The 105,938-nt window shown below is 41.3% G+C and overlaps 4 protein-coding genes across 5 annotated transcripts; 2 read left to right on the forward strand and 2 right to left on the reverse strand.

Annotated features, from left to right (window-relative positions):
* Positions 1-554: 554 nt before the first annotated feature.
* Positions 555-27,712, reverse strand: PM20D2 (peptidase M20 domain containing 2). Its single transcript, XM_060753019.2, has 8 exons — positions 27,592-27,712; positions 25,802-26,432; positions 23,051-23,199; positions 15,955-16,097; positions 9,382-9,536; positions 8,540-8,672; positions 7,098-7,205; positions 555-4,546 (listed from the first exon to the last, which is right to left on the reverse strand). Exons 2-8 carry the CDS (start codon positions 26,282-26,284, stop codon positions 4,341-4,343), a joined length of 1,377 nt encoding a protein of 458 aa, XP_060609002.2. The 5' UTR covers positions 26,285-26,432; positions 27,592-27,712; the 3' UTR covers positions 555-4,340.
* A 16,516-nt stretch (positions 27,713-44,228) lies between these two features.
* SRSF12 (serine and arginine rich splicing factor 12) lies at positions 44,229-55,594 on the forward strand. The gene is made up of 5 exons (XM_060753017.2): positions 44,229-44,390; positions 49,619-49,723; positions 51,762-51,865; positions 52,088-52,229; positions 53,902-55,594. Exons 1-5 carry the CDS (start codon positions 44,326-44,328, stop codon positions 54,194-54,196), a joined length of 711 nt encoding a protein of 236 aa, XP_060609000.1. The 5' UTR covers positions 44,229-44,325; the 3' UTR covers positions 54,197-55,594.
* A 3,531-nt stretch (positions 55,595-59,125) lies between these two features.
* LOC132760789 (serine/arginine-rich splicing factor 12-like) lies at positions 59,126-69,237 on the forward strand. 2 transcript variants are annotated; one of them, XM_060753015.2, is made up of 5 exons: positions 59,126-59,461; positions 64,035-64,139; positions 66,116-66,219; positions 66,426-66,567; positions 67,067-69,237. In XM_060753015.2, the coding sequence occupies exons 1-5, from the start codon at positions 59,397-59,399 to the stop codon at positions 67,419-67,421; spliced, it is 771 nt and encodes a 256-aa protein (XP_060608998.1). In that variant the 5' UTR covers positions 59,126-59,396; the 3' UTR covers positions 67,422-69,237. The 2 variants fall into 2 exon arrangements, with proteins under 2 accessions (XP_060608998.1, XP_060608999.1); XM_060753016.2 differs by having other exon boundaries at positions 59,128-59,461; positions 67,127-69,237.
* An 8,195-nt stretch (positions 69,238-77,432) lies between these two features.
* On the reverse strand, positions 77,433-84,881 carry PNRC1 (proline rich nuclear receptor coactivator 1). The gene is made up of 2 exons (XM_060753014.2): positions 84,291-84,881; positions 77,433-78,479 (listed from the first exon to the last, which is right to left on the reverse strand). Exons 1-2 carry the CDS (start codon positions 84,687-84,689, stop codon positions 78,063-78,065), a joined length of 816 nt encoding a protein of 271 aa, XP_060608997.2. The 5' UTR covers positions 84,690-84,881; the 3' UTR covers positions 77,433-78,062.
* Positions 84,882-105,938: the final 21,057 nt, after the last annotated feature.

Raw genomic sequence — 105,938 nt, forward strand, 5'->3', positions numbered from 1 at the left:
TTTCTATTATTCTTTGATTTGTGTGAAGAACCTCCAATTGGCTCTCTCCCCCTAGATTTCAGTACAATAGACATCCCACCATCATCAGTTGATCAGGACCTATTAAACTAGGAGTTCACTAGGGGAAGTGAATCAGAGCCCCCGGTGGCACAATGGGTTAAACCTTCGTGCTGGCTGAACAAGGCAACCAAAAGGTTGGCTGTTTGAGTCTGGGGAGCAGGGTAAGCTTCCATCTGTTGAGCTATAGCTTCCTATGTGGAAAAATGAGGGAAGCCTCTCACAGGGTGGTAAAACATTACACATCCAGGTATCCCCTGGGCAATATTCTCTCACACCAGAAGAGACTTGTAGTTTCTCAGGTCGCTCCTGACATGAAAAAAAAACCTAGGGGAAATTATTTTACTACTTAAGATTGTATTAGCCAATTAACCCTATACAGCTGTTATATCCCCAACCTACTTATCACAAGGCTCAGGACAGCCCATTCCTTTCCTCCCCTTGCCCTGCTGGATATCAACATTCATTTACGAAGTTATTACCACTACTGCATAATACACAAGCCAACTGTTTTATTCATATAATCGAACAAGTATTTATGAACAGCATACCAGCAGTACAACTGACTGTACAGAATGAAAAGGACAGTCCACCAGCAGTGACTCACCAATAAGGTGGGGGGAAATCTTAGTCAAAGCATTTTACATCAACACTGTAATTCAAAAGTGTGGTTCCAGCATTCAAATCAAGAAATCCATATTACAGATGGCAGAGAAAGCTATTTTAACTCCTACATTTTAATTGTCATATGGAGGTAAAATAATCATTGCAAAATGCACCTGCAAAAGCTAAGCCTTCAGAAGTACAAAAAAAGCATCAGCCAATTCGTGACATATATTTGTGTATTTCAGCCATTCCGTTTTTTCAAGTGAATTATCATCAAGCTATAGTTTACTACTTTTTCTTTGATGACAATTTTTTGAAGATAACCTGAAGGTATCTTTCTTTGAAGATAAGATTCAAGAGCATACAGAATTTTGTAAAGCAACAGTAGCCATGATGTAAAAAAGCACATACACATCTACAATAGCCTTGCAGCTCGCAGTAATATTGTATAAATGTTTTTCATGTGTCCTTGAATCAAGAAAAAATTATTTTGACTGTGAATTTGCATTAAACTTGTCACCGATTCTTGTCCATTCACATTACGTCAATATTCTAAAATCCAAAGACTTCAGAGTATATACAATTTACACAAATGGCACAAGAGCGCTCCTGTCTAATATGTGGCTCAGTTGAGGCAAAAACCATCCTTATGGTATGGCGGAGGTTGGGGTTGTATAAATGCAATAAAGAGGCACTGTGAACGAAAGTGAAGTGGCCTAAAGTAGCACCCTCCAGCTTCTATTTAATATAGAGGATCTGATATACCCTATGGCTTCCTTTGCAAAAATATCAATACTGCAATAATAACAACATTGAACGAATAAAAGGATGGAAAGGCTGAGGACAGAAAGCTGTGAAGACTCAGTGTGATTAAAAATAATATTGTGTTGATGGCATTCTGAAAAATTATCAGAAAACTTTGTCATTTCAGAATGTGTTGTCTTTTGCCTCAGCAGAAAACTCATACCCTGAGCCAACAAAAGCTATCAAATATTATCTGTTCTTCTACAAATAAGGGGTATCTCCAAGGCTGAACAACCTTGACAATTATCTCGGACTCTCATACCAGAAACATGTGTTGGATATTCTTATCCATGTAAACTCTCCATCCCACTACCATGTTTAACAGGGAAATCTCCCTTCCAGCATGACTGTTTCAAATGTGCTGTGCAAAGAAAAAAAAGAGGTATTTTTTGTACTCTCTCACAACTGCAAGATCCGAGACTTTTGATTAGTCAAATAATAATCAATTATTTCCAAATATACTCAACCACCAAACAAAAATAAATGTTATTTAAAACTGGATTAGGAAACCCCATTAAACAGATTGTTCTACTAAGAGATAAGTCTGCCCAAATCCAATTACAGAAATTCACACTAAATTGTTTTACTTTCCAGTTCACGTAAGAGAGGGGCGAGATGTTACTCAAGAATCTGCCAAATCATCTTCCAAACTAGGTTAACTGTTAAAGAATAAAAGAAACAAAAGAAGGGTGATAACATGATTCAGAAATTTTCGGCAAAGGCAGTGCTACTCAAAGAGTTGGCAGGCTGTGGCAACCTTCCAAAAAAGCAACAGTTGTAGTGAATGGGCACAAATATGGTACCGTTCTCTGGTGCAATGGAAAGCACATCAACAGCAGTAGTCTAAGGGGCTTTCTTCTCTTAAATTACTGTTTTTAATACAATGTAGATCCAAGAGGCCAATTTTTGAAGTGTTAGTTGGCAATTCTAAAACTTTGCAAAGCTGGAAAAAGAACCCTGGCTGAGATGGCACTACACAGGAAGTCAAGAAAGAACATTTTACTCGCTTCCTCATACCTTACTTATGTTCCAGACTGTATACTTTGATCATCTAAGCAGAATTCCTCTACTCACAATCAACAAAGTATTTGGGAGGAAATCTTGGTCCAGAACTGATTCAATAAAACCAGTGGAACTCAAGTTAATCATAGTCAACAGCATCAATTGAGTTCAACGGGCCTACTACTTGAGGTGAGAAAAACACTGGATTTCATTCTTAATTCCCCTTTGCTATGAATGCTATCATCATAATTAATAATTAGCATTAATGCAATTAATCAGGAACCTTAACTAGAATCTTATGTGGCTCTGGTTTTGCCAATATGGACACTGGATGAGTTCCTATTCCTGCTCACACTTCTATCAAAAAAGACAAGCAACCTTTTGAAGTCCCCCTTCATTTGCTGGTAAGATAAATGCAAATGGATGAAGGCAAAAGAGCAAAATACTCATTATAATTTCCTTTCAGTTATATACATTAAACTCTCACTGCTATTTGGTCCGATACCATTTACGTGTGCGTGATTTCTGCTTTCGCACAAATCAAGACAGCACGGCGTTTAGAAAAAATAACAGTGGGAGAGTAAAAAAGAAAAGAAAATAGTTTTTCTTCTTAGATCAGAATTAGAAAAATTCAACACTTAAAAAAGCTTCCTTGACTTTCAGTATTTGCTGAATGGCGTGAAAGTGCTATAAAATAGTCCAACACGAGTTTCCAGGACAATTACTAGAGATGATATACAGAAATGTTGCTCTGTCAATATATATTAGTGTAAGTGAACACAGGTGCTTCCGTCAGAAATGCAAATACACTAAGCCCTGTTAAACTTGCTACAATGCTTTATTTACATAAATAGTGTATAATATATCCATTTAAATCCAGTTTTGCTATTGACTTGAATGGAATGTGGATTCAGATACCTATTTGCTGGGATGTGCAGGTAAGAATCTGATTTTCTCAAAGAAATCTGTCTAGGCAATAATGTAGTAAAGTAACGTCTAGAATGCCAACTGCTCTGTAAATATTTTTCCTTACAACACACAGTAAAAATTGATTTGCACCTATTCCTTCAGTTTCTCTCAGAGATGATCAACTACTTTTCTCTTCTTTCCACAAAATATTTTTATCAGTTTAAGAGCTATGCATGCTTATTCCCTTATATGTGTGTTGATTTCCTCTGGATTATATGTAAATGCAAAACTACTAAGCCATAAATATGCTTAAAATTGTGTAGAACAAGGACTCAGGAGCTTATTAATATGTGCAAAATCAAATAGTTACAAGGATAGTCTTCCGGCAATGTTTGATTGATCCAAAGTATGCTTGAAAATGAATGTAAGAACAAGAAACACTGGCAAGAATGTGAGGACAAAGTGCAAGCCATCAGTATAAAGAAGATCTGGGTACATTTTGCAAACACCTCTGAACCTTTGGTATCCCTCTTTGCAAAGCATTTCAAATGCATACAGATTTAGCAAGTAGAATTACATTTTCCTGATTGATTGCATTTGGTTTTGCAAATCCTAAATGAAATATGCAACACTTCTCACTATTTCTTGGCAAGAGCACAATTACTATGAAGATAGTTTGATTCCTCTCAAACTATCATACCAGCAATATAAAATTCACCTCAAAAAAGTCTGCAAAGCTAAGACATTGAGCACATTTTCAATCATTAGATAATCATGTAATTTTGTCTGCCAAATTAAGATAGCTAGATGATTTCAGACCAAGAAAATTTTGCAAAAGTGCATTGAGGTTTTCAGTTGCGCCATTCAAAATGTCAGCATCTCTACAGCTATTAAACATTCAATTCACACAGATCGATTGTAGAGCTTCTTGTGATTTTAAATTTGTAACCCGTGGCACTATTTCAACATGATGCACATGCTGCTCCAATGCCAAGGACAGGTCCTTTGCCATGTTCAGGGATATGTAGAAGGGCTTCCTCTTTCAGTTTCTCCATTCTGAAATCTTCTCTGATTTTTTCCAACAGATCTGGCTTGAAAATAACATCTAACGCAGTCATAGCTAGTGCTTTTGCTGTCCGCAAAGTATAGAATTGAGCTTCTTCTGATCCTAAAGTGAAGCAAAGCCACACAAGGACAAATCAGATTAAAGGTGTTGCAAGAGACATGAAACAGTGAGCTCTCTGTATCAGCAGAGGATTGATTCAACCAAGCCCTCATTCTGTTGATATATAAAAATGTGATATTCAGTGACTTCCTCAGTCTCAGCAGAGGAGTGCCACAGAATAACTTCTGCCATGGTCCTCTAATGAATTGGCAAGATGGGGGAGAGAGGAGATGTCCTGTACTCCTCTGATTATTACTGTTTGATTTTTTTTTAAAAAAAATTAAAATGTTTTTTGATCTGCAGTTAGTTGACTCAGTAAATCCTGAGCCCGTGGACCCTGAGAGCCCATTGAATAAGTGTATCATTACAGTATGGAGAATCTGAGGAAACTGTTTATGCCGTGCTTATTTTATGATATTCATATTTATTATTGAGGTATTTGGTCTGTTGTTTATTTTAAGATGTTGTAAACCGCTTTGGGTCCCATGAGGGAGAAAAGCGAGTATAAAGATTTATCATCATTATTATCATTATGGACTACAACTTTGCTACATCCATAGTCTCAGTAAAATAATTTGTACATGTCTTTACCAAGCCAGGTCTCTGCCACCTTGTAGAGTCCTTATTAGATTGTGGCCAAATATCAACAGCTGTCCAGTGGGATGAAAGGATTCATTTGTATTATTGATATTGTTGGACACTTTTTGCATTGGTTTTGCAGTTTTGAGGCTGGGAAAGATTTTTTCTGTTGCAAACCTGCTTGTAGTTCTCAAAAATCTGAGGGGAGAGGGAGGGTCACGCTGCCATATATTGATTTTCTATTAGCTTATGCACTATAAAACTCTTGGGAGACAATTTTTCCTACCCTGAGGTGTGTGTGTGCGCACATTCCAGCCAAGAGCTTCCCATTCATTCCAGAAATGAGAAATTTGTGGGACAATCTTGAGTAGACTTTGGGGTCAAATTCTATCACTGACCCTATCAGCAAAGGTGCTGGAATGCCTCTGTATGTACCATCTACTGCATCACTAACCACCAATAAGCTTATGTTATAGTAACAACATGTTTCTGTATCTAGAATTGAAAGAACATTTGGACGGCCCTGGAACTGTATTCAGTTCCTGAATGAAATAGTATCCCTTGAGGCTCTATTTCAGATAATACATAAAAATACAACAGGAGGTGCAATTTGCCACTGGTAATTACTAAGCAGCAAATGCATTCTTTCTTTTCTCACTATTGTTTCTTCTTACTTCTTGAAAGGACTGTGTATATACCTTTAAGTATGTGCATTTCATAGGGTTTTATTAGGCTAGGAATATTCAAAGATGATTTTGTCTATTCCTTGCCAACCTGGTATTCATTGGCAGTCCCCTAACCAAGTACTAACCAGGGCAGGTCCTGCTTAATTTCAAAGTACAGGTATTTGGATTGTCATCTTGAAAGGACTACTAACCCTTTCAAATTGTGAAAACATGATCACAGCTGTCTCCAGCTTTTCCCCCTGGTGCAAGGACAGCATCCAAGGTCTTTTGCAATTCCCTTCAGTGTGATTTTTTTTTTGTTTACCAATACTGGGTGTACCTGAATAATTTACTGAAAAGCTTTCGCCATTTTCTCCTCTTTTGGTTCCTCCCTCTCTTATCAATGCTAGTTTTGTTTTGCACGACCTTCTTCAGAGCAAATGAAAGTTTAGCAAGATAAAGGAGTCTGGAGCCCAAATGTCCTGGTAGCTAAATCCCATGCCCTCCCACAGCTAATAAAACAGAAGAGACGATTTGTTAAAGAACTGATCTTCCAAGTGGATATGCCCACAGGTTGAACTTGAAAATGGTATTCTGTAGCTGAAGTACATCTATCACCCCCTAATAACCTTTAACATAACTTCTTGTTAACCTTTAATAAACAAAATGTTTGAAGGGCGAGTGAAGATCACATGTAGGTAGTGACAGGTGAAGACAGAAAAAAAGAGTCAAGTGATATAGACCAGGGACAAAAAGTAATAAGGACTGTTGTTTTCCAAATTGATAGTTTTGAAATGTTGGCCTAGCATTATCTCAAAACAATTGTATTTAAGCTGTTCTAGTTCAGTTGGAAAAAATGTACCAGGTTGGGAGAAGGAAACTTTAAACAACAAAAAAGCAAACTGTGAAAGAAGAATAACCAAATGTGAAGCAGGGATTTAAAATGACAACCTCCTTGCCTTTCTAAAATAATGTGATTCTCTGGTTCTGAGAACTACCATCAAAAACAGTCATGGGCAAACGTAGGGCCTCCATGTGTTTTGAACTTAAATCCCACAATTCCTAATAGCCAGTAGGCTGTTAGGAATTGTGGGAGTTGAAGCCCAAAATACCGGGAAGGGCGAAGTTTGCTCATGCCTGATCTAAAATAACAGACTGCCTGGCATTAACTAAATTTAACGTTCTCAAGTATCAATGCTAGTGGACAACTAATAACAAATTAATTTTCATCCCTAACCTTCCAAGATTTGCTTCATGTCATTTTTATTGTAAGGTATCCCCAGTTTCATGTACACTTAAAATACACTAACCTGCAGCTGCTGTATACTGCTCAGTATGGTTCAGAGCATCAGAGCCAATGTAAAAATAAGGATGAATCCCAGGAACCTCAAATGAGACATTTCCAAAGTCAGTAGAACCTAGGGAGATGCATACCTTAGTATTTTGTCCAAAAGTATGTTATGAGAATAGAACAATGTAAAAAAAATCTAGGTCGTATAGCTAGACATGCAGAATTTCATGTATTTTTTGAATTTTATTCTGATCCAAACGTCATTATTTCTAACATTTACTTTTCCACTCCATGTAAGAATATGGGGAATGAAGGAAAAAGGAAAAGGAAAGCCAAAGTATAGCCCAAACTACATTGGAAGGTATGATAAAAAATAAAAAGCACACAAGCAAAGACTAGGAGGCACAGATTATAAAGATCTAAGCTACAATGTAATGTAATGCAATAATAATGTTATAATGTGCATTACAGATCTTATACATTAGATTGATTTCCAATTGGTTGTTGTGTGCCTTAAAGGCTTTTCTGACTCATGGTGACTAGTCACAATCTTCTTGGGAAAACTTGTTCAGAAACCTTGTTCAGTCTTTGCCTTCCTCTGATGCTGTTAGAGTGTGATTTGCCTAAGGTCACCCATGGCTGAAAGTTATAGTTCAACACTTAAAACACTACAATATCCCAGATCTTCCCATTTTGCAACAACAATTCCCATTTTGAAGGCTACATTTTGCCAAGTGAATTAAAACAATGAGCAAAATTACTTCCAATTCCCAACAATTTTTAACTTCAGGTAATTTAGTCCTATTTGACAGTTCCCCATATTCCTAAATTCACTCTGAAAGCAACAAAAAGGCATAGTTGAAACATTATACTAGGAGTAGTAGGCACTGAAATTAATCTTTTTTGCTCCTGCAGTATCAAAACCAGAATAAAACACAGTAGCGTGAATGGTTCTATTTCCTATTGCCCTTGTGAGCTCCCTTCTGCCAGCCCCAGTTAGCAGTCTGGCTGATGCTTCTTGAATCAGCTGAAGTTTCTAAGCATTTTTCAAAAGCAGTCCCACGTAGAGCGCATGACAGTAGTCCAACTGGGAATTCATTACGAAGGTACGATTAAAGAATGTTAAACATGTGTTACTGGATCTCTGATGGTACTTTAATGTACTGTATTTTAATGAAAATAGCATTTATAATCCAATAAAATTTCATTTTCCCTTCAAAAACCTTAAAACATTGTTTTTTATAATCACATAGCAATGTGAAATCTTCTAAAATATAACAACTTATAGATTTTCATGAAAGAAGGGGAAATAATTAGAATTAGAATTGTCTTTTTCTGTAAACAAGACAAAAACCAAGTAGAAATGAATAGATTTTAAATCTACATTGATCTGAGGCCAGTAAAACATTATTAGAGGAAAAACCAGTCTGAAAACTGAACAGGAAGGCATTCTGTTACTACCTGACAGTCCATTAACATTATCATCTGGAATGAAATCCATGCCAAGCTTCTTGCCATTCTCTTTGTAAGCCTTCTCCAGGCTTTTGTTAGGGAGCACATTGTAGTAATCATTTGCACCATCTTTTAATTCCACCTAAAAAAGTAAAATATACATTTTTTTCAATTAAAGTATACAATCAAGTTTGAAACAAAGAATTTACAGTTAATTCTATGCACTGTTTCTCCAGGTATCAGTTTGCCCAATGGCATAAAAATGAGATACAACTGGCTTTCCCCTCTTCACAGAACAACTCCAAACTTATCTATGGGTCATATCAAAATCCATAATTTTGGCCCCAAAACCTACACAAGGTCAACTTATCCATGAATGTATATGGTATGAGCAAAGTATCAGTTATGCAGGTAGGACAAGAATTTGGTGAAGTGATTAGAGTCAGCCCTCCACATTTACTGGGGTTAGGAGCACAGGACTTCTGTGAAGGTGAAAAACTGCAAATAAAGGAAGTGCTATTTTTTTAACTTGAGATAACACTTCTCTAGGAATTTCTAGGTCTCCCTGGTTGACAATATTTTAATTCTGCTGAAAGCAAACCGTAGCATCACACTAGAGGACCAGGAAATTCCCAAAAAGAATTTTTTTAACAAATTCATCAACAATCATATCCGCAAAAGTCAAAACTATAAATGTGGAGGAACAAGTGTGAAACGGAGACAAAGAAAAAATGCTATTATTCTCTCAATTTTTAGTAGACTGATCAAGATATAATCCACATTTTAAATTTACTTGAGAAAGCTGACATTATAACTTAAGCAGAATTGTGATTAGCCTTTAAGAACCTTACTTCACACCCTGTGGCCAGAGCAGCAGCTCTAAAACAGTTCTCTGCTTTTTCTGTCAGGAGAGAGAGCTCCCTCAATGAAGGAGCACGCAAATAAAATTCTAATTCAGCATATGAAGGGATGATATTAGGTTTCACACCTCCATTCTTTATTACACCTAGAAGAAAGAAAATACATGTTAATGACATTACTCCGAAACACTGGAATTTCAGAGGTTTCTGGCAAATCAGCTAAACAGAGAAGTTACAATAATGTATGCATTTGATCCAACTCTTCTAATCTCCAGCCGATCAACGGACACAAAGTCTGAAGATTTTCTTGTTTTCTTTAAAGAAAAAAGAACTTTAGAACTGGAAAATGTATTTTATCTCAAACCAAAAAGATGTAGAGTTAGATTGTGTTCACATTCTTTGTTAGTCATTTGCTGTTCTTAGAACTGAGAAGATTTAGCTGGCACCAGAAGAAGGAGGATTAACTAAACCGTAAGCAGTAACACAGAAGTGAAATATGGTTTACTGGAGCAGAAACCAAAATATAAATCCATCCACTTTACATTCTAACTTGTGGAAGAAGATTCATGTTAGGGTTAACATTAATTTAAAATATATTTGCATCAGACTTCATTGAGTTACATATTTGTTTCTAACACTACAGTTCCTAATTTTCAAAGAAAATTAGCTGTGTTAGTCTCTTGCAACATAAAAAGAAGGGAGGGAAGCAGTGGGAATAAAAATAAATGTTGCAACATCTTTTTCTATTTTTACATGAGCTTTTGTGGATGTAAACCCACTTCTCCTGATGAAGGACAGAGAGATAATAAATGGTTAGGTATGAAACTGGTTTACAGAGGTGTGGAAGTGGGATACAGGTTGATTATCCCTTATCTAGAAATACAGAATATTCCAAATTCAGAAATGAGATTGTGATACCTCTGTTTTCTGATGGTTCAATGTGCATAAAATTTGTTTTATACACAATATTTTAAAAAATGTTTGAAATTCATTTTGGTTTATGTGTATAATATATATTAGAAACATAAATGAACATTTAGATTTGGACTCCCTTTTCAAGAGAGGTAAAAGGTAAAGGTGTCCCCTGATATTAAATCTAGGCGTGCCCGACTAGGAGGTAGTACTCATCTCCATTTCTAAGCTGAAGAGCCAGTATTGTCCGTAGACATCTCCAAGGTCATGTGGTCGGCATGACTGCATGGAGCACCTAAGCAGTACCTATTGATCTACTCACATTGGCATGTTTTTGAACTGCTAGGTTGGCAGAAGCTGGGGCTAACAGTGGGAGCTCACTCTATTCCCCAGATTCAAACCGCCAACCTTTCGGTCAGCAAGTTCAGCAGCTCAGCGGTCTAACCCACTGCACCACCAGGGGGCCCATTTTGTACATATATGCAAACACAAGTATTCCTAAAAAATACCCCTAAAATATCTTGCCCCAAGTTGTTCGCGTAAAGAATAATCAACCTGTAATAGGATCCAGAAGGATGCAAATCATGACTTTTTCTATAGATTTTCCAAAAGGCTGTGTAATATAGGTCTTTGAGATCTTTATTGTAGTCGGCTAGTACTAATTTATTATCACTCTAAACTGTATTTGAAGAAATGGGTTTGTGTCCACAAAAACTCATGCAAATTAAAAAAAAACTTACAGGTACTGTTACATCCACTTTTCCTCTCCCCTTTCCTTTCTTAACTACATAATGGGACAATGTTTAAACAGCCATTATCCGTTATCTTGTTATTTATGTACTGTAACAATATAACTAAATTTAAGAAAATGTTTCAAAATCTCAGATTTTTTTAGTGCCAAGTACTGATTGCCACCAATTTGATACAAATCCATCATTCTTATTCAAATTTTGAGAAGTGTTTTGTTATGAAAACTGTGTGAGAAACTGAGCCAAGTAAGGCCAACGGTTGTCTCAATGTGCAATGCCCAAATTATGTGGCACAAATGTTTTCTATCAAGGAAGGGAAAGCAAGTACATTTCTTTGCATTCCTGTTGTTTCACTTCTAATAAATAGCTCATGCAACATGGTAGCTGCTGCAAGAGCTTCAGTTAAAAGCAGAGAACACTTTACCCTTCTTTAGCTTTGTTTTGCAAATTAAGAACCCTTAGGAAACAGAAAAGATTTTTAAATTATTACACTTTGGAGCAAACAAAACTGAAGTGCTGATATTCTTGAAACCAATGTCAGCAGTACATCGGGATAACCATGTAAGAATCTGAACTAGTAAGTCCTTTACAGAAAAGTTATTTAAATAACAGCTTGTTCGTTCTAATATGGGATATAGTGTTGTTATACTTCAATTACGGTTTCCAGATATTAAAACTTATGCTAATAAATTAGGTAGTATATTATTTTCAGGTTTCTTTGATACACTAGAAATTGTTCTTATCTAGAATCAATGCTCTGTCTAACAGTTCTTTAGCTGATTTAGATCACTAAAATAACCACGCTCTTCTGTTTTCTGGTATTGGCTGCTTTATACAACATAAGCTTCCTTTCAAAGGAGTTTTGCTGACCACAAGAGAAACTGTTTAAAAATCTAATCACACTGTAATTTAAATTACCCAACATATAAAATCTTTTTAGTTATTTAGAAAGCAGAAAATTATTTACACTGCTGCTTGGCACAGAACTGTAAGGTTATATGCTGTGCTTTCCTACTTTTCATACCTATATAAAAGCTAGATGCTCACCAGAAGATTTATACTATGGATAGCTATGTTCCTTGTGCAAAATAAAAAGTTTAAAAATGAAGCTGATAACTCAGTCTAACCAGCAATTTTTGTGTGGTAACCATGCAACGCTAAATATCTTTCCCATGGTAGACTTGACAAGATGTATCCAAGGAAACTCCAAGGAAACTAGAATAACTCCTTAATTATAGAAGATATTACCCACTTTTAGAATGTAAAACATTTTCTGAAATAAGGGAATGAGAGTAATAGGGTGATTGCCTTTGAAAAAACTATGCTTTTTATTAAGTGGTTTTAACAAAGTGTGTTAATTTTAAAGCTGCTGAGTTCTTAGCTTTGACCTCATGCTCACCTGCTAAGGTGATGTTTGTAATGTATTGGGCACAATAGCTGTTTGATAATTACCATAAATGTTCAACTAACTTGACTGCATACTAATTCATTTTATTAGCTCTTTAGGAACAAAATCCATTCCACTTTCAGTATTTTATAACAACATAGTCAGAGTAGGTAACACACGGCTCTCCAATTTCACTGTCTATCCTGGTATATATACCTTTATATACGTTATATTCTGAAGGCTAGGTTGTGAATCATATGAAATTAGCTATACTTCACAAAACCGATGTAACTGGAAAACATGTGTACTGGATTCGGCACAGGCATGTAGGATATTGCACCGATTACTCTGGCCTAATGTTATGCCAGCATTCCACCCATATTTCTGTACTGGAGGATACAGTCTGACATCACTCACAGTTCCTATCTTGCCCTGCTCCTCTGTAGCACTGGACTGGCACGTTAGCTAGCAAAGCAGTCTTGCAAATAGCTTTGTTGGTAGGTTTCCGATTCTGCTTGTGGAAGGGAATTTATATTCTTTTCCATTGGACTCCAAGGAAGCTATCTTGGTACTAAACCAGTCTGTTGTCAGTAGTTCACTGGCCAAATTCAAACAAATTAAAATTTAGTCCAGACAAAACACAGGTCCTTCTTTTTATCAGTTGGAAGGCAGATCAGGAAATAGGGACTACCCCTGAAATCTCAGGTTTGCAGTTTGGGTGTGCTCCTGGACTTAAATCTGAGCTTGGAAGTCCACCAGCTACTCCCATTCTCTAGGAAGTGAAATTTGCTCATGATAACAGAAAATTCCCTTGGGGTTTTGTGTGTGTGTGTGTGTGTGTGCGCGCCAGAAGTGACTTGAGAAACTGCAAGTTGCTTTTGCAAGGACATTGAAACAGCTTCATTTCATACTGGTTCATTTCTGGGCAAATTCAAGGTGTTGGTGGTTATTATTATTGTTGTTGTTATTATTATTATTGTCGTGTCAGGAGTGACTTGAGAAACTTGAGGTGCTGGTTATGACCCATGTGGCTTAGTTCCAGACTAACTGAAAGATCCAGCTCCCTACTTGAGCCCTCCTGAGTTTTAGGATCTTGAGGGGAAATCTTTCTCATGGTCCCGCCACTGTCACAAGTACGGCCAATGAGCAGGACATAGGAGAGACCATAGCTCTCTGGCTATGCAATTCTCTTGGTCAGCTCCCTTTCTGCTCTCCTTCTACTGGCAAGTCTAGACACTACCATTTAAACAAGCTTTCAGTTTTTAATCTGGTTGGGATAGGGTAACTAACGTGCTTTTAATTGTTTTTAAATTCATTTTATTTAGGAGGACTGTATTTAGCACTTTTAAAAGTTTTGAATTTAAATTGTTTTTAGCTGTGTTGTTCTAAATCAGTGGTTCTCAACCTGTGGGTCCCCAGGTGCTTTGGCCTACAACTCCCAGCAATCCCAGCCTGTTTGCCAGCTGTTCGGATTTCTGGGAGTTGAAGGCCAAAACATTAATTTCTGCTATGTAAATCTGCTATGTAATTTCTGCTATGTAAATTGCCTGGAGCATCTCGGATGGAGGGCGATTAATAAGTAATGAAAGATGATGATGATGATCAAAACATCTGGGGACCCACAGGTTGAGAACTACCCTTCTAAACCATGGCATAAGCCACATTAGGTCCCATATGGGAGAAAGGCGGAGAAGAAATAGATAAATCAGAGTCTTGTGCTTAACCCTAACCCTTGGAATTGGGGGTCTATTTTGTCTGCATTGCTAATCTTTAATGTTCCAGCAACAGACTTATAAGACCATCCATTTGCAAAATCCTCACAGGACATAATCAAATGGAAAGAAATCCAGAAGACAAAATGGACTCTGAAGTGTGCATTTAAATTGAAAATAATTACTAAAGGATAAATCATTAACCATTTTTAAATTTTCCTTTAGTTGTTAAGGAAAGCTTCCTTATCCAGATACATTTATTCAGTGTCCAAAAATAGAATATTCTGACTCATAATTCAGATGACTACCTATAAAATGTATTTACAATATTGTATAGAAATCAAACACTTTTAAATCACTGTGTAAGCTACAAAATCTTCAAAGGGGGGTGGGGGGTGGACACAAGTATTTTCAATAGAAAATCAAAAACTTCAAACTGTTCCATTAATAAGAGAATGAAAATGTCATGATGGCCACTGATCAGAAAGGCTTGAATATTGCATGTTGAATAACATGTGTAGGACTCTCCCCATTTAAAATATATTTGAAATAATATGAATATAAATATTTCTAAGTGGTTAATAATACTGAGTTTATATGGATTACAAAAAGAATGGTAACCAATAAACACTGCTGCAGCAGCAGCTGCATGGAAGGTGATTTTCCACGGATTTATTCAGCAGCTGCTATAGCATAAAGCTCAAAAGCCTGCAGTGTGTGAGGACAACCATGTGATTCTTTTCAAGTGAACTGATAGCTATTGGAGAAACATGTTCACAGTGCTCTTTTATTTTATAATTAAAGGACACCAGCATACCATTTCCTATTTTCTGATATAGTGCAGCTTTCATCCAGGTGTGTTCTTGTACACAGCCACTATTTTTGTAGCTTGCTGGGTTTTATAATATCTTTTAAATTATTGTTTTATTGCTGTTTAAGTAAAATTGGGTCAATTTTAATTGTTATTAATTTTACTTTTCTGTATTTTGTTGTATTTATATTTTGTTGCACTATTGAGTGCTTTTTGTGAGCTGCCGAGTCCCTTCGGGGAGATGGTGGCGAGATACAAATAAAGTTTTGCTGTTGTTGAAAATAACTGGTTTAGAGTGGGTCCCTAAAACAGTATTCTAAGACCAGGAGAAATGAAACTTTGGAGCATTCCAACTATAGGATTTCCCATCATGCATAACACTCTTAAAATAAAAATACAGAAAAATGAATGCACTCTAATTGCGCTGCAATGAAGTTAGTTTACCATGCAGCTGAAAATTACATTTTAAAATAATTATTCAGTGGAGTTCACCTGCTGAGACTAGATTGATGAATCTACAGGTTTTCAAAATGGTGATGTTTGAAAAACCAGAGATCCTCCTATAGTTATGCCCATATCACTAAGGCTTAGTACAGTCAAGGGACTGAAAACGTAGAGGGGGCAGGTCCATTTTCACACCTGTATGATAGAGATGTGTGGCATTTCACTATTATCACACATACACAAATGTAAGCATTTGTTGCACTAGCACCAGCTGCTATTTGTATGAACACTCAACAACTTAAGTTTGGGACATTTAGGTCTATTAAGCGAACCATGCAGTGCAATAAGTGAACCACTTAACTAGCATAACTGTATTCCTAATATTGTGTTGCTCTTAGATACTTTCTAGTTGAGGAAAAAACTGCAAATTTGTAAGAAAAATAAGTACAGTTCCTTGCATTTGGATCATTCACATGCCAGATACAACATATTTCCTTATACAGTGCTGAAGTATTACTTGCTGGACATAAGATTGAATGAAGATCTCACCATGAACTCTCCATGTTGGTTTCATTTGCTGTCTTAAAACTGACAGATTGTTGTATGCAAGAACAGCAGCATCTAATGCATTTACTCCTTCCCAAGGGTAAGCAGCAGCATGAGAAGCTTTTCCATAGTATTTCACAGTCACACTAGGAAATAAAAGCCATCACTTGTTTTTAAACACTTTTGTGAAGTAACAAATACCCCTTTGGATTCATTCAGTGAACTTAATTTTAACGGGATAAGTGTTCATACCAGTCTATTACTGCAAGCTCCTATAAATGTACATTACTGAAAATAACAGATTAAGAAAACAGATTTTTGTTTTTTTGAGACTGGATGGTAATTGAAGTAAGACTTCCAGTATGCAAATCAGTGGACCGGGGAATATATGAACAAGAAAAAAAGGGAAGCCCTGTGGAAACAAAAGAATATTAGTATGTTAAAATGTTTGATTTCTCTATTAGATACTATGTAGTAAATAAACTAACAAAACGTTTATTTTTTTGAAAAGGGTACACCAGACCACGTAAAACTGCAGTAAAAGTGAAGTTTTTTGGTAAGTCCTTATATTGATTTCATTATCTTCCATCCATCATAACTAGCACTGTGAACATATATACAGAAGACCCATTTAAAGATAGCAAACACACACATACACACGGAGAAAAGGAATCTGTAGATATGAAGACTGGGGTCTCAACTGAAGAAGAGAGAAAACTTTTATCGACAGATCCTCTATGCATGAAGAGACACTTAGGCAGAATCAATAACAACAAAAATGGGAGGAACTTTTTTTGGATATACGGCTGATAATACTTTCTACCTTTTACAATGCAAAGATCTCGCAATTTCTGAAATGTTAGCATATCAAAACTGTCAGCTCTGACACTGAACTGCATGATACAGATAGCATTTCCGCATCCTTGGTATTTCTAAAACTTGCAGTTTTTTCAACTGATGGTATATTTAAAATATAAACAAAAAATTAAGTGACAATCAAATGTAAAAATGAATGTAATTCAAGAGTTGAACAGTGTTCAACTTATACAATGCTGAGATACAATTTTAGTATTCTGACCCCCCCCCCCAAATCATCTAGGATTAAAATATTTTAAGTATCCTCATATTTGTTCTTATAATATTGTCAAAATAATCATAAGAAGCCGTTTTAATGAACTGTAACTACTCCGTTCTTACATATTTAACACCTATATCGTACAGCATTTTTCTGACCTTGAGAAACTTGAATTGTGGTTACTTAAACGGTCTGGGTTTCATTTAATAGAATCACAGAAACATAGAATCAAAGAGCTGGAAGAGACCTCATGGGCCATCCAGTCCAACCCCCTGCCAAGAAGCAGGAATATTGCATTCAAATCACCCCTGACAAATGTCCATCCAGCCTCTGTTTAAAAGCTTCCAAAGAAGAAGCCTCCACCACACTCCGGGGCAGAGAGTTCCATTGCTGAACAGCTCTCACAGTCAGGAAGTTCTCCCTCATGTTCAGATGGAATCTCCTTTCTTGTAGTTTGGAGCCATTATTCCGCATCCTAGTCTCCAGGGAAGCAGAAAACAAGCTTGCTCCCTCCTCCCTGTGACTTCCTCTCACATATTTATGCATGGCTATCATATCTCTTCTCAGCCTTCTCTTCTTCAGGCTAAACATGCCCAGCTCCTTAAGCCGCTCCTCATAGGGTTTGTTCTCCAGACCCTTGATCATTCTAGTCGCCCTCCTCAGGACACAGCTTGTCAACATCTCTCTTCAATTGTGGTGCCCAGAATTGGACACAATATTGCAGGTGTGGTCTAACCAAAGCAGAATAGAGGGGTAGCGTGACTTCCCTAGATCTAGACACTATGCTTAACATTAAATAGAATTATACCTAAGATGCGAATGTGCAGCACCCAATGGAAGTCTGGATTTTATAAGGAACTGTGAGCCTGAATGCCTATTGAGCTTTTTATATTTTTTTAAATATTTCCACACATTAAAGATCTTGAATTATGATTCACCTACTGCTAGATTTGCTGCTAACAGCATTTATGCTTTTGTCTTTGCATATAACAAAAGGTGAGTGAGTAACAGTGTGGAAACTTGTGAGTAACAGTGTAAAAACTTGAATTTGACACAATTTTTAAAAATGCAGCAATAAAATGATTACTAATAATCATAGCTTTCAGATATTTTAGAAACAACAGCATTCAGATTTCATGTATAGCAATTTGTTCACCAGCGAGAACATCTTTATGACATGTTCTTGCTGGTGAACAAATTCATACACTGATACTAGTAGTCCAAATTAAGAACAGTGTCACTGTTATGCAAGCCAGCTTAAAGTAGGCTTATGAAAACTTTGTTTTCATGCTACTGTACTTTGGAGTTTTGCGTTTTTAAGAGCCTACATTCATCAAAGCCATAAAAATTAGGGATCAAAAATGAAAGCTGACATTTTCAAAAATTGATCTGGATTTTAAAAGCTGTCCTAGAAGTCAAACAAAATCATACAGTGCATTTGGTATGCAGCAGTTTTCAAAGCATGAACTAAAACTAGAGGCACATATAATGTTGAATGATGTCATAGTTCTTTTCTGACCACATACCAGTTTAGGTATCACAGCACAACATGCATTAAACATGCAGCAAATGTGCTGATACACTTGAGAAATTACGAAATATTTAGGATGTGTAATGCAATGCATAATGAAGATTATAAGAAAAATGTCCACAGCAAACAAATCCAGCAATTATAAAGACAGATTTCAAGAGTGTTTTGTTAAAACAAGCTGTAGCAAAGGAAAATTTATGAAGGAATCAAGTGCACCTTCGCAGAAAACTGCTGCCACAACATGGATAAGCTGTGTAACAGTATCTTCCATGGTTAACATGACCCAAAATAACCCCGACTTGAGCTCACTGATGTCTGTAAGGGTACACCCAAGAAAGGCAACTTATCAACCCAAACCTGACTAAAGAGCTCAATAGCATGAACAGCACTGAAAATAGATACAATATGTAAAATTTTAAACATGCACCAAGATTCCTATGTTTGTTCTTATAAAACTGAATAGGCAGGTATTCTTTTTGTAAAGGTCAGAGTATTCATCTTTTTTTTCCACAAATATAACTAAACTGTCTACACTACCACTCTGCCCCATGCAACTGAACATCTTGTTTCCTATATCATATTATTTGTCTCATGTTGCAGCTTTCTATACTGCTACCTAATACAGTGCCATCAACTTGATACTCAACATGTTATGCCAATGAAAGAAAGTATTGGCATGATCTGATGGGTATGCTTCTTTTCCCTTACTCTTCCCATTTCTTTTTGCACTGTCCCTCACAGTGAGAACAGTGTGGGCATTTATTGTGACTCTCATGCTAAAGAGCAAACATGTTTTTAATCAGGGATGGAGAACTGGTGGCCCTCCAGATCTTGCTGGATGTGAATTTCCACAATCCCTCACCAGACTACGTCTGAAGGCAATGAGCAGATCAGCAACATCTAAAGATCTTTCAGAAGTATGTAATCAGTTCTGAATTCCTAATAGGGAATTTCAATACAGTAAAATGCAAAACTGATTTGTTCGTCACCTGCAGTGGCTCCTAACCACCTCCAAGGGATAAGAATTCAAATCACATCTAAGTAAATTGAAATGTGATTTTTCTATAATATGTTTAGTAAGCACAGGCAGACAAAAGCCAAGAAAAGAACAAGCACATAAAGCTAGACATTTTAAAATAGTCATTTTGTAATGAGTCTAAACATTTAGTCAACACTGCACTGAAGGGAGCAGCCCTATTTGTACACGACAATAAATCAAGATCTCCGATTTGCCTCTTTTGCTCCTCTTTTCAAACAGGCAAATAAAAATTCAAAATGGATAATTTATCATAGTATCTTTTCTTCCCAAATAAATCAGAATAGCAGGTGAACTACAAGCCATATGTCGCTGGCTTATGAATTCTGGTTTGAGAGAAACAACCCATCATCTTGAATGTAGATGTGATGGAAGACTACTAATTTCTGGTTTGCTTTAGTTGCTCCTATGAAATGGGAGCAATCAACATGCATATACAGCATACAGATCACTCAACATAACCAGGATAATCCTAGCTTATCATTAAGTGTGAATATAGTCACCGTGATAAAGCTTATTCAAGACTTAACATCCCTTGTGCTAGAAAAAGCAACTTCTTTCTCCTAAGATGCAATGCATTCTCCAAAGATACAATGCATAAGGAAGTATTCTCCATCTTCTAAAATACTCAACAAAGAGGAGTCTGTATTGGACAGTTTACTTCAAGTCATTTGTGATGGGGAAAGCCATTTACATAATAAATTGACAAGTGAGCTACTGTATTTAGGTTAGTGTGCTACCTTTCAGAAATGTCAAGAAAGAATACTTGAGATAAACTATACTGGAAGAAGAATTTCCAATCTTATATGGATATCAAACCTATATTTTTGTGATATGCTAATTCAGGTTTCTTTAAAGAAAGATATTCTAAATACAGACATTGCCAGTGCCAAATAAGAAAATAAAGATTAATACTCAACTATGCAATATAATATCACATCACATTTCCATTCTATATTACATCCAGCAAATGAAAACACTGGAAATCAGTTGAAACAAATTCAGGATTGTGCATATTAATTACTTCTATTTAAATGATTGAAGAAAAACTCACTAAGTATGTAATGTTAAGTCTGGTGTCATTAAGGGTACGACTACATATGCAATATCATAGAAAGTACACCTGAATACACCTGTAACACTGAAAAAATTGGATAGGAAAAATAAAAACTGGAAAGGGGTAGGATTTACTTGTTAAGTTGTAGTATCCACGTTGCCAATAAAACCTGGCAATCACATGAAGCTATTCAACATTAGAGAATGAAAATTTGAAAACAAAATGCCCAAATTTTAAAAAATTAAGAATTGAATATTTGTGTAGCCAAGCTAAATGTTAGGAAGGCCCCTTATATAAAAAGATATTAAAATGAAAAGATCATAAAAGCTAAATTTCAAGTAGTTAAGATCCCTGAAATAATTAACAAAATTCCTCTCAATTTCAAGTCTATTTCACCTACAAAGCACATATTACTATAAATACAAAAAAATAGGAGAATCCTGGAGGAAGCCAGGCAGTTACACCATCTGCCCGGACACCCAAATCTGAAGATGAAACAAAGAAAATAATATTTGTAGAATTAAAACATTCTGGCAGCTCACAATGCAGGAAGAAATCAAAGATGTGGATTAGGTCCCAGATTATCAGGGAACTTTAGACAACTAAAGTTTCCTCACTCTTCCTCAAAGTCACTCCAGTCCAGAGCATGAAAAAACAATCACTAATTAACTTATTACATTCATTGAATTTTTCACCTAACAAGGCCCAACGCCACAGATTTCCCAATTAAAATTAATCATACACTTTAATGAATTATTTTAGATTGTTAAAATTTGTTAGGACTGAGGTGGTTCTTCTTCTGCCAGATTCAGAAGAAAGGAGGCCTCAGAGAAGGTCTGGGACGGAACAAAATGCATCATGTGACCATGCTTGTTATGCTGCAAAGGCTAATATGCCTGCTCTTCTTTGGTTTTCTTCTGAAGGAGGGAGAGAAACCAAGTTGTTGATCATGAATAAAAGAGCCGTGAATCAATGAAAAAAGCAAGAAAAATATATGAAAAAAATGAAGAAAGAAAAAGTGAGAACTGAAATGCAATGCTCCTTTGCATTCCTCTGCTGTGTTTATTATTGTTCACCCAATGCTGTGCACGTCGACAATAAAGAAAAATGCTTTATCACCTCATTCCAATGTTTCCACACACACCCTCTCCACATTCATCTCAATCCATTTTTCACTTACTCTTTGTGAATTCTGGCAAGGCAAAAGATACAGCTAACTAAACTCTTGTCCAGAACAGCCAAAGAGTGGTCTTGTTTCATTTTAAATTGGAGTTACCACAGACTGCCTTTGAGATTGCTGGCATTTGCACAGAAAATATATATTGCAGCTAGGATGCACTGATTTAGTTCTGCAGAAAAACGTTCTGCATATAGTCAAAGGCACTCATAACATTTCTGATTAAAAAATATCCAGTCTGATTCACTGACTGATATTTTTAGTCAGCCATTTATGGCCATAAGTTGCCATAGCAACATTCCGCTGAAATAAATAAATGGCACATTACTAAATTTCAACCTTATTCTTTTAACAAATAAGGTATCTGAAGGATTAATGAAATATATATGTGGGTGAGAGTAGAAACAAGAGACACACACAGGTCAGTGATCAGACTTAATTGAACAGTTTGCAAGGCAAGATGCAATGTTTTGGGGCACCTTTCCCAGCCTCTAGATATGTTGGTCTCCCATCATCTTAAGGCAACAATCCAGGTTGTGAGAAGGAATTTTTAATTAGAGAATGCTTTTGAAGGAATTATTTGCCAAATGAATCCTACAGAAGGGATGAACAAAATATGGTCCCCAAGGCTGCTTTGTTTTGTTCCAAAATGCCCAAATTATTCTTTGGAGGTGCAGAGGACATGTGCATGTGTTTGAAGCCCTGCTGGATGCCTGCAAATCAAAACTTTTTTTTTTGCAAGAACTTTCAAAAAAGTGTTTGTGTTTCAAAATGATCCCCACATTCCCATAATACAATGTCAAAATGCCATCCAAGAAGGAGCAATTTCCTTTCCCATAAGGAACCGTTTTTTACAATGCCCAGTACCCAGCTTGAAATCCAAATCTTGCACACTTTGCTGCCCCTCATCAACAGCTAGTTAGAAATTAGTGCTAACGGCCATGAGGCAGTGTCAACAGTTGGACTATTCTGCTGGGCCAGAGTCATCCATCACTGCCTTCTCAGTGAGGCCCTTCAAATAACCTGGCTGCTGACCAGTAGTAGAAAATCTTCCAAACGCATGACAGGCCTGCTGGTATGACATAAACGCCACCAATATAGGAGGAAGTTCCAAACACCCTTTAGGACAGCCCACCATTCCAAAAACACAATGGCCAAAGGGGAACCAAGCAGAAGGCTTTCAAAGGAAAAGCCGACAACACCTCCCAGCGCACTGTACTCACTCATGTTCTGCTACATCTGGCAAATATGCTGCATCTTCTTGGGAGGGATGAGCCATGAATACCACATCTAGTCCATCAAATGCTCCAGCTTTAATTAAGTCTATTTTGCCTCCTCCATCTTCTTCAGCAGGAGTGCCCAGCACCGTGATCTGAAAGCAGAAGGTTGCAAGCCATCAGGGGCATTTACAGTGGTATCCACTGGAGTTTCCTTCCAGGAGCCCATGAATATCAAAATCCATGGATGCCAAAGTCCTGTTATACACAACGGTGTAGTAAAAAATGGGACAATGGAAAAATCATGGTTTGCTTTTTGGAATTTTTTGGAGGGGAAGGGATATTTGTGAATCATGATTGGTTGAATCCATGGATGCAGAACCATGTATATGGTGTAAACACATGTAGAAATGAAGTGCCTGGGGTTTTTGTTTGTTTGTTTTTTGTGTCAGGAGCAACTTGAGAAACTGCAAGTTGCTTCTGGTATGAGAGAATTGGCCATCTGCAAGGACATTACCCAGGGGATGCCTGGATGTTTTGATGTTTTACCATCCTTGTGGGAGGCTTCTCTCATTCACCGCAAGGGGAGCTGGAGCTCACAGAGGGAGCTCATCCGCGCCCTCCCTGGATTTGAACCTCCAACCTGTTGGTCTTCCGTCCTGCTGGCACAATGGTTTAACCCATTGCGCCACCAGGGTGGGAGCCATGATATGAAAACCCCAATGGTGTACTGGCAGAGAACAGCCCACAAATATCTATTTCTTTATAATGAAAATGTATACAAGCTTTCCCTACTTTTTGTTGCCTCATCTACTAACGCTGCACTCTTTCAACACTTGCAAATTATAGACACGTTTCATTAATTTCACAAGGGACACACTCGTTTGTCAGCTCTTCTTGCCTTTGAAGTTCACTTAGACCTGTTTATATGCATTTGCAAGACTAGCAAGAGCAAACCCTTCCTTGAATCACTTTTGAATGCCCAAGTTTCTAGTCCATAAGAGAATAATGTTACTTTTCAACAAACTCCAAGAGCTTTTGGCTATTTTGAAAAGTGGCCCTTGAAAATATCATAATAACGACGTAGTAATAATATGATACAAGGATATGAAGTAATAGTAATAATATGAAATAATACATACTATGATATATGAAATAATAATAGTTATGATAATTATGCTTTTTATTATCAAACCAGCCGTCCCCTGCCACGCGTTGCTATGGCCCACATGGGGGTTCTGTATGGGAGGTTTGGCCCAATTGTATCATTTATGGGGTTCAGAATGCTCTGTGATTGTAGGTGAACTATAAATCCCAGCAACTACAACTCCCAAATGTCAAGATTCTATTTCTCCAAACTCCACCAGTGTTCACATTTGGGCATATTGAGTATTGAGTTTGGTCCAGATCCATCGTTGTTTGAATCCACAGTGATCTCTGGATGTAGGTGAACTACAACTCCAAAACCAAAGGACACTGCTTTTTCAGATAGAAGTGAGCCCTAATGCATAGGCTGGGGCTGTCTTTAAGACCAGAGCAACGATGCCAGCACCTTCACGTTCTGTATCTAGAGAGCAAAGAACTAATGCCAAGGAAAGGAAGTCCAAAACACCTGGGGGGCCAAAGTTCGTTTATGCCAGTGAGATAATTGGAAAGGAAGGGGGGATGGGGGCTTCTTGTACCCATTGTTTCCCAAACTTGGCTCTTCCAGATGCTGGGGATTTCAAGTCCCAGAATCCTTACTGAGGTTTCTGGGAGTTGAAGTGTGACTTGCTGAGCCTGCCTTTCCCAAGGTCACCTAGGTTTCCATGGCAGAGCAGGGATTCAAACCCAAGTGTGCATCTACATACAGCAGAACTAACAGTTTGAAAGCACTGTCATGACTCATTGCTACGGGATCGATGCCCCCACTCAAAAGGAGTGAAAACTTTTATGTTTGAATAGGCTTTTGGGGAAAATTAAAATTGTCGGTGGTCCATGGGTCTCTCTATAGCAGGCATGGCCCCAATTGGGCCCTACAGATGTTTTGGACTTCAACTCCCACCATTCCTGACAGCCTCAGGCCCTTTCCTTTTCCCCCTCAGCTGCTTAAGCGGCTGAGGGGGAAAGCGAAGGGGCTTGAGGCTGTCAGGAATGGTGGGAGTTGAAGTCCAAATCACTTGGAGGGTCCAACTTGGTCCATGCATGACGTATCTCAACATACTAATTTGCATATGGTTTCTGATTGGCCAGCCTCAACATTCTAACATTCTTAATTGGCGGGGGGGGGGGGAGGAAGGGGCCTGAGGCTGTCAGGAATGGTGGGAGTTGAAGTCCAAATCACTTGGAGGGTCCAACTTGGTCCATGCATGACCTATCTCGACATACTAATTTGCATATGGTTTCTGATTGGCCAGCCTCAACATTCTAACATTTTTAATTGGCGGGGGGGGGGGGGGGGAGGAAGGGGCCTGAGGCTGTCAGGAATGGTGGGAGTTGAAGTCCAAAACACTTGGAGGGCCCAACTTGGGCCATGCTTGCCCTAGATCAAGAACTACTAATTTGCATATGGTTTCTGATTGGCCAGCCTCAACATTCTAACATTCTTAATTGGCTGGGGGGGAAAGGAAGGGGCCTGAGGCTGTCAGGAATGTTGGGAGTTTAAGTCCAAAACACCTGGAGGGCCCAACTTGGGCCATGCTTGCCCTAGATCCAAGAACACAGGAATGTGGCTTCCCATTGGGGTATAAATGAAGGTTTTCCATGTGTGTGCTATACCTGGACGGCGGGTAAGGCGAGTCGGAGCCCAGCGAGCCGAGGGAGGCTCTGGAGGGCGGCGCGGAGGGCCAGGGCGGCCCCGGCGCCCACCTCGGCGATGAGGTTGTGCCCGCAGGCGTGGCCCAGACCCGGGAGGGCGTCATACTCGCACAGGAAGCCCAGCCGTAGCTCTGGGGGCGCCGTTTGCGAGGCCTCCTCCTCCTGCCCCTCCTCGTCCTCCTCCTCGGCTTGGCCGCCCCAGCGCCACTCCGCCCGGAAGGCCGTCTCCAGCTTGTAGCTGCGCTGCACGGCCCAGCTGGGCTCGGCGTCCTCGAAGAAGCGGGTCAGGGAGGTGTGGGCCTGGCGCTCCTGGTAGGCCAGCTCCGGCCGGCTCCACAGCTCCCGGCTCAGCCCCGCGAGGCGCCCCGACGACGCCTCCACGCTCTCGCACGCCGCCCGCTTCAGCGCCTCCAGCCGCGCCTCCGCCACCTCGTTCGGCCTCATGGCCAACGCCAGCTGCAGCCTCAGAGAGAAAAGACACACAACAAACCTCCCTCCGAAGCGCACGCCTCAACTGTCTGAAACCCGCGCCGTCTGGGGTCCTTATATAGCCTCGGTTGGCTCGCCACGCCGCGACGTTCTGCCCCGGAGCCTGCTGGGAAAAGTAGTTTTTTTCTTTCTTTTTTTTTTCTTGACAGCTGTGTGCAGAACAGTAGTCTGTATTCATGCACACTTTGAAATAGCCCCCCCCCCCCAAATAAGGAAAGCTTGATTTCTTTTTTTTTTGTTGTGGAAGGCTTTCATGGCCGGAATCATTGGGTTGCTGTAAGTTTTTCGGGCTGTATGGCCATGTTCCAGAAGCATTCATTCCTGACGTTTCGCCTGCATCTATCGCAATCATCCTCAGACCTCCAGATTTGAACTGGATCATATGGCAGTGTGGCTTGTTACTGCCTGGGAAATTTCCTTGTTGAGAGGTGCCCAGGTATTCCTGATTGTTTCCTGGCTGGAGTTCCCCCGTGTTTGAGTCTTGTTTTTCATTTACTGTTATAATTTTGAGTTTTTTAGTGCTGGCAGCCAGGCCCGTAGGGACCACCAAACGCAGCATTGCCCAAACACAAATCAAGGAAGGCACTGCAGACTACTTCAACCAGAGAAGTCAGCCATAGCAGAGCATCTGATGAACCAGCCTGGACACAGCATATTATTTGAGAACACTGAAATGCTGGACCACACCAACAACCACCATGTCAGACTACGCAGAGAAGCCATTGAAATCCACAAGCATGTGGATAATTTCAACAGAAAGGAAGAAACCATGAAAATGAACAAAATCTGGCTACCAGTATTAAAAACAATCTAAAATCATAACAGTGAATAAAGAACAACACTCAAAAACGGGGGATTCCAGAGAAGAAACAGTCAGGGCTAGCTAATCATCTCCCAACAAAGGACCCCCCCCCCCCCCCCGGGCAGTAGGAAACCAGGCCTTGAAACTGCTGGGCCATTAAATGCTAATCAAGGTGGTCAATTGAAACATTCATACCTACCTCAAACAGACAAGACTTCTTTCTCCCACCCTGGGCATTCAACAGATACATAAACCTCACTTGTCCTAGTTTGACCTCACAACCTCTGAGGATGCCTGCCATAGATGCAGGCAAAACTTCAGGAAAGAATGCTTCTGGAACACGGCCATGCAGCCCAAAAAACTTACAGCAACCCAAGCTTGATTTTGCCATGTTTACATAAGGAGCAGGGCCACCTGGTGGTGCAGCACGTTAAACTGCTGAGTTGCTGAACTTGCTGACCTAAAGGTTGGTGGCTCGAATCCTCGTTGGTGGACAAGGTGAGCTCCTGTAGCAGCAAACAGCAGCCTGTCCATCAGGACGCGAATGGTGCGGAAGAAGGACACCAGGCTCCAGCAATGTTCCGAGTTCGGATTTACTATTCCAATGGAAAAGGGTGAGAAACCTTAGCACGTAGCTGAATCAAGTGGTTTTCATGCACCATGATTTGAACAGAGCACATATTTATAGGTAAAGGTAAAGGTAGTCCCCTGACATTAAGTCCAGTTATGTCTGACTCTGGGGTGTGGTGCTCATCTCCATTTCTAAGCCGAAGAGCCAGCGTTGTCCGTAGACATCTCCAAGGTCATGTGGCCGGCATGACTGCACAGAGCGCCGTTACCTTCCCGCCAGAGCGGTACCTATTGATCTACTCACATTTGCATGTTTTCGAACTGCTAGGTTGGCAGAAGCTAGGGCTGACAGCGGAAGCTCACGCCGCTCCCCGGAATCGAACCTGCGACCTTTCGATCAACAAGCTGAGCAGATCAGTGCTTTAACCCACTGCACCACCGGGGGCTCCCCGGTGCTTATATAACTTGTTGACATTAATCAATTATTAATACATAGAAAAACATCTTAATCATCTTGATAATCATCTGGAAACTCTGAAGTCAGTGTATTTAGGTCATATTCCATTATCCCCTATGACCTTATGCTGGTCAGTAGTTCTGACGTGTCCCAGATTAAGTAATTCATTCTTCATATTTCTAAAATATTAAGTTGTATGTACTTCTATGTAGTTTCTATTGTAATCACATCAAGACGCCAGGTGGCGTTCCAATATGACACCTAACCTAACCTTAATTGGGTAGGTCCTAGGGCAGGATATTTATTGCATGTTATTGCCTTTTACCTATGCCATCTCCTTATTTATTGGTACTGATGCTGTCTAAAGTACAGAGGACTTGGTTCTCTAATCTGATAATAACCAACTTTATCTTATTCAGTGAAAGGTTGACCAGGAAGTAATCATAGAGGTAAAATCAGGTTACAGTGTAGGGTCCCTGGATTTTGGGTTTCATTCTGTTTTAGGAAATCTTTAGGGGTTGCTGCCTCACTCCCGCTGTTAGCCCCAGCTTCTGCCAACCTAGCAATTAGAAAACATGCAAATGTGAGTTGATCAAAACTTTGACAGGAAGGTAACAGCACTCCATGCAATCATGTTAGTACATGACTTTGGAGGTATCCGAAAACATGCAAATATAAATAGATCAATAGGCACGGCTTCTGCAGGAAGGTAACAGAGCTCCATGCAGTCATGCCAGCCACATGACATTGAAGGTATCTGAAAACATGCAGATGTGAGTAGATCAATAGGTACTGCTTCTGTGGGAAGGTAATGGTGCTCCATGCAGTCATGTTGGATACCTGACCTTGGAGGCATCTACAGACAATGCCAGCTCTTCTGCTTAGAAATGGAGATGAGCACCACTCCCTAGAGTGACTAGACTTAATGTTAAGGGGAACTAGCAATCTGCAATACTTGGGCACAAGCTTAAAATACCTCTGGGCTATACAAGGAATCAGGATTATATAGCTTTAACAACCTCTTGTAGAAAACATTGGACAATAGTGTAGTCATTTTGTTTTTATTTCAAGACTTGAAGATAAACAAGCAGTAAACACATCAGGCAAACAAGATATAATTCTTTCAACTGCTTATCTCACAAGCACAAAACATATTTTTATCAAAGGTATTGCAGCATCTGTATTTTTGTGCTAGTGGGTGTTGGAGGTTCTGTAACTTTCCATTGGTCTACAAGAACCGCCATCTGCTGAGGTCGTAAGTGCTGAGAGATCAAGTTTAATACAGGCTTCCCAAGTCTCATTAAGTATTTAGTGTGCATGGCTTAATCTGTTCATGGCAAAACGCTTTTGGTGTGTGTTTAAAATAGAAACATCCTGTTCCTAAGGATGTTTTCAGCCTGCTGCTGTGGAAGAAAGGATAAATGGAAGATCAGCAGCTGTGGACTGAAGCTGGGCAATTGCAGTGTAGTAAATGGCTACTCAAATGTTGCACCAAAAATTTTAACTAGAGATTTTAAACCAATAGGCATTGCATTTTCACATTTCCTCATTTTTGTGGCCTATTCTTATTCATAGATTGACAAGGCCACATTCGGAACATAATCCTCTTTGTCCAATGACCCCTTCTGTCTTTGGGGGTTCTTGAATGTGGTGTCCCCTAAGTTGTTGTTGTTCATTCGTTCAGTCATTTCAGACTCTTCGTTACCTAATGGACCAGCCCACATCAGAGCTTCCTGTCAGCCGTCACCACCCCCAGCTCCTTCAAGGTCAATCCCATTCATCCATCTTGTCCTAGGTCAGCACCTCTTCCTTTTTCCTTCAATTTTTCCCAGCATGATTGTCTTCTCTAAGCTTTCCTTTCTTCTCATGATGTGGCCAAAGTACTTCATCTTTGCCTCTAATATCCTTCCCTCCAATGAGCAGTCGGGCTTTATTCCCTGAAGTATGGACTGGTTGGATCTTCTCGCTGTCCAAGGCACTCTCAGCACTTTCCTCCAGCACCACAGTTCAAAAGCATCTATCTTCCTTCGCTCAGCCTTCCCTCCCTATGTCCAGCTCTCACATCCGTAGGTGACTATGGGGAATACCATTGCTTTAACTATGTGGATCTTCGCTGCCAGTGTGATGTCTCTACTCTTCACTATTTTATTGAGATTGGTATCCCCATACCACCAAGAACTTGCCACAATTCATTATGATATTTGGCATAATTTCTTCCTTGTCTCTTAACAAGTATTTTTGTAATATCTCTTTATTTTTACACTGTTGAAGCACTTGAGTTCAGGCATCTATAACTGAGGATTTATTAAAATTTATAGAAATAGATCTGGATTCAAAGTATCTTCTGTTTCTTTTAAACATTGCCATAAAAAAGAGATATCTTCTGGAAAAAAGTGTGGTGTGGCTTTAGTCAAAGGCTTTAGAATAGTCAATAATAGTCAATAAAACAATAGTCAATAAATCAATAAAACAGAATTAGATGTTTTGCTGAAACTCCCTGCCTTCTCCATTATCCAGCAGATATTGGCAATTTGGTCTCTCATTCCTCTGCCTTTTCTGAACCCAGCTTGTATATCTGACAATTCTCTCTCCATGTATTGCTGGAATCTTCCTTGCAGGATCTTGAGCATTACCTTTCTGGCATGAGAAATAAGGGCTACTGTATGGAAGTTTGAGCAGTCATTAGCATTTCCCTTTTTTGGTATGGGGATATAAGTTGATTTTTTCCAGTCTGGTGGCCATTCTTGTGTTTTCCATATTTGCTGGCATATAGCATGCATCACCTTGACAGCATCATCTTTCAAGATTTTAAACAGTTCAGCTGGGATCCCGTCGTCTCCTGCTGCCTTGTTGTTAGCAATGCTTCTTAAGGCCCATTCAACCTCACTCCTCAGGATGTCTGGTTTTAATTCATTCACCACACCGTCAAAGCTATCCTCAATATTATTAACCTTCCTATACAGATCTTCTGTATAGTTTCGCCACCTTCTCTTGATTTCTTCAGTTTCTGTTAGGTCCCTGCCAACTTTGTTTCTTATTATGCCAATTTTTGCCTGAAATTTACCTCCAATGTTTCTAATTTTCTGGAACAGGTTTCTTGTCCTTCCTATTCTGTTGTCTTCTTCCACTTCCATGCATTGCTTTTTTTAAAATAGTTCCTTATCTCTTCTGGCTAACCTCTGGAATTGTGCATTTAATTGAGCATATCTTTGCTTATCACTGTTTACTTTTGCTTTCCTCCTTTCTTGTGCTACTTGCAGTGTCTCAGCAGACAACCATTTTGCCTTCTTGGTTTCCTTTTTCTTTGGAATGTATTTTGTTGCCGCCTCCTGAACAATGTTGCAGACTTCTGTCCATAGTTTTTCTGGGACTCTATTTACTAAATCTGATTTCAGTGTTGACCACCTGGTGAAGTCCGTGTATAGAGCCGTCTTTTAGATTGTTGGAAGAGAGTGTTTGTTATACACAGTGAGTTTTCCTGGCAAAATTCTATCGGCCTGTGGCCCGCTTCATTTTGTTGTCCCAGACCATGCTTGCTTGTGATCCCAGTTGTCATTTGACTTTCCACCTTGGCATTCCAGTCTCCTGTAATGAAAATAATGTCTCTTTTTGGTGTATTAACCAGTAGGTGCTGCAGATCCTCATAGAACAGATCTACTTCTACTTCTTCAGCAGCTGTGGTTGGGGCGTATATTTGGATCACTGTAATGTTAAAAGGCTTTCCTTGCACTTGAATTGAGATCATTCTGTCATTTATTGGGTTGTATCCAAGCACTGCTTTAGCGACTTTCTTATTAATTATGATGGCTACTCCATTTCTTCGGTGTTCCTCTTGTCCGCAGTAGTAGATCTGGGGGTCATCTGATGTGGTGGCCCATTATGGTCAATTTCAGTTTGCTGACCCCCAGAATGTCTATCTTTAGTCTTGACATCTCACCAATCACAACATCCAGTTTGCCCTGGCTCATATATCTTACATTCCAGGTTCCTATGGTGTGTTGAGCATCAGATTTGTCGTTCACCTCCAGCACCATTGGCCGCTAGCCTTCCTTTCGGCTTTGAGCTAGCTGCATCATCACATCTGGGGCTAGTTGAACTTATTCTCTGCTCCTCCCAAGTAGCATTTTGGCCATCTTCCGACCTGGGAGTCCCATCTTCCAATGGCATACTGACATATCTCTGGTTGTACTGGTCCATTTAGTTTTCTTGGCAAGAATACTGGGCTGGTTTGCCATTGCCTTTCCCAGGGATCGTGCTTGGTCTGACCTCTCTGCCACGACTGTCCCGTCTTGGGTGGCCCTTCATGGTTTCACTTGTGACATCATTGAGGTGCTCAAGCTCCAGCACCATGCCCCTAAGTATGCCCTCCTACATCAATTACAGTTAATTTCCTGTCTCTTTAACCTGGGAGTTTAGGTTATCATGAATATTCCATGCCTTCACTGAAGCTTGATTATTGGTTAAGAAGACTTATTCAACTAGAGCAAGTGGCAGGCACTATGTACGTGCTTCCTGTTACTTTCTTAGCATTATTTGGATTCACAACACAAAGTAGCGGGCCTAAATCCAGTTTTTAGTTCCAGCTAAAGTTATAATAACAAATAATAAACTTTATTTATATCCTACCTCCATCTCCAATATAGGGACTCAGGGTAACTTAAAAGGCACTGCAAGTCCAGTATAAACATCAACAGTACATGAATATAAAACAACATCACATAGAAGTACATTGAATCAATCAAACTTACATGTGTTTACCACCTTCCCACTGGTTGGGTGATTCTACCATGGTTGGAAATTTCAAGTGTATTTACATCATACTGTTGGGTAGGACTAAAATCGGCGCTGAACCAGTGCTGGGGCTTGGTAGATCTTTTGGCCAAAGTTATTGTTTGTGTTCTGCTCAGTTTCAGAGTCCATTCCAGTTCTGTGGTTCACTTGGGAAATACAATCATGTTTCTATTTCAGTCTTCTAGGCCACATAATCAATTAAGGTTCAAGTTCCGTCTGAATGCTTACTATGAGTCACACAAGGAAGACCAACCTCATAGTCTGAACCTTTTAACTATCAAGAGCTGGTGAAGCTTAGTTTCCTGCCAAAACAGATTCAGTATTAACAGATGTGCTTTTTATCTCAAGAGAGAAAGACAGTATTAGATGATTGCCCTCCCCTGGACACTTTCCAGCTTGTCAATATCGCTTTTGAACTGTGGTACCCAGATTTTGACACAGTATTCCAGGTGAAGTCTGACCAAAGCAGAAAAGAGAGGCACCACGACGTTCCTCAATCTAGATACTATACTCCTTTTGATGCAGCTCAAAATCCTACTGGCTTCTTAAGCTGCTGCACCACACTGTTGGCTCATGTTCAACTTGTTGTCCACAAAGACTCCAAGATCTTTTTCAAGATGTACGTATTAATATTTTACACTCAACAATGTAGAATTTTATAGTATGCAAGAAAATATTTCCCAAAGTACAACTGAATTTGTACTGTATTACCTTTATCCAATACCAAAATCTATAAATAATGGATTACACTAAAACTTGTATACTCAAACTGGAACATCTCCTAATATGTGTGATATAATTTTAGCAGCTGAATCACACAAATCGCACTGTTAGGAGAGGGTACACTGAAAATGTGATATTTTATATATCTTAATAATTAGGAAAACACATTAATTACAGATTATTTTAGCCCAATTAAACATTATAAAACTGTGCTTTTAGCTTTAGAGTTTGAAAAGAGCACTAGCTCACACCCACTAATAAGGTTCATACTCTAATAGCAGTAGAAACCAAGAGAGGAAGGATTATATCACGCTCTTTTTATCATGCAGAACAGGCATGGGCAAACTTTGGCCCTCCAGGTGTTTTGGACTTCAACTCCCACAATTCCTAACAGCCATAGGCTGTTAGTAATGTAAAGTAATAAGAGAACAATGGTTGTCTTGATAACCTAAGAGAGGATAGTGGGTTGTTGTGAATTTATGGGCTGTATAGCCAATCCAGAAGCATTCTCTCCTGACGTTTTGCCTACATCTATGGCAGATATCATCAGAGGTTGTGAGGCTCTTAGGAATTGTGGGAGTTGAAGTCCAAAACACCCAGAGTGCCAATGTTTGCCCATGTCTGATGTAGAATAACAGCAGAACAACCTCCAGAGTCCAGCAGAAGGCTTGAGAAAAACAAAAATAGAAATTTTAGCAATGAGAAAGACAAACTTTTAATAGACTAATTAAAATCAGAGAAACATATCTTTATAAAGCAAACATTCTGAACATAGTAGAGTGCTTTAATATTGAATAATTAATTCAAGCAGCAAAAACACTTTATAAGGCTATAGCTATACATAGTCCACAGGTGAAAAATATTGTAGTTCTGATTGAGGACGGAAATAAACCTGGGGCCTTGGGGGACTATTCACATTCAGTTCCTGAGGTTATTTCTCAGAACTCCATTTTCAGATTGGACAGGGTCTTGACTGAATGTAACCTCAGCCACAACTAACAGCTAAGGTTCCTTCTTTATTTATTGGTTTATTAGCATGTTTAAATGTCTTACAGATCTCAGATCTCCCACACTGACTTCTCTTTTATGTCTCTAATAGGTTGTGAGCCTGAGAGCAATGACCTGTTCTGTTGTTCTTTTACATATAAATCACCATGTGCAGTGATAGTGCTATATGAATACATACATGATTATAATTAATGGTAACCTAATTTGTGTTCTGTTCTGGCCACCTAACTTCAGGTGTTTGTACATGCCTTCTAGTTGCTTGTTGACTTATGACAACCCTATGGATTTTATAGGGTTTTCTCAGGCAGGGGATACAGTGGGCCTTAGTGCCCTCTGCAGAGCTCTCCAATTATAATTTATGTATGTGTCCATATTTTTTATAAGGAGTTGGTTTAATTTTTGGTTTGCTAATAAAACTGGGGTTTGGTTCCAGGATCCCCATTGATACCAAAATCTATGGATGCTCAAGTGTCATAACATAAAATGGCATACAAAAATTGTGCCCCTTTTAAAATTCCAAAATCAAAATTTATTTAGGGGTATTTATTTATTTGAAATACTAAGAGAAATTGGAGCAGCTCCCTCACTCCTCTCTTTCAATAAAGAATTAAAAACCTATTTTTGTTCATTGGCTTATGGAGAGGAGGATCAATAGCTACCACTGAGTCCACCTTGGTGGACAAAGCTGACGAGTATTTTAATTCCAAAGAGCCATATTTTCACACCGTAATACAGATTTTAACCGTGAAATTGTAATGTCTATGATGCAGCCGGACTGACCGATTGATATGTTTTAGCCAAAATTGTTTTAATTTTATGTTTAAATGTTTGCAATTTATTAGTGTATATAGCATTGAATGTTTGCCATTTTGGTTTATGGAAGCAGCCCTGAGTCCCTTTAAGGAGAAAGGGCGGGGTAAAAATAAAGTTGTTTATTTGTTTATTTCAAGCTGTGGATAGTTGTAACCGGTGACAAAGAAGCTGTGGATACATAGGGTCGACTGTATTCAGAAGTGTTATTGCCAGTTCCTTCCTTTGAAATACTGGCTACAGCATTTCCTATGCAATAACAATCTCCCATCCAAGTCCTAACCATAGCTGACCCTGTTCAGTTTCCAAAATAAGACTGGAATTGGTATATTTAGGATATTTAGGCCTGCATTCAACTCAAGTTGAAAACAAGGCAGTGCACTTGGTGAAGGAGATGGCATAGATATTAATAACAACATGAAGATGAAAACATGAATGAAATGATGACAAATTAAAAATAAAATGAATAAAATGACAATGCTAATATGATGAACAGTGACTACATTTTTAAAGATTGAATAAACAGTTATGATGATGATATATGATCTGCAGAGAAACCAGAGAATGAAAAAGTAGGCGAAATGAATTGCTGATATTGCAGTCAATTGGTAAGGAGGTCTAGCCAATAAAATTTTGTCTAATCTAAATTCTTATATCAGTGTTAATATTTAATGTGCTGTATTGCATTTTAATAGTGTCAAATTTTAATATGCATGATCTAATTATTTTACATAATATTTTTATATTATTTCACTTGTATATCATATACCATATATTTATACAATCTGGAACAGTCAATTACCCTTCAAATTTTAAGTTTGGACTTTGTTGTGGGGAAATCAAGTTATTTCCTGGGTGGAGATAGACTGATTGTTGGAGTTGATATCGAGCTCTTTTTGGGGGTTCTCCCAGCGAGGGGGATCCCTAAGGACCGCGAATGGGGTCCTGACCTTGGTGAGCTGCCAGCGGATGCCAATCCAAAGCGCAAAATATTAAGCCCACCAGAGGCTGAAGAGGTATCCAGCGACCGAAGCGTTTATTTCTGCGATTCAGCTGAAAAGGATGCGTTACAGGGATATTTCCACCATAAGCATAACATTACAGTGATTTTCAGGCATATTTATACAGGTAAAACAAAGAAAACCCGGTTTGAATCTCCCGCCCGCCTTCTGTCAGTTTCCTCTGTCCTGATTGGCCGGCTCCGGAACAGCTGGGAGGAGGCTTGGCCGCTGGTCCCGCCTTTCCTCCAATCGCCGGCCGCTGTCGCCTCCAGGGGGCCAATCAGAGCCCTCGGAGCGCCTCTGAAGATTGTCCAATCAGCGGCCAGGAGGCGGGATGTAGTTTGACAGCGCAGATGGGCGGAACGCCCGGGAGGCGTCCGCCAGCTGATTGATAACCTTTTGTCCATGCACGGCAGGGTGGCAGACGGGGGAAACAAGGGATTTCCTGAGTTCTGATAGCAGATGTGTATAGGCATAAAGAAAGGGCTATGGGTGGTATTTGGATCTCAACCTCGTGGACAAAGGGGATCCTTAGTCACAAAGGAGCGTACACAAATACCATGATTGACTTAATCAGTCCGTTTTCCTGGGTTTCGGTTGACAAAATCCTTAGCCTGTTTGTCTGACTCTGAAAACAAGCTTTAGGATAATGCCAACCCTGTTCCATGCAATATGTCAATATGAATGGGGTTTTCAAAGGAGATTGGATTTCCTTTGCAGTGGCCTCAGGTCACATCCTTTCTTAGTAGGGCAAAGTTCAGGGGGGAAAAATAGGGAGAAAAGGGCAAAGGGTACATCTCATTGATTTCATATTTTTCATATCATATACATTCTTCATACATTTTCATATAAGGATCCCCATCCTACCCCATCCCAGCAAAGTTTATTAGAGGCAGTAATAATTGATAAAAGCAATTCATCAGAGTTCTTGAGGTATGATCTTCTTGGCAAGGGCGCATGTAGGCTAGAGGTTTTTTTTTGAGTCCAAAAGTGTGGCTGAAAACAGTCCGGGATGTGGAGCAGAAAGTCAATAGGAGAGGGCGAGCAAGAGAGTTCAGACAAAGGGAAAGGGAGGGGGCTTCCGGGTTGCGATCTGTGAAGCAGTGTCCTTTGGGAAACTACATTTCCCTGATCAGGGGCCAGGGTCCAGTACACAAGCCAGAGAATTCACAGAGAGGAAACAGGAACCCAGTTATGTGTGCTGGGTCAGGAAGCAGCAGAATCCATTGTCCGGCCCTTGGTGAACTACAAATACTTGGGGGGGAAGATGCTCTGCATCAAATCCTCCCTTCGAGGCTGGGAAATGGTCACACTCATTTCCTCAAGCCTCGACAATCCCCCCAAGCACCCAGGGCCTCTTTCTAGACTGATTAGATTGTATTCTGTTGATTATTTTGGGGCCCAACTCAAGCAACAACAGCAGGACCCAGCGGGGTGGGAGAGACCAGTGGCAGAGTGTTCTTTGGGTTGGAAAGAAAAAAAAACTGAAGTAAGAAGGTGAAGACGGTGGAGGCAGGGGATGATGGAGTCTGTGATGGCAGTCAGCATGGAGCACTCAGGGGTCCCGAGTGAGTTCCCAATGGAGAAGGATGGCACATGGTGGAATTCTCCCATCTGGCAGTGGTCCTCAGGCCTCCTGGGGGCGCTGGCTCCTCCCTTGGCGCTTGGGGGAGGGAGAAGATGGGGCACAGCCTTGCTACTCCTTCTGGCGTGGCGCCTCCTGGTGACCGCAGACAGGTCCGGCTCTCCATCATTACAGAGACTCAGGGGTAATGTCTAGTGGGGACGTCAGTGGTCTCCTTTGGGCCACTCCTCTGCACAGCTTCTGGAACGGGCAGGGCCTCCTTCCTTCATGGCAGTTGCTGTGGGATCCTGGTTGCTCCTCCTGCGATGGCATTCCCCCCTGGGGGCTCAGATCAGCCTCTAGGAGGGGCTGTCTCTTCTGGGCGGCATGGGGTCTGTTCCTGCTCTCTGTGGGATCCTCCTGTGCCATCTGGGTTCCACACAGGAAAGTCCACAGACCTCCCATTGTTCACCTCACCCAGGTAGTTGTCCTCAGCGGCAGGAGTGGATTATGGGTCCCACAGTTCGATCTGGGCCTCTTCACTGTGCAGAGGGGACCCCTGGACCTTGACGCCCCTCTCATATTTAAGGCAGTTAATGGGATAATTTAGACATACACATACATGCGCTCAGGGAAAGGGGAGGGAGGAAGGGCCAGGAAGGAAAAAAGCATCCGAGGGACTGCGTGTGTGAGAGAGAGACTTAACCATAGATGTGGGTGAAATGTCAGGAGGGAATGCTTCTGGAACATCCCTTCCTTAGGTTTTAGGAGAAGGAGGTAAGAGGGAGCAGCAGGATTTCTCTGGGGGATAGAGGAAAACAAAATTCACAGAATGCTGGCTTCTTAGAAGATGGGAGGGGAGGGAGAAGAGAGAGAGAGAGAGAGAGAGAGAGAGAGAGAGAAACCCAGCAAACTTTATTTGGCAAAAGGAAACAGGAGCAGGAAAAAGGCCCCCCCCCCACACCTCCCTTTGTTTGCAAGAGGAGAGAGGGAGGAGGGGTTTGAAAGCAAAAAGGGGGAGTTGGAGAGTGAAGAGAAAACAAAGGAAAGGCAGGGACATTGGTGACTGCCCCTGAAAAATGGGTTTTGTAATTGCACAGAAGAGAAGGGGAGAGGAAGAGAGCTCTTGGGTCAGGGAAACCAGGCGAGAGAGAGAGAGAGAGAGAGAGACTTTTTGCAAGGCAGCTGAGTCACATCAGTGGCAGGGTCTCTCCTGGTGAGGGGAAACACTGTTTATTACAAATAAACAGGCACTGAAGATTCAGCTTTAGAAAGAAAGGGATGTAGTAGCTTGGTGAAGAAGGGAATGAGCAATGCCTCCCTTTTCCATCTGAAGGAAGGAAAAAGGTGGCACAGGAGAAAGCAGGAGAGGAGGAGAGCAAAGAATTTCCCTGATCATTTCCTCAAGGAGCAGAAAAAAAAGACAAACAGAGGGGCATATAAATGCAGACATATCATAAATAGGGAATAGGGAAATGGAGGGGTTGGGAAGGGAAGGAAGGAGTCAGGGAGATTGGGTAAAGGGAAATGGGAATGGGATGGTAGGGGAACAAGCAATTTTTCCAAGGAGAGGGAAAAAGGGTCTGGAGGGGGTTTCCTGGGGGTTGGGGCTTTGTTGCCTTCCCCTTGCATGGTAGGAGTTGGCCACAACTACCCCCCTTCCACCTCCCTCCGGCACATGGCAAAAAGCATGAGGCATGGGCGAGTTCGGTCCCTTAGCCCTCTCACAGCGATCCGACTGCCATGAGGGGCCACGAAACTCCACCCTCTGAGGGCCTGGAGGGCCACCTCTCCATGCGATTTTTACCCTACTGGCCTGCGTCGGCGACGCAACCCTGTCCCATTCCGCTAGTATTCTTCCTAAAGGTGTACCCGATGAGACAGACGTTTGATCCTGGAATGACATGCGCCCATCTCTCAATCTGCTAGCCCCACAAACCAGTGGCTAATCAGGGTGGCCCCCCCCCCAACCGCAAGGCATGCCAGAGCCTGAACGGTCCCCTAACAGGAGAGCTCGGGGCGATCAGCCCTTGGCAGCTAGGCAGTCCGAAAGGGAAGGGCTCCCTTTCCCACGTAGCTCCAGCCAAGTCCGCAAAAGCGAGCTGAATTGCTATTCCGGGCCTCAAACGTGGATGTTTGCTACCCCCCGCCAGGAATTTGTTACCGAGACCTAGAGGATCCCTCCCCAGTGGGCCAACTCCGAAGCTGGTTCGGAAAACCTAGAGTCCCCTCCCACCTGACGGCCAAGGCAGCCCGCGGTTGATTCTCTTACCCGTCCGGACGTTTTCTTCCCCCCTTTCCGCGTCGGTCGCTCCTCTTCCTGGAAGTCCTTAGATCAAGGCTTCCCTGGCGCTCCTTTGTGCTGAAACCCCAGGTCAGAGCTTGGGAGGAAGTGGCTGTGGGAGAATTTGTAGTTTTGTCAAGAAGGAGAGTCCAAATTGAGAGAGGCGCCTCTTTTCCCAAGCCGTTCCTCCTTTGCTGCTGGCCCAAAGAATCAGACCAAGGCGCCTGCTTGAAAATTTAGGCTATAATTTAGTCTGGAACCTCAAGCAGAGGCCCTTCGTGGTAAAGCCAAATGATATCGAGCTCTTTTTGGGGGTTCTCCCAGCGAGGGGGATCCCTAAGGACCGCGAATGGGGTCCTGACCTTGGTGAACTGCCAGCGGATGCCAATCCAAAGCGCAAAATATTAAGCCCACCAGAGGCTGAAGAGGTATCCAGCGACCGAAGCGTTTATTTCTGCGATTCAGCTGAAAAGGATGCGTTACAGGGATATTTCCACCATAAGCATAACATTACAGTGATTTTCAGGCATATTTATACAGGTAAAACAAAGAAAACCCGGTTTGAATCTCCCGCCCGCCTTCTGTCAGTTTCCTCTGTCCTGATTGGCCGGCTCCGGAACAGCTGGGAGGAGGCTTGGCCGCTGGTCCCGCCTTTCCTCCAATCGCCGGCCGCTGTCGCCTCCAGGGGGCCAATCAGAGCCCTCGGAGCGCCTCTGAAGATTGTCCAATCAGCGGCCAGGAGGCGGGATGTAGTTTGACAGCGCAGATGGGCGGAACGCCCGGGAGGCGTCCGCCAGCTGATTGATAACCTTTTGCACGGCACGGCAGGGTGGCAGACGGGGGAAACAAGGGATTTCCTGAGTTCTGATAGCAGATGTGTATAGGCATAAAGAAGGGGCTATGGGTGGTATTTGGATCTCAACCTCGTGGACAAAGGGGATCCTTAGTCACAAAGGAGCGTACACAAATACCATGATTGACTTAATCAGTCCGTTTTCCTGGGTTTCGGTTGACAAAATCCTTAGCCTGTTTGTCTGACTCTGAAAACAAGCTTTAGGATAATGCCAACCCTGTTCCATGCAATATGTCAATATGAATGGGGTTTTCAAAGGAGATTGGATTTCCTTTGCAGTGGCCTCAGGTCACATCCTTTCTTAGTAGGGCAAAGTTCAGGGGGGAAAAATAGGGAGAAAAGGGCAAAGGGTACATCTCATTGATTTCATATTTTTCATATCATATACATTCTTCATACATTTTCATATAAGGATCCCCATCCTACCCCATCCCAGCAAAGTTTATTAGAGGCAGTAATAATTGATAAAAGCAATTCATCAGAGTTCTTGAGGTATGATCTTCTTGGCAAGGGCGCATGTAGGCTAGAGGTTTTTTTTGAGTCCAAAAGTGTGACTGAAAACAGTCCGGGATGTGGAGCAGAAAGTCAATAGGAGAGGGCGAGCAAGAGAGTTCAGACAAAGGGAAAGGGAGGGGGCTTCCGGGTTGCGATCTGTGAAGCAGTGTCCTTTGGGAAACTACATTTCCCTGATCAGGGTCCAGGGTCCAGTGCACAAGCCAGAGAATTCACAGAGAGGAAACAGGAACCCAGTTATGTGTGCTGGGTCAGGAAGCAGCAGAATCCATTGTCCGGCCCTTGGTGAACTACAAATACTTGGGGGGGAAGATGCTCTGCATCAGAGTGACCTAGCATTTCTGTGTTCTCAAATAAAATGCTATGTCCAGGTTTATTTATTTATTTATTTATTATTTGAATTTATATGCCGCCACTCCCCTGGGGCTCGGAGCGGCTTACAAGAATAGCTAAAAATCTAACAAAATTTAAAAGCAATTTAAAACAATTTAAAAACAGCGATATCAAACATTAAAAGCCTATCGAAACAGGTATGTCTTACATCCCCTGCGGAAAGCTGGTAAGTCCCGCAAGGCACGGACTTCAGGTGGCAGAGTATTCCAGAGTGATGGTGCCACTGCTGTGAAGGCTCTGCGTCTGGTTGCTGTTAGACGCAAGGTCTTGACACTGGGGACTTCCAATAGATCTTGGTCCTCAGAATGGAGGGATCTCTGGGGTTGGTAGGGGGTGAGGCGGTCCCTCAGATACATCGGCCCCAGACCATGCAAGGCCTTAAAGGTGAGTACCATCACTTTGAAAGTGATCTGGTGCTCAATTGGTAACCAATGCAGCTGCAGTAAGATTGGTGTTATGTGGCATCTCATCGGAATTCCCGCAAGAAGCCGAGCAGCTGCATTTTGTACCAACTTGAGCTTCCGGATCACCGACAGAGGAAGGCCAATGTAGAGGGCGTTACAGTAGTCCAGCCTTGAGATGATCGTGGCCTGGATCACCGTAGCTAGGTCGTCCCTGGACAGGTAGGGGGCCAGCCGTCTAGCCTGCCGCAGATGAAAAAAGGCGGTTCTGCTAACGGTGGAGACCTGGGCCTCCATCATCAGCAGAGGGTCCAAAAGGACTCCCGGACTCTTTACCAATGATGACGGGCATAGCGCCTTGCCATCCAGGGTAGGCAGCTGGATGTCCCCACTGCCCGGTCGACCCAGCCATAGGATCTCCGTCTTTGCTGGATTCACCCTCAACCTGCTGGCACGCAGCCATCCAGTAACGGCCTCGAGGCACTGATGGAAACAATCGGGTACAGAGTCCGGTCGGCCTTCCATCTTCAGCACCAGCTGAGTGTCATCGGCATACTGATAACACTCAAGCCCAAAACCTCGAACCAGCTGAGCAAGTGGTCGCATATAGATGTTAAATAACAGAAGGGAGAGAATGGCCCCCTGGGGAACCTCACAAGATAGAGGGGGCCTCTCAGAGACCAGGCCTCCCCTCTCCACTCGCTGTCCACGGTTGTGAAGAAAGGAGGACAGCCAATTTAAAGCTGTCCCCCTGACTCCAGCAACAGCAAGGTTGGTTCATCAGGTGCTCTGCTATGGCTGACTTCTCTGGTTGAAGTAGTCTGCAGTGCCTTTCATGTTCCTTGAGTCACAGAAATGCTGGACCACTCTCACAACCACCATGTCAGACTACACAGAGAAGCCACTGAAATCCACAAGCATGTGGACAATTTCAACAGAAAGGAGGAAACCATGAAAATGAACAAAATTATTATTATTATTATTATTATTAACTTTATTTGTACCCCGCTAGCATCTCCCGAAGGACTCGATGCGGCTTACACAGGCCGAAGCCTCAAAACACAATACAATAAAAACATAACAACACAATAGCAAAATCTGGCTACCAGTATTAAAAAAAACTCTAAAATTAAAACAGCAAAACAGCAGGGAAAACAATCAGGGACATCTAATCACCTCTCAACAAAAGATTGCTCCAGGCACTTCCAGTCTATCAAATGCTAATCAAGTTGGTCAGTTGAAACATTCACACCTAGCTCCAGCAGACAAGAGTTCTTTGTCCCACCCTGGCCTTTCCACAGATACATAAACCCATGTTCCTAGTTCCAACAGACCTCACTACCTCCGAGGATGCTTGCCATAGATGCAGGCGAAACGTCAGGAAAGAATGCCTCTAGAACATGGCCATATAGCCCGAAAAAACTTACAACAACCCAGCCTACTGGCTGTTAGGAATCGTGGGAGTTGAAGTCCAAAATACCTGGAGGGAGGGCCCAAGTTTGCCCATGTCTGTTATATATGAACAACAGATATACTGCTACGTTTTACCAAGAGGCCTCCTCAAGAGGAAGGCCTCGCCTCATGGAAACAAAACAGTCCCAAAGCCTGGTTTTTGTTCAAGAGGGGAGCCAGTCCTGAAGAGAGGAGGGGCGGGCCTGTTAGTGGGCGGGAACGAGGCCAAGGGGGCCCCTCCCCCCTCCCTCTGCTTCCGCCGGGGCCCTTGTTCCCGCCCTTGACTGACGGCGCCTGGCTTCCTCCGCGCGCGACTAAGGCGGGCCTCGCTTCCGCCAACGCCTTCCTTCTCTGTCGAGACGAGCGCCGCCATCATGTCCCGCTACACGCGGCCCCCCAACACCTCGCTCTTCGTCAGGAACGTGGCCGACGCCACCAGGTGAGCAGCGAGAGGAGGAGGAGGAGAGGCCTGGGGAGAGACAAGGCCCTGAGAGAGGCCGGCCTCCCGCCTTCGGAGAGGGAGGGAGGGCCCGAGCAGGCGGGACCAGGCCCGAGGCGCCAAGGCCCTTTGTTGAGCTTCAGGGCGGCTTTTGGAGCAGGTTTCGTGAGGGCGAAAGGGGAGGAGAGGCCCAACATGGCGGCGTCGTGGGCCTCTTGTCCCTCTGCTGAAGCTGCCCCCAAAGGCCCACTCCGAAAAAGGGGCCTCTTTTCTGCTCCATCCGAAGGCCTTTGTCCCAGCGTCAGATCCTGGGATAAAGGGCAGTGTGGAAGGGCCCTCAGGCTTCATCTACTCTGCCATATAATCCAGTTTCGAGCACATAAATTGAATTCAGAAACTGGATTATACAGCAGTGTAGGCGGGGCCTTGCAGCCCCCTTGTACCTGCCTTTTGTGCCCTCTCCCCATTCCCCTCCTTCCTTCCCTTTTCCAATCCCACTGAGTTTGTCTTCTCTCCACCCTGAAGATCCCTGTGCGACTTTTCCTACTTCCACGGGTTAAATAGAGTTGGAAGAGACCTCGTGGGCCATCCAGTCCAACCCCCTGCTGAGAAGCAGGAAAATCGCCCTCAAAGCACCCCCAACAGATGGCCATCCAGCCTCTATTTAGAAGCCTCCACCACACTCCGGAGCAGAGAGTTCCACTGTTGAACAGCTCTCACAGTCAGGAAGTTCTTCCTCCTGTTCAATTGGAATCTCCTTGTAGTTTGGAGCCATTGTTCTGCGTCTTAGTCTCTAGAGCAGCAGAAAACAAGCTTGCTCCCTCCTCCCTATGATTTCCTCTCACATATTTATACTTATGCTGCAAAGTAGCCAGCCCTCCTTTTCAAAACGATTCCATATTTCTGACTGAAAAGAAGGAAAACGTAGCCTGTCCTCGTAGGAAGCTCTTTCTTCCCATACAAGCATTGTAGAGAGGCCCGAAGGAGGAAGCCCGGAGAGAGACCTGCCGTCCCGCCACCCGCCTTTTGGGAGGGCTCCGAGGAGCCTAGAACAGACGTGTTGTCTAAGGTTTTTGTGGCCGGCATCACTGGATCGCTGTGAGTTTTCCGGGCTGTATGGCCATGTTCCAGAAGGCTTTGAAGCTGCAAGGCCATTCAATGCTTATCAAGGTGTCCAGTTGCAACATTTACACTTGCCTCAAGCAGACAAGAGTTCATTTCCCCATTTTGGACATTCCACAGATACGTAAACCCCACTTGCCTAGTTTCCAACAGACCTCACATCCTCTGAGGATGCCTTCTATAGATGTGGATGAAACGCCAGGAGAGAATGCTTCTGGAACCTGGCCATACAGCCCAGTAAACTCACAGCAACCCAATGAATCCAGCCATGAAAGCCTTCTACAACACATTAAAGCAGATAATCTGACATCAGATCCCAGGATAAAGGGCAGTGTGGAAGAGCCCATAGACCTCCTTTACACTGCTATATAATCCAGTTTCAAGCATATAATCTGCATTCAGAAACTGGACTATACAGCAGCATAAATAGGGCCTTACTGGCCTTGCAACCCCTTGTCCCAGGTGTTTGTAGTCCTCCTCCCCGTCTCTCCCCCCCCCCTTCCTTGGCTTTTCTAATCCTACCTTTGGCTTTCTCACCCCTCTCCATCTTCCTGGCACCTTCCCTGCCACTTTAGTCTTCCATGGTTTTCCTAACTGCACTGGGTTCCCCTTCTCCCCACTCTGAACTTCCCCAAACAACACTTCCCACTTCCATGGCTTTCCTTTTCAAAACTATTGCATTTTTCCGACTGGAAAGCAGGAAAACGTAGTCTGTTTTCCCCGAGAGCACTTTCTTCCCATACAAGCACTAGAGAGAGGCTTGCCTTGCCGCCTTTTGGGGAGGGCCTGATGAGCCTAGAGCAGGCCTGAGGTATCAAGGCTTTCAGTTGGGTATCCAAGTTACCAATTACCCAGATTCTTTCATCTAATCGGCCCCAGAATGAACAGCCACAGACCCATACCTAATATTATTGTTGCCTGCCATAGCATTGCACTTAATTCCCGGGCCCCCTAGAATATTTGGGCTCGCACAAATCTTGGCCCGGCCTTTAAAAAATTTTAATTGCCTTGAACAGGCAGGATTACTTTTAATATATGTGTGTTATGGCGACAATTTTTATGCTTATATTTTGTTTCGTTGTTATGTTGTTTTTTACTTTGTATGTTTTGTGATGTTACCTGGGAACCGCTCTGAGTCTCCTGGGGGAGATTGAGCGGTATATAAATAAGGTTTTATTATTATTATTATTATTATTATTATTATCATTCAAGTGAGTTTTGTGGGGCAGAATGAGGGCCTCCGGATCAGGGAAATGGCTGCTGTGTGCTCTTCCGTACAACCATGTAACTCAGAATATCAAGGCAGAAAATCACGCAATATCTGCTTTGAACTAGGTTACCTGAGTCCACGCTGCCATATATTCAAGTTCATAGCAGAACATGTGGGATTTTATTCATCGCTGTGGAAGAGGCCTGTGTCTCTATGCATAATTTGAAGCTGCCACAAAGAGTCTATTTCATAGAAGGGTATCCTATTATTTTGTTTTCTGGTTCAGCCAGACATCTCTGAGGAGGTAAAATCTCCTGAGGAGGTAAAATAGAGTCATTTGCCTCCAGATAACCTTCGTCAGTTGTTTTTTCCCTATTCTAAGAGCATTGAGCCATTGCCTCCAAAACACAAAAGGAGGGAGAAGACCACCCTAAGTAGCACTTTTTAATTTTTTAAAAACTATTAAGTTTGCACATCATATACAATATTACAATGCAGCCACAAATCATTATTTACAATTATGCATTTTCCAGATCTCTTCCCTCTCAGCTCTCTAACTCAGACATGGTCAAACTTCAGGTGCTTTGGACTTCCAATTCACACAATTCCTAACAGCCCAAGGCCCCTTCCTTTTCACTTAAACAGCTGAGACGAAAAAGGAACGGGCCCGAGGCTTTTAGGAATTGTTGGAGTTGAAGTCCAAAACATTTGGAGAGCTGAAGTTTGCCCTGTCTGCTCTAACTAGTAAGTTATTCTATACTGCTCTCTGTCATCCTGTCACATATCCCTCACATGCATCTAGTATTGTGGCTCCCCGGCTGCTCCCATCTACCAGTATCTCTTTACTGTTCTTCTCAGCTGATCTTCTCTTACTGACTTTGCTACCCCTTCCTTTCCCAACTTTTCTATTCTACTCTTACCTGGCTTATCTTACCCCACCTTTGACTTTTTTAAGCCTCTTCATTTTTCTGATTTCTCTCCTGCTCATTTAATCCCTATGACTTTTCTACCTGCATCCTGAAGCTCTCTTCTCAACTTTCACAAGCAGCCCTCCTTTTCAAAACTCTTCAAGATTTTTTCTGACTGACTGGAAAGCAGCAGAACTCAGGCAGTAGCTGCGGGGGGTTCTTAACTGGATCCATTGAAAGGTGCCTTGGGGCCCAGAGGCATTGTAAGCGAGAGAAAGGCAAAAGTGGGATATCTGAAATCTGTTTCTTTTAGCTACGCTTTTAAATATGTGGGTATATATTTCAAAACTGAAAGGGTGTGGTATCTTGTTATCCCTCATACATCCCAATTCCAAAAAGAAGTAGACAGAAGAGCTATGAATACACCACAAAAGAGAGAAAAGGAGAACCGTTTTTACTTTTCTTTTAAAAATGGCCTCTGTTGTTTTTAACAGAAGACAGAAAGACCAGGTTTGTACATCACATCCTGTACAAAGGAAGCTGTAATGGTTTGTTCCTATTTGACACTTTACAATACATGTATATTGATTTTTAAAAATTGTTACTCTAGTTGCACATAATTCCCTATATGATAGAAGGAACAAAATACACTAAAAATAAATAATAATATACTTTATTTATATTCTGCCCTTCTCCTCTAGGGGACTCAACAGATAATAGCATTTATAGCAGACATAGGCAAACATTCAATGCTTTGCAGTCACATACAATGAGACAAACACATAAAAGGCAAAGGCTTCTCCTTTTTCATTTCCGACTTTTAGAGGCAGTACTCGGCTTTGTGTTCTTTTCCATTTTCATGCCAAGGAGCCTGCGTTATTACCTCCTGATTGTATCGCCAGCAAGCCTGCTTGGAGTTTCTTTTGTCTTTTCCCGCCAAAGTGGTATTTTTTTATCTACTCAAATTTGCATGTTTTTGAACTGCCAGGTTGACAAGAGCTAGGGCTAACAGCGGGAATTCACCCCATCCCACAGATTCGAACTGCTGACCTTCACAGGAAAGAAATACAGTGCTGGCCATGTAACAAAATACATTATCCACAAAACAGTAATACCTTTATTGGTCTGTCCAAATGCAGAACATACATCATGCAAGTTTCTAAAAGTCCATTGGCTTCTTAATCAGACAAAAGATGTCAAAAATCATACAGAAGAAGAAAATGTCCATGTTAGGGTCAGGGGCCATGGTAGCACAGCGAATTATTCCACTAGCTGCAGAGAACATGCTAACTGGAAGGTTGGTAGTTCGACGCCACGGGTCGGGGCAAGCTCCTGCTGTTAGCCCTAGCTTCTGCCAACCTAGCAGTTCAAAAACTTACAATATTTGTAGTTCAATAGGTTCCACCTCAACGGGACGGTAAAAGGCAGCCATGCCATCAATACATGACGAGCAGGTGTCTATGGACAATATCCTTGGCATAGAAATGGAACAAGAGCATCCCCCCACCATTGCCAGAGTTGAGCACCACCTCCAGACACCAGAGATGGGAGGGAAACCTTTGCCTTTGTTTGTGTATTTGAATATGTCATTGTTACTGTATAAAAGGCATTGAATGTTTACCTATATATGTGTATACTGTAATCTGCTCTGAGTCCCCTCAGGGAGATAGAACAGAATATAAAGTGTATTATGATTTCATAACAGATGTTATTTCTGTTGTAAATTACTTTGTTTGTAGGCATCTCAATAAGGGCAGAGGCGACTCATCTTTTTGAACACGTGTGAGAATAGTAAAATTTAAAACTTTATTTTGGGATCCAGGTTTTTCTTTGTCTTTTGTGAAGTCACCAGAAACTTTATTAGGCAGAGACCATTGAACATTAACTATTGGAACATAAGATAAGCTGAATCCTGCAGCTGTGTGTTATTTTAAAAGTTCCACAATACAGAAACAATAATGTTTTTGCCTTTATCTGAAATACTTCAGGCCTGAGGATTTGCGCCATGAATTTGGTCGGTATGGCCCCGTAGTAGACGTGTACGTTCCGCTTGACTTCTACACAAGACGCCCAAGAGGATTTGCTTATATACAATATCCTTTGTGTCACTGCATGTTTGTGAAGATGTCTTGTCTTGCTGCATCCTAATGGAATGTATTTATTTCTTTGTCTCAGAAAATGTAAAGCAGTCCCCAGTGGCTGGCAAGCACCCCAAAGTTTGAATGAACCTGGTTAGATAGAGTCCAAGCAGGCAAGCCAAAAGACACCTTAAAGTCCAAGCTTCGAGGAATAAAGAGGGAGGGTGGCAAAGATAAAAAGAAACCTGGAAGAGGGGAAGTCCTTTCTCAAAGAAAAGACAAAGCCACAACACCAAGTTAAGGCTTCGGCTTTCCGACATTTGCTCGAGTTCCAAAGTCAAAGCCAAGTCTGATTTGGTTGGTTCTCCGGCCCTTGTCAAGTCCATCTAGCAAGCCCTAAAGAGTAAAGGTCAAGATCAAGTGACGTGGAGGTAACTGCCAAAGTTTCCTTTTGTATCCTATCGCTCAAGCTCATCAATTTCAATCAAGAACCTGTTTGTTTGTAATTGTTCTTGTTTAAATATTTCTCAATTTAATTTAAAAGAACTGTATGTAAATAATTGTTCGTTATTTTATTTATTTTCCCTAACAGGTTAGATTTGAGTGGAATATTGAGAAATATCAGTCATTTAGTTCAGTGCTTCTCAAACTATCTGATGTGATGGCAGAGCTGTGGTCACTTTGCAGATATTTGAGAGCGCCGGGGAGCCGTTGTAGAAGAATAGTTTTTAGTGCTGGAGTCTGGGAAACTACAGTTTGATTCCTGGCTTCACCAGGAAACCCACTGGATGATCTTAGCCAAATCTCATTCTCATCCTCAGTGGAAAGTACTCTGTACAATCTTACTAAGAAATCCTGTGAAAGGGTCACCTGCAGCTGAAATCAAGATGGCCACGAACCAATATCATTTGTGGTTCATATTGTTATTTGTATTTTATTTGTTTAGTTTCCTGGAAACGTGCTGCAGATTGGCAGCTAACCGTTCAGGGAGTGACAACAGTCACAGACCAGCACTTTGAGCAGCACTGTTCTAGGTGGTGTAATGTAATATTTGTGACATTGATAACTACTTGTTTCAAATATTAAGAGTAAGGAAACAAAAAGTAGTATAAGTATAGACAATCTTTTCATTGTACTCAATAAATATTTTACCATGTAGTTATGACGTGATTATAGTAATATTAGTTATGAGGCCCAAATGTCAGTTACTCTATAAGTGTAGAGATCTAAAAGACATGGGAATTTCTTCCTTAATAAGGAACAACTCTGTGTGCTCATCTGCCTGCCACAGAACTAGAATGGAAAGCAGTGTCTGCAATAATTTCATATGTATGCTAATAGAGATTATATATTATTATTAGTAGTAATATTAGCATTAAAGTTAAATTGAGTCCCCTTCAGGTTGAGAAGAGTGGGATAGAAAAGCAGTAAATAAATAATAATTAATAAATTAAAAGTGTTTTATCACAGACTGATTTGGCATAACACAAAGCATTTTGAAGGAGACATAGCTTGGAGAAATATCTGTACTCATACTGAAACTTTCTTAGTCTCTTTGTGTAAAATGATAATGCTAAGATGGAGTTAAAGTAGTGGGACCCTTTTCATGATCTGGAGCTATGGTAAGTTTGAGTTTCCTGACTTTTGGAGGCAGATATAGTCTGGAACATGCAGCCCATACATTCAATTCCCTGGCATTTGAGTGTTGGGAATATGTCTTTATATCCTGTTGATTAGTTCATACCAGAGTAGAGGTGTTCAGCGAATTGTTGAACATTGGGTAAAGATAGAGATAAACCTCATTGACTGAATGGGTCTACTTTAATCAGGACTAACATGAAACTGGCCAATCTGTGTTTACTACCATAACCGCTACAGGAATACTGTTGTGCTCAAATGGCCATATAAAATGTAAAGTAACTGTAAGCTTTCACTTTGGAGTAGCATATCAGAACACCTTCTTTGATTTAGATAGTATGTGAATGATGTGGTCAATATTATATGATACCTTTTTGCTTTGTGCATGTTTAAAGCATCCTTAACAGACAATCATGTTTGAAGATGTTCGTGATGCAGAAGACGCTCTTTATAACCTGAATAGAAAGTGGGTATGTGGCCGGCAAATTGAAATACAATTTGCACAAGGTGATCGTAAAAGTAAGTGACTCTTCACTTACATATTCCACAAAATGTTTAAGAAAGCCACTCTTGTAATGTAAAATGAAAAGTAAAATGCAGAATAAATGTAAAATATATGCAAAGGATTATGTATAGCAGGTGGAGGGACATTTTGTAAATAAGTCAAATAAATGCATGTGTGCTGAAGATAGCAGAGACTATGATTTTCTTGCAATGTTCTAGTTCTGTTTTAAATTCTAGCACCAGGTCAGATGAAATCCAAAGAGCATCACCATGGTTCACCAATGGACTACCGAAGGTCAAGAAGCCGCAGCCGAAGAAGGACCCGAAGCAGAAGTTCCTCATGGGACTGGGGCAGGAGACACTCGGACAGTTTTAGAGAGTAAGTTTGCTGATTGCTTGGAGAGAATACAATAAAATATGCATAAAGTTGTTGTTTGTTTAGAGAATGTACTTTTGGGCATGCATCAGCTGATCTTATTGTGGAATCCACCCTTGGAAAATGTTTTTAAACAAAAAGAATTCTAACCAGCGAGAAGGAAAATGCATTAAAGAAGTAAAGTAAGCAAACTGCAGGCCATCTCCGAATTACAAATATCCAACGTACAAATGACACGTAGTTAAGAACTGAGACTTTTGGAAATGGGGGATGAGAGTATAACAAAGCAATGCTTGATGGAGCAATATAAGCAGAGAGGCTGGGCTCAATATTGGTTGGCTCTGCACCATCCGTATTTTGATGGGTTAACAACAACCCTATTGCAGTTGAACAAGAAGACGATTAGAGATAAAATCTTTGAGATGGATGCATCTGACAACTTGTGGGCTAGTAAACAGCAGGGCTTCACTGCTTGGTATCCCCTAATAAAGAGTAACCAATATTGCCTACAATATCTTCAAGATTTAATGCGTGTATTTACAGTCCTGCGCTTCCAGACAGTGGCATAAGGCTGGCTAGAGGGGAGATATAAAGGGATTCCGCATGCTCAAGGACTTTGTATTTGTGGGTCAAGGGAAAGAGAAGATTTAATACACTATCTGTTACATTGCTCTTTGTATAATGACCCCTGAAACAATCTCCTGGGAGCCCTTCTAGAGGAAAGGGCAGCATGGCAGTTATCTGTGACCTATTAGCAGATTATTCCAAAAATATAACATTAAAGGTAGCCACATTTGCTTTTGCAGCCCCAAAAATCCAAGTGTAAAGTCCACAGCGGAGGCTAGAAATGGAAATGGAAACAGTTCAGGGTAATACAAATCAGATATTGTTATTGTTATCATTCCTATGAGAATTGTCGCTGCTACTGTAATTTGAAAGAACTAGTTTATAGAATAAGTTTTAATGTTTATATTGGAAAGTGTATACTGTACTTTCCAAAGTTGTCCATTATTTGATATCATGGCCTATGGCTAGAACAATAAACAACTCATTCATTCATTTGACTCAGTTAAGAACGGGTGAGGCAACAGGAAGTGAGAGAAATCATCCCCTCGGAAGGGAAATCCACTCCTGAAAAAGTTCTCATGGGGGGGAAAGTGTCTCCACTGAAGCTTTCTTACCAATCCTTGTTTCCACAGCAAGCCACTTTCCAATATAAACATTAAAACTTATTCTATAAACTAGCTCTTTCAAATTACAGTAGCAGTGACAATTCCCATAGGCATGATAACAATAACAATTGTCATAGGGACAGAAAAAATATGTGAAATCTTATGAACAGGGCCACAGACAGCAAAACAAACACCACAGGGCTGTTTGCCCTTCCCTATGCAATCCAGAGATGGATGGACGGACGGACAGACAGACAGATATGGCTGGAGTTACACTTAAAATGTATCTATCCTGACTTGCATACAAATCCAACTTAAGAACAAACCTATAGAACCTATCTTGTTCATAACTTTGGGACTGCCTATATTTAGGTTATAGTATTATTTCCATTTATAAATAGCGAGACTGACAACCCTTATTTAATACTCTGGGTAATTGGCAGGTTAAGTCGTAGACAGTATTCTTACAGCCAATCTAAGTCTCACTCAATATCTCTTCCAAGGCATTCTGGCTCACCAAGAAGATCAATCACACCCCAAAGAAATTCGAGTCCCAGGAGAAGGTCGCGATCAAAGTCCAACCACAGGAGTTCAAAGTATGCTGAAAAATCACCATCCAGGTCCCATCGAAGGCGTTCCGGTTCAAGAACAAAGTCACGATCGCATCCAAAGCATTCAGGATCTCCAACTAGATCTCTGTCAAAATCTCCTCGGAAACATACTAATTCCAGTTCTCGTTCATACTCACGGAATTTTTATCAGAGAAATAGTAATCAGTCAGCATCTGAAGAAGATTAATGTCTCTGTTTCTTTTATGACAGTGTTTGTGAGCACAAATTAAAGAAAACAGAAATTTTCAGTTTTTTTAAATGAAAGGTAATTAATGTTGGCCTTGCTTCAATGTGTAAAACTCTTTAAATTTTGTAATACTTTTACAGAAGCATTGATTTAGTATAATCATCCTCTCCTTACTCTAAGAGCCTACTAGTACTTTAGTCCTAAGCCGCATCATCATACTTTGGCAGCATTCTGTGCAGTGATAGTTTTTTTCTGCTGCACTGGAATGGTTTATTTTAAAATCATACTGTCACCACTGTCTTGAAGCTGCCAAAACATAATGACATTACAACTGTGCACTGGCTAGAAGCCATATATAGATCTTTTTCTATTGGTGGGAAGAGTAATACAGCCTGTTTAATTCTCACGCAGGTTTTTAATTGTTGTAGTGTAATTATAGTACAAGCAAAGCTTTTTTAGAATCTGCTAGAGCTAGAACTGGGCCTTTCACTATGAGTTTTAATACTGGCAGTAATTGAATAAGGTTGCTGTGTTCCCTTATTATTTTTCTGGGTGTCCTTTCCTTTCTGTAATAAGTAGGATGTGGGTTGCGTGTATAGATTCCTAAATTTGGGCACAGGACCAGAGTTAGGATGGGGTGTATTTCAACTCAGTCTAAGCCTGGAGCAGAATGAAATGCAAATGAAGTGGGCACAATACCTTCTAATGCTTAATGTGGATTTAATGCTTTCAAATATTCCTTTTGTAACTAAAGAGAAACCTGCTTCCCTCAAAACAGAAAACAGTCTCAGTAGGCAAATAAGCTAGAATCATGTTTCTTCCTGTGCTCAGATACTGTTTCTAGTGAGTCTTTAAGACAAAGCTGAAGTCTGAATCAACATTAATGCCTGTAAGCAAATCTAATATGCATTGGACTTTTTTTGAAAGAGTTAATTGGTTATAAAAAGTCATTTTGTCTTAATGTGACACAAGTTTTTAAACCCATGTTTTTCATATATGTTGGAATGTTTTTGTGAAAACTCTTTAAATGCTTAATGTTATACGTAAAACTTACATTTTATTACATTTTCTCTTTTCAAGAATATTGTGAAAGCAGTGTAAAATACATTTTCTTCATGCATTTTTAAAATTCTGTATCCCTTGAACTAGTTTAACGAGCCTGAAAGCATTATTCGGTTATTTTAACTTGTGTAACAGAGGAAATTCTGAAAATGTTTTTTTAGTATATTACATTTGCATTGTGTACATTTGTGTTTAAATGTATGGTAGCTGCGATGTTTGCTACCTTGTAGAAGTCCTGCATAATCTTTCTGTGAAATATGTATTAGTAGTGCATACTCAACAATGTAGTATTTTTATTAAGCAAGAGAATATTTCATAAACTGCAACAGAATATGTCTTTGTGCTGTGTCAGAATTACTCAGTATCACACAAAAGATTATACTAAAACGTCCAAGCCAAATGTTAACACCATACTGGTGCATCTCCTGATATGTGCTATATAAATTTAGCAGCTGATATACACAGGTCACACTATAAGATGTAGGTATACTAAAATGTTTGTATATGTTTTGATCATGATTAGGGGACCTTAGAGCCAATTGAACTTTATAAAATTTGTGCTTAGCTTCAGGGTTTGAAACAGCAGTATGAATCAAAATAAAAGTTTATATCAAGCTCTGCTTTATCATGTAGAATGACAGCAAACCACTTTCAAAATACAGAAGAAAGCTTGAGAAAAGCAGAATAGAAATTTTAACAATGGTTTAGAAGGAAAGTATAAAATCCAAAGTGATGATATTGGAAGAAAACATGGGATGTTAGACCTGCATCTGCCACTCTTTGCAATATGCATGGATCTATAGGAGAACACAAAAATAAGTTGCTGTGTGTTTTCCAGGCTGTATGGCCATGTTCCAGAAGCATTCTCTCGTGATGCTTTGCCCACATCTATGGCTGGCATCCTCAGAGGTTGAAACCCCTCAACCTCTTTGAGGATGCCTGCCATAGATGTGGGCAAAACGTCAAGAGAGAATGCTTCTGGAACATGGCCATACAGCCCAGAAATCGCACAGCAATAGTGATTCTGGCCATGAAAGCCTTTGACAATACATTTGCAAAAGATAGCTGTCACAGTTCCCTTAAGAAAGGCCTCTCCCCTTGTTCTTGTTCCCTTGCTGAAAAGGGTTACTGGGCCTGGGGGTGACCCCTTAAATGTGGCCTCTTGGCTGTGTTGTTATGCGAGTTCTTTAGTTTGGGTATGTGTGACCAGACTCCAATTCAGGTTTGACAGAGAGCCCAGAGGCAGGTTTAAAATGAGAAGGTTTATCAATCTATTTTTAATCTCCACAAGACCAGGGGTAGTTCTCTCAAATCAAAAAACTCAGTTCAAAGACCTGTCCGTCATATTCAAACCCTGTCAGTAGCAGCTCAAAAACGCTGTCTCCTCTCAGAGGCCTCTGCCTTTGGAAACATTCTGTTCCTCTGCAACCTGCCAGAGCTGTGGTTGACTGCATTCAGGCCAACTTAGCACCTCCTTCACAGTGTATACACACAAACACCCCCAAGACACCCAATACCCCATCTCTACATGGCATCATGAAATCTCAATCCCAGATTTGCACTTGAGATTGGCAACTGGGCCCTTACCCCTGCACCCCTCCATAGCAACTGCCAGAGCCTGCTGCTCCTTTCACTAAGAAGGTGAAAGAAGAGCCCAAATGTGGCAGTAAAATGGATTTTGGGCTGGGGAAAAAACAGGTTTCAAAGTGCAGTAGGAAATGGTGCCATACTAACGGACTGTCTGGGGAACAACAGGTTTTTAGGAAGGCTCTGGTCTGATGAATAAACCAAATGTGCGCAAGCAACTATGTAAATGGGGGAGGCGTGGGAATATTTTGTGTAGAAATTATTTGAGGGCATTTTTAAAATAAATGTAAATTTGTTTCATTTTTTAAATAGATTAATTCTCTCGCCTCGCTTGCTTTGTGGTACAATTAGGATTCTCTTGCGGGCACGAATTTGGGGATTGTTTACATTCCCTTGTGGCCCTTTTTAAACACACACCCAGGTAATTTGTTATCACACCTTAAGGCTTTCTTTAAAAAAATCCATATGGGCCTGCAAGGGCTGCCTGTGTTTGTCACAGAGATATCCTGATTGCAGATGGAAATAAACTTGGGGCCTCGGGGGACTATTCAAGTTCAGTTCCTGAAAGCATTTCTCAGAACTCTATTCTCAAATTGGACAGGCTCTTGACTGAATGTAACCTCAGCCGCATCTGACAGCTGCTGTTCCTTCGTTTCTTGGTTTGATAATATGTTTAAATGTCCTATACACTTCAGATGGTCAACATTGCCATCCCTTTCCTTCTATGTCTTAGATTGTAAGCCTGAGGGCAAGGATCTGTTCTTTTGCACTTTTTTGCCTTATAAAGCACCAATGATGACGCAATATAAATAAATGATGATGACAAGTGGGCCCTTGGTATCTGCTGGGACTCAGTCCCAAGACCTTTGGATGAGTAAGTCTGCAAATGTTCAAGTCCCTTTATATCAGGCATGGGCAAACTTTGGCCCTCCGGGTGTTTTGGACTTCAACTCCCACAATTCCTAACAGCCAGCAGTCCCATTATATACAATGGCGCAGAAAAATCATGCCCATAGTATAAGACATATAACAATATAATATTGTGTGTGTGTGTGTGGTTCCAGGAGCCCATGGAGAGATTAAAATCTGTGGAGGCCCAAGTCCCATTAAAGACAATGGTGCAGTAAAACAATGTGCCTTGTATAAAGCGGGAAAGTAAGTTTGCTTTTTTTGGCGTTATGTGTATGTGTGTGTATATATATATATGTACACACACATATATACACACACACACATATACACACACATTTACATAACTCCTTTTCACATCAATCAACCCCCATAAACTGAGATTCTGATTAAATTCTTCAAATACAATATGGACATTTAGCTTAGTGCTATTTGCTTCTACATATATATATGGTAAATGTTTCCCCTTGACATTAAGTCTAGTTGTGTCTGACTCGGGGTTGGTGCTCACCTCCATTTCTTAGCCGGTGTTGTCCATAGACCCCTCCAAGGTCATGTGGACAGCATGACTGCATGGAGCACCATTACCTTGCAGCTGGAGTGGTACCTATTGATCAACTCACATTTGCATGTTTTCGAACTGCTAGGTTGGCAGAAGCTGGGGCTAATAGAGGGAGCTCAACCCGCTCCCCAGATTTGAATCACTAACCTTTTGGTCAGCAGCTCAGCGGTTTAACCTGCTGTGCCACTGGGGGCGCCTTTATGTATGTATGTATGCGTATGTATATATATACACACACATACAAACACATTTATATACATATATGTGTGTGTATACACACAAATATACATACATACGTTTATATTCATATACTAGTTGTCCCGTCATGCGTTGCTGTGTGTATATATATTTGTGTATATGTGTGTTTGTGTATATATGTGTGTGTTTTGCACATGTGTGGTAATGTAATTTTTGTTTTTTGGCTTTAGAGTTCCTTCTGCTGTGTTTTTCAGTGTTTTTATGAGTGAAGGTCACTCGTTGACCTGATAGGTGTATTGTGTCCAAATTTGGTGTCAATTGGTCCAGTGGTTTTTGAGTTATGTTAATCCCACAAACGAACATTACATTTTTATTTATATAGATCGGATATACGCACACACATATATACATAGACATGTGTGTATCCTATCCGATGCGTTGACGAGCCACTCCTTTGGCCTTCGCACAGATCTACCATTTGTGCGTGTATACCGTGGATAGTTGAATCCGTGGATACCTGGGCCGTATGTAAATATAATAATAGCAACGCTCCAATGAAGGCCAAGATGGCAATTATGACGTCATCCGTGGGAGGGGCGCTCCAGATGCCAGTCCGTCTCCACCTGAGACAAAGGCCTGGCGCTGGGAGAAGCACCTTCCAGGCCAGGCCAGGCGTCCCTCACATCTCGGGGAGAAACAGCGCCTAAACCGAGGCGAGAGCGGGGCAAATCACCTCCTCCCTCTCCCGCCTCAGTCCTGCCTTGTTCCCCGCCCACTTTCCCTTCCTCTTCCGCCGCCGCCGCCATCTCAGGGCGGGCCTCGGCGAGGCCTCCCGCCTTCTCTGAGGAGAGAGGCTGCTGCTCGCAGGCGTGGCCCGCCATCATGTCCCGCTACACGCGGCCCCCCAACACCTCCCTCTTCGTCAGGAACGTGGCCGACGCCACCAGGTGAGCAGCCAGAGGAGGAGGAGGAGAGGCAAGGGCCTGACTACTGTCTCCCGCCTTCGGGGAGGGAGGGAGGGAGGGCCTGAGGAGGCCAAGCAGGCCCGAGGCGCCAAGGCTTTCTTTCAGTTGGGAGTTCAGGGTGGGTTTCGTGGGGGAAGAAAGGGGAGGGGAGCCCCAACAGGGCTGCTGCGTGGGGCTTCTTCTTGTCCCTCTGTTGAAGCTGCCCCCAAAGGCCCATTCTGTAGAAGGGAACGCAGGGGGCTGCTTTCTGCTCCATCCAAAGGCCCCTCAGTCCTAACTCTCTTCCTCAGTTTTCCTCCCACGATGAGAGCGCTGCCTCCACAGCACGCCCCACGCGAAAGGCGCGCGTGACCCTCTCCATGTGTGCGCGTGGCGCCTCCCCAGGGCCCTGCCTGCACCTCCTCGTCCCCCCTCCCCAAATTACTCTTCTCTCCCTCTCAAGGTACTTCCACACAGCCCCATTATCTCAGAATCTGGCCCCAGGGGATCTCTTTATCCCAGGTTATTTGGCACTGGGGACTCGTACACTCCAGTTTAAAGCACATCCTCCCCAGGCAGCAGCCAGCCAGGCTTTGAAGCTGCAAGGCCATTCAATGCTAATCAACGTGGCCAATTGCCATGTCAGACCACACAAAGAAGCCATTGAAATCCACAAGCATGTGGACAATTTCAACAGAAAGGAGGAAACCATGAAAATGAACAAAATCTGGCTACCAGTATTTTAAAAAAACTAAAAGCAAAACATTAAATAAAGAACAACACTAAAAAAATAGTGGAATTCCAGACAAGAATCAATCAGAGCCAGCTAACAAAGCCAGTCTTTGAAGCTGCTAGGCCATTCAATGCTGATTGCAATATTCACACCTCCCTCAAGCAGACAAGACTTCTTTCTCCCACCCTGGACATTATTCCACAGATATATAAACCCCATTTGCCTAGTTTCCAGCAGACCTCAGATCTTCCCATGCAGCAACCAGCCAGGCTTTGAAGTTGCAAGGCCATTCAATGCTAATCAAGGTGGCCAATTGCAACATTCACACTTGCCTCAAGCAGACAAGAGTTCCCTCTCCCACTCTAGACATTATTCCACAGATATATAAACCCCCTTTGCCTAGTTTCCAACAAACCTCAAATCCCGCAGGCAGCTAGGCTTTGAAGCTGCAAGACCATTAACTGCTGATAAAGGTCACCTGATGAACCAACCTGGAGACAGCATATTATTTGAGAACACAGAAATGCTGGGCCACTCTTAACAACTACCATGTCAGACCACACGGAGAAGCCATTGAAATCCACAAGCCTGTGGATAATTTCAACAGAAAGGAGGAAACCATGAAAATGAACAAAATCTGGCTACCAGTATTTTAAAAAAAACTAAAAGCAAAACATTAAATAAAGAGCAACACTCAAAAAATAGTGGAATTCCAGACAATAGTCAATCAGGGCCAGCTAATACAATCAGGGCCGGCTAGCAAAGCCAGGCTTTGAAGCTGCTAGGCCATTCAATGCTGATTGCAATATTCACACCTCCCTCAAACAGAAAAGAGTTCTTTCTCCCACCCTGGACTTCCACAGATATATAAACCTCACTTGCCTAGTTACCAACAGACTTCACAACCTCTGAGGATGCCTGCCATAGATGTGGGTGAAATGTCAGGAGAGAATTCTTCTGGAACATGGCCATACAGCCCGGAAAACTCACAGCAACCCAGTTTTCTTTCCTGATTCTTGGCAGAGGGTTGTACTGGATGGCCCACAGGGTCTCTTCCAACTCTGTAATTCTATGATTCCGGCCATGAAAGCCTTTGACAACACATTAAAGCAGATAATCTGGGATCAGATCCCGGGATAAAGGGCAATGTGGAAGCACCCTTAGGTTGCCTCTACACTGCCATATCCAGTTTCAATCACCTGATCTGCATTCAGAAATGGGATTACAGCAGCATAGATGGGGCCTTACTGGCCTTGCAGCCTTCATGTTCCAGGCGTTAGTAGCCCTCCTCTCCATTTCCCCCTTCCTTGGTCTTTCTAATCCCATCTTTGGCTTTCTCGTCCCTTTCCCTGGCTCCTTCCCTTCCCGTTCAGTCTTCCATGATTTTCCTAACTGGACTGGGTTTCTCTTCTCTCTGGCCTGAAGTTCCCCGCGCAATCCTTTCTACTTCCACGGATTTGTTGCAAAGCAGACTTCCTTTTCAAAACTATTCTATTTTTCTGAGTGGAAAGCAGGAAAACGTAGCCTTTCTTCACTGAGAGTTCTTTCTTCCTGTATACGCACTGTATGTCCTCATGCATAAGTGGAGGGCAGGTTTTGCAACCAAATTATGGATTTTGATATGACCCCTGGACAGTCAAGGGTCATTTTATAAAGAAAGGAAAGCAACAATGCCATCTCAGGACCAGTTGTGCCTATCTGCCATCATTTCCCTGTCCAAGGTTTCAAAAGGCCGAGAAATGGTGCCATGGCAGAGCATAGAGGGATTTCTTTTTGCCTCTCCAAGGATGGTCTAAGCTCCTGCCTTCCGCCACTTTGCAGGGAGAAGGGGGTGGTTCCATATTTTTGACTTATGAGACCGTGTTCACATTGACTTGTGGAGAAATCGACGTAGGTTTTTTGGGTTGTCTTTTTGACTAAAATTGCTGGAGTATATATTTTATTATCCGGTTCATTGAAAGATGTTTTGGGCCTAGAGGCATACTCAGTCAGGGAATGCAGAATGTGCAAGTTTCTGGAATCTGCTACTTTGAGTTATGCTTTTAAATATGTAAATCTGTATTTTAAAGCTGGAAAGATAAGATGTCTTGATATCCCTGATATTTCTGTTTCCAAATATAGAAGTAGGCATGTAAAGTGTTGGCCATGCCACAAAATATAGCAAAATCCAGAAAATGTAAAAATTTGTATATATATTCTTTAGTGTCAGAAGGGACTTGAGAAACTGCAAGTCACTTCTGGTGTGAGAGAATTGGCTGTCTGCAAGGACATTGCCCAGGGGACACCTGGAAGTTTTACCATCCCGTGGGAGGCTTCTCTCATGTCCCCACATGGGAAGCTGGAGCTGACAGGACAGAGCTCATCCCGCTCCCCAGATTCCAACCACCAGTCATTTGGTCAGCAGTCCTGCACAAGGGTTTAACTCATTGCATTACCGGGGCCTCCAAAAAAACTGTACTGATCATCCCAAGTTCACAAAATATACCAAGCAAGCTGCTTTCAAGTCTCCACTGTCTGTAACTGTGAGACAGTTCAAAGGTGACAATAGAATCATACTGAAGGCCATTTTTGTAAGAGTCCTGTGCCTCTTATTCCAGCGAATGTGGGGGGCTGTTTGTATTTGTGTTCCCAATGATTCAAAAACTTTAATGCTGCCTTACAAGCCTTATGATTATAAACCTGAAGGGCAGGACTTGTCGTATTAATGACCTGGATTTATTGTCCTGAAGGGCAGATAAACTTGGTTGAAATAATAACTGGAGGCTGGACCTTAATTTGTGTTACAAAATTTGGGCTTTAGCGTTGATCCTTTGCACTATCACCGTTTCTTTGTCTTTTACTCTGAGATTCTAAACTACAACTTGGAGAATATTTTTCTCAGCCCCTTGCTTCCTTTAGTGTTGCTGCCAGAGAGATTGAAACCAAAGACCTCTTGTGTCTTGAGCTCTTGCTTGCCTTTTGTTCCTGATCCAGGTTATGTCTCCCTTCGCTTTCCACTCTTTGAGAAATTATTTGGTCTAGAATTTCTATAATTATTTGCTTAGAAATTCTGGAAGGACCTCTACACAAAAACACTGTATTTTTGATTAGGTCCTGTCTTAAAAGGATCTTTTCTGATCTCGTCAAAATAAGTGATACTCTCAGGCATTATCTCTTGGCAATAATTGTTTTGCTACAACCAGTTGTGTGAATAAATAATTTTTTCTTTTGCTTGAATATCTTGCAAGCCAGTTTAATTGGATGACCATATGTTATAGCATTTCTTGTGTGGGTGGTAAAATGTCTGTATTCTTCCTCAACATACTATTCACACTTTTATAAATACTGCTAATGTTCCAGTCTTAATTATATTTGTTGTAATTTCTTAAAATATGCATCTCCTCCTATAGGGAAAAGGCAAAATACTGCTAATGTTCCAGTCTTAATTATATTTGTTGTAATTTCTTAAAATATGCATCTCCTCCTATAGGGAAAAGGCAAAAATGATCCAAGAAAATGAGAGCAATATTATTTTTAGTCAAAACATTTGGTTTATCTGGCTCGGTATCATTTAGATCAGTGGTTCCCAACCTCATCAGAGGACCAACAATTTCTAGAGAGAGCATTTTAATCAAATACCTGAATAATCCACAAAAGTCACACCTGTAAGTGTTGTTTCCTCCAGATAGGAAACAAATTGATTAAGCAGTAGCTAAGATTTCAAGAAATCAACAAGAAAAATTGAATTATATGATCTTTTACCATTTTAACTTAAGATAAGTCAAGTGCTACAGCTGGATGTTGTTAAAGCAGACACCACATTACAGAAGCAATAATGTTTTGCCTTTATCTGAAATACTTCAGGCCTGAGGATTTGCGCCATGAATTTGGTCGGTATGGCCCCGTAGTAGACGTGTACGTTCCGCTTGACTTCTACACAAGACGCCCAAGAGGATTTGCTTATATACAATATCCTTTGTGTCACTGCATGTTTGTGAAGATGTCTTGTCTTGCTGCATCCTAATGGAATGTATTTATTTCTTTGTCTCAGAAAATGTAAAGCAGTCCCCAGTGGCTGGCAAGCACCCCAAAGTTTGAATGAACCTGGTTAGATAGAGTCCAAGCAGGCAAGCCAAAAGACACCTTAAAGTCCAAGCTTCGAGGAATAAAGAGGGAGGGTGGCAAAGATAAAAAGAAACCTGGAAGAGGGGAAGTCCTTTCTCAAAGAAAAGACAAAGCCACAACACCAAGTTAAGGCTTCGGCTTTCCGACATTTGCTCAAGTTCCAAAGTCAAAGCCAAGTCTGATTTGGTTGGTTCTCCGGCCCTTGTCAAGTCCATCTAGCAAGCCCTAAAGAGTAAAGGTCAAGATCAAGTGACGTGGAGGTAACTGCCAAAATTTCCTTTTGTATCCTATCATTCAAGCTCTTCCATTTCGATCAAGAACCTGTTTGTTTATAACTGTACTATTTTAAATGTTTCGTCCTTAAAACAGTGTAAGAGGAATGTTTGCAGATATTTGTTTATTTTTCTTTTAATTCCCCAGTACAATGGATTTGAGTGGAATATTGGGAAATATCAGTCATTTAGATCAGTGCTTCTCAAACTATCTAATGTGGTGGAACAACAATGGTTATTTTTCAAACGTGGCAGGAATCCTAGGAGCCCTTGTGGTAGAATGGCCTGGGTGTTGGAGTAAGTGCCTGGGAAACTAGAATTCCAATCCCTGCTTAGCCTTGGAAACGCACTGGGCGACCTTAGACAAGCTTGCACAGCATGTGGCCCTCCAGGTGTTTTGGACTTCAATTTCATAATTCCAGACTCTTGGACAAGTTGGCTAAGGGTTCTGGGAGTTAGAATCCAAAACACCTGGAGGACCACAGGTTGTGAAGGCCTGCCTTAGAGTCCTCATAAGATCGCTTTACAACAAGACCACCAGGGACCAGTACATGGGACATATTAATATTTTTATTGTTTGCAGATTGGCAGTTGAGACTTCAGGGGGTGGCAACCATAACTTTGAGCAGCACTGATTTAGATGGTCTAGTGTAATTTTTGTGACATCGACAGCTACTTGTTTTAAATATCAATGCACAACGTTATTTAAAATGTGTGTGTGAAACATACATGAATGTCATGTTCAGACTTTAGTTCCATCACCAGATAGCTCATTATGTATATGCAAGTATTCCAAAATCTGAAAAAAAAAACAAAGTAGGAACACTTCTGGTCCCAGGGATTTCTCAGGAATACTAAACCTGTATTTTAATTGTTATAATCATCATCTTATTTTTGCATAACCTAGAGCAGTGATTCTCAACCTGTGGATCTCTAGATGTTTTGGCCTTCAACTCCCAGAATTTGGGGGAAATTACACTATGTAGAAACCTCGAACTTGAAGGAGACCTATCTTGCAGTAGTATCCATACTTTTCATACTAATACTTCCCTGTTTTCTTTGTGTGAAATGTCAATGCCAAGATTAAATTAGTGGGATCATTTCCATGTCTGGGTTTTTGTCTTTTGGAAGCAGCCATCTTTTTCATTTGCGGGCTACATATACTAATGAGCTGTAACTGTTTTTAATTCTCTGTTTGGGAATATGTGCCTGATATTCTGTTGGTTAGTCCCAACTAGAGTAGAGGTATTCCATCAGTTGTTGGATGGTGGGTCAGTATAAAGGTAAATTTCATTGAATGAACAGGTCTACTTTAATCAGGACTAACATGGAATATCTTCCATTCTGTTTTTACTATCATAACTGCTGCAGGAACACCAATGTACTCAAATTGCTGCATAAAGTATAAAATGTCTCTACGCTTTCAGTTTGGAATAGCATATCAGAACATTTTGCTTGATTTAAATAGTATGTGAGTATTGTGGTCAATATTATATGAAACCATTTTTTGCTTTGTGCATGTTTAAAGCATCCTTAACAGATAGTCATGTTTGAAGATGTTCGTGATGCAGAAGACGCTCTTTATAACCTGAATAGAAAGTGGGTATGTGGCCGGCAAATTGAAATACAGTTTGCACAAGGTGATCGCAAAAGTAAGTGACTCTAAGAACTTCACTTACTTAGTCTATAAAATATTAAGAAAGCCACCCTTGTCATGAAAAATGAAAAGTAAAACACATACTACTAATAAGCAACGGGTGGAGGGACACACTATAAATAAGCCAGAAAATGCATGTGTGTGGAATGTACAGGAGACTGCAGTTTTCTTGCAATGTTCCAGTTCTGTTTTAAATTCTAGCACCAGGTCAGATGAAATCCAAGGAGCGTCGCCAGTGTTCACCAGTGGACTACCGAAGGTCAAGAAGCCGCAGCCGAAGAAGGACCCGAAGCAGAAGTACCTCGTGGGACTGGGGCAGGAGACACTCGGACAGTTTTAGAGAGTAAGTTTGCAGATCTTGATAATAAATATGAAAAAAAATAGCTTTTTATTCAGAGAACTTACTGTTGGACATACATCGGCTAATCTTATTGTGGAATCTGACCCTGAAAATGCTTTTAAATGAACAGGATTCTAACTAGACAGGAGAAGGAAAATGTGTGTACAAACGGTTAGTGGCTCTGCTTCTTAATATACATGATTTGGATCCCTTGGCTAGCTCTTCTTAGATATGGAAATTTAGGCATTTGTTGAATCTTGACATTGGGTTAATGTCATCTGCCTTTTTTCCTATACTGGTCCCAGACTTGTTATACCAATCACAAAAAATTAAAGCTTTATTGCGATTATTTTAAAATAGTTGGGGCTTCGTCTTGGTTAAAATAAGAAAACAAAACTATATCTAACAAATAAAGTCAGCACACTATTTAGGTCACAGTATTCCTTCCATAAATAGATAGCAAGATCTACAAACCTTATCTAATACTCTGGATGATTTGCAGGTCAAGGCGTAGACGACATTCTTACAGCCAATCTAAGTCTCGCTCAAAATCTCTTCCAAGGCATTCTAGCTCACCAAGACGATCGATCACACCCCAAAGAAATTCGAGTCCCAGAAGAAGGTCGCGTTCAAAGTCCAACCAGAGGAGTTCAAAGTATGCTGAAAAATCACCATCCAGGTCCCATCGAAGGCGTTCCGGTTCAAGAACAAAGTCACGATCGCACCCAAAGCATTCAGGATCTCCAACTAGATCTCTGTCGAAGTCTCCTCGGAAACATAGTAATTCCAGTTCTCGTTCATACTCTCGGAATTTCTATCAGAGAAATAGTAACCAGTCAGTATCTGAAGAAGATTAATGTCTCTGGTTTTTTTTATGACAGTTTTTTTATGAGCAAAGAATAAAAAGAGCAAAAATCTCCGAGGGTTGTTTGAAATGAAAGGTAATTAACTGATGATGGCCTTGTTGTGTTGTCCTTTTGCTTCAATATGCAAAACTCTAAGATTTCTCTTACTTTTAAAGAAAATTTGATTTTCTCTTTTATTTACTCTTTATGTTCCCCGCATTTTTGTAAATAGGCCCCATTTTGTCCAGTTGTACAGTTTTTGCAGCTACACTAAAATGATTTATTTGTTTAAATCAGACTGTTGTTACTGTCTTGACGCTGCCAAAACCTAAAGATATTACAATTGTGCATTGGCTGGAAGCTGTGCAGAGAGCCTTTCTAGTTTGATGGGAAGAGCCATACAGTCTGTTTATCGTTCACAGTGTAATTATAATATAAACAAGGGTTTTTCACTTGAGTTTATTTTCACTTGAGGTAGGATTGGACCTGCTATATTCCAGTTCACAACTTTTCTTGTCTTTGTTTTCTTGTGGTACTGAGAATATAAAATTCTATTTTGAAGATAGCCCTTCTTAGATGTTCCTCAATTAGGTCTTAATACTGAAGTTAGCTGGTCTGTTATCAAGATACAGAAGTAGTTCAGAATTTGTGTAACATAGGAGTAGTCTGAGTCTCCCATTTGTCAGACTGTCATTTATTAAGATGTAGCTTATATTAAAAAAGAAACATAGCAGTTTCCCTTTCATCTTCCACATTGTCTAAACTTTATATACACCAGCTTCCAAATCCAGAGATCTCTGAGCTCATAAGTATTTTTGGATCTCCTCTTTCCCTGCAAAATTAAGGATTGGTAGGAGGAGGAAAGAGTGCCCTGGTATCCTTCCTTTATTGTAATAAAAAAATGTGGAATGTTTGTGTTGATTTTTAAACTACATAAACCAGAGGCACAGAACCAGAGGTAAGAAGTGGTATATTTTAGCTTGATCTAAACTTGGAGCAGAATGAAGTGCAAATGAAGAGGTAAAATACATTCTAAAACATAATATGATAATGCATTGAAATGCTTCTCTAGAAATGGGACACCACCTCAGAGACAAATATCTTAAACTAAAATCTTGCTTCTTCCTGTGCTCATGCCCTATTCCTAGCAAGTCTTTAAGGTAAGAGAAAACTAATGTGTGATCATCCACACATTTTCTTGTGGATGTAAAAAAGTCTTTGTTTCTGTTCCACAATCCTGTAGAGAGAATGATCCTGTTGTCAGCTAGTGGATCAACAATAATGCCCATTAGTAGGCAAATCCAAATAGCTTTGGACATTTAAAAATGATAATTGGTTATATAAGGTCAGTTTGTCATCACTGTAATATAAGTTGTTAGACACATGTTTTTCAAGTATGTTGGAATGCTTTTGTGAAAGACTCTTAAAACAGTTAACTTTGTAGTGTGAACTTTCAGTTTATTGCATTTTATCCTTTCAAAATATTATATTAGGAGAGAAGTGTAAAATACACTTTAGGTCATTCATTTTTCAAAATTGTGTATCCCTGGGACTGTCTTTAACAATTGAACTGCTGAATTTAAAATTATTATTATTAGATTGTTTTAACTCACGTAACTGAGGGAATTTTGGAAATATTTTGTGTTTAAATATACGGTAGCTGTAGTATTTGTTACCTTGTACAAGTTCTGCATTGTAGCACAATACTATAATGGCAGTAAAATGAGGTTTCACTTCATAAGCAAGAATACAGTTTTGTGTTCAGGGCTATTGTTAATTTATAACTTAAGAGTTTTTTTTCCCAATAAAACACTTGATGTTTCTTTTCTTTGTTTGTAAGGTAGTTTGCTATTTTTCTTACATGGAAGAACACTGGTGAGCAACATTCATCTTTGGATAGGTAAAAAAGGGGCAGCATATTAGAAGTGTGTAATTAGGCATATTATGAAACGTGGCTGAAGAGACATTTTCTCCAACTCTGATACTACAGAGCCCAGAGGCATCCATTGAAGCCAAATTGTAAAACGTTCAACAGAGATTAAAAAAACCAATGCCCTACTGTCAGTAGAAATACTGTTGAATTCTGTACTCCAATACATTGTGATGATCACAGATTGGATCAATTCACGGCAGATGAGCCTACTAGTGGTTGCTAATCATGATAGGTATACCGTATATACTCGAGTATAAGCTGAGTTTTTCAGCCCTTTTTTAAGCTGAAAAAGCCCCCTTGGCTTATACTCGAGTCAAAGTTATTTATTATTTTACTGGATTATTATTATTATATTTACATTTACTCTATTTATTATAATTACATTTACATTACTCTATTTTTATTATTATATTAATTATTTTACTTTATTATATTTATTATTTTGCTCTTTATTGTGATTATTATTTTACTCTATTGTTCTTATTACATTTATTATTTTACTCTTATTACTGTTATTATATTTCCATTATTTTATTCTGTTATTTTGTTGCATTTATTATTGTACTCTATTATTATTGGAAGGATTTGTAAGCACATTTACATTGAAGAAGGTTAGAATAATGGTTTAATCAGAGTTGGACAGTCTTATCTTAAATTAGTTTTATGCATCTTCTGTACCTAATCTTATATTTTAAATGTCAAATCCTCATTACAACAGGCAAAACAGACTCTTGCATTTACGTAGAAAGAAGCACAATTGAACAAAGTCATTTATTTCTGTGCAAACACATAAGATCATGCAATTAATTGTCATCTTACTTTGATCATGATGACCAAAGCCATGCCTGAATAAATTGTCTATGTGCTTAAGACAGAGAAGATGAAAGAATCTTTTCAACCTTCAGACAATCTCCTGTAAAGTTGCAAAGATGGCTCATTCTTCATTGATGAGGTAGGAGCCCCTTGTGGTGCAATGGGTTAAACCCCTGAGCTGCTGAACGTGCTTACTGAAAGGTCACAGGTTCAAATGTGGGGAGCGGGTGAGTTCCAGCTGTTAGTCCCAGCTTCTGCCAACCTAGCAGTTTGAAAAAACTGGAAATGTGAGAAGATCAATAGGTACCGCTCCGGCAGGAAGGTAACGGTGCTCCATGCAGTCACGCTGACCACATGATTTTGGAGGTGTCTACAGACAATGTTGGCTCTTCAGCTTAGACATGGCGATGAGCACCAACCCCCAGATTTGGACTTGACGACTTAATGTCAGGGGAAAACCTTTACCTTTTTATTACCTGATGCAAGTAATAACAGGCTACTGCAACCTCATCTACATGTCTTGTACTAAATTGGAATCAGTTCTTAGCTGGAGAAGACACTTCTTTTAATACCATTTGATGCTGTTCATGGTTACAATTTGTTTAGAGCTTTTGCTCTTAAAAGCCATTGTCGCTGAATTATTTCCAAGAGCAGTCTAGGAGTTTTCTGTCAAAACAAAGCCTTGTAATATTGAAGCTTCTAGTCCTAAATGGCCAACACAGAAGAAATCCGCTAGAGGGTGCTCAAAACATTTTGCACATGTCAAGAGCTCTCTTTCTGTAAACAACATGTCTCCCTTTAAATTAAATAGATTTTTAATTATTGAAAAGGACAAGCATATGCTTAATGAGGCAGAGGAAGGAATAGAGTGCCATAGGCAAAGGAATAATATTTATTCCCTGCCAAGTGGAGAGGAGTGTGGAAACATATTTTAGACAAGGGAACATATGAGGAAGCCTGGGACGTGAAACATTTCTCGCAAAAGGGGCCAACTCTGGCTGATTGAATTTGTGTGGTATGTGCTGCTCATGAAAAACAGATGGCCATGAAAACTAGGCCCTTTGACATGGTCTCTCTTCAAATCCTTACAAAGTTACCGCAAAGAAATGCTTTTTCTGTAGTCAACATTTTTGTCTGAAAAAATACCCTGAAGATTTATTCAAGTATAGACCTGTTTTTTCAGTTTATCCAGAGCACAGAAGCTCTGTAACACATCTTCATCTGTGCATAATATGCAAAACACACACAAACCAAAATTAAAATACTCCTAAGCATGTAACACCACTCATAATGCAGTTTTGATACCACTTTAATGGCTACGGCTCAATGCTGTGGCATGATGGAAGGTGTGGTTTGGTGAAGAAACAGCACTGTCTGGCAGAGAAGGCTAAAGGCCATGTTAAAACGACATCTCCCATGATTTTGTAGCATTGAGCCATGGCAAAGTGGTGTCAAATTATCAATTTTACAAATGCATCCATATGTGCATGTCATCTCTATTTCATCACCAGAAGCCCCTGATGGCACAATGGGTTAAACCCTTGTGCCGGCAGGTCTGAAGACTGACAGGTCGGAGGTTCGAATCTAGAGAGCATGCGGATGAGCTCCCTCTTTCAGTTCCAGCTCCCCATGCGGCGACATGAGAGAAGCCTCCCACAAGGATGGTAAAACATCAAAAACATCCGGGCCTCTCCTGGGCAACGTCCTTGCAGACGGCCAATTCACATCAGAAGCAACTTGCAGTTTCTCTAGTTGCTCATAACATGAAAAAAATCATCCCTATGCATGAGCAATTATGTATCTGCATAGGCCTTTCCCTAGCTCTCCTAAAAAATTCAGATATTGTCGAAGGCTTTCATGGCCGGAATCACTGGGTTGTTGTAGGTTTTCCGGGCTATATGGCCATGTTCTAGAGGCATTTTCTCCTGTTGTGTGATTTGGTTCTACCTCTGAGGATGCTTGCCATGGATGCAGGTGAAACGTCAGGAGAAAATGCCTCTAGAGCATGGCGATATAGCCCTGAAAACCTACAACAACCCAATTCAGATATTGTTGCCTGTCTGCAATTCATATATTGATCAAATGAATGGAGGTGTGTCTGTACCTTGCAATACAATTGCTGTGCCAGCCTTCGCAAGATTAATGATCAAAAAACTATCAAGGCTCTTTCTGGACTTCTGTTTCTTTTATTTATAGGAGCCATTCAGACATTCAACTGAAACACCCAACATTGTAATAGTTGGCAAAGGTTGCTAGCAGTTGTAGTTTAGAAGTGCTTTGTTCACCCTGGTTTTGTTTATGTATTTATTTACAGTATTTATATTCCGCTCTTCTCACCCTGCAGGGGACTCAGGATGGATTACGATGCACATATACATGGCAAACATTCAGTGCCATTAGACATACAACATATATAGACAGACACAGAGACAATTTAACATTCCAGCTTTCCGGCTTCATAAAGGTGTGATCGATTTTGGCCACAGGAGGAGCTGCCACTTCACCGTCCACTTGGGACACCGAGTCCTTGATGCAGTACTTCCTCATTCTTATACATGTTGCTGGAAAGTTTAATGGTGTCATAAATTAATTAAATTAGCCTCCCCGCATAAAGTGGTACCTAAATTTCCTACTTGACAGATGCAACTGTCTTTCGGGCTGCATAGGTCAACAACAAGCTAGACTATTAATGGTCAGGAGCTCACTCTGACCTGGGCCGGCTTCGAACTCATGTCCTCTTGGTCAGTAGTGATTTAATGCAGCTGGCTACTAACAAGCTGCACCACAGCCTGGTCCTTACAAGCTTCACCCTTCCCGTGTTAATGAAAATTAAAACAGCAGTTAATGTCTGTAAAAATTATATTCAAACTACAGGAAAAGATTCCACCTAAACATTAGGAAGAAATTCCTGATGGTAAGAGCTGTTTGGCAGTGGAATATACTGCCTCGGAGTGTGGTGGAGTCCTTTTATCTGGAGTTCCATTATCAGACTGGATGGCCGTTTGTCGAGGGTGCTTTGATTGTGCGTTTCTGCATGGTGGAATGATAGTGGATTTCACTATCACTGCCATTATTGCATCCTATAAAATTGACTGGTTGCTCTGACACGACAAACAAACAAACAATCCTATAAAATCCCAAGATTTGTAGTTTAAGGAGGAGTATAGAATTTGCTGCCAGATGATCCTTCAAACTACAAACCACAAGACCCATAGGATGTTGCCACGGCAGTTAAAGTGAAATCATACTGCTATAACTTGGTTGTGTGAAAGGGACCCTGCCAACATGAGTTCTGGAGATGAGCCAGCCAAACATAAAGTGATAAGTGCTTTTAGAAAATAATGAAAAAACTGTCTCTCCAATATTACCAATACCTCAGGCATTGGGACTCAATGATGACTTTGCATCCAGAGTATGTTTTGCAACATAACCATCTGTTTAGAACAGCCAGTAGGGAGTTGAAGTCCAAACACCTGGAGAGTCGAAGTTTGCCCAAATGCCTGGTTTAAAACAAAACCAGTAGGCTTAAAGAACACAGCTTTCAATGTGAATGGTGACAGTCCAAAGAAACATACCAAAGCAGACTTCCTAGACTTACCTGAGTCAGAAAGCTCGCTATTGAATATGATTCCACAGTCAACCTGGGCCCATTGACCCATAATATATATCGCCAGACAACATAAACAGCAGAAGGCTTATCTGTGATTATCCTTTAAATATCCTTAAATATTGCTTTGAGTTGCTGTGTTGTAATTTTGTTTGTTTCCAGCTTCATATGAAGGAACTGAAAATATTTTGGTAGACCACCAATACGCAATTATTGAAATAAAAATGACATTTTTGACAGTATAGGAAAGCTAATTTCTGTTTTCATCTCTGTGCTGTATTTCTTGCATGTTACATACATGTAAATCACTTAACACATGAAAATCATTCTGGAAATAAATATAATTCCAGACTATATGCAGAGACCATTTGTAACACTAATATATTAGACCAATAACTCTTAATATGAGTAAGCTGTGTAATATTGCAGTTTGAGAATGAAGTAACATTATGAGAATATAACTACAAAACCTCCTTAATTTTTTGGGCAGTTAATAGAATTATTGATATTATTTTTTGAGCATGTTCAAATTGCCTTAATCATGCTTCCAAATAAAAATATTTATACTATATGCTTTGAGAAGTTGTATGTAACATTTGTGGGTAACATCAAAGTGACTAAATTTTCAATCCAGTATTTTGTGGATAACATGCTTCTGGAGTGTGACTATTACCATACTTACTTAAGTCTAATGAGCCATCGAATTTAATGTGCACTTCAATGTTCAAAACTCTAAAACCAAAAAAAAAAGAAAAAAAAGAAATTGCTGCTGAATGTAATGTTCAGTGGCAAAAATGTGTGTTCTGTAATTTGGCCCAAAAAAGTGTGCATTACTGTTGTTGCCTGCTTAAGATTTCTTTGTTATAAACAATAGTGTTTGGACACTAAAGCTTCCATTGGTGGAAGGGAAAACCTTGAGATGTATCTATGGCATTGTGGAATGAATCCACTATAATTGCCTTGGTTCAATGCTATGGAAACATGGGGGCTGTAGTTTGACAAGATCTTGAATCTTCTCTGCCAAGGAATCTGGCCATCGGTCGGGGGTGCTTTGAATGCGATTTTCATACTTCTTGGCAGGGGGTTGGACTGGATGGCTCGTGCGGTCTCTTCCAACTCTGATTCTATGAATGCTGATGCCTCACAAATGAGCCCCCAGTGGCGCAATGGATTAAGCCCTTGTGCTGGGAGGACTGCTAACCAACAGGTCAGTGGTTTGAATCAAAGGAGAGCGGGTTGAGCTCCCTATGTCAGCTTCAGTTCTCCATGAGAACAGCCTCCCACAAGGATGGTAAAACATCAGACATCCAGGCATCCCCTGGGCGGCATCCTTGCAGATGGCCAATTCGCTCACACCAGAAGCGACTTGCAGTTTTTCAAGTCACTCCTGACATGAAAAACAAAAAATGACTTATCCCAGGATTGCATAGCCCTAAGCCATGACAAATACATTAGAGATGACATCCCTCAAATAGAAGCTCCAGGTGCAGTGCCTGAAGCAGCTTCTCCTTTCGCTTTGGCTAAACACCATTACCATATGATGCAAACCTAAGGCCCACCCTGATTTTGGCAACATAATTTAGCCAAAAAAGGTGACCATTTGAGTAAATACAGTATTTGGCTTGGAAACAGATTTGACTTCAGATCCACGCCATAAGGCATTGAAGTTGAGAAATGCTCTAGAAAAATGCACTAACCTGTACCAGACCAATAAAAAATCTGAATATTAATCCATCTGAATGCTTACATTACTCAAGAGTTTCTTCTTCCATTTATGTTCTTAGGTTCTGCAGTGAGCTTTCAGATGAATCTTATCAATTTGTGTTGTGGATAGTATTCTTTTACATTTCAGCACCTTTTCATCTTTCTTCTACTTAGGTATTTTCAGTACACCGAAATTAACAGCAACTTATTTTCCAATATGGAATTTCATTCAAGACAACTCCTACACGTTTCATCCTTTCTTCTTACAGGTTAACTGCAATACCCCTTCAGATAAGCAGAAACGTATCTTGCAGCCCTCAATAGTAATTTGAATGTTTGATGTCAAGTCATGGGGAACAGTACAGATGTGTTCCTTCTGCATACATGTTATCTTCCATTTTCAGATCTAGTACCGGAAACCCTAAAAGAATCCCACACCTTGTGTGACTGTGGAGCAGAACAGACAACTCCGCATCTGTATGATTGTCCACTATGCCCTGCCTCATGGACAGAGGAAGAATTGTTGGAGGCTACAGACAATGCCATTACTGTTACCAGTTTTTGATCAAAAGATATTTAGCTACCTGCACTCCTTCTATTTTGATAACTTTTATACTAATTTATGCAATGCTTTTGATTCGAAATAAATAAAACTGGAAACTGGGCATGTGTTGCTTTTCTGTACTTCTCTCTTAAGAGGAAGGAGGGTGGAAAGCTTTTTTATATCTATTGCTAGGATCCAGTGGTATACTTTCAGCAGATTCATTTGCATCCCTCCGAATCATTGATCAATTCCTTATTGTGCCCTCTCTCCCGAGATGACCTAAGACCTCCTCCAGAGAACTTGAAAGCTGTCCAGAGCAGTTTTTGGCCCTGTAAGAAAAGGGAAGGAGGGCCTGATTTCATATTAGTATTGGATACCAAAGTACACCATTAGCCTATTCTTATACTTCTCACAGTGAGCACACAACTAGAGCTGGTATCCTAGAGTGGCGTACCTAAAACCAACTAGAGAGCTATTATAATTTATGCAGCTTCTTGAGAGAAAACTCCACTGGGTTCATATAATCTCTCTATATAAAAGTCAAAGTATGCCTGGCTGTCTCTCAAAGCCTGTTGCTGGGCGAAATCAGCTTTCCTGATGTGACTAGGTAATACTGATGATATACGTGAAGGAAAGAGCCACAAAGAAAGCAATGTTGCCATGGAGACATTGTGAAGTAGGCCCTCTCAGAAGGGAGAAAGGGCAGGGAAGGAAGGAAAGAGAAAAAGAAAAGAAATACAGGAAAGGAAGGGGAGGAGAACGAAAAAGATTGGAAGGGATGACAAAAGGGAAGGAAAAAGGAAAGGAGAAGGGAAAAGGTATGAGGGGAAGAAAAGAGAAAGAAGGTAAAGTGAAGGGGATGGGCAGTGGCTCATTTCACACTCAGGCAACTCTTGAGTACATATGGTAGAGGTAAAGATCTCCTTTGACATTAAGTTTAGTCATGTCCAAATCTGGGAGGTGGAGCTCATCTCCATTTCGAAGCCAAAGAGCCAGCATTGTCCGTAGATACCTCTAAGGTCATGTGGCCAGGATGACTACATGGAACGGCGTTACCTTCCTGCCAAAGCAGTACCTATTGATCTACTCACATTTTGCATGTTTTCAAACTGCTAGGTTGGCAGAAGCTGGACCTAACACTGGGAGCTCACCCCGTTCCCCGGATTCAAACCGTTAACCTTTTGGTCAACAAGTTCAGCAGTTCAACCTGCTGTGCCACCAGGGAGCCAAATGGTACATATGCTAATTTTACTAAAGTATTCAACAGATATAGAAAGGTCAGTAAAGTGTAGTGAAAGCTCTTACAAAGTAACTGCAACGTTTAAAACATGAAGTCACACCCCTGATAAGACATTAGGATACCTCATATATAACACACACTATTCATTTAGCTGGAAGAATTCACAAAGAAAGACAACCAAGTGTGGGGAGGCCAAATTGTTTTATTTAAACTGTGCTTTTTTGTTTTTTAAAAATAGCCAATTATTTCTGGCAGATAGCCTTGCTCTTCTCTTTTGTTAGAGAATAAGCAGTGCTAGGTTTTGGGGGATTTTGTAAATCAAATTCCAATTTTATCTTTGCAAGGAGCAATTGAATTAACTCCATAAACAATTTCAAACAAATTCATAATTTTTATGAAAGCTTCTTATGCAATGAAGTCTTGTGCCACCAATTTGAAAAATGTTCCAATAGTGCATCACTTATATTTTCACATTTCCTTTTTTAACCTTGAGATGAGCGGTTTTTACAAAAATCTCAGTACCTTGTGCAAACATTGTCAGGTCTTTCCATATGTCAAGTGCACATGAGAAGGTGTCCATTATTATATACAAAACCACTGACCTCGTGGGCAGTGTAAAATACATCCTTTCATAACAAAACTAAAATGTAGTTCAAAATATGAATATACACATTACATGATATACACTATTTACACAACCATAAAAAATAGAGGACAAGTTTGTGATTTTAAGACGTGACAGTCTTCTGGACATGATTTTGCAACAAGGTTGGTTTCAGATGCCTAGTACATTCACTGTAAATATCCATGAGCTAGGCTTGGACTTTTAACAGAGTTTTTAGATGGACTGCCATCATCTCCTTGTTTTGGTCAGAATATTCAGCATTGCTTCCTACCCAATGACTGGGAGGCTTTGGAAGGACACTGGGTGAAGGAGGGTCACTAAATTTTGCCCCAGCATAGTTTGCTTTTTGGCTGGCTTCAGTCAGAAAGTTGGGTTTCTTCAGTTTCACATTTTCTGTGGTCTTCAGGGGCTTCTTTTCCTGCTTTTTAATGAGTTCAGGCGAGACAGATTCTTGCCAAAAGTTATTTTCACCTTTTTTTGTAGCTGAGACTTTGTTTACCGGTATATTACATTTGTTCCTCTGTCTGTTTGTCTTTGATTGCTCACAAAGATGCATACCATGGGCAGGCTGATTTTCGGACTTTCCCAATCTGTTTTTTAACAACTGAAAAATAAAAATAGAGAATCCAATAAATATTTAACTATAAATGCACTTATTGCCTCAAAGGTATTTGTTATCCAAGGATAATATCCATTATACGATTATGTTAACTGTGATTATGTATATAACCAACCTATGTACAAAGCTAGAGGTACAGCAAGACTCGTATGCCTTCCAAAGCATCTGTCAACATATCATTTTCTTACACAGGCAACACTTAAGAACCATTCTGAATTGGACCAAAGGGCTTTCCGTGGCCTGTTGCTACAAATATCCAGCCTATCCCCCCAAAACTGTGACACAAGGGAGCTCAAGAAACCCTTTCACACAGTAAAAGACATACAGCAATACTATAGGTTTTTTTATTTTTTTCAAACAATATCCAATCTTTTCACACTAACCTGAATATCTTCCCCTCCATGAATCTGCCTAATTTCCCTTTAAATACTATTCAGGTTGGCCACCTCTTAGGACAGTGAATTCTACAGTTTAGTTTGTAAAGAAATACTTACTTCTATTTCTAACATTGAGCTCCAGTACAGAGCACCAAAAATGAAGAAGAAAAGTTTCTGTGTGTCCATATGAAATGCTTGCAACTCATTGCCTGCAGCACATCTGTCTATATCAGTGGTTCCCAACCTTTGGTCCATGGACCACCAGAGGTCAGCAAGAACTAAAATGATGTCAGTGGCCTTATCGTTACTACGCCGTTGTAACTAGAGCAATTGGTCTTGCGAAACCCTCATAGTGCTGAGGATTATTAAATATGGTTTTCTGTGGGCGAGCAGATGGCAACTACTGGGTGGCATATGTTGTGTTATCAGAAACTAGAGCTGATGTGATCTATCCAATGCAATTTTCTGAATTAACACCCCAAATAACCAAACCGAATCTAAAGTTAACAAAAAAAAAAACTGATTCGTAACCCGTACTAATGTTGGAGAGTGGTCCCTGGTCAAAATAAGGCTGGGAACAACTGATCTATATTGCCATTGAAAATATACTGACATAGTTGAGGCAAGATTGACTAATGTTATTTCTCATAATTTGATCTGAATTTCTAATGCAGATATGGGATAAACCCAACTAAGAAAATCAAAGAAGTTGCTTCTAATTCTTGTAAGAGAAATTATTCAGGGAATTGAGGAAGTGTATGAAAAAACACATCTGATTCGTTATTGTTTTACATAAAAACTAACCCCACCAATTTCAATGCCTGAAACAGTGCAGAGACTCCTTGAGAAATCCAATGTTCCCTGCCTTTAAAAAGGACAGTTGGTTCACACACGTCAGGGACATCCTGGATCTCAAGAGGAGCTGCTTTTCTGCTGCTAATGGGAGTTGAAATTGTATTACCAGTCTTGTATTACCCTTTGTCCCTAATCCCCACATGTAGCCTTTGCTTGTGCTGAGATCCCTCCAGAACATCTTAACTGACAGCTGAAATAACTTAAGAAACAAAATCATGTTACACCCATCCTCTTTTTGGAATGTAAATCTGTGATTCTGACGCCTTCTGTATGATTTAAGGCGAAGGAGCCAGTGAAGCTTTGAAAATGAGGTATTTTAGACATTTTGTGCAATTTTGGATTTTTGTTGTATTTTGCTATATGGCCAACACACCAAATCCTGAGTAATTTTCCTGGTCTTTCCCCCCATATATAAAAACGATGCATTGGAACTGGCACAGGCTCCAATCCAGGAAGATTTATCACAGTAACCAAAATATCTACCTGGCTGCAGTTTAGAAACAGAAGGTGGAATTGCAGGAAACTACAGCGTGCCCTATTCTGCGCCAAACATAGTTATGATTTGCCAGTTGTTATGGAACAGAAGAAATAGGAAAACTTCCCTAAGGGTTGCCCCACATTTTCTACTCCAGCAGGAAGTACCTGCTAGGGAGGATTTGTCCGGCCTAAGCTGGACACAATGTCTTATAATTCACTATCGGGTTTTGGAATTGCAAATGATCTATCCTCATTTCTTGTCTCACCAAACTTTTAAAATCTGTATCCTCGAGGGAAGGGAATGCCTTTTGTTAAATGTTTGAGCAGTTTTGTTGGCATATTGTAGTGACACACTATGTGACATACAAAAACATACATTAGAGCAATGTACAATGGACATATCCCAATGACGGCAGCATAACTGGAGGGTGCATATGGGACCACTGTGCATTCAGTATGCATGTGACCATGGCATTGCCTTTGTATATTTACTATCCATACAGCATTTGCAGTATGGGTAACCAGTCATATGCATTTACTATTGATCCACATATGGTGACTTGGATTTGGTATTCATAACAAAGAAGCCCCTCACAGGATGGTAAAACATCCAAACATCCCGTGGACAACGTCCCTGCAAAGGGCCAATTCTCTCACATCAGAGGCGACTTGCAGTTTCTCAAGTCGCTTGTGACATGAAAATAATAATAATACCGGGTTACGTAACATTGTTAACTCCACCATCAGAGGTGACGTAGGATCTCAACCATGATGTGTCATGAATGCAGGATAAAAATATAAATAAAGGAAAGAAATACACTTCAGCAAATGCAATAAAAGCACAACTTAAATTATTATTGTTGTGCATAATGGAGTTTTCTTTAGATTTATTCAGATGAGGTTTATTATTGCCTTCCTCTCAGGCTCAATTGCAGGCATGATAACTCAATAATATGTTAAAGTTATTTCAATGGTCTTTGTTTTCACCCACATGTGTATGCATTGGATTGTGATCTAATATTGTCAAAATGACAGTACCAGGAAAATAAAAGGAATGTTCTATAGTAAGTCAGACTGCTGCAACATTTAAACATTTGGGTATTTCCAAATTCACTGGACAGCTATTCCATCTTTTCCTTCTTAATACATGTGTGGCAAGGAGGGCAGAACGAAGGGGGGGGGGGAGGAAACAGTGACACCAGTACAAATGTGACACACTAAGTTTCTTGAAAACTCTATAAATGAGGAAGGTTGAATTAATTTTTTTATCTAGAAGCGGGAATTTGTTTTTTTAAGACAGGCAACAAAATTCCCAAGAGATCACTGGAACACATTTCACATTAGAAATATATCAACTACAATCCCAATAATGCTTCTGAGAAGTAAGCTCCTCTAAAATCATTAGAAATGTTTTCTGAGGGAACAAAGGACAAACACTGTTTGATTCCAATAGTCTACTGATTGTATGCAATTCCAAACTGCCCTGCAGCTATATAGACAAGATATACATTTTAAAAATAACTGTTAGATCTGCATCTTTTAAGTACAGATTAACAAGAGATCTGTCTTAGGACCCTTCCAGACAGGCTCTTTATCCCAGGATCTGATCCCAGGTTTTCTGTTTATCCCAGATTATCTGGCAAAGGGGACTCATATAATTCAGTTTAAAGCAGAAAACCTGTGATGAGATCCTGGGATACAAGGGCAGTCTGGAAGGGCCCTAAAATTACTCTCCAAAAGGCTAGATCACAAATAGTTCAACTTTCTTCAAAGGCAGTGTTTCTTAAACTATCTAATGTGGGGACCAATATTTTCTTTCTCCGATGTGTTGTTTATATCTATTTCTCCATTTACTTCCAATTATATTGCACTGCTTTTTAATAACTTGTTTCACAATTGTATTGCGTTACTTTATTTACACTACTCCTTTCTTCCGCTGCATGCACAAATATACATATGCAAGATTTCAGAATGTCTGTCTTTGGCAAGGCTGGGTTTTTGTTTTGTTTTGTTATTGTTGTGTTACCTTCTCAACAAGATTATATAACAAAATTTAAACTAAAATTCCAAAAGGATTTGGAAAAAGGGGAAGGCTTGTGTGAGATTTAAAGGCAATGCACGCTGATTGTGCTATATAAATTATTACAGTTTTAGCATCCTAAATGCTCAAAAATCAGTAACTGTACCCATGTGTGACTGAGATACTGACACCTTTGCTTTCTGGCCATTCAAAGTACATAAACTTTATTTATGCACCAACACATACATATACACACACATACATATAGTAAAGATAAAGTTTTCCCCTTGACATTAAGTCTAGTAGAGTCCGACTCAGGGTACCTATTGATCTACTCACATTTACATGTTTCTGAACTGCTAGGTTGGCAGAAGCTGTAGCTCACAATGGGAGTTCACCTTACCCCACAGATTCAAACCACCAAGCTTCTGGTCAGTAATTTTTGCAGCTTAACAGTTAAACCCACTGCACCACAGCATCCCCATATATATAAAGAAGGGGGGGGGGGCATAAAATTACTTTACTACAACTCCCAGAATTCCTTAGCATTGAACCATGGCAGTGAAAGTGGTGCCAAACTGTATTAATTCTACATCTAAGGACACATAAATGAATTTTGTTTGTAAACTTGGCTTCAAGAGGTCTCATTATAGATATGGAAATATTTCCAAATCCAAGAATACCTGAAACCCTTTTGTTCCCAAGCATTCCAGATAAGGGGAATTCGACTAACAACATAAACAAAATACAGACAGCCCCCATGTTATGAACAAGGTAAGTTCTGTAGGTTTGTTCTTCAGTTGAATGTATATGTAAGTTGGAACAGGTACTCCAGCCAAATTATACATATATATATAGCTTTGGAGTATATGCCCTGTGGCTTGTTGTGGAAACAAGGGATTATAGAATCAGAGTTGGGAGAGACCTTGTGGGCCATCCAGTCTAACTGCCTGCTAAGAAGCAGGAAAATTGCATTCAAAGTACCCCTGATAGACGATCATCCACCCTGTTTAAAAGCTTCCAAATAAGGAGCCTCCACCACACTTCAGAGAGTTCCACTGCTGAACAGCTCTCGCAGTCAGGAAGTTCTTCCTAATGTTCAGGAAGGATCTCCTTTCCTGTGGTTTGAAGCCACTGTTCCTCATCCTAGTCTCCAGGGCAGCAGAAAACAAGCTTCCTCCCTCCTCCCTATGGCGTCCCCTTACATGTTTATACATAGCTATCGTCTCCTCTCAGCCTTCTCTTCTGCAGGCTAAACATGCCCAGCTCATTAAGCTGCTCCTCATAGGGTTTGTTCCCCATTTTAGTCGCCCTCCTCTGGACACATTCCAGCTTGTCAACATCTCCCTTCAATTGCAGTGCCCAGAAGTGGACACAGTGTGATTCCAGGTGTGGTCTGGCCAAGGCAAAATAGAGGAGTGGCATGACTTCCCTGGATCTAGACACTAGACATATACTGATGCAGGCCACAAACCCACTGGCCTTTTTAGCAGCCGCATGACATTGTTGGCTCATGTTTAACTTGCTCTCCAATATCATTTTTAATACGTACTACTACGTGCATTGGTGAGAATACTTCATTGGAGAGACCATTCTCCCATGACGACTTTTCTAGAGTGAATTTCCCTTCCTAGGAGTAGATTTCTCTCACTTCCTGTTGTCTCGCCCCCGTTCTTAACTGCGAGTCTTTTGTGAGTCAGGGCACTGCCAGTGTAGAGGAAGGTCTCCCAAGCCCCGCCCACACGACCCCTCCTCCCGCGAGCGCCTCCACTGCCCCCCCTTTGGCCCCGCCTCCTCCTCCGGCCATTGGCCACCGCGCCGCCGTCACGTCCCCCGCAGATTGGCCTCCGCCAAGGGGCTAAATCGGGCTCTGTTGCTGGGCGCCAATATCCGCTCCGATTGGTGGATCCTCTCGACCTATCAGCGCCCGCGGAGCCCGACTTGGCCCTTTCCCACCACCACCACAGGCGAGAGAGAGACGTAACGGAAAGTCCTTCCAGTGCCCCGCCCCCTCCGCAACCCAGGCTGAGCGGCAGCCCCCTCCCTCGCTGCCCACCCCGTCCTTACTTCTTTCCTAAGGGGCTTGCTGGGAGGGGCGGGGGCCGGCCTGGAGGCCTCTTCCGCGGGGGCGTCCTCTGCGGCGGGGGGCGAGGGGTGCTGCTGGAGCTGCGCGGCGCTCCTCCGGTGCTGCTGGTACTGCTGGAAGCGGCTCTGCGAGAGGCCCGAGGCGGTGGCCGCGCGCAGCTTGCCCCTCCGCCGCCTTACGCGCTTGAGCGCCGGCCGCGCGCCGCCTGGCCCCGCGTGCCCCGCCGCCGGGCAGCACCGCGCCTGCCCAGGGCCCTCGCTGAAGTCGCCCCGCAGCAGGAGGCGCTGGAACAAGAAGGCCGCCGGGAACTGCAGGGCGCCCTCCGCGCCGGGCGGGAGGCGGGCCAGGAAAGGGGCAGCAGGCGCGCTCGTGGTCACCATGGTCCGGGTCGGAGGACGAGGAAGAGAGAGAAGGCGGTCGGGAGTGGGGAGGGAGGAAGAGAGGAAAGGGAACGGGGCGCAGGGAGGCGGCGGCTGAGCGTCCGCTTTCGCGCGGGCGGAGCGGTCAGATCCGCTGCTAAGAGAACATGGCGGGGGAGTGGAGAGGAGCGCCACAACGCCCCACTGTTGTTTGTAGAGCCAGGCGCCCCGCCCACAACCCGCGGGCCAATCAGGGCCAAGCTCGTTCCGCCTCTCCGCCCCCTTCGCCAGTCACCTGGGAGGTTGCGTCTTGAGCGGCCAATCAGGAAAGACACAAACACTACCTTGCCACGCCCACTTCCCCCAAGATGATTTCTTCCCTTGGGGGTGGGGAGGGGGTGCATCTACGCTGCAGAGTGAATGCGCTTTGATACTGCTTTAACTGCTGCTGCGCAATGCTATGGCGTCACTACTCTCACAACGACTTTAGCCTTCTCTGGCAAAGAATGTAGCTGCCTCACCAATCCACAGCACCAAGATTCCATAGCATTGAGCCTTTCTAGTTCAAGTGGAGTCAAACCGCATTAATTCGACAGTGTAGGTGCCTCGTTAAGCCAGCGCAGCAAAAGCCACTTGGATTCAGTCTGCAAAGGGACCTTACCACTTCCTTGAGAGAGAGAGGTTGGTAGTCTCAGTTTTCCTAGGGCACTTCCAGATAGGCCCCATATCCGAGCATCTGATTTCAGGTCTTCTGCTTTAAACTGTATTATATGAGTCCACACTGCCAGATAATCTGGGATATAGGGCCTGTCTGCAAGGGCCCCACGATTGAATTAATTAATTAATTCTTCAGTCCAAAAAAGCTTATCAAAATACTCCCAAATTGCGGGTGAGATAGTGACATCTTTGCATTCTGATGATTCAGGGCTCTTCCACACAAACATATAACCCAGGGCCCTTCCACACAGCCCTATATCCCAGAATATCAAGGCAGAAAATCCCGCAATATCTGCTTTTAGGTGGGTTATCAGTCCACATTCACATAATGTGGGATTTTCTGCCTTGATATTCTGGGATATTGGGCTGTGTGGGAGGGCCCTAGAATATTAAAGCAAATAATCCACAATATGTGCTTTGAACTGGATTATCCAAGGGCCCTTCCACACAGTCCTATATCCCAGAATATCAAGGCAGAAATCCCACCCATAACCCAGTTCAAAGCAGATATTGTGGGATTTTCTGTCTTGATATTCTGGGATAGAGGGCTGTGTGGAAGGGCCCTACATCCACACTGTCATAGAATCCAGTCCAGTGTGAATTTTATGCAGCTGTGTGGAAGGAGCTTCAGTGTACACAAACTTTGTCTCCTGCACAAAATCGTCACACAATAATAATAATTACTTTAGTTTTATACCCCAGCACCATCTCCCCGAAGGGACTTGGGGAGGTTTATATGGGGACAAGTCCAGTCAAACAGAGATTAAAATATAACACAGTAAAAAATTGCAAATACAAAACATCAAAAAAAACAAAAAAACAACCAACAACAACTAATAACCTAACAGAATGGCTATGTACTAATCTCATGAGTGAGGCAGGGCTTGTGCAAACTTGTACAATTGTGTGTATGAAATTCTCTTCAGGCTGTGTTTACATTAAACAAGTGACTTTCATTTGTACAATTGGAATCCACGTCCAAGACATATCATTCATTGTATATGCAGTTATTCCAAAATTTGGCTGATTTTTGGCCTCAAGCATTTCAGATAAGGGCGACTCAACATGTACCAGCTTCTCACTCCAATGTTGTAGTTTGGTGAGACACCAGCACTCTTGGGCAGAGCAGGCTAGATATTTTGTAAAACTACCATTTCCCCTGATTCCATAACATTGAGCCATGACAGCTGAAGTGGTGACAAACTGCATTCATTCTACAGTTTAGATACACTCTTAGGGCCTTTCCACACAGCCCTATATCCCAGAATAACAAGGCAGAAAATCCCACAATATCTGCTTTGAACTGGATTATCTGAGTCCACACTCAGATAATGCGGGATTTTCTGCCTTCATATTCTGGGATATAGAGCTGTGTGGAAGGGTCCCTATTTTCTTGAAGTGCTACAAGATCCCTTTACACGTTGATATTCCAGCCTCTATAACTTTGTAGGCTAGCCACAATGGGATTTAGTTCTGAGTAAACAAGCCCAGGCTCATACAGTTGGAGATGCGACTGAAACAGCACAAACAAGCCTTTGGGCCCCGCCTCTGTTGCCTTGCGCGCTGGCCAATCAGAAGCGCGCAGCGCGATCCGAGGAAGTTCCCCGCAGGCAGCTGGCGAGACTGGCAGAGGTGACGGCTGGAAGGAGCCAGGCAAGGAGCGCATGCGCACAGCAGCCCTTTCTGCTTCTGGCCAAACAAAGCCTACTTATGCAGTGCTCCTATTCTTCCAAAGGCTTCGCATAGCAGCTTCTGCACCTTAAAAAAACCCCCAAACATTACCACTGTGTATTGTCGAAGGCTTTCATGGCTGGAATCACCACTGGAATTACCACTGTGGGCAGAATGTGAAGTGCCATATAGTACGTCTGCTACATGTTTTCTCATTCTAGCAAAGACTCAGCCCCAAACACAAACAGCAGAACTTCTTTTTCTTAAGGTGTTGACAGGGAAATCGATGAGACTAGGCCTGTTCTGATGGCCATCAGACTGGAAAAAATCAACTTATATCCCCATACCAAAAAAAGGAAATGCGAAAGACTGCTCAAACTTCCGTACAGTGGCCCTTATTTCTCATGCCAGTAAGGTAATGCTCAAGATCCTGCAAGGAAGACTCCAGCAATACATGGAGCGAGAGTTGCCAGATGTTCAAGCTGGGTTTAGAAAAGGCAGAGGAACGAGAGACCAGATTGCCAATATCCGCTGGATAATGGAGAAAGGCAGGGAGTTTCAGAAAAACATCTACTTCTGCTTCATTGACTATTCTAAAGCCTTTGACTGTGTGGATCATAATAAATTGTGGCAAGTTCTTAGTGGGATGGGCATCCCAAGCCACCTTGTCTCTCTCCTGAGGAATCTGTACAAGGACCAAGTAGCAACAGTCAGAACTGACCACGGAACAACAGACTGGTTCAAGATTGGGAAAGGCGTACGGCAAGGCTGCATCCTCTCACCCAACCTTTTTAACTTGTATGCAGAACACATCATGCGATGTGCGGGGCTGGATGAATGCAAAGCTGGGGTGAAAATTGCTGGAAGAAACATTAACAACCTCAGATATGCAGATGACACCACTCTGATGGCCGAAAGCGAGGAGGAGCTGAGGAGCCTTCTAATCAAGGTGAAAGAAGAAAGCGCAAAAGCCGGGTTGCAGCTAAACGTAAAAAAAACCAAGATTATGGCAACAAGAATGATTGACAACTGGAAAATAGAGGGAGAAACCGTGGAGGCCGTGACAGACTTTGTATTTCTAGGCGCAAAGATTACTGCAGATGCAGACTGTAGCCAGGAAATCAGAAGACGCTTACTTCTTGGGAGGAGAGCAATGTCCAGTCTTGATAAAATAGTAAAGAGTAGAGACATCAGACTGGCAACAAAGATCCGCCTAGTCAAAGCCATGGTATTCCCTGTAGTAACCTATGGATGTGAGAGCTGGACCTTAGGGAAGGCTGAGCGAAGGAAGATCGATGCTTTTGAACTGTGGTGTTGGAGGAAAGTTCTGAGAGTGCCTTGGACTGCGAGAAGATCCAACCAGTCCATCCTCCAGGAAATAAAGCCCGACTGCTCACTGGAGGGAAAGATACTAGAGACAAAGTTGAAGTACTTTGGCCACATCATGAGGAGACAGGAAAGCCTAAAGAAGACAATTATGCTGGGGAAAGTGGAAGGCAAAAGGAAGAGGGGCCGACCAAGGGCAAGATGGATGGATGGCATCCTTGAAGTGACTGGAATGACCTTGAGGGAGCTGGGGGTGGTGACGGCCGACAGGGAGCTCTGGCGTGGGCTGGTCCAGGAGGTCACGAAGAGTCGGAGACGACTGAACGAATGAACAACAACAAAGGCCTGTTCTCTCAGAATAAGGTGCTATTATGTTGAGTGAGGTATAAACCCACGTGGTAGTTCAAGCCTAAAGATGCTTGCGAAGCAGCCAGACAGACTGAATGTAATCTCTGAATAAACCTGGAGATTATTATACACGAAGCCTTGTGTTGCTTATTAGTAGGCCTTTTGGGTGCACCTACACTGTAGAACTCATGCAGTTTGGGTGGTTGTGAGTTTTCCGGGCTGTATGGCCATGTTCCAGAAGCATTCTCTCATGACGTTTTACCTGCATCTATGAACAACACTCAAAAATGGGTATTTCAGATAAGAAAGAATCAGGGCCAGCTAATCACCTCCCAACAAAGGATTCCCCAGACAGTAAGAAGCCAGACCTTGAAACCACTGGGCCATTAAATGCTAATCAAGGTGGCCTATTTATTTATTTATTTACAATATTTATAGCCCGCCTTTCTCAGCCATACGGTGACGCAAGGCGGGTTACAGATTGCCACAATTCGATGTCAAGCATTCATAAAAGTGCCATTAAGAACAGTCAACATTACAATATATGGATGGTTGAATCTGTGGATTCAGAATTGGTTGATAGAGCGGCCTGACTTTATACATAAAGTCCCATTAAATAAAATACAATTTTTGAAGGATGTTTATAGCTTGCAGACTCTGGGTGGAATGAATGCTAAATTTTGCATTGCACTATCCAGGGATTCACTATGGTATAGATTCATCAATCAAAAATGCATCTTAACACACAATGATTTTTGTTTCACACATACATTGAAACTATCAAAATAGACAATTAGTAGTACTGGTATTTATTACAAATTAGATATATGTTAATTTTCAATTTAGGAATTGAGATGATGATAATTCCCAAACATAAAATATAGTTTAATTTTATGTTTATGCTGTCTTCTTTGTATGTACTGATGATGTTACTTGAAACCACTCTGAGTCCCTTTGGGGAAAAAGAATGGTATATAAATAAAGTTTTGTTGTTGTTGTTTCAAAGAAAATGTCTCTGACTGAAGTTTTTATTCTGAAAACAATAGTATAATATTATAACTTAGCATTTCCAATGTTTTAGGCTCCATTTACACTGCCATATCATCCAGTTTCTGAATCCAGATTATCAGATTTGAATTGGATTATATGACAGTGTAGACCAGTCATGGGAAAACTTCGGCCCTCCGTGTGTTTTGGACTTCAACTCCCACAATTCCTAACAGCCGGAGGCTGTTAGGAATTGTGGGAGTTGAAGTCCAAAACACCCGGAGGGCCGAAGTTTGCCCATGACTGGTGTAGACTCATATCCACCTCAAAGCAAATATTCTGGATTCAGAAACTGGACTATAAGATAGATAAGATCCAACCTTAGAGAGATAGCATTGGTTCACAGTTTCTGTGGGGTAGGTGTGTTAGTCTGACGTAGCTAAAGCGTTGTGGCACCATAAAGATTTAATAAATCTGTTATGACGTAAGTGTTCATGTTCAACAGAGACATGTGTCATCATAATTATTCTTGTCTTTAAGGTGCCACAAGTATTTTAAATGCACAACTCAGCCCACAACATAATTGGATTTAAATCTGTTGGCGGAAAGAACACAACGGTGAGAACCAGTTTACTAAAGTGACTCAGTTTATGAGGTGGGAATTGCCGGGCCCAAATGTGGCCTCACCTTTGAGCTTGTTAGGTAGCTTATGATAAGGCCACTGTGTCTGGTCAAAGGGGATGTTGATATATGAGGTAGAATGTGATCTGAAGATAAGCAGATCTAAGTCTGTTCAGAGCTTAGACGCCTTTAATATACTGCAGGCAGGCTGGTGATGTACTTTGTTTTTCACTAGAGCCCCAGGGCTTACATATTGTGCAAAGCAGAGGCTCTGGAAGCTTTCAGGATGCACGTGCTTCTGAGCCGAGGGGCAGCCCAGCAACTATTTTTTGCTCGTGGCCTAAAGCCCACAAATTCTTCATACTCATCTTCTGTCCTGTCCCCCCCCCCCCAAAAAACACCCTTCTTTGATTTTAGCAGTTTGATTTTGCAAAATGCATTTTGTTTTCATAACTATTAACAATTGGGAGCCAGACCGTTTTGGTGATCTGCTACAAATCATCCAGAAAGCATCCTGCAAATTCCAAAATACCTCCTTTCTGTACTTGATATAAAAGTCCTGCCCCCTGATGTCTCAGAGGTGTCTCCATAGCATTGCACTACACACTGAGCTGCTGAACTTGCTGACCAAAAGGTTGGTGGTTTGAATCCGGGGAGTGGGGTGAGCTCCTGCTGTTAGGCCCAGCTTCTACCAACCTAGCAGTTTGAGAACATGAAAGTGTGAGTAGATCAATAGGCACTGCTTCAGTGGGAAGGTAACTGTGCGCTATGCAGTCATGCTGGCCACATGACCTTGAAGGTGTCTATGGACAATTCTGGCTCTTCGGCTTAGAAATTAAGATGAGCACCAACCCACGGAGTCGGACATGACTAGACTTAATGTCAGGGGAAACCTTTTCCTCTTACTTAAGAGCAGTGCCTAAGTGTCACACATTTTCACTTTTCTGAATGTATTCCAGTATGGTGCAATGGACTTTCCCACATTTTCTTGCAAAACCTGGATTTGATGTGAATTTAATTGTTATCACTTGATTTATTTTTATTTTTGTCGTGTCAGGAGCGACCTGAGAAACTGCAAGTCGCTTCTGGTGTGAGAGAATTGGCTGTCTGCGAGGACGTTGCCCAGGGGACGCCCGGATGATGTGATGTTTTATCATCCTTGTGGGAGGCTTCTCTCATGTCCCTACATGAAGAGCTGGAGCTGATAGAGGGAGCTCATCCACCTCTCCCCGGATTCGAACCTGCAACCTGTCAGTCTTCAGTCCTGCCGGCACAAGGGTTTAACCCACTGCGCCACAGTGTTGATGTATATAATATACTCAACACAGTGAAGATCTGAAATGGAAAGTTTTGTGACAGAAAAAGAGAAATAAAAACAAATTGTCAAAGGTTTTCATGGCTTGAATCACTGGTTTGTTGTAGGTTTTTCGGGCTATATGGCCATGTTCTAGAAGCATTCTCGCCTGATGTTTTGCCTGCATCTATGGCGGGCATCACTCAGAGGTTGTGAGGTCTGTTTTTCTATATTTTTGTTGTGTTCTAAGCTCAAGAGGGCCCCTTTTTTCAATTAAACCATAGGTAAAGGGTAAAGGTTTTCCCCTGACATTAAGTCCAGTTGTGTCCGACTTTGTGGGGTGGTGTTCATCTCAATTTCTAAGCCAAAGAGCCGCCATTAACACCTTCAAGGTCATGTGTCCGGCATGACTGCATGGAGTGCCGTTACCTTCCCGCCAGAGGACTACCTACTGAACTATTCACATTTGCATGTTTTTGAACTGCTAGGTTGGCAGAAGCTGGGGCTAACAGCGGGCACTCACCCTGCTCCCTGGATTTGAATCTGTGACCTTTCAGTCAGCAAGTTCAGCAGCTCTGCATTTCAACCCACTGCACCATCAAGGGCTCCAATTAAACCATACACTTCGTGATTTAAAAAGGGGGCTCCTTCTGGCCTAAACCAACCTAGATAGGCTCCAAGACATTGCAAAATGCCTTCATGCGAACATGTGGGATCCTGTTCAGTAAAAATAAAACTTTTAAATATTAAAACTGGTGAGTGGCCTCTCAAGGCCCCAGGGAAAGCCAATGAGAACCCTCAACCCCAACTTTCACCAAGCAGTGTGAACAAAGCTAATGGTTATCTGTGTTGCTCACTATTGATGCTTGCGACAACACTATGGAACTATTTTTAAACAAATGTTATTGAACTTTACAAGGTTTGATTGATAACACAAATCTAATCTCAATTTCTTGGGTCTGGGTTTCAAAACTGCTGTAGATAAGGTCCCTACAAATGAATGTTATCAACTAATGACTTATTTGGCTTTGATAATGCTTGGAGATGCTGAGCTTCATGAAGAATAGCCTTAATGCATGTGAAACTGAAACAGCAGTCAAGAGTTAAATTGGTGCTGATATCGAGCTCTTTTGTGGGGGCCTCCCAGCGGGAGAGATCCCTTAGGACCGCTCAAAAGGGTCCTCGAACCTCGGTGAGGCCAGCGAAGCCAATCCAAAGAATACAAAAATATTTAAAAATTAATCTCACCGGAGGTGGAAGAGGTTCAGTGACCGAGGCGTTTATTCTGCGATTCAGCTGAAAAGGATGCGATTGTAGTGATCATTCACATACAAGCATGATTTTACAGAATTTTCCAAGCATTTTATAGGGTGCAGACAAAGGGAAACAGTTTCAAAATTCCCGCCCGCCCTCTGCCGGCCGGCTTCGCGCTGATTGGCTGGCCGTGGAACAGCTGGGAGGAGGCTTGGCGGCACGCCCACCTGTGGTCCAATCAGCGGGCTCCGCCGCCTTTGGGAGGCCAATCAGAGCCTTCCTAGCGCCTCTGAAGATGGACTAATTGGCAGCTAGGAGGCGGGATGAAGCCTGACAAAGATTGAGGAAATGATAGGCTTAAGGGCATCCGCCAGCTGGAATGTGAGGCTTTTGTCCTCACCGGCGGGGTGTCAGATAGGGGAACAATGAGTTTCCTGGTCTGTGATGGGATTTGGAGGAAATATGAAAAGGCTTTTTCGATATCGGACCTCGGGGGGGGGGGGTCAACGATACCTGGGTGATTTAATCAATCTTTTCTTTCCGAGTTTCTGTTGACCCCCTCCCCTTGCTGGTCTGCTCCGAGGGCCAGGGTTGGGGGATCAACAGTATGGTCCATGCAAATGAAACAATCAGGAAGAGTTTCGGGAGGACAAAGGAGTTCCTCCTCAAGACAGTAATCCCCAGGTCACATCTTTATGGGGCAAGGGTCAGCGGGAAAGGCGGGAAGGGGGAACACAGTATATTCTATATGATATTTCATTACATACATTCCATACATTTCATATATTTCATAAGGCAATCCCATCCTCATCCCAAGCAAAGTTTATTAAAATAGTTGATTTTTATTATTATTGAAGAAATTCACGGTCTCTTGGTGAAGGCACACGGAAACGGAGGCTGCTTGCTCTTCAGGGCAAGCCTGGTCTGAAGGTTCATGTCCAAAGATATGGCAGTAGACAGTCTGAGACGTGGGGCAGAAAGTCAATAGGAGAGGGCAAAAAGAGTCCAAGGAGGATTTCCGGGTTGCAATGGTGGGGCAGTGTCCTTGTCTGTCCTTTGGGAAACTATGTCTCTCATGCCAGAGACCGGGACCCACGCCTGGCTGCCTTCCCTGGGTCTCCTGCGAGTGGCCACAGTGGGTCCCCAGTTGCTGGATCCAGGCAGGAGCGAGCACCGCCGAGGAGAAACGAACTGTCTGGGAAGAGCCCGGCCAAATTGACAAACAGCTGATTTCTGTTGAATAAAATACTCGAAACAAAACCAATTTATTCCCGGGTGTAGGAGTCCAAAATGAGAAAAGGGAGATAGCAGTTAGGCTTAGGATTAGTAGCAGAAAAATATAAAATTGGAACGGCGGCGATCCGCCATTTTATGATTTTTCGCGGATAAGGGGGTCTGAAATGGCGGTTTCCGTATCCGCGGTTTGGGCGGACGCAGGTTCGGGGTCCGGGGGGCGCCCGGAGGCGTCTCCCGCGGGCTCACGGCTCTCCGGAGCCCAGAAAAAGGTTTATTTCAGTGTTGTTTTAGTTTGAGTCAGGAAAGATACAAAAGTATCAAGCGGAGAGATTAGGCTGAAAAAAAATCTTACATTTTAATACATTTCTGGCTTGTACTCAAAAAGGATGTGGGAACTTTCCTAACCTGTGGGAAATGTTTATGCCTTTGGTTTGCAATTGTGAATGTTGGACATATGTAACCAGACTTCATCCGTCACTGAGACCATTTTTTCCATGTAAACAAAGGTCTACCTGAAACTATTGTTAATGGCATTGGAGTCATTCTTTTGTTGAGGTGTTTATTTGCATATGATAATGAGAAGTAGTTTTGTCACCATTAGCTCATGCAGACTTTGAGATAAAAAATAAAATAAAATACAGGAATAACTCAGCCAAAGGTGAGCTTCGGGGATTTCAGTAGGATAGGCGAGTACATATTTAACTGTGTTACTGGAATTAAGCTGCAGTCCTATAATTCTTTTTTAAATCAAGGATTGCAATTTAATGTGCCCAATAAATATCACAGTATAAAGATATTATGAGGACGAACATGTTGGAGCATGTAAAATCAGTTGGTGAGTGTGTTAACTGAAAAATGCAAAGCACAAAACTGATTGGTTGGACTACACCCAAGAAGCTGGCCGAGCCTGGGAGTTTTGGCAACAGTTACATGTCTAGGTTTTCTGTGCAGGAGCTTACCAAGACAGTTTGCATTTTTGCTTCTGGGCTGCTGGAAGGAGCTCCTTCACGTGGATTCCTAAGGACCATTTGAATTTCTCTCAAGGAACACTGTGTGAGCCAATGCAACTGTTCACATGACTGTATATATGTTGCTCTGCATAACAAAGAAGCAAGCACCTTATTTTTTACTGACCATCTACATGGCATATCTTTTCTCTAGCAACAGTCAGAGTGTAGTGAAGTTACTTACAATGGTTATTTTGTGTCTATACATATTCAGATCACAAATCTCATTTTGGCAGGACAATTTGATGGACCTATCTGTAATATAGGTATTATTCTCTTGTTCCCATTTTGTTTTCTCATGGAGCAACATTATTTTGACCTTCTCTCCACTTGATTGAGGGTCAGGAGGCATTATTTTTTAAAGTGTCACTCAACTGGGCTTTGTAACTACCCAAAAGGTTGACATTTGTTTGGGAAAATCCCATATGGTGGATGCTTACTGACATTGCAAGATTTTCATTAAACAAACCAAGAAGAACTGCTTGTCTCGGCTCTCCGTTGGGAAGATGACTAAATGACGTTGGGATCAATGGTGAAAAACTGGTCTCTCTTCTTCTGCTTATTTAACTATTTCTTCCGGGCTTCTGCCTTTCATGACGTGGCTGTTAACAGAGCTTTCTTGAAAAGTAATTCTTAACAGAGAAACACTTTTAGGCTGGATCTATACTGCCTTATAATCCAGTTGCAGAATGCAGATTAGCTGCATTGAACTGGATTATATGGAAGTGTAGAGTCATATAATCCAGTTCAATGAAGTTAATCTGAATGACATTATATGGAAGTGTATACTGGTACTTGGTACCGAAATATCCAGGTTGCAAAGAGTGTACCAAATGATTCATTCATTTCAGAAAAACCTGGAAAGCCAAATCAAAGCAGACATCCTCACTGTGAAAGGAGAAGAAGTTGAGAAGGAAGAAGAGGAGAGACCAGTATGATATTGAGCAAGTCTTGGGTCCCATCCCAGACCCCTTAACATTCAGACAAAAACCAGAGCAGGCTTAATGCTGTGTCAGATGGAAGTTCCCAGTAGGCTTTGCATTCTTTAGGTCTTTAAAATTGATCTATTTCTACAAAGATTGTGACCCCTTTAATGGTCCATAGCTACGTTTTTCCATCCCAATTCTGAAAAGAATGTAACAGGCATCAGACATGACAAAATCCCCCGTACTGTATTGTTTGATACTGTGGTCCCCAGGTGTTTTGGCCTACAGCTCCCAGAAATCCCAGCCAGTTTTCCAGCTGTTAGGATTTCTGGGCGTTAAAGGCCAAAACATCTGGGCACCCAGCGGTTGAGAACCACTGAACAACTGCATGATGCCATGCATATATATTGAGAAGCAAGACTTGCTGAAATCAATTGCATTAGTCCATAAAACATCACACTTCTACTTATTTTTGTAATGCTTTTCATTACTAATTTACCACTTTATCTGATAGCTGCTTTACTAGTGGTGCTTCATACTTTTTTGGTATTTTATTTTGGGCTATGCCACCCATGAAATATTTTAAAGTATATTTTAATCTTTATTCTTTAGAATAAATTGTTTTATTCCCCAAAGCAAATAATTTGGTAAATTTTAAAAGCAAATGTAAAGTGTCATAATGTGTGAGAAAGTACTGCTGACACTTCAACTTTATGCTGAAGTCCTTTTGTGGCAGGCTCAATCATGTTAGCAATTTGGTCGTCATTATTTTAATTCAATAGATTGGAAACTTCTTTTCTTCCGCTTGTTTGATTTACATCTCTTAGTTGCCAGTTATTGACACATGAAATCAAGTGCTTGGTGTTTCTCCAGATTTAATTAAGGTGTCTGTACCCAAGGTAAAACTGACGCACTTACCTAGCTACAACAACCATAATGTTTTGTCAAATTGGGGTACAATTGCATCACCAAAATGATGATACGTCCAGTGACCTTTGGGACTGGCAATTGTTTTGGCAACATACCACCCTTATTTTACAAATTTGTGACAACTAACCTCTCACGTTTTTTTAAGGCTGGGCAGAAATACAGTGTAATATTGGGCAAATTCTGGGAAGTAACAGAAATAATATTAATGTCCTCTCAGGCCCCTTCAACACAGCTGAATAAAACCTCACATTTTCTGCGTTGAACTGGAATATATGGTAGCGTGGACTCCAATAACCCAGTTCAAAGCAGATATTGTGGGATTTTCTGCCTTGTTATTCTGGGTTATACGACACTGTGGAAGGACCCTAGGTTGATTTAAAGCAGTGCTTCCCAATCTTTTTTTGACCAGGGACCATTCTCCTACATTAGTACTAAAAGGTTATGAATCAGTTTTTGGTCAAATTTAGATTTGGTTTGGTTATTTGGGGTGCTGATTCATAAAATTGCATTGGATAGACCACATCAGCTCTAGTTTCTGATACAGAACATATGCCATCCAGTAGTCGCCATCTGCTTGCACATAAAAAACCATATTTAATAAGCTTTGGCACTATAAGAGGGTTTTGCGAGACCAGTAACTTTTAATACAATGGTGTTGTAATGGTGAGGCTGTGGATCATATTTTAGTTCTGGTGGTCCATGGACCACAGGTTGGGAACCACTGATCTAAAGTGTCCATTGAAACAAATGCATTTTTCTATAAGGATGTTGGGACAGAAAATAAATCAAACTTTATTCCTCCCTCTTTTTCCTAGTGGGGTCCTTTTCACCTGATTTTTAGATAGGAAAAACTTTCCTTTGATAGTTCCTCATTTGAAAGGAGAACACTATTTGTGATATGGATTGTTTGGCTTGCTGGACAAGAGCAGATTTTCCCCTAACCTACAATTGTTCCATAGAAGCAGTTCTCCTTTCTCCTGCTGCAGATAATTTTTGGCTAGGAAGTTCTGAATGCTCATCATCTTCAAAATACTCCTTGTAATTTTATTACTAGGATGTGTAATTGATAAACAATATGTTTTTCCTAAGGAAACCCATGTTAAAATTGAGGCTCAGAGCTGACGCTCATTGCATAATACTGGGCCAGCTGTTATTCTTCAGTTAACTTACGTCAGAAAGTCTTTATGTTCTGTCATGAGGCTCACAGAAGAAAAACACAAAATATATGGTGCAATAACAGGAATGTCTTCTTCAGACTCACTCTAGCCTCAATTTCCTTTTTGGCACTAAAAATACCACAGTTTGCCTCTCTGATCTCACCGTTTCCTTTAAAAATGTACTATCGATATTCACTCTGACTCCCTCCCTATCGCCACATGTCTGTTTACTTGTGGGTCTGTTAATATGTATATTTCATGTAACTGGGATCATCCTCCCCCCCCCTCCATCAATGAGGGTCCATCCACATTGTAGAGTTAATGCAATTTGGCACCACTTTAACTGCCACGGTTTAATGCTCTGAAATCATGGGAGTTGTAGTTTTACAAAGCATTTAGCCTTCTCTGCAGAAGAGGGCTGGTGCCTCACTAAACTGTGACTCCCAAGATTCCATACCAGTGAGTCGTGGCAATTAGTGGCGTCAAACTGCGTTAATACAATTGTATATGCAAATGCAGCCTAAAAGCAAAATAGATTTTTTGAAAAACACTGTTTTTAGCAGACAAACACCATGCCTGTATTATTGCTACTCTTTTGGATACTCCTGCAGGGACTGTGCTGGTGTTTTACTGCAATTCAAATAATTTCGACAAGTGGAAACACGTTACAAACCAAAGTTCCAGGGAGCTTGCAGTTTGAAAGGCGTCTGATGATGGGTTTGCTCCAAATTAAAGGCTGTTAGAAGAAAGGAGAAAATGAAGCAGCTGGTGCCAAGACTGGTTCTTGAGAATTGTATGCAGAGCACTAATGACTCATGTGTCTCATGTGACGGGGAGAAAGAGGTGACGTAATCGGCATGAAATACACAGGACTTCCTAAGGGAACAAATTTCCCTGCCCACCCCCATTTCAAGGTTAATGCTACATTCATCTTTCTAGGTGGAATACTAGTCCATTACTTGAAAAATTAAAACAATGTAAGGAAGGACAAGGTTAATTAGCTCCATGCAGCCTCCTTTCCATTTGGCAAAACACAAGAAGAGTCTTGCTGAATTGGAACTGCTTGCATTGCGAAAACCAAATTGCTTCCTGGGCTGCTTTCTCAAACCCCCAAGGGATACGTGGTTTGTGCACAATGCCGTTTTGTGTGACCAACATTGCCTTCTGAACCAAAATATTTGATTCTTGATTCAATGAAGTTTTGTTCCACTCTGCTTTGGGCAGCTTTAACAATAACTACACCAGCAGCAACAGCAACAGTGGCTTCCTCTTCACTTCATAAATGTTGACAAATGCAGTCTGTTTTGTGGTTCGGAAGAAAAATCAGATTGCACTGTAAGAGTAGATTCTGGAGAGGGCGCACGGGACATTTAATGGCTATGTTTGGTTATCTCTAAACAAAGTATCATCATCATCATCACACTTTTCTCTCTTGATTGAGACTTGACTTGGATCACAACATTAGAAAACAAAGCTAGTCATGGGTTGCTGTGAGTTTTCCAGGCTGTATGGCCATATTCCAGAAGCATTCTCTCCTGATATTTCACCCACATCTATGGCAGGCAACCTCAGAGGTTGTGAGGTCTATTGGAAACGAGGTGAGTGAAGTTTATATATCTTTGGAATATCCAATATGTCTTCTTGAGGCAAGTGTGAAGCAGACAGGAGTTCTTTCCCCCACCCTGGACATTCCACAGATATATAAACCTCGCTTGCCTAGTTTGCAACAGACCTCTCAACCTGTGAGGATGCCTGCCATAGATGTGGGCGAAACATCAGGAGATAATGCTTTTGGAACATGGCCATACAGCCTGGAAAACTCACAACAACCTAGCGATTCCAGCCATGAAGGCCTTTGACAACACAAAGCTAGCCATGTTAAAATGATGTCAAACATATAGAAGCCATTATGGCATAAGGCATATTATCTTCATTATTGCTCTTGAGAGAACTAAAAGCTAGCTGAGAAACATACTACTCTTTGTGTATGCCACCTATTTTTTACACAATTCTTGCCTTGTATCAAAAGTTTCACGAGTTTGGGAAACATAAAAAGTCTGAAAAAATATTTACTTGTGGTAGTAGAGGCAGTCAGGTGAGAGTATACATAAGAACTAATAATCTTTTTTACACCTCTCTCCATTTTTGGAAACTATGCCTCCTACCTTTTTTCTATGTGTACTTTGGGCAAGTCACACTCTCTCAGCCTTAGAGGAAGACAAAGAAACACCAAGGAAACCCTGTGATAGTCAAGGAAACACCGTGATAGTCTTGCCTTGGGGTTACTATAAGTCAGAAATGGCTTGAAGGCACACGACACATCAACAGCCCCAGTGTACACTGTGTTGGCTCATGGTTGGTAGTCAAGTACAACCAGCCCTCTACATTTGCTAGGGCTGGGAGCACAAGAGCCCTATGAACATGAACACTTGTGAATTAAGAAATTCATAAGTCAAAACAGCTGATGTGGAGGGAGGAGTGCAATGTCTAGTTGAAAACACTGAAAGTATGAATGGCAGAATAGGATTTTTCAGGGTGTTGAATGTGCTTTGAAAATAGGACTGCTACTTGTGGATTACTCACAAATCCTATTTCTACTACCAGTTCAGTAAATAGACTTCAAGAGTTTGTCACAGTGTCTGTATTGGGACAATGTATCAGGGCCGATGTGTATCAGGACCTCACAATGGACAAGACGGAAGCAGGGTTTTCCTGTTTGAGTAACATGAGCACAAAGCGAAACTGCAGCACCTGTGGATGATTACTGGCAGTTACGTCGGTCATGCTGGGAAAATTCTGGATTGCAACATTTGCGTGTCAGCAAAAGATGCACCAGCTCTCCCTCTTGGCCTCATAGGAGATATGCCACAGGGCTGCAGGAAACTGGGAATCAGCCGCGTTGAGGCTGTATATGCTGCCAATGCTCTTTGTTAGGAAACACACAGCAGCAACTGAGATAAAGGCTTGATCTGGTTTCTGTTCTGTACTGAAATGATATAATACAAGTGTTCTATTAACATTTATCTACTTTACATACTGGAACTGAACTGATTAATAAGAGCAAAGTGGACCATGTTTACACAGGACAGCCGGATATTTATCCTGTAGCTTAATGAAATAGACTTGTTTGATTCTAGGGATTGATATTTTGCCATGAGTCATGTTGAATCAGTGGCCAAAACACACAGTGGAAGAAAGCAACACAGGAAGTTGTATTGGAAACTTGATACGGACCCTGCCAGAAGCCTCTCTTACTTTATTGGCTATTTTTGGGCAGTACAAAATAAAGGACCTTTTGTTGTTGTTGTTGATTACATTCCCTACAACCCTTTTCACAAATAGTCATTCATGGTGATAGGACAGGCTGTACTTCTGAACCTTGTGAGACAGATAAACATTTTAAGATAGGAAAGAAGCTGAAAGAGTCAAAGGAAAATAAACACAAAATGCAGAAGAAGTCATGTGGAGTGTTTGTTTAGTTGTAGTTTTACAAGGTCTTGTGCCAGCTCTGCCAAGGAGGACTGGTGCCTCCCAAAATGACAAATCCGGGATTCTATAGTATTGAGCTAGAATAGTTAAAGTGGTGTCAAACTGTGTTACGTAATTCTACAGCAGAGATGCACCCTTAGGGGTCATCTACACTGACTATTTCATCCCATCTCAATAATAATAATAATAATAATAATAATAATAATAATAATTTATTTATATTCCACTCTATGTGTTTACTGGTCCAAATGCATCTCTCTTTACAAACCACTGCAGAAAATAAGATCTTCTGTGCTCTCGGAGGCACGTTTGGCGGGGTCAAGAGACAGGGCCTTCTCAGTAATTGCCCCCCAGCTATGGAACTCCCTTCCTGGCAATATTAGATCAGCCCCCTCTCTCCTGTTCTTCAGAAAGATGGTTAAGACCTGGCTGTGGGACCAAGCCTTTGGGGCAGTGCAATGAGGCAAAATGTTGTCCTGAGATGGTTTTAAAGCAACGTTTAATGTGGATATAAGTGATTTTAATGTTTGTATATATTTATGGTTTTATGTACCAGCATTGAATGCTGTGCTCTGCTCTGCGTTCCCTGCGGGGTGAGAAGGGCAGAATAGAAATTTTTAAATAAATAAATAATATCTCCCTGAAGGGACTCGGGGCGGATTCCAAACATAAAAGGCAATCATTCAATGCCCAAATACAACAACAATACATCCATACTAACAAAATTTAAACAAGTCAATATATAAACACAAATTATTATTTAACAACTAAAATTAAATAAAAAACACAGCCTCTTATAACAGACACCATAAAGAACCTTCCGGCTTTCAAGAAAGTCTTCCGGCTTTCAAGAAAGTGGTTTCATTGTGCAAATGATTAAATACATGGCAAACATTCACTGCTGTTTTGGAGAGACAATACAGAGACAGACAAAACAGAAGGTCTCTTGTGTCAACCAACATCCAGCTTTCTGGCGCCTTGGAAGGTTTATGCGCGCCTTGAAAGGTTTATGTTACTGTTAATGTTTATTGCTTATTTTTTGTTATGAGTTTTATTTTTATTGTTTTGTATTACTTGTTGTTATTGTTTTTATTACTGATGTATTGTGGGCTCGGCCTCATGTAAGCCGCCCCGAGTCCCATGGGGAGATGGTAGCGGGGTATAAATAAAGTATTATTATTATTATTATTATTATTATTATTAATCCAGCCACAGAGGGGTGCTGTAGCTCCATCCTCTATTATGAAGAGCCACCAGGACTTCTTCCTTCTTTTTGGTTGCCCAGCATTTTCTGATATTTTTCTTTATGGTGTTGTAAAATATCTCCCCCACTTATTTTAGTGGTACCTAATTTCTCTAATTACAGCACAAGCTGTTTTCAATCTGCTTGGGTCAACAGTAAGCTGGACTTGACAGTGGACAGTCTCGAACTGGCAATCTATCTGTTGGTAGATCTTATAATTGTTGGTAATAGACCAGCTGTGCTAAACCCTGACCAAACAAACACCTTTTCTAGGTGTTTGTTTGGTTGCAGTTTGGAGGTACCTTCAAACTGCATCAAATGAGGCCTGGGTTGATGTTTTGGGGATGGGAGGGGGTGGATTGCTCTCCATTAAGGCACCACATTAAATTGTGTATATTCAATAATGAAGGTTTTGCAAAGTCCAGAATTCAACTCTTCAGTGTATCTTAAGTTAATTAAATGTGGGGGGAAGAATTTGTTTTAAGACCCCGCTCCCCACAGAAGTGACCCTTCACATGTTGAAAACTAGTGGGGTTTTTTGCAAGAACATTAGTCTCTAATTCTACATTCCTAGGGACACTTTAAAGGTGCCTTATATGAGTTATACCATTGCCTAATGCATCTAGCTTTTTTCTTCCCCCCATAGCAGTGGTTCCCAACCTGTGGTCCATGGAACACCAGTGATCCACAAGGACTAAAATATGGTCTGCGGCCTCACTGTTACTACTATGGATAATAACACAGCCCAACAAACAAACAAAAAAATCTTGGTGTCTTCGTTTTTTAGGTCTGTTTCGGGGGTTATTTGGGGTGCTGATTCCGAAAATTGCATTGGTTAGATCACATCTGCTCTAGATTATTAAATATGGTTTTCTGTGTGTGAGCAGATGGCGACTATTGGATGGCATATGTTCTATATCAGAAACTAGAGCTGATGTGGTCTATCCAATGCAATTTTCTGAATCGGCACCCCAAATAACCAAACTGAATCTAAAGTTGGCCAAAAACTGATTCGTAACCCTTTTGGTACTAATGTTGGAGAGTGGTTCCTGTTCAAAGTGGTCCCTGGTCAAGTGGTCTCTGGCCAAAAAAAGGTAGGGAACCACTGCTCCAGAGGGAAGGGTCTTTTCACGGGCAGAGACTGAACTGGGAGTATCCCTCCTCTGCTACAGAGAGAAAAATACCACTTTTCATCTCTTGCTAAATGGGCTCTTGCCCAATCAAGTTCCAGTTCTCCCAGCTGAGACCTTCTCAGCTGTAATAGCAATAGCATACTGAGGCCAAGACGATAAAAGCGTTGTGCTGTAGCTGGGGCTTGCATACCTTTTTTTCAAGCTACGGGAACAGCCTCGAGTATAATTTACAGAAAAAAGACATGAGTAAACATGCTTTGTGCTTAGCTTCTTTGACAACTGAACTATATTTAGAGAAATAACAGCCTGGCCCACTGCTGAAGCCAACTGTTTCAAGGACAGAGACAGTTACTTTGTCGTGTCAACAATACCAGAAAGTAGGTCACGTTGGCCAGGCAGATTTCAGCCCTGTTTCCATTGGCCTTTTCTAAATGTTTGCTAACTTGAAGGCTGGGTTTTAAAATCAACATAAAGAACAGCCATGTTAGCTCTTTTTAAGAACCATTGCGGAACATTTTATTTGTATAGCTTTATTTGTATAGTTGAACATTGAATGTTGTTGACTCTAAGCACGATGTATTCTGAATTCTTCTCAAGGCTGAGTATGGAAAGCACCTTCCTTCCCATACCATTTTCTGAGAAACTCCCTAACTGTGGTGACAACTTTGCCTGAAAACAGTGTTTTTTCTTTCTTTCTCATGCTCATCTGGCAAAATGCTTTCATGTGATCTCCTCATCCTGGTTTCTCCTTTCGCTGGAGGTTTGTTTTCATCTGAATTATTTACATCTGAAACTGCCCATATTTTAAAATATTTCTTCTATGTCTTTATGCAGATTTTGGGAAATAAACCTATTAAGCCTGGAGTAAACCAACATGGCTTTCTCCCACTAATTTACAAATGGCTTGAGACAGATTCTGCAGCTGGGGTGAAGAACATCTGGCCCTTTGGACCAGGAAATGGGGAAAGTGGCCAATGTGCAGCCTCCAAATGACTCTTTTTGAGCCGTTACTCCAAAACTTTGACCTATATCTTTTTGTTTAGATTTTTTATTTATTAAAACCACTCTTTGTAGAGCTAGAAGTACAAGCAGCGACCTTCCACCATAACGACATCTTCCCTAGTGATGTTAGGCCCAGGAGAATTCTGTATTTAAACAGGAAATTGATTTCCAGTTTGCATTCTGGTTAAATGAAGGTCTACCCTAGGTCTTGAGGTCAGCAGTTCAGCCGGCACAAGGGTTTAACCAATTGTGCCACCATGGCTCCATTAATCAAGGAAGGAGTAATATGAGGAAGAACTATATTAGTTGAGTAAAATAAGATTTAACTTGGTGGTAATGTCTCTATTGTTTGATGTCAAATGTTTAATGTGTTATTTTTTAATTTATGGTATGTCTTGTTTATTCTTTGGTTATATTATATGGCATCGAATACTGCCATTATATGTTGTTGGCTGCCCTGAGTACCCATTGGGGAAATGGTGATGATGATTAAGAATGGAAGGAAGAGAGAGAATCTGGGACATATATTGACGAAGTCTTTCATGGCTGGAATCACTGGGTTGTTGTAGGTTTTTCGGGCTATATGGCCATGTTCTAGAAGCATTCTCTCTTGATGTTTTGCCTGCATCTATGGTAGGCATCCTCAGAGGTTGTGAGGTTACAACCTCACAACCTTGAACACGGCCATATAGCTCGAAAAACCTACAACAACCCAATCTGGGACATTTTAAAAGCAGTTGATTAAAAGGATTAATTGGGGTTCTCTCTGTCAAATCAATACAGTTGGAGAGATTGTCATAATGGTTATGTAATCTAGCCAAAGATTCTTAGCTCTGGGTTAGAAAAAAAGCTGGCTAAAAAGAGCAATTCTCCACACGGGCTTCTAAAAGTGGGTTCAAGCCTCTTCTTCTTCTGCCTACAATTTGCAG

Source organism: Anolis sagrei, chromosome 1, assembly GCF_037176765.1.
Source record: "Anolis sagrei isolate rAnoSag1 chromosome 1, rAnoSag1.mat, whole genome shotgun sequence".
Taxonomy (NCBI): Eukaryota; Metazoa; Chordata; class Lepidosauria; order Squamata; family Dactyloidae; genus Anolis; species Anolis sagrei.

Excerpts from the sequence above, each read along its gene's own strand:
- PNRC1 (XM_060753014.2), bottom strand. The coding sequence starts at position 84,689 with ATGGTGACCACGAGCGCGCCTGCTGCCCCTTTCCTGGCCCGCCTCCCG. Across the intron at positions 78,480-84,290 it reads GCAAGCCCCTTAGGAAAGAA|TTGTTAAAAAACAGATTGGG; the intron begins GTAAGGACGGGG and ends TTTATTTTTCAG.
- SRSF12 (XM_060753017.2), top strand. The coding sequence starts at position 44,326 with ATGTCCCGCTACACGCGGCCCCCCAACACCTCGCTCTTCGTCAGGAAC. Across the intron at positions 44,391-49,618 it reads AACGTGGCCGACGCCACCAG|GCCTGAGGATTTGCGCCATG; the intron begins GTGAGCAGCGAG and ends GAAATACTTCAG. Across the intron at positions 51,866-52,087 it reads TGCACAAGGTGATCGTAAAA|CACCAGGTCAGATGAAATCC; the intron begins GTAAGTGACTCT and ends TTTAAATTCTAG.
- LOC132760789 (XM_060753015.2), top strand. The coding sequence starts at position 59,397 with ATGTCCCGCTACACGCGGCCCCCCAACACCTCCCTCTTCGTCAGGAAC. Across the intron at positions 64,140-66,115 it reads AGAGGATTTGCTTATATACA|GTTTGAAGATGTTCGTGATG; the intron begins ATATCCTTTGTG and ends ACAGATAGTCAT. Across the intron at positions 66,568-67,066 it reads CACTCGGACAGTTTTAGAGA|GTCAAGGCGTAGACGACATT; the intron begins GTAAGTTTGCAG and ends GATGATTTGCAG.
- PM20D2 (XM_060753019.2), bottom strand. The coding sequence starts at position 26,284 with ATGAGGCCGAACGAGGTGGCGGAGGCGCGGCTGGAGGCGCTGAAGCGG. Across the intron at positions 9,537-15,954 it reads ACCAACATGGAGAGTTCATG|GTGTAATAAAGAATGGAGGT; the intron begins GTGAGATCTTCA and ends TCTTTCTTCTAG. Across the intron at positions 4,547-7,097 it reads GCAGTATACAGCAGCTGCAG|GATCAGAAGAAGCTCAATTC; the intron begins GTTAGTGTATTT and ends GCTTCACTTTAG.